Genomic DNA, 144179 nt, shown 5'->3' on the forward strand with positions numbered 1-144179 from the left:
TGGTTTCTCCATCCTTGTGTATAAGGATGCAGTGGAAATAGAAATATAGCATCCCTGGCTACAAGCAGTTGTCCACTTGTCGGTCTTTAGGTGGACATTCCCATTTCCATATTGGTCAGGACATGGGTTGTTATGAGACACATTATGGTGTAGGTGAAAAATAGTGGCAGCCGGGAAACAATTACAAAAAGATGACCACTATCAGGAGGTTGCAGCAAGCCTTGGTGTCCACAAGCATAAATGGCACATTTTCCAAGGCAAGCTGTGTTTAAATATGCCCGTTTAGTATTTGGGCCTGTGGATAGGTGGATGACTGTGTATTTTTGTTTGCGTTTCAAGACCTGGGCTAGGGATAGCTGAACCCTGGGCTGAGTAAAAAAAACCTGAGAATTTGCTGATGGTCCTTGGGAATGTGCAATGACAGGTGCAGGGCATCAGGCATCTGTCCCTGCATCCTGGACAGAGGATTGGCAAGCACGTAGCACCCTCTGTACTTTCTCCCTCTATCTCCACCTGGTCCACAAGCAAAGGTTCCTCTTTAATTTTGAGAAGGAAGCGATTGAGTAGACACAGAAGCAGCATTGTTATGAAACGTGGCGCAGGATGGTAGTCATGGGCGAGGAAATCGTCTGTCGCACCCCGGCACGCTACATGAAAATGGAGGTTCTGGCTGGGTGTGTGGTGTTTCACTCCAGAGGCTATATGCATTGGCAGGCCGCATGTTGCCGGTGGTTTTGGCTGGCCAGGACCAGATGGTACACAGTTCATTAAGGGAGACCACAAGTTGATAAAAAACATTGTTTTACTGAATGTTAACTTGGTAACAGCAACATACATAGGATGGTGGACGCAAATCTTCCTGCACATTTCAATATCACAGAGGATCATTAAGCACACATTCATTTTAGTTGTTCCAACCTCCATGAGGCATTTTCTTCCCTTCACTACCCAGCCTAGTACTACATCATAGTTACATAGTTACTAAGGTTGAAAAAAGACCTAGGTCCATCTAGTTCAACCTTCCTCCACCAGTTCTACATTTGGTCACAAAGTCATTTATAACCTACAATGTTGTGTGTACTGAGGAAATCATCCAGCCCTTTTTTGAAAGCTGTTATAGTGTCTGCCATTACTACCTCTTGTGGTAGGGCATTCCACAGTCTGACTGCTCTAACTGTAAAGAACCCTTTCCTATTTAGCTGTCGGAATCGCTTTTCTTCCACTCGCAGTGAGTGCCCCCTGGTCCTTAGTATTGTCTTTGGAAGAAATAAGTCATGTGCCAGTCCTTTATATTGACCACACATGTATTTATACATATAAATGAGATCTCCTCTGAGAAGTCTTTTTTCTAAGCTAAACATATCTAACTTTTTCAACCTGTCATCATATGGGAGGCCTTCCATTCCTTGTAGTAGTCTAGTTGCCTGCCTTTGAACTGACTCTAACTTCTGAATGTCCTTTTTAAAATGTGGAGCCCAAAACTGAATCCCATATTCCAGATGTGGCCTTACAAGTGATTTATAGAGGGGTAACAATATGTTGGGATCACGGGATCTAATCTCTCTTTTTATGCACCCTAGAATCTTGTTTGCTTTTGCAGCTGCTGCTTGACATTGAGTGCTGCTGCTCAGCTTATTTGTAATGAGAATACCCAAGTCCTTCTCCTGTTCTGTAGTCCCGAGTTTACTTCCATTTAATGTATACGCAGTTATAGGATTACTCCGTCCTAGGTGCATTACTTTACATTTATCAACATTAAATCTCATTTGCCAAGTATCTGCCCATTCTGACATCTTATCCAGATCTTTTTATAATATTATACTATCAAGTTCAGTTTTTAATATCCTACATAGTTTGGTGTCATCAGCAAAGACTGACACTTTACTATCAATCCCATCCACAAGGTCATTAATAAAGAGATTAAAAAGAATTGGTCCTAGCACAGATCCCTGCGGCACCCCACTGCTGACTATGGCCCATTTAGACAATGTTCCATTTATGACTACTCTTTGTTTCCTATCTTTTAGCCAATTGCTTACCCAGTTGCATATAGTTTCCCCTAGTCCTTGCTTCTGGAGCTTTAATATAAGGCTATTATGTGGTACAGTATCAAATGCCTTTGCAAAGTCCAAATAAATCACATCAGCTGCATTACCGATATCCAGGTTTGCACTTACCCCCTCATAGAACCCCAACAGGTTGGTTAGACACGATTTATCTTTCATGAATCCATGCTGTCTGTCAGTTATTATATTATTTTCTGCAACATATTTTTGCATGTCATCCCTTAAAATGCCCTCAAAAACTTTGCATACTACTGATGTCAGGCTTACTGGACGGTAGTTGCCTGGATCTACCCTCTTACCTTTCTTAAATATCGGTACCACATCAGCAATCCTCCAATCCTGAGGCACCAACCCTGTTACAAGCGAGTCTAAAAAGATAAGATACAGCGGTCTGTCAATTACGGAGCTCAATTCCCTCAATATTCGTGGATGAATGCCATCTGGCCCTGGGGATTTGTCAATGTTTAATTTACTCAGACGTAGGCGTACTTCTTCTTGTGTTAAATTAATTATATCGGGTGGTGAACTTTGATTTTTCACTTGTTGAGTGATGCCTGGTACAGTCAGTTCCTTGGTGAAAACAGAAGTGAAATACCTATTTAATATCTCAGTCTTTTGTTTGTCCTCTATAACTAACTTGTTATTATATTTTAAGGGGCCAATACTATCCTTTGTTTTCCTTTTGGCATTAATGTATTTATAAAAGATTTTGGGATTTATTTTAATGTCATTGGCGATTTTTGTTTCAGTAGCTAGTTTTGCTTGTTTGATTTCTTTTTTGCATTGCCTATTGATATCTTTACACTCCTGAAATGCTATTTCTGTATTCTCAGCCTTCAAGATTTTAAACGCCCTTTGTTTTTGTTTTATTATACTTTGTACAGTCTTATTTAGCCATAGTGGTTTCTTTTTATTCCGGGACGTTTTATTACCAGAGGGTATAAGTTTTTTACAGGACTCTAGCAGTATATCCTTAAACTTTCCCCATTTATGTTCAGTATCCCCAGTTACCATGACTTTGTCCCAATCTACACATTTAAGCTCTTCCCTTAATTTGTTGAAATCAGCTTTCCTAAAATTCCAGGTTTTAGCATTTCCCCTTTGAAATGTTTTATTGAATATTACGTTGAAGCTTACCATATTATGATCGCTGGTGCCCAAGTGCTCCCGGACCTGTAGATCTGAAATTGTATCTGGTCTATTTGACAGGACCAAATCTAGCAAATTATCTCCCCTCGTCGGTTCATCTACCATCTGAGAGAGGTAATTGTCTTGAATGGTAGATAAGAATTTACAGCTTTTAGCACAACCAGAAGATTCTATGTCCCACTGTATGTCTGGATAGTTGAAATCCCCCATAATAAGAACCCGATTATTATTATTAGCTGCCTTTTCAATTTGTTCCAGCATTTCACTCTCTATTCGTTCAGGTATGTTAGGAGGCTTATAGCAAACTCCAATTAGCATTTTTCCATTATTCCCCTCCCCATGTACATTTACCCATACTGACTCTACATTGTTGCAGTTCCCCCCAATGTCATCATTCAACACAGGTTTTAGGTTAGATTTGATAAATATACACACCCCACCACCTTTTTTGTCTTTCCTGTCCCTCCTAAATGTACTATAAAGGTACCGTCACACTAAGCAACTTACCAGCGATCCCAACAACGATAGGGATCGCTGGTAAGTTGCTAGGAGGTTGCTGGTGAGATGTCACACTGCAACGCTCCAGCGATCCCACCAGCAACCTGACCTGGCAGGGATCGCTGGAGCGTCGCTACACAAGTTGCTGGTGAGCTCACCAGCAACCAGTGACAAGCCCCCAGCGCTGCGTGGAAGATGCTGCGCTTGGTAACTAAGGTAAATATCGGGTAACCAACCCGATATTTACCTTGGTTACCACCGCACGTGCAGAGAGCAGGGAGCAGCGCACACTGAGCGCTGGCTCCTTGCTCTCCTAGTTACAGCACACATCGGGTTAATTACCCGATGTGTGCTGCAGCTAAATGTGCACAGAGCAGGGAGCAGCGCACACCGCTTAGCACTGGCTCCCTGCTCTCCTAGCTACAGCACACATCGGGTTAATTACCCGATGTGTGCTGCAGCTAAATGTGCACAGAGCAGGGAGCAGTGCACATCGCTTAGCGCTGGCTCCTTGCTCTCCTAGTTACAGCACACATCGGGTTAATTAACCCGATGTGTGCTGCAGCTACATGTGCACAGAGCAGGAGCCGGCAGCACAGGCAGTGAGAGCGGAGGAGGCTGGTATCAAAGGTAAATATCGGGTAACCAAGGACAGGGCTTCTTGGTTACCCGATGTTTACATTGGTTACCAGCCTCTGCAGAAGCCGGCTCCTGCTGCCTGCACATTTAGTTGTTGCTGTCTCGCTGTCACACACAGCGATCTGTGCTTCACAGCAGGACAGCAACAACTAAAAAATGGCCCAGGACATTCAGCAACAACCAACGACCTCACAGCAGGGGCCAGGTTGTTGCTGGATGTCACACACAGCAACATCGCTAGCAACGTCACAAAAGTTGTTCGTTAGCAGCGATGTTGCTAGCGATGTTGCTTAGTGTGACGGGGCCTTTACCCTGTATGTTTGTCACCCAGTCATGGCTTTCATCCAGCCAGGTTTCCGTAATGCCCACCACATCATAATCCATGGTTGACATAAGAGTTTCCAATTCATTCATTTTGTTTGCAAGACTTCTTGCATTTGCCAGTAGACATTTAATCCTATTAACACCTTTATTACTCCTAGCCTCCCTACATTCCTTGCATGTCCCATCCCCCCCTAATCCTTCATTGACTCCTACCATCTCACTGTCTCTATCTGCTCTATCTATCCCCTTTTTTGCTCCACTACCCTCCCTTCCCCCAGATCCTAGTTTAAAAGCTCCTCCATCCGTCTCACCATTTTCTCCCCCAGCACAGCTGCACCTTCCCCATTGAGGTGCAGCCCGTCCCTACCGTAGAGCCTGTAGCCGACTGAGAAGTCAGCCCAGTTCTCCATGAACCTGAACCCTTCCTTCCTGCACCAATTTCTAAGCCACGTATTTATCTCCCTAAGCTCCCGCTGTCTTTCTAGTGACGCTCGTGGCACCGGTAGTATTTCTGAAAACACCACCTTGGAGGTCCTGGACTTCAGCTTCTCTCCTAGTTCCCTGTAATCGTTTTTAAGGACCTTCCACCTGCCTCTAACTTTGTCATTAGTACCAATGTGCACCATGACAGCTGGGTTTTCCCCAGCCCCACCCAGCAATCTGTCTATCCGATCCGCAATATGCCGAACCCGAGCACCCGGCAGACAACACACTGTTCGGCATTCACGGTCTCGGCGACAGATGACCTTGTCTGTCTGCCTAATTATAGAGTCCCCTACCACTAACATCTGTCTGGGCTTTGCTGCACTCCTATTTCCCTCCTTCCTACAGCAGTTGTTTTCCTGGTTGCTAGGAGCAACGTCCTGCTGTAGTGACCCTAGTCCTGGCCCTTCATTCCTAATATCAGCCAAACAGGCATATCTACTAGGTTGTGCCAGGTCAGGACTAGGCTCCCTGACACTTTTTCCCCTACCTCTTCTTCTAACTGTTACCCAACTACCTACCTCTGGGTCCTGATCTTCTCCACCTCCACCCTCCTCCATATCACTGGCCCCAGCCAGAGAAAGCTCAGTGAGCTCTAAACTCCTCTCCAGGTTTGCAATGCCCCTGAGTGTTGCAAGCTGCTTATTTAGATCAGTTACCTTGGCTTCCAAACACGCAACATGCTTGCATCGAGTGCAGACATATTCACCCTCGAACGGCTGCTCAAGGCATGCATACATCTGACAAGATACACACCTGGTAGCATTGTCCATGGAGCACCTATTAAATGGGGATAAACGTTAAAGTAGGAAAACAAGAGAAAAAAAAAATGGGAAACGTATAAAGATGAATTCAAACTATGTTCTTGTGTCAAACTATGTAATTGTGTTGAAACTATGCCACACTTATCTTCAAATCCTGCACACTTTGCTTCAGTACCTCGCACGCTCAGCACCTTGCTTGCTCTGGCTGGTTTATATAGTTCTACAGGACTTCCAAAAGCTGCCAGAAGCTTCTAGAAACAGGTGTGACTAATGCTACTGATTAAATCCCAAGTCAAACTTTTTTTTTTCTTTTTTTTTTGCTTTTTTAACAGTATCACAGACAAACAGACAAACAATTCCCTAATGAAATTAAACAATTACAGTTATCACCACTATGTAATTGTGTTGAAACTATGCCACACTTATCTTCAAATCCTGCACACTTTGCTTCAGTACCTCGCACGCTCAGCACCTCGCTTGCTCTGGCTGGTTTATATAGTTCTACAGGACTTCCAAAAGCTGCCAGAAGCTTCTAGAAACAGGTGTGACTAATGCTACTGATTAAATCCCAAATCAAACTTTTTTTTTTGCTTTTTCTTTGCTTTTTTAACAGTATCACAGACAAACAGACAAACAATTCCCTAATGAAATTAAACAATTACAGTTATCACCACTATGTAATTGTGTTGAAACTATGCCACACTTATCTTCAAATCCTGCACACTTTGCTTCAGTACCTCACACGCTCAGCACCTCGCTTGCTCTGGCTGGTTTATATAGTTCTACAGGACTTCCAAAAGCTGCCAGAAGCTTCTAGAAACAGGTATGACTAATGCTACTGATTAAATCCCAAGTCAAACTTTTTTTTTTTTTTTTTTTTCCTTTTTTAACAGTATCACAGACAAACAGACAAGCAATTCCCTAATGAAATTAAACAATTACATCACTGTCCTTGGAAGTCATTCTCTTCCTCAAACAGTCCCACGTCTTTTCCCTCCTAGAGGGGTATCACCAATATGGCTGGACTGAGCTATAAGCTACTGAAGACGCCTCAGGGACACTCGCTTAAGACACTCACTTTGTTCCTTGTCCTGCTCTGTCTGGCACCAGGACTCATCTCTCTCTCTCTCTGTCACTTGTTCCTTCAGTTAGTGCGCTGACCCAGCTCCACTAGATCACTCTGTATCACGGTAATCCCCTTCTCTTTCTCAGTTGTTCCCCCTTTTCCTTTGTCACACTATTCAATGTCATGGTCTGCCTCTCTTCATGACACCCATATCATGCGGCTCTGCTTCTCCTCAGACCTGAGGTCTGTTCCTGACACAGGCTGGGCCCTAACTGATGTTTCAACAGCAACCATTTCTCTCCCTCAGCAGTAGCTCTTTCCCTATTAGCTAATCCTAGAATCCCAACTGTCACCTGTCTGTCACTGGGCAGTTTAGCTTTTCAGCTGCATACCTATACAGTTAGGTCCAGAAATATTTGGACAGTGACACAATTTTCGCGAGTTGGGCTCTGCATGCCACCACATTGGATTTGAAATGAAACCTCTACAACAGAATTCAAGTGCAGATTGTAACGTTTAATTTGAAGGTTTGAACAAAAATATCTGATAGAAATTGTAGGAATTGTACACATTTCTTTACAAACACTCCACATTTTAGGAGGTCAAAAGTAATTGGACAAATAAACCAAACCCAAACAAAATATTTTTATTTTCAATATTTTGTTGCGAATCCTTTGGAGGCAATCACTGCCTTAAGTCTGGAACCCATGGACATAACCGAACTCTGGGTTTCCTCCTTCTTAATGCTTTGGCAGGCCTTTACAGCCGCAGCCTTCAGGTCTTGCTTGTTTGTGGGTCTTTCCGTCTTAAGTCTGGATTTGAGCAAGTGAAATGCATGCTCAATTGGGTTAAGATCTGGTGATTGACTTGGCCATTGCAGAATGTTCCACTTTTTTGCACTCATGAACTCCTGGGTAGCTTTGGCTGTATGCTTGGGGTCATTGTCCATCTGTACTATGAAGCGCCGTCCGATCAACTTTGCGGCATTTGGCTGAATCTGGGCTGAAAGTATATCCCGGTACACTTCAGAATTCATCCGGCTACTCTTGTCTGCTGTTATGTCATCAATAAACACAAGTGACCCAGTGCCATTGAAAGCCATGCATGCCCATGCCATCACGTTGCCTCCACCATGTTTTACAGAGGATGTGGTGTGCCTTGGATCATGTGCTGTTCCCTTTCTTCTCCAAACTTTTTTCTTCCCATCATTCTGGTACAGGTTGATCTTTGTCTCATCTGTCCATAGAATACTTTTCCAGAACTGAGCTGGCTTCATGAGGTGTTTTTCAGCAAATTTAACTCTGGCCTGTCTATTTTTGGAATTGATGAATGGTTTGCATCTAGATGTGAACCCTTTGTATTTACTTTCATGGAGTCTTCTCTTTACTGTTGACTTAGAGACAGATACACCTACTTCACTGAGAGTGTTCTGGACTTCAGTTGATGTTGTGAACGGGTTCTTCTTCACCAAAGAAAGTATGCAGCGATCATCCACCACTGTTGTCATCCGTGGACGCCCAGGCCTTTTTGAGTTCCCAAGCTCACCAGTCAATTCCTTTTTTCTCAGAATGTACCCGACTGTTGATTTTGCTACTCCAAGCATGTCTGCTATCTCTCTGATGGATTTTTTCTTTTTTTTCAGCCTCAGGATGTTCTGCTTCACCTCAATTGAGAGTTCCTTAGACCGCATGTTGTCTGGTCACAGCAACAGCTTCCAAATGCAAAACCACACACCTGTAATCAACCCCAGACCTTTTAACTACTTCATTGATTACAGGTTAACGAGGGAGACACTTTCAGAGTTAATTGCAGCCCTTAGAGTCCCTTGTCCAATTACTTTTGGTCCCTTTAAAAAGAGGAGGCTATGCATTACAGAGCTATGATTCCTAAACCCTTTCTTCGATTTGGATGTGAAAACTCTCATATTGCAGCTGGGAGTGTGCACTTTCAGCCCATATTATATATATAATTGTATTTCTGAACATGTTTTTGTAAACAGCTAAAATAACAAAACTTGTGTCACTGTCCAAATATTTCTGGACCTAACTGTAACACTATTAAAACCTTATTAAGCATTATACATTATATACTACATAACATTACACCTTATACCAATACACATACTGTAGATTACATCTTCAATACTGCTACATCTCTACATAGTAACATTCTCTACTCTGCTTCATCTTATACATTACAATACCTTACACTATACACTTTATATCTTATCACTAGTGATGAGCGAGCATGCTTGTAACTACTCGGTACTCGCACGAGTATCGCTGTACTCGGGCTGCTCGGCGGGGACCGAGTAATCTCGCGATACTCGTGCTGTACTCGTGGTCTTCATTTCTGCATGTTGGCGCTCTTTTGAGAGCCAGCCCTCATGCAGGGATTGGCTGGCAGACCACTGCAATGCCACAGCCCTGTTAGTTGTGGAATTGCAGTGATTGGCCGGTCTGCACAGCGTGACCGAGCCTTTATACCGGCCGGCGCGCTGTGCTCTGCTCACAGTTATCCAGACAGTCAGTGCAGGGAGAGTGTCGCTGATTCAGGGAAAGCTTTGCGGCCCTTTATAGCTTTTTCAGTTGCAGGGCTGCAAACAGTGTGACCAAAAGTCCTTCTCAGGACTATTCTAGTTGTATACAGGCAGGCAGGGTATAGCCAGGTCGGAGTACAGTAGCAGAGTCCTTCTCAGGACTATTGTTGCTATATACAGGCAGGGTATAGCCAGGTCTGAATACAGGCTAGTGACCAGAAGAATCCTTGTCAGGACTATTGTACCAGTATACAGGCAGGAAGGCAGGCAGGGTAGTGGTGACCGTATACCAGCCTTCATCATATCTGGGGCTGGTGTACACAGTGTAAAACAGTCCAGATAGTGTCTGACTTGTCTGTAATTGTCGCTCCCCAAAAAAACCTGTTAGGTTCTTATTGCGTCCGTGCTTGGTTTTTAAAACCGCACGTGTGTGCCTGTTGGTGGCAGCGTACAGGTGCACTTGTGTGCAATTTCCACAAACTTTGATATAACGCACAAGTAGTGAATATACATGTCAGCAGTGAACAGCATTGCAAAATGCGCAAGGGCATTGGCAAGGAACAAGGAAGTGGACGTGATGGTGGTGCAGGCAGAGGCCGAGGTCGTGGGCAAGCTCTAATTTCGCCACAACAAAGGGCCACATCTAGTCGCTCGCACGTCCTGTCCCAAATTCTTGGGGACCGCAGCAGTACACCGCTCTTGAACCAAGACCAGTGTCAACAGGTTGTTAGTTGGATAGCAGATAATGCTTCCAGTCAGATTGGCACCACCACAAACACTCTGTCTTCCACACGGTCAAGTGTCAGTAGCCGTGATACTGCACCGCACATTTCTGAACCTGATCCTCCTTCCTACCACCAGGCTGAGTACACGCCCTCCTCGGACATTAATGATCCCACACTTGGACACTCGGAAGAGCTGTTCACGTTTCCATTCACACATTCTGGCCTCTCGCCAGCTCATATTGAAGTGGGTCATGAGGAGATCGTCTGTACAGATGGCCAAATATTTGAGCAGCCACGTTCTCACGAAGTTGGCAACGTGTCTCAACAAGTGGTGGACGATGATGAGACACAATTGTCAGGAAGTCAGGAGGAGGAGAAGGGTGCGGAAGAGGAAGACGACGTGGTGGATGATCCAGTAACTGACCCAACCTGGCAGGAGGATATGCAGAGCGAGGACAGCAGTGCACAGGGGGAGGGAGGCGTAGCATCACAACAGGCAGTAAGAAGCAGGGTGGTGGCCCCAGGCAGAAGTCAGGCAACCGTTCCCCGGAACAACACGACGACACAAGGTGCCTGTACAAATGTTAGGTCTTCCCGAGTCTGGCAGTTTTTTAAGTTGGATCCAGATGATTCAAAAAAGGCCATTTGCAACACCTGCCGTGCCAGCATCAGCAGGGGTACCAAAACTAGCAGCCTGACCACCACCAGCATGATCAGGCACATGTCAGCCAAGCACCCGACTTTGTGGGAAGTACAACAGAGTCGAGGAGCAGTGCTTGCTGATGTCACTGCTACGTCTTCGCTGGTTGTGCATGCGAGCCAATCCCCTGTCCATGCTGCCTGCGAACAAGCCTCCTCCACTCCTGCACCTGCAGTTGCCTACGCAGAAAGAACACCATCATCAAGCACGTCCTTGTCCCAGCGCAGCGTTCAGTTATCCATTCAGCAAACCTTTGAACGCAGGCGCAAATACACTGCCAACACCCCACATGCCACAGTTCTAAATGCTAACATTTCGCGACTGCTTGCGCTGGAAATGTTGCCTTTTAGGCTGGTGGAGACAGAAGCATTCCGTGACCTGATGGCGGCAGCTGTCCCACGTTACTCGGTCCCCAGCCGCCACTATTTCTCCCGGTGTGCCGTCCCCGCGTTGCATAACCACGTGTCACAAAACATCACACGTGCCCTGAACAACGCTGTTTCACCCAAGGTCCACCTAACCACAGACACGTGGACAAGTGCTTGTGGGCAAGGCCGCTACATCTCGTTGACGGCACACTGGGTTAATATTGTGGAAGCTGGGACCCAGTCTGAGCGAGGGACGGAACACGTCCTTCCCACACCAAGGTTTGCAGGCCCTACCTCAGTCAGTGTTTCACCCACACTCTACAGCTCCGGAATGTCATGCTCTTCAGCCTCCTCCTCCTCCTGCGCATCCTCATCCACTGTACCCTCCACACCAGTCACAAGCTGGAAGCACTGCAGCACTGCCTCGGCGAAGCGGCAACAGGCTGTGCTGAAGCTAATCTGCATAGGTGACAAACCCCACAATGCAGAAGAGCTGTGGACAGCTCTGAAACAGCAGGCAGATCACTGGCTCACACCTCTGAACCTAAAGCCAGGAAAGGTCGTGTGTGACAATGGCCGGAACCTGGTGGCGGCTTTGAGGCAAGGCCAGCTGACACATGTTCCATGCGTGGCCCATGTGCTCAACCTCGTGGTTCAGCGGTTTCTAAAGTCATACCCAGAGCTGTCTGATCTGCTGGTAAAAGTTCGCCGCCTGTCTGCACATTTTCGAAAGTCACCTACTGCTTCAGCCGGCCTTGCCGGCTTTTAGCGCAGTTTGCATCTTCCGGCTCACAGACTGGTGTGTGATGTCCCCACGCGTTGGAATTCAACTCTGCACATGTTGGTCAGGATATGTGAGCAGAAGAGGGCAGTTGTTGAGTACCTGCATCACCTAAGCCGTCGGGAAATGGGTCAAACTCCACACATAACACCTGAGGAGTGGAGATGGATGTCAGACCTATGTACCATCCTCCAAAACTTTGAGGACTCCACCAAGATGGTGAGTGGTGATGACGCCATTATTAGCGTCACCATACCGCTACTCTGCCTTCTAAAACGGTCTCTGCTGAAAAACAAACATGATGCATTGCAGGCGGAGCGCGATGAGTTGCAGCAAGAAACAGTAGTGGGTGTGGGTGATAACACACAGCCCAGCCTCGTCTCATCACAACGTGCAGTGGAGGACTATGACGAGGAGGAGGATGAAGACATGGAGCAACTCTCCGGCCAAATTGAGGATATGACATGCACACCAGTCATATCCTCGGTTCAGCGTGGCTGGCCAGAGGACAGGGTAGATGAGGAGGAGGAGGAGGAGGAGGAGGACAGCATGTTCAGTCATCTTGTTGGTCAGGCTACTGAAGTCCTGGCTGTTAAGAGTCTGGCGCACATGGCTGACTTTATGGTAAGCTGCCTGTCTCGTGACCCTCGCGTTAAGAACATCTTGGCCGACAATCATTACTGGTTGGTAACACTGTTAGACCCACGCTACAAGGAGAACTTTTTGTCTCTTATTCCCGTGGAGGAGAGGTCAACCAAAATGCAGCAGTTCCGGAAGGCCATAGTCACGGAAGTAGGCAAAGCATTCCCCTCACAAAACGCTAGCGGCATAGGTCAGGAATCAGTGGACAACCGAGGCGTACAGCCGAGAGAGGCACAAGTCCAATCCGCCAGAGGTAGGGGAACAGTCTTTAAGATGTGGGACAGTTTTCTCAGCCCCTCACGTACCACAGCCCCTGAGGTGCGGGGTAGTGCCACAAGAAATCCTAAGTTTGCCCAGATGCTGAAGGAGTACCTTGCAGATCGAACAACTGTACTCCGACATTCCTCTGTGCCTTACAATTATTGGGTATCCAAGCTGGACACGTGGCATGAATTGGCTCTCTACGCCTTGGAAGTCCTGGCCTGCCCTGCTGCTAGCGTTTTGTCAGAGCGTGTTTTTAGTGCCGCAGGTGGAATCATTACAGATAAACGCACCCGCCTGTCAACTGAAAATGCTGACAGGCTGACTCTGATCAAGATGAACAAGGGTTGGATTGGGCCAGACTTCACCACACCACCAGCAAATGAGAGCGGAATTTAAAGTTTGCCATGTACCTCCACTCACCCATGGGTACACACTTCTGGACTTTGGATAATCGCTGGACTGCTCCTCCTTCTCCTCATGCGCCACCATGATGATGACCGTTACAAATTGCAATACTTAGGCCTTTGTTTCAGGTATACCCCCAGTGGTAAATTTTTTCGCCCATTCTTTGCAGAATGGACATTACAACGACAGGAGACCCGCTCCTTTGCAATGGGAACAATGTTTTGAGGCCCTCATGCACATCTCTACCCAGGGACAACGTGGAGCCTCCCAATTTTTGGCTGCCCTGCCTAAGGGCTATACTATAATACACCCACTTCCTGACAATGGACACTTAATGTTTTGAGGCCCTCATGCACGTCTCTACCCAGGGACAACGTGGAGCCTCCCAATTTTTGGCTGCCTTGCCTAAGGGCTATACTACAATAGACCCACTTCCTTACAATGGGCACTTCAGGTTTACAGGCCATCATGCACGTCTCTATCCAGGGACAACGTGGAGCCTCCCAATTTTTGGCTGCCCTGGCAAAGGGCTATACTAAAATAGACCCACTTCCTTACAATGGGCACTTCAGGTTTACAGGCCATCATGCACGTCTCTATCCAGGGACAATGTGGAGCCTCCCAATTTTTGGCTGCCCTGCCTAAGGGCTATACTATAATACACCCACTTCCTGACAATGGGCACTTCAGGTTTACAGGCCATCATGCACGTCTCTATCCAGGAAAAATGTGGAGTCTCCCAATTTTTGGCTGCCCTGCCTAAGGGCTATACTACAATAGACCCACTTCCTTACAATGGGCACTTCAGGTTTACAGGCCATCATGCACGTCTCTATCCAGGGACAATGTGGAGCCTCCCAATTTTTGGCTGCCCTGCCTAAGGGCTATACTACAATAGACCCACTTCCTTACAATGGGCACTTCAGGTTTACAGGCCATCATGCACGTCTCTATCCAGGGACAATGTGGAGCCTCCCAATTTTTGGCTGCCCTGCCTAAGGGCTATACTACAATAGACCCACTTCCTTACAATGGGCACTTCAGGTTTACAGGCCATCATGCATGTCTCTATCCAGGGACAATGTGGAGCCTCCCAATTTTTGGCTGCCCTGCCTAAGGGCTATACTATAATACACCCACTTCCTGACAATGGGCACTTCAGGTTTACAGGCCATCATGCACGTCTCTATCCAGGGACAATGTGGAGCCTCCCAATTTTTGGCTGCCCTGCCTAAGGGCTATACTACAATAGACCCACTTCCTTACAATGGGCACTTCAGGTTTACAGGCCATCATGCACGTCTCTATCCAGGGACAACGTGGAGCCTCCCAATTTTTGGCTGCCCTGGCAAAGGGCTATACTAAAATAGACCCACTTCCTTACAATGGGCACTTCAGGTTTACAGGCCATCATGCACGTCTCTATCTATCCAGGGACAATGTGGAGCCTCCCAATTTTTGGCTGCCCTGCCTAAGGGCTATACTATAATACACCCACTTCCTGACAATGGGCACTTCAGGTTTACAGGCCATCATGCACGTCTCTATCCAGGGACAATGTGGAGTCTCCCAATTTTTGGCTGCCCTGCCTAAGGGCTATACTACAATAGACCCACTTCCTTACAATGGGCACTTCAGGTTTACAGGCCATCATGCACGTCTCTATCCAGGGACAATGTGGAGCCTCCCAATTTTTGGCTGCCCTGCCTAAGGGCTATACTACAATAGACCCACTTCCTTACAATGGGCACTTCAGGTTTACAGGCCATCATGCACGTCTCTATCCAGGGACAATGTGGAGCCTCCCAATTTTTGGCTGCCCTGCCTAAGGGCTATACTACAATAGACCCACTTCCTTACAATGGGCACTTCAGGTTTACAGGCCATCATGCACGTCTCTATCCAGGGACAATGTGGAGCCTCCCAATTTTTGGCTGCCCTGCCTAAGGGCTATACTATAATACACCCACTTCCTGACAATGGGCACTTCAGGTTTACAGGCCATCATGCACGTCTCTATCCAGGGACAATGTGGAGCCTCCCAATTTTTGGCTGCCCTGCCTAAGGGCTATACTACAATAGACCCACTTCCTTACAATGGGCACTTCAGGTTTACAGGCCATCATGCACGTCTCTATCCAGGGACAACGTGGAGCCTCCCAATTTTTGGCTGCCCTGGCAAAGGGCTATACTAAAATAGACCCACTTCCTTACAATGGGCACTTCAGGTTTACAGGCCATCATGCACGTCTCTATCTATCCAGGGACAATGTGGAGCCTCCCAATTTTTGGCTGCCCTGCCTAAGGGCTATACTACAATAGACCCACTTCCTTACAATGGGCACTTCAGGTTTACAGGCCATCATGCACGTCTCTATCCAGGGACAATGTGGAGCCTCCCAATTTTTGGCTGCCCTGCCTAAGGGCTATACTATAATACACCCACTTCCTGACAATGGACACTTAATGTTTTGAGGCCCTCATGCACGTCTCTACCCAGGGACAACGTGGAGCCTCCCAATTTTTGGCTGCCCTGCCTAAGGGCTATACTACAATAGACCCACTTCCTTACAATGGGCACTTCAGGTTTACAGGCCCTCATGCACGTCTGTATGCAGGGGCATTGGTGAACCTCACAATTTTGGACTGCCCTGGCAAAGGAAAATACTACAAAGACTCACTTCCTCAAAATGGGCACATTAGACTCAAGAGGCCTTCATGTACGTCTCTTCTCAGGGACATCGGAGTGCCACACAATGTTTTCACGTAAAATCTTTCATGTATTAATCTCAAAAAGTAACATACACCAGCTCTATCTCACTATTGGGTATGTGCCCTTAACATTTCCGCCATGAAAAATCATTTTGGGGTCATTTTGGAAGGTTTTCTGGTGAGTCCGTAAAAATGGCGTAAAACGCGGACAAAATTGTTCACAGCTGTGACTTTTCAGTGATAAATGCTTCATGGGGTCTTCCCCATGCTGTTGCCATGTCATTTGAGCACTCTTCTGAGACTTTTGTGACATTTTTAGGGTTTCTCCATGCTGCCGGGGGGTCATTTCACAAAAATACTCGGGTCTCCCATAGGATAACATTGGGCTCGTTGCTCGGCCCGAGTACACGAGTATCTTGGGAGGCTCAGCCCGAGCTTCGAGCACCCGAGCTTTTTAGTACTCGCTCATCACTACTTATCACATGTCTATATTTAAGAACATATTTGGTGTCTTCAGGGATAGGAACTCGACCACCATCTTACAGTTACACTGATTATGGCATCATCAGCCTTTTGGTTGATTCTTCAAACTTTTGTAGAACCTCACAGATGTCAGACATCCATGCTCACTCATCGGTTCTTATGTGCAGAGGCTGACCGGAATACCGACGGGCATGTTGTAGCTGGTATTGTAAAGTGCTGTGGAATATGTTTGGCTCTATATAAATAAAATTTAAATTATGTATGAGAGAGGGCCCTCCCAAATGTATGAGTGAGGGAGGGCCCTTGCAAAATCCTAAGTATCTGGTAGAGGGCCACCTGTGGGACTTCCCAAAAATATGACAAAGGGCCTGCCTAAATTTGTGGTAGAAGGTCACCTGTGGACCCTCCCAAGTATGAGTTAGGGCCCCTCCCAAATTTAACAGTGATGGCCCTCCAAAAATTATGCTTCATGACTCTGGATATGGTGGTGAAGGAGGATGCCCAAAAAAATTAATAAGATCCGCAGATGCCATCTTGTGCATAGTGTGTCCAGAGACTGCAGTGCTAACCACTGAGCTACCGCCTTGCCCTACCAAATGTATGAGAAAGGGTCCTCTCAAATTTCTGGTAGAAAATGTATGAGTGATCCAGAGGGCCCTTCCAAAAATCTTATAGAGGGCCACCTGTGGGTCCTCAAAAATATGAGAGGGCCCTCCCAAATTTCTGGTAGAGGGCCACCTGTGGGTCCTCCCAAATATATGAAAGAGAGCCCTCCCATATTTAAGAGTGAGGGCCCCCCAAATGTATAAGTGATCCAGCGGGCCCTCCCAAATATCTTAAGGAGGGTCACCTGTGGACCCTCCCAAATATGAAAGAGGGCCCTCACAAATTTCTGGTAGTGGGCCACCTGTAAGTCCTCCAAAATATATGAAAGAGAGCCCTCCCAAATTTAAGAGTGAGGACCCTCTCAAATGTATAAATGATGGCTGCCTGATCACTCTCCAAAAATTATGACTGAGGGATGCATGATGACTTTGTGGATATGGCAGAGGAGGAGCCCCTCCAAAAAATTAATAAGATCCACAGACACCATCTTGTGCGCAAAGTGTCCAGAGACAGCAGTGCGAGCCATGGACCTGCCCTACCAAATTTACGAGCGAGTGCCCTCCCAAATGTATGAGTAAGGGCTACCTGATGGCCCTCCAAAAATTATGGTTGACCCTGTGGATATGATAGAGAAAGAGGGGGAAGAGGAGGCCAAAAAAAAGATCATAGATGCAATCTTGTGTGTAATGTGTCCAGAAACTGCAGTGCTAATCACTGAGCCACCGTGCTGCCCTGCCAAATGTATGAGAGAGGGTCTTCCCAACTGTATGAGAGGGGATCCTAAAAAATTTCTTGTAGAGGGCAATCTGATGGCCCTTTAAAATTTATGGTTGAGGGCCGCATGATGTGTCTGTGTATATGCTGGAGGAAGCCCAGCTCCCCCCCCAAAAATAAGATCCATTAACACCATCTTGTGTGCAGTGTGTCTAGACACTGCAGTGCTAACCACTGAGCCACTGTGTAGCCCTACGAAATATGAGATGTGATGCCCTGGACTAGCCAGGTAGTCACAGGTAGGCCCTTACACAAACACCTGCCCCCCTTAGTAAGGTGACAGCAGCCAACCTACAAAAACCTTGTCACCTCCCTCCGGGTTTGATGTTCACACCAGGGGATGGAGCCAGGCGGTTGGCTCCGCCCACCGAGGAGTTCAGAGACCCTGAGGCAGGAAAACGGTGGAGATTAGTTTTGACAGTGAAGTGGAGTGGAGTTCAAGTGCAGACCTGTGCCCAAGTCTGCCATAGTCTGACACCAGGTGTCTGGGTTGGAGCCCAGTTACCTCTGGCAAGGAGGCAGTCAGTGGTGGCCACCTGCAGGAGCTTGGAATACAGCCGGTGGAACCGTAAGGGACCGGGATCGAGTGGTGGCCCGCCAGTACCGAACCGGGGAACCAATTGGAAACCGGAGCACCAGGAGGGGTACTCAGACCCAGTACGAGGCCCAGAAACAACTGGACCGAGTCAAATCAACTGATTGAGGACTGGACTTTAGGCCCTTTCCCACCTAAGACCCGACTGAAGACAACAGCCCAACCATAGGGGTAGAAAGCCACCGTCCAGGCATCAAGACCTGACGGGCCAGCGTTTGCGGGCAAAAGGGCTCTACCGGCACATACCAGGCTTGGGAGCGGACTACCGTTGCTCAGGCATAGGAGTCATCATTTCTACAAAAGTGAGGTGCAGGAGAAAGGCGGAAACCACCAACCTAAAAAGAGGAAAAGCGCAGCCGGCTACGGGCACAGTCCACCATCTTGTTTGGTTTACCAGAGACTCCAGAGTGTTTGTAATAGTGAGTACAACAGTGCCTTCGGGCCACGCTGCGCGCCGGACCGTGCCGACACGCCAGCACGCATCCAATCCCCCGCCTCAGCACCTCCCTCGGGCCCCCGGGACCATCATCCCCCCCTACCCACCAAAGGGTCAACACCAAGTTGCGCAACACCGTCCCCGGGAGCCTAGTCAATGGCAGCAGTGGTGTCCATTAATTCACCATAACCCGTGGGTGGTGTCACGAACTCAAATCCCCAAAACAACCGCAGCTCCGGCCGTTGACCTCCCCACGGAAGTCCCTACGCGTAGCGCCAACTCCCTTTCAGAGCGACGTGACCCCCGGGTCTGTGAGGAGCTCGAGCCACCCACCAACGAGCAGCCGGCCGAGCCCAGGAGCGGCACACATCGACTCTTCTGGCGTCACGAACAGGATAGAACCCATCCACTTACCTGTGAAAGTGTGCCTTGAAGTTATCGTCAGCGGGGTCCCGTTGAAAAATTTCAGAATCCGCCATCTTGTCACTGTCCTGTGGCGCGAAGTTTTCTGCCCAAGCAATCTTCTCACAAGAAAAGGGCGCGAAAGTGAAGCCCCGCCCCCTGAGAACAGAGCGGTGCAGAAAGAAAGCAGAGTGTCCCAAAAAGACCAAGGGGGGCGGGTGAAGACCCTGTCCCACGTGACCGGAGGGATAAAGGACAAGGACTCTAGGACTCTGCCACCCGTCTGGTTCCTGGACCCCGACAGTGCATCATGTCCGCCCTGTCATGCAAGCCAGAACTCCCAGAGCCCGCGCCTGGAACATCGGCGTGGTTAAAGGCTCGGATGGTACTGCTGTGCTGCCACAACCGAGCCCAGGTACGTCTCTTGATGGAACAATGGACGGCTGAAATAGAGGAGCTGGCCACGGTTCTGCGGGCACGTGGAGTGGAGACCATTTTAGCGGAGCTGGTAGGTGACTCACGCCCCTATGTGCCTGAGGGACCGGCCGCTGCGGCTGAGGGACCCGGCCTGCCCCCAGCCCCTATACGGCCTTCCCCATCACCCGTACCGGCCGCCGCTGCTTCCCCGCTCAGCCTGCTGCCACCGGTATCGATAGCGGAGTCCGCAGTGCTGCCCCGCGAGGGCCCAGATGCTAGGGAGACTGTCGGCCAGCAGGAAGTTGTAGTCCCCGCATGGGCTGAAGGAGCGGCGGACTTGGAAGTGCCGGTAGGGACCCCCCATGCGACAGCTAGCAGCGACCCACCTGCCGCTGAGAGGGTGTTGACCCCGGCCAAGATGGAGATGGGACCCGGTCCAGAAGACCCCACCACCAGCCGCTTGGAGTCCGATGGTAGTGGCTGAGAGGCCGACAAGGAGCTGGTCTCGGAAGATGAGACCCCTGGAGTTGTCGACATGGAGGCTACGGACATCCCGCGGTGTGGCGGGAATGGATACCGGATGGCCCTCTCCCGTCGCGCTTGCTGTGTGCTGGAGCTGTTCGAGGGCGAGGTAGGGCCTGCCTCAGAGGATGAAACTCCTCGCCCCAGACAAGAGGAAGATGATGAGTAAAGGCAGCGGATTCCATCTGCCAAGTTGAAAAGTCCCCGTTGGGACCATACTGCCCGTTTGTTTTTGCCCTGTTTTAAAATGAACATGGCTGAGAACTTAAAGGCCACCCAAAAACTTTTGGGCTTGTAAATAATTCCTGGACCGACCTATCCCGTTTCACGACCTCCGGAGAGGCAGACTGGAGGATGGGCCTGCGGGAAGGTGATGGCCGAGGCCCCGTCACCAATGCAACCGGTGGCGACCCTCCGGGTCAGGGGTCCCCTGGACGTGGGGCCTCTGAGAGACAACCAGGTGTGGAACACTGTACCCGTCCCGTAAAGCAAACCTGGGCCCGTTCCTAGACTGGGGAAAAGGGGTGCTGCCCGTTTTTTAGGGGCAGCATCAAGGCTAGGTTTGTTTGGGTGGGCAAACAGAAGGACCCGTTCCCGTTCCCGTTGTTAATAAAAATGTTTGATATTTGCAATGTTTAAGAGTATTTCACCCGTAAGGGAAGATTTCAAAATATGCTTGAATTGTACAAAGTTTATTATGCTTGTAAATATGTTTTACTCTTTTTCAGTTAAAAAGTAACAAAATAAACCGTTGGTGGACGGGCAGCCCACGGACGGTCTGCATTAAACCAAGGGGGAATGTGACACCCTGGACTAGCCAGGTAGTCACAGGTAGGCCCTTACACAAACACCTCCCCCCCTTAGTAAGTTGACAGCAGCCAACCTACAAAAACCTGTCACCTCCCTCCGGGTTTGATGTTCACACCAGGGGACGGAGCCAGACGGTTGGCTCCACCCACCGAGGAGTTCACAGGCCCTGAGGCAGGAAAACGGTGGAGATTTGTTTTGACAGTGAAGTGGAGTGGAGTTCAAGTGCAGACCTGTGCCCAGGTCTGCCATAGTCTGACACCAGGTGTCTGGGTTGGAGCCCAGTCACCTCTGGCAAGGAGGCAGACGGTGGTGGTCGCCTGCAGAAGCTGGGATTATAGTCGGTGGAACTGTAAGGGACCAGGATCGGGTGGTGGCCCGCCGGTACCGAACCGGGGAACCGATTGGAAACCGGAGCACCAGGGGTACTCAGACCCAGTACGAGGCCCAGAAACAACTGGATTGAGTCGAATCAACTGATTGAGGACTGGACTTTAGGCCCTTTCCCACCTAAGACCCGACTGAAGACAACAGCCCAACCATAGGGGTAGAAAGCCACCGTCCAGGCATCAAGACCCGACGGGCCAGCGTCTGCAGGCAAAAGGGCTCTACCGGCACACACCAGGCTAGGGAGCGGAGTCATCATTTCTACAAAAGTGAGGTGCAGGAGAAAGGCGGAAACCACCAACCTAAAAAGGGGAAAAGCGCAGCCGGCTGCGGGCACCGTCCATCATCTTGTTTGGTTTACCAGAGACTCCAGCGTGTTTGTAATAGTGAGTACAACAGTGCCTTCGGGCCGCGCACCGCGCCGCACCGTGCCGACACGCCAGCACGCATCCAATCCCCCGCCTCAGCACCTCCCTCGGGCCCCCGGGACCATCATCCCCCCTACCCACCAAAGGGTCAACACCAAGTTGCGCAACACCGTCCCCGGGAGCCTAGTCAATGGCAGCAGTGGTGTCCATCCATTCACCATAACCCGTGGGTGGTGTCACGAACTCAAATCCCCAAAACAACCGCAGCTCCGGCCGTGGACCTCCCCACGGAAGTCCCTACGCGTAGCGCCAACTCCCTTTCAGAGCGACGTGACCCCCGGGTCTGTGAGGAGCTCGAGCCACCCACCAACGAGCAGCCGGCCGAGCCCAGGAGCGGCACACATCGACTCTTCTGGCGTCACGAACAGGATAAAACCCATCCACTTACCTGTGAAAGTGTGCCTTGAAGTTATCGTCAGCGGGGTCCCGTTGAAAAATTTCAGAATCCGCCATCTTGTCACTGTCCTGTGGCGCGAAGTTTTCTGCCCAAGCAATCTTCTCAAAAGAAAAGGGCGCAAAAGTGAAGCCCCGCCCCCTGAGAACAGAGCGGTGCAGAAAGAAAGCAGAGTGACCCAAAAAGACCAAGGGGGGCGGGTGAAGACCCTGTCCCACGTGACCGGAGGGATAAAGGACAAGGACTCTAGGACTCTGCCACCCGTCTGGTTCCTGGACCCCGACAGTGCATCATGTCCGCCCTGTCATGCAAGCCAGAACTCCCAGAGCCCGCGCCTGGAACATCGGCGTGGTTAAAGGCTCGGATGGTACTGCTGTGCTGCCACAACCGAGCCCAGGTGCGTCTCTTGATGGAACAATGGACGGCTGAAATAGAGGAGCTGGCCACGGTTCTGCGGGCACGTGGAGTGGAGACCATTTTAGCGGAGCTGGTAGGTGACTCACGCCCCTATGTGCCTGAGGGACCGGCCGCTGCGGCTGAGGGACCCGGCCTGCCCCCAGCCCCTATACGGCCTTCCCCATCACCCGTACCGGCCGCCGCTGCTTCCCCGCTCAGCCTGCTGCCACCGGTATCGATAGCGGAGTCCGCAGTGCTGCCCCGCGAGGGCCCAGATGCTATGGAGACTGTCGGCCAGCAGGAAGTTGTAGTCCCCGCATGGGCTGAAGGAGCGGCGGACTTGGAAGTGCCGATAGGGACCCCCCGTGCGACAGCTAGCAGCGACCCACCTGCCGCTGAGAGGGTGTTGACCCCGGCCAAGATGGAGATGGGACCCGGTCCAGAAGACCCCACCACCAGCCGCTTGGAGTCCGATGGTAGTGGCTGAGAGGCCGACAAGGAGCTGGTCTCGGAAGATGAGACCCCTGGAGTTGTCGACATGGAGGCTACGGACATCCCGCGGTGTGGCGGGAATGGATACCGGATGGCCCTCTCCCGTCGTGCTTGCTGTGTGCTGGAGCTGTTCGAGGGCGAGGTAGGGCCTGCCTCAGAGGATGAAACTCCTCGCCCCAGACAAGAGGAAGATGATGAGTAAAGGCAGCGGATTCCATCTGCCAAGTTGAAAAGTCCCCGTTGGGACCATACTGCCCGTTTGTTTTTGCCCTGTTTTAAAATGAACATGGCTGAGAACTTAAAGGCCACCCAAAAACTTTTGGGCTTGTAAATAATTCCTGGACCGACCTATCCCGTTTCACGACCTCCGGAGAGGCAGACTGGAGGATGGGCCTGCGGGAAGGTGATGGCCGAGGCCCCGTCACCAATGCAACCGGTGGCGACCCTCCGGGTCAGGGGTCCCCTGGACGTGGGGCCTCAGAGACAACCAGGTGTGGAACACTGTACCCGTCCCGTAAAGCAAACCTGGGCCCGTTCCTAGACTGGGGAAAAGGGGTGCTGCCCGTTTTTTAGGGGCAGCATCAAGGCTAGGTTTGTTTGGGTGGGCAAACAGAAGGACCTGTTCCCGTTCCCGTTGTTAATAAAAATGTTTGATATTTGCAATGTTTAAGAGTATTCCTCCCGTAAGGGAAGATTTCAAAATATGCTTGAATTGTACAAAGTTTATTATGCTTGTAAATATGTTTTACTCTTTTTCAGTTAAAAAGCAACAAAATAAACCGTTGGTGGACGGGCAGCCCGCGGACGGTCTGCATTAAACCAAGGGGGAATGTGACACCCTGGACTAGCCAGGTAGTCACAGGTAGGCCCTTACACAAACACCTCCCCCCCCTTAGTAAGGTGACAGCAGCCAACCTACAAAAACCTGTCACCTCCCTCCGGGTTTGATGTTCACACCAGGGGACGGAGCCAGGCGGTTGGCTCCGCCCACCGAGGAGTTCACAGGCCCTGAGGCAGGAAAACGGTGGAGATTTGTTTTGACAGTGAAGTGGAGTGGAGTTCAAGTGCAGACCTGTGCCCAGGTCTGCCATAGTCTGACACCAGGTGTCTGGGTTGGAGCCCAGTCACCTCTGGCAAGGAGGCAGACGGTGGTGGTCGCCTGCAGAAGCTGGGATTATAGTCGGTGGAACTGTAAGGGACCAGGATCGGGTGGTGGCCCGCCGGTACCGAACCGGGGAACCGATTGGAAACCGGAGCACCAGGGGTACTCAGACCCAGTACGAGGCCCAGAAACAACTGGATTGAGTCGAATCAACTGATTGAGGACTGGACTTTAGGCCCTTTCCCACCTAAGACCCGACTGAAGACAACAGCCCAACCATAGGGGTAGAAAGCCACCGTCCAGGCATCAAGACCCGACGGGCCAGCGTCTGCAGGCAAAAGGGCTCTACCGGCACACACCAGGCTAGGGAGCGGAGTCATCATTTCTACAAAAGTGAGGTGCAGGAGAAAGGCGGAAACCACCAACCTAAAAAGGGGAAAAGCGCAGCCGGCTGCGGGCACCGTCCATCATCTTGTTTGGTTTACCAGAGACTCCAGCGTGTTTGTAATAGTGAGTACAACAGTGCCTTCGGGCCGCGCACCGCGCCGCACCGTGCCGACACGCCAGCACGTATCCAATTCCCCACCTCAGCACCTCCCTCGGGTCCCCGGGACCATCATCCCCCCTACCCACAGAGGGGTCAACACCAAGCTGCGCAACACCATCCCCGGGAGCCTAGTCAATGGCAGTGGTGGTGTCCATCCATTCACCACAACCCATGGGTGGCGTCACAAACTCAAATCCCCAAAACAACCGCGGCTCCGGCCGTGGACCTCCCCACCGAAGTCCCTACGCATAGCGCCAACTCCCTTTCAGAGCGACGTGACCCCCGGGTCCGTGAGGAGCTCGAGCCACCCACTGACGAGCACGGATCCGAGCGGCTCGGCAGCCGGCCGAGCCCCGGGGCGGTACAGAGAGAGAGCCCTCCAAGATATATAAGTGAGGGCTACCTAATGGTCTGCCAAAAATTATGGTTGAGGGCCATATGTTTAGTCTGTGGATATGGTGGAGAAGGAGGAGTAGACCAAATAAATAAATAAGATCCACAGATGCCATCTTGTGTGCAGTGTGTCCAGAATTAGTGTAAGGGGTACTTGTGAAGGGAGAGATTTCTGGGCTGCATTTTTAGATCTGCTGGTACAATAATCAACCAAACAGTCCTAATTACAATCCTGTCTAGCATGGATTAATACAGCTATTTATAAACTAAATTGAAGGTGTCTGACCATGACACACATACGACATGCCCAGATAAAGAAATAAAATGTTACTATTACATTTCCCAGAAAACCTTTTTTTTTAGGACTTTAAGCAATGAGAAAAATGAAAGTAAAAACGCCCAGTGTGAACATAGGCTGAAGGGTAGGATTTTTTTTGTCTTTCTTATTTTGCCTTATATACAAATCATCATACAGGAAAGAATATTTCTGAACATTCTTTGATGTAAAACAAAACTTAGATTTGGTTTGGTAGCTTTTATTGTCACTCCATAAAAGTGGTGTAATACTCTGACAATATTATTCCCTGAAACCAGCTGTGAGTCATATTGCATCCATACATCTTCCTCATGCTTTTCCCATTCAATTTCACATCTTTTCTACCGATTGCAGTATTTTTACATCCCTCCGAGACCTACTTCCAAGATCCGCTAAAAAAATATTTGAGTTTCCAATTGACTTGCGTCGTTATTAGAGTTGAGCGTGGTTCGCGGTTCGTGGTTCTCCAGTTCGCGGTTCGAGTGATTTTGGGGGCTGTTCTAGATCGAACTGGAACTCGAGCTTTTTGCTAAAGCTCGATAGTTCTAGCTACGTTCGAGAACGGTTCTAGCAGCAAAAAGCCAAGCTAATTACTAGCTGGCTTCCCGCTGTAATAGTGTAAGTCACTCTGTGACTCACACTATTATGAAATTTCAGCGTATAGTGTGCGGGAACAGCGCATTCAGATCACTGCTGCTGGGATAATGGCGATAGCCATTTTTTTTTCCTTGTCTTCCTTCCCTAAGCGCGCGCGTGTAGTGGGGCGGGCTAGCATGTCAGCCAATCCCAGACACACACACACAGCTAAGTGGACTTTTAGCCAGAGAAGCAACGGCATGTGTGATAGGATGTCTATGTCACATGTCCCTGCATTATAAAAACGGGTATCTGCCCGTCCGGACGCCATTATCTCTTCTGGGTGTGGGTGTCAGTCACCGCTGGCATAGCTCCTGTCTCCGATACTGCTGTGTACGCTCTACACACAGCGCTATACAGAATAGGGAAAGAAGTTTCTATTAGCCCTTGTAAGGGCTAATAACAGGAAGCTCAGAGCCATAGGTGACAGTCAGGTCCGTGGAAACAGATTTTAACAGCTACAGAAGATAACAGCGTCTGTGTAGATAAGTTCAGGGACTTCCTCGCTGCATTTCCCCATTAGGAGGGATAGAAAGTGAGGCTTCCTTTCTTGTACACTGACCCACAACCCTGCCACTGTACCCTCCTGCCCTTTGCACACTCAAGCTCATTGTTACTAAGCCATTATACTAGCAAACACTGAGTAAACTTAGTGGCATCCTAAAAGTGGCTGTTGGACTTCCATTAGTGTCCCACTGGTGCAAAGCTATTTGCAGCACCACTGCATTGCACACTCAAACTCATTGTTACTAAGCCATTATACTAGCAAACACTGAGTAAACTTAGTGGCATCCTAAAAGTGGCTGTTGGACTTCCATTAGTGTCCCACTAGTGCAAATCTATTTGCAGCACCTCTGCATTGCACACTCAAACTCATTGTTACTAAGCCATTATACTAGCAAACACTGAGTAAACTTACTGGCATCCTAAAAGTGGCTGTTGGACTTCCATTAGTGTCCCACTAGGGCAAATCTATTTGCAGCACCTCTGCATTGCACACTCAAACTCATTGTTACTAAGCCATTATACTAGCAAACACTGAGTAAACTTAGTGGCATCCTAAAAGTAGCTGTTGGACTTCCATTAGTGTCCCACTAGTGCAAATCCATTTGCAGCACCTCTGCATTGCACACTCAAACTCATTGTTACTAAGCCATTATACTAGCAAACACTGAGTAAACTTAGTGGCATCCTAAAAGTGGCTGTTGGACTTCCATTAGTGTCCCACTAGTGCAAATCTATTTGCAGCACCTCTGCATTGCACACTAAAACTCATTGTTACTAAGCCATTATACTAGCAAACACTGAGTAAACTTAGCGGTATCCTAAAAGTGGCTGTTGGACTTCCATTAGTGTCCCACTAGTGCAAATCTATTTGCAGCACCTCTTCATTGCACACTCAAACTCATTGATACTAAGCCATTATACTAGCAAACACTGAGGAAACTTAGTGGCATCCTAAAAGTGGCTGTTGGACTTCCATTATTGTCCCACTGGTGCAAAGCTATTTGCAGCACCACTGCATTGCACATTCAAACTCATTGTTACTAAGCCATTATACTAGCAAACACTGAGTAAACTTAGGGGCATCCTAAAAGTGGCTGTTGGACTTCCATTAGTGACCCACTAGTGCAAAGCTATTTGCAGCACCACTGCATTGCACACTCAAGCTCATTGTTACTAAGCCATTATACTATCAAACTATGCTGCCAGTTTAAGGGCCGTAGTTGCATTGTCAGGGATAGTTATTGTTGTTTATTCTGCTGTTAATAAAGATAGACCACCGCTGCAATCTACACCACCTCTCAATTTTTACTACCACATTTTAAGTGCACAATCTTGTCGCAATCAAAATGAGTGGCAAAATGACAGATGCTGGTGGAAAGGGGAAGTGGCGTGTTGGAAAAGGAAAAAAAGGATTTGTCAATGGGGAAAGTGGCAAAGCTCCATTAACATCTGCTGAAGATAGACCATCTTCCAGCAAAAGTAAGATGTCTACTACTTACCGTGGACAATCCGATGTGCTCCCTTTTTTACGGACACGAACAACTGGAACAATGGTAGATGATGGCCAAAAAAAGAAAATGCTTGAATGGATCTCAAGTGGTCCAACAAGTGCCCTCTCCGCCACCTCAACTACCGCATCCAAAAAACACCAGTCCTCTGAGTTGTCATCCTATATCACACTTGCTTTCTCCCAGCTCTGAAGTCTCCATCCGCCCTGCACAGTATGGTGGAACTGAGATGGCTGAGTCTGCAGAGCTGTTCAGTCACACTATAGCCTGGGAATCAGAGGTCTGCTCCCAAGCTACAGTGAGTACAGACCAGGAAATAGTCTGAAGTGATGCCCAGAACCTTTGTGACTCAGATTCAGGCCCTGATGAACAAGATTCTTAGCATAATGTTGACCCTTATTCACAAACTGTAACACCTGTTGTAATAGAAAATGAGGAACATACTGATGACAATGAGACGCAGATACTAGATTGGGATGACAACTTAAATATTCGGTCAGGGCAAGAAGAGGCTCGGTCTGAGGGTGAGGGGAGTGCAAACACAACAATTGATGAGGAAGTTCAAGATCCCACCTACTGTCAACCCACAGTCAGGCACTCGAGGAGGTCAACAGAGGCGGTGAAGGAGGATGCAACTGACGACGAAGTTACCTTGCGCCTTCCTGGACAGAGTCAGAGTACTGGTAGCACGTCTACAACTGCATCCTCAGCCACCACTGTGCCTCTGAGCACTAGTCGGGGTGGATCAGCAGGGTTGCATGCCCTGTAAGCCTAGCCTAGCCTGGTCCTTTTTTTAACATTGCAAAAGATCGCCCAAAATATGTGATCTGTAAAATTTGTCGTGATTCTGTTAGTAGAGGGCAAAATGTCAGCAGTTTGACAACTTCTTCCATGAATCGTCACATGAATAAATATCATATGTCCCAGTGGGAAGCTCACCATGCTGCAATGCAGCGTAGTGGAGCAAACCATCCACCGCCTGCCCCTTCCAGTGCATCCACGCGCTCTTCATCTTCTAGGACTGTGGGGACAGGTGTCACACCTGGTTTTCCACGCACAACTTCCACCACTGTAACCGCAACAGGCAGTTTGCTTGGTGGGTCGTCAGTTGGTTTGGAAGGGGAAACAAGTGCGTGTGTACAGCTCTCTCAGACATCGTTAGCACCGACGTTGGATGAAGGCAACATCATGTCTACTCCTGCACTTTCCTCACAAACCTGCATTTTTCCAGGGACACCCTAATCAACACCGTCTACACACAGCAGCCAGATCTCTGTCCCTCAGATATGGACAATTAAAAGGCCATTTCATGCGACCCATGACAAAGCTAAGAGGTTGACTTTATCCCTCTGTAAGCTCTTGGCTACCGAAATGCTGCCTTTCCGCCTGGTAGACACACAGGATTTTAGAGACCTTATGTCTGTCGCTGTGCCCCAGTACCAGTTGCCCAGTCGCCACTACTTCTCTAAGAAAGGTGTGCCTGCGCTACACCAGCATGTCGCACACAACATCACGCTTCCTTGAGAAACTCTGTCTGTGAACGAGTGCATTTCACCACCGATACTTGGACCAGTAAGCATGGACAGGGATGTTACATGTCGCTGACTGGGCACTGGGTAACTATGGTGATAGATGGTGAAGGGTTTGCTGCACAAGTCTTGCCATCCCCACGACTTGTGTGTCAATCCTCTGTCTGTCCAAGTTCCGCCACTGCTTCTGCCTCCTCCACCTCGTCTGGGTCCTCCACCTCCGCCCCAAGCCTGCCTGGTCAGGCCACCAGCGTTCTAACTGCGCAGAAGGAATCACTCACCCTTCATTACTATGCTAGCAGCAGAGTGCAACGGCTTCAAGCGGTCTTTAGCTTGAAATGTCTTGGAAATAAGAGTCACACAGCGGCTCAGTTGTGGGCAGCTCTGGAGACTGAGTTTAATAAATGGTTGCCTCCACTCAACCTGCAGCCTGGTAAGGCTGTGTGCGACAATGCTGCAAACCTGGGTGCAGCCCTTCGCCTGGGCAAGGTGACACACATACCTTGTATGGTTCACGTGTTGAACCTTGTTGTCCAGCAATTTTTAACACACTATCCTAGCCTAGATGGGCTTCTGAACAGGGCCCGAAAACTGTCTGCTCACTTTCGCCGTTCAACCACCGCTGCTGAGCGACTTGCATCGCTCCAGAAGTCTTTCGGCCTGCCGGTTCATCGCCTGAAATGAGATATGCCGACACGCTGGAATTCGACTCTCCACATGTTACAGCGACTGTGGCAGCACTGCCGAGCCCTTAGTGCCTAATGCTTAGTGCTAGTGCTTAATGCTTATGAGCCTTATTGTGAAGGGGTTGAATTTCGATGTTAAAAGGAGGCTGGTTCTCCAGGAGATGCGAAAATCACTGGCGGATGTGGTGTTTCTGCAAGAGACACACTTTACGGAAAAAAGCTCTTTTAACTTTGCCCGCCATTGGTTTCCTCAATCCTTTTCGGCTACAAACACAAAAAAGAAAGCTGGGGTGGCTATACTAATTTCTCGCACTTGCCCGCTTCAAGTGAGTAAGTGGGAAGCAGATCCCTCAGGTCGGTACCTGATCATTCAGGGCATGCTGAATGGGATGAAATTAATCCTATGTAACCTCTATGCCCCAAACTCTAATCAGATTAGATTTGTTTCTTCGGTCCTTTCACGCCTCCCGTCAGACCGGGGGGTCATTCACATTATAGGGGGGGACTTTAATATGGTGTTTTCACACAGAGCTGATAAAATGCTAGCACCTTCACACTCCACAAGCCCATGTAAGTCATCTAATTTGTCTACGGGATTTCGCAAATTGATCCATAAACATCAACTATTTGATCTGTGGAGAATTGATAATCCGACAGCAAGACAATACACCTTCTTCTCACACCCTCATAATTCCCATAGCCGAATCGATTATTTTTTTGGTAATGTTCTCACTCTTAGAACACTCCGACAAGCACAAATAGGCAGTATCACGTGGTCAGACCATGCCCCTTTACTACTACACCTTAATTTAACAAATGTTTCCTCAAAAAGAACCCATTGGAGACTAAATGAATCCCTACTCGCCAACCCTGCTTCTCGAGAATCTATCCGTAAGGCCATACAGAATTACTTTGAGGAGAATTCTCAGACCCCTTCATCTTTCCCAGTGATATGGGAAACCCACAAGGCAGTTATTAGAGGGGAGTGCATAGCCATTTCTTCCAAGCTCAAAAAGGACTCACAGCAACTTTATCGTCAATGTGAAATAGACCTCCGATTAGCGGAGGAACGCCTTCGCACACAACCCTCTAAGACGCGCCTGAAAGCGGTAATAGACCTTAGAACTAAATTAAAAGAGATATCACACGGGAAAATAGAAAAGCTCCTACGTTACTCACGCCAGAAGTATTATGAGTATGGCAATAAACCACATACGATGCTGGCCAGAAGGCTTCGGGACCAGACGATAACTTCCACCCCCTGCGCCATAAAGGATACTTTGGGCACCCCTCAGTATGATCCCACAAAAATCGCACAACTCTTCCACGCATACTATACATCCTTGTACTCTATCCCTCCGTCATTATCAATGTCCCACCCAGATAGAACGGCAATATTGAATGATTATTTGACTGACTGTCACCTTCCAAAACTGTCCCAGGAGGCTCTGGAGGATCTTAACCGAGAAATAGTCCCGGATGAGGTCCATCAGACCATTAAAGACCTCCCAAACCACAAAGCTCCGGGCCCGGATGGGTTTACTTACCTATATTATAAAACCTTCCTGGGAGAACTGTCACCTCATTTGACACATCTTTTCAACCTTTTTATGAAGGGTGTGGACATCCCAAATACTTTTTTACACTCTTACATAACTGTCATCCCTAAAGCGGGTAGGGACCCCATGGAATGTGCGAGCTATCGCCCTATCAGCCTCTTAAACTCCGATCTCAAAATATTCACCAAACTGTTGGCGGACCGCCTAAATAATTGGCTTCCACAGCTGGTCCATAAAGACCAAGTAGGTTTCGTTTGCTATAGACAGGCGGGGGACAACACCCGAAGGATCTTAGATCTGGTGGAGGTGGTAAATAGGGAGGGAGTGGAGGCACTTCTTCTGGGACTAGACACGGAGAAGGCTTTCGATAGGATGGATTGGTCCTTCATGTTTTCAGTGTTGGGCCACTTCGGCTTGTCGGGACCATTTCTCTCAGCACTGCGGGGCTTGTATTCTCTCCCTGCGGCGACAATTCGCCTCCCTCATGCGCAATCCAATCCCTTGCCCATCCGAAATGGAACTAGGCAGGGCTGTCCTCTGTCCCCTTTGCTATATGTCCTAAGCATTGAACCACTGGCAGCACATATTCGACTCAATCCGGACATTATGGGGGTCAAGGTGCGGGATAAATCCTTTAAAGTGGCCCTATTTGCAGACGACTTCCTGTTGTCCCTGACTAATCCCGTCATTTCCCTACCAAACTTACACGCAGTACTTACTCAATATGCTAGACTCTCGGGTTATAAACTTAACTCCGACAAAACAGAGGCCTTGCCGCTCAACATCCCAGAAACTAAACTACAGACCCTCAAACAAAATTTTAAGTACTCCTGGCGTTCAGATTCTCTACGATATTTAGGAGTCAAAATAACCCCCAGTTATAAAACATTATACCAAGCCAATTTCCCGCCCCTGATACGCGAAGTGGAAAATAGTCTGAAAAAATGGTCATCATTACAGATCTCTTTTTTGGGTAAAATTGCTACAATTAAAATGTCGGTTGTCCCTAAATTTCTGTATCTGTTTGAAACACTCCCGGTGCGGGTTCCCCTGGGGGTATTGAAAAAAGTCCAATCAAAACTCCTGCAATTTATATAGCACTCAGGAAGGCATCGCATCTCAGATTCAGTACTATATACACCACGTACAAAGGGGGGCTTGTCGTGTCCGAATCTTAAGCTTTATTACTATGCCGCACACCTGCACAGCCTGGCGTCATGGACGACTCTGCCGGCTTTTAACAGGTGGACGGAGATAGAGAAGCTTTGGTTGGCACCTTTCCACCCTAGCTCGCTAATATGGGGACGCCCTAGTGAAACCCCCTCCAGAGACCTCCTGGGCCCGATGGCATTTACAAGAGAGGTGTGGCGACAGTGTAGAATGAAGTTCCAGCTGGCCTCACAGTCTTCCTTGTTGACCCCTTTCTTGTTCACACCACACTTGACAAAGGGCATGAATCCAGGGGTGACGGGGCAGTGGGCGAAGGCGGGCCTCTACTGTTTTCGGGACGTGGTTAACCCGGTTACGCTGAAATTGAAGCCATTCTCGGATTTGCGATATCAATACAACCTACCCCTCCATCTATATTCCTCATATCAACACATTTTTTCACAGACATTATGGGACAAGTGGGGGTGCGTCGTCCCACAGCATTTGAAACCCTTTGTTCTGGCAGGACCACCACCAGGGGACTGATCTCGGCCATTTATAACATTCTGATAATCGGGGACTCACTGGAGCCACTGAGGCATTCATACATGAAGAGATGGGAGGGATGGGTTGGACGCCCCCTCTCAGGTGCACTCTGGTCGGTAATATGGGCTAGGACATTTAGGTCCTCAATTAGCACTCTTTATAAGGAAAATCAAGTAAAGATCCTCATGACATGGTACCACACACCAGAACTCCTTCACAAATTTAACCGTACCTATCCAGACGTGTGTTGGAGATGTGGCCTTGGGGGAGCATCCCAATACCATATATTCTGGACATGCCCGATCATTGAAGGCTTCTGGGAGGAGGTGGAGTCCCTGATTGGCAGATTGGTGGGTGGTAGTGTGACCAGAGATCCGGTAGTCTATTTGCTGAATGACCTTCCATCGTCTCTAAGCAAACCTGAACTAAAGCTTTTACTTCATGTCCTTACTGCGGCCAAGTGTCTAATTTCACTGTTCTGGAGAAGGGTAGCCCCGCCCTCAGTCTCAGATCTATATGCCAGAATAAAAGATGTCAGGAGTATGGAAAAGCTAACAGCCCAGCTCCATAATACAATGGATAAATTCACAGTGACATGGTCTCTTTGGGATGCCCTTGTGGATACCTGCCAGGGGTAGGGTTGGATGTAGGATTGGAATGTCTGATAGTCGGGACTTAGACTGGTTTCGGGGGGTACCTTCCACCTTCTATTTGACAATTAGAGTGTTAACGATATAGTCCATCTATAGGCATACTTGTGAAATGGTACAGCTATTCATGTAACTGCATGTCAGTGTGTTATTCTTTTCTTTTCTGTTGTACAACATGTTAAAAAAACCTTTTTCAAAAATAAAAAGTTGAATAAAAAAAAAATAAAAAAAAGGAGCCAAGATGAACAAGTCATGGTTCAGCAAAGACTTTGCTACCTACCCCGGGGTCATCCTGGGAACGGTTAAGTATGGGATATTTTTGAATGTGCTTGATGCAAATCTAGCTGTGAAGTGTACAACTGGGGCACAAGTGCTGCCACTGAAGGGGTTGGGTGTGTGTGGGGCCCAATTTTTGGAAAAAAAGGGAGACTCCGCTTGGAGTAACCCTTGCTTGCTGTGTTTTTAAAAACGATCCAAGATGAACAGAGCTGGGATCAGGAAAGACTTTACTACCTACCCCGGTGTCATCCTGGGGACGGTTAAGGATGTCGTATTTTTGAATGTGCTTGATGCAAATCTACCTGTGAAGTGTACAACTGGGGCACAAGTGCTGCCACTGAAGGGGTTGGGTGTGTGTGTGGCCCAATTTTTGGAAAAAAGGGAGATTCCGCTTGGAGTAACCCTTGCTTGCTGTGTTTTTTAAAAGGAGCCAAGATGAACAAGTCATGGTTCAGCAAAGACTTTGCTACCTACCCCGGTGTTACGGTTGCTGCGAGCACTGGAGACTATGTCCAGATTTCTTGCTACTGCACATGTGCGAGCGCTGGAGACTAAGTCCAGATTTCTTGCTACTGCACATGTGCGAGCGCTGGAGACTAAGTCCAGATTTCTTGCTACTGCACATGTGCGAGCGCTGGAGACTAAGTCCAGATTTCTTGCTACTGCACATGTGCGAGCGCCGGAGACTAAGTCCAATCTTGGAGCCATTGCACATGTGCGGGTGACATCATCGCTGACACAAGGTCACATGTCTCTGACACCTTCTATGCCGATTGGTCGCTGGTCATGTGCTTGTGACGTCTTGCTCGGTGATAGGCCAGCATGACGTCACTCCTGTCGTTCTGGCAGCGGATTGGCTCTGGTGTCCTCCATCTTGGATGAGGCACAGAGTCTATATAAGACCCTGATACACGCCGCATGGTGCTCAGTCCTCTTGGTTCATGCATATGAGTAGACGCTCTGTGCGCGTTCCTCTAGGCATTCCTCTGTCTATGCTAGGTGAGCGCTACCGGCAGGGTAGCGTTCTTATACCTTACAGCTTCGGCTGCTGTCCGTATCCTTACCTCTTAGGGGAGCGGACATAGGCAGGTGCCTGAGGCACATGGTCTGGCTGGGCCTTGTGATTCTACTCGTAGGTGGACGTTGCCGCTAGGGTAACGTTCCTTATACTGCGTCTGGCAGTTGTTCGTATCCTCGCACACTAGGGGAGCGAACAGAGGTAGGAGCTTTGTGCGGCTTACGCTGCTGTTCGTCTCTTTTGCACCACTAGAAGAGCGGACCTAGGCAGGTGCCATATCTAGTGGTTCGTGTCCTCGCACACTAGTGGAGCGAACGCAGGTAGGAGCTTTGTGCGGCTTACGCTGCTGTTCGTCTCTTTTGCACCACTAGAAGAGCGGACCTAGGTAGGTGCCATTTCGCACACATTGCCTTTGTCTCTGTGATTATTAACAGAGATCATTCCACACACCCTCCAAGTAAGGGAGGAATTGCTTTACTTATTAGATTCTTCTGTGAGTTAACAGAGGTATTGCACTCTGCCATAGTCTGCAGCAAAGTCTTTGCACGGTGGACCCTGACTGTCTGATACTCCTTTCAGTTATTATCAGACAGCCCCCCGTAACATTAGGACTGAGCCTAGGGTCTGGCAGTTATGGCAGAATATCAGCAGTTACACCGTTACATACAAGTACTTGAGTCACGGCTCAAGAGTATAGAGGATAAACCTCAGACCATGGTGACATCTGCACATGATCCTCGACTTGCTCTGCCAAACAGATATTCTGGCGATGCCAGATCATGTCGTGGTTTCATTAGTCAGTGTCAGATACACCTAGAGGTCAACTCTTCTCGCTTCTCTACGGAGAGGTCCAGAGTAGGCTTTATCATCTCCTTACTTCAGGACAAAGCCTTAGAATGGGCGACTCCCCTATGGGAGCGCTCTGATGTGGTTACTCTGAGACATCAAGACTTTCTTGATGCTCTTAAGGCGGTATTCATGGGTCCGCAGGTTACCCATGATGCGGCCCTGAGACTGTTAGATCTATCTCAGGGTTCGTTATCCACTAGTTCTTATGCCATTGCTTTTAGAACTCTGGTGGCAGAACTAGATTGGCCAGAGAAGGTGTTGATTCCTATCTTCTGGAGAGGGTTGGCAGGCTATGTCAAGGATGCCCTTGCTACTCGTGAGGTCCCTGCTTCTCTGGAGGACTTGATCACAGTAGCAACGAGGATCGATGTACGCCATAAGGAACGTAGACTCGAGGTCTCTTCCTCACGCCCTAAGCATCGGGCTATTCCAGTTGTTGAGGGTCCACTACCATCTTCCTCAGCATCTGAAACATCTCCCACTCCTATGCAGTTAGGTCATACGTCCTCCAGACTACGCAAGTCTTGTCCTCCTATATGTTACGTATGTCGTCAGGCTGGGCACTATGCCAACAAGTGTCCTAGTCGTCAGGGAAACTTCCTGGCCTAGTAACCATTAGAGGGGGGTTACTAGAGACGTCTTCTGCACCCTCTAAGTGTTGTATCCCAGGTCAGCTCTCGTTATCTGAGAATACATGGCCTATTATGGCTTTTGTGGATTCCGGAGCTGACGGGATTTTTGTGTCCTCAGGATTTGTAAAGGGACACAATATTCCCTCTATCATGTTAGAGGCGCCTATTCCTGTCCGTGTTGTTAATGGAACTATGTTGTCTGACTCCATTACATTGAGGACAGTTCCCTTGCGCCTTTCCCTGTCTCAGGGTCACATAGAGGAGATTTCTTTTCTTGTTTTGCCTGAGGGTATAGACGACGTCCTTCTGGGTCTTCCATGGCTTCGGACTCATGCTCCTCACATTGACTGGGAGTCTGACAGCATTATTAGTTGGGGTTCGAAATGTCAGTCCCGATGTCTTCCCTTACCACCTAAGGTCATTGCGGTTGCATCAACTGATCTCTCTCCCATACCTACACCCTATTTGGATTTCGCTGACGTGTTCTCCAAACAGGGTGCTGAGGTTCTTCCACCCCATAGGCCGTATGACTGTGCCATAGACCTTATCCCAGGTTCGGTTCCACCTAAAGGCAGGGTTTACCCCCTGTCGATACCTGAGTCGGAGGCCATGTCGACCTATATAAGAGAGAGTTTAGAGAAGGGGTTCATTCGTAAGTCTGTCTCTCCCGCGGGAGCTGGGTTTTTCTTTGTTCGGAAGAAAGAGGGTGATTTGCGTCCCTGCATAGATTACAGGGGTCTCAACGCAATCACAATAAAGAATAAATACCCATTACCTTTAATTTCGGAGCTCTTTGACAGACTGAGAGGAGCTCAAGTTTTTACGAAGTTGGATCTGCGGGGTGCGTATAACTTGGTACGAATTCGAAAGGGTGACGAATGGAAGACCGCTTTTAACACCCGAGACGGTCACTATGAATACCTCGTCATGCCTTTTGGGTTATGTAATGCACCCGCAGTATTTCAGGACTTCGTAAACGATGTGTTCAGGGATTTACTGTTATCCTCAGTAGTGGTGTATCTGGACGACATCCTGATTTTTTCTCCTGATCTGGAGACTCATCGTCAGGATGTCGTTCGTGTCCTTTCCCGTTTAAGGGAGCACTCATTGTTTGCTAAACTCGAGAAATGTGTATTCGAGCAGTCCTCATTGCCTTTTTTGGGTTACATTATCTCACAAGAGGGTCTGGCTATGGATCCTGCGAAGCTCTCTGCTGTCCTGCAATGGTCCGAACCTCATTCCTTGAAGGCGGTGCAACGCTTCTTAGGATTCATAAATTATTACAGGCAGTTCATACCCCATTTTTCTACTTTGGTGGCCCCTTTGGTGGCCTTGACTAAGAAAGGTGCTAATCCCAAAGCCTGGTCTACTGAGACATCTCAGGCTTTTGAGGCAGTAAAAAGACACTTTTCAACTGCTCCCGTTCTTCAAAGACCCGATGAGAATAAGCCCTTCCTCTTAGAGGTTGATGCCTCTTCAGTGGGTGCTGGTGCGGTCTTGTATCAAAAGAACGGTGCAGGTAGAAAAAGGCCGTGTTTCTTCTTTGCTAAAACCTTTTCACCGGCAGAGAGAAACTATACCATTGGGGATAGGGAACTGCTCGCCTTGAGATTAGCCTTGGAGGAGTGGCGTCACTTGCTGGAAGGAGCGAAACATCCTTTCCAGGTCTATACAGACCATAAGAATCTGACGTACTTACAAACCGCTCAGCGTCTGAATCCTCGCCAAGCCCGCTGGTCCTTGTTTTTCTCCCGCTTTCACTTCTCCATCAACTATCTGTCTGGGAGTAAGAATAACAAGGCAGACGCCCTGTCTCGCTCTATGCTTTCTACCCAGGAAGAGATTGACGAACCTCGTCTTATCCTTCCCTCCAGGGTTTTTCATACGCTCTCCCCTGTGACGTTAGACCAAATCCCACCGGGCAAGACCTTTGTTCCGCCTGATCGACAGAATGATATACTGTCATGGGCCCACACCTCAAAGGTGGGTGGGCATTTTGGTATTAGGCGGACACGAGAGTTACTGGAGAGGTGGTATTGGTGGCCACACTTAGCCAGCCACGTCAAGAGATATGTCGGTTCCTGCTACTCGTGTGCTCGCAACCGTCCATTACGGCAGAGACCGGCTGGGCTCTTGCATCCTTTACCAGTGCCAGATAGACCATGGGAGGTGGTAGGCATGGACTTTGTGGGTGATCTTCCATGTTCACAGGGACATAGATTTGTGTGGGTCATTACGGACCATTTCTCCCGGATGGTTCATCTCGTACCGTTATCGAGAATCCCATCTTCCAGGGTACTAGCCAAACTATTCCTCAAGCATGTCTTTAGGCTTCACGGGATGCCAGATCGTATCATTTGTGATAGAGGCCCGCAATTTACTTCCCGTTTCTGGCGAGATCTTTGTAGCCTTCTGCAAATTGAGTTGAATCTCTCTTCGGCATACCATCCGGAGACTAATGGTTTGGTTGAACGTACCAATCAATCTATGATTATATACCTTCGACACTTTGTTGCTGAGAACCACGATAACTGGTCCTCCCTCCTACCCTGGGCAGAATTTGCCCTTAACAATTCGCTGGCTGAGGCCACTGGGCAGACACCGTTCGTACTCAATAATGGGCAACACCCTAGGGTACCAGTACCGTTTCCCGCTGCTGCACCTCCTCCTCTTGTGGCCGACTGGGCAACTAATGCCAGAGAGGTTTGGGATCGGACTCAAGAGTCGATCCAAGCAGCTAAGGACCGTATGAAGACGGTGTCCGATCGGTTTCGTCGCCCGGCTCCTGTCTTTTCTCCAGGGGACTTTGTGTGGCTCTCTGCAAAACACGTGAAACTTAGAGTGAGCTCTGTCAAATTTGCTCCTCGCTTCCTGGGTCCTTATGAGGTTCTTCGACAGGTAAATCCTGTAGTCTATCAATTGAAGTTACCTGTCCATCTTAGGATTCATGACAAATTCCATGTCTCACTGCTAAAGCCGGCTATTTTACCTCACGCTCGTGAAGTGCACTCTCCTGCCTCTGATTCCTCTCGCTCTAGCTATGAGGTACGAGCCATAGTTGGTTCTAAGATGGTTAGAGGGCGCAGGTTCTTCTTGATAGATTGGGAGGGCTATGGCCCGGAACATCGCTCTTGGGAGCCTGAGGAGGCTGTCCATGCTCCCGACTTAGTTGCCGATTACCTGCGTCGCCGGGAGGGGGGCCCTTGAGGGGGAGGTACTGTTACGGTTGCTGCGAGCACTGGAGACTATGTCCAGATTTCTTGCTACTGCACATGTGCGAGCGCTGGAGACTAAGTCCAGATTTCTTGCTACTGCACATGTGCGAGCGCTGGAGACTAAGTCCAGATTTCTTGCTACTGCACATGTGCGAGCGCTGGAGACTAAGTCCAGATTTCTTGCTACTGCACATGTGCGAGCGCCGGAGACTAAGTCCAATCTTGGAGCCATTGCACATGTGCGGGTGACATCATCGCTGACACAAGGTCACATGTCTCTGACACCTTCTATGCCGATTGGTCGCTGGTCATGTGCTTGTGACGTCTTGCTCGGTGATAGGCCAGCATGACGTCACTCCTGTCGTTCTGGCAGCGGATTGGCTCTGGTGTCCTCCATCTTGGATGAGGCACAGAGTCTATATAAGACCCTGATACACGCCGCATGGTGCTCAGTCCTCTTGGTTCATGCATATGAGTAGACGCTCTGTGCGCGTTCCTCTAGGCATTCCTCTGTCTATGCTAGGTGAGCGCTACCGGCAGGGTAGCGTTCTTATACCTTACAGCTTCGGCTGCTGTCCGTATCCTTACCTCTTAGGGGAGCGGACATAGGCAGGTGCCTGAGGCACATGGTCTGGCTGGGCCTTGTGATTCTACTCGTAGGTGGACGTTGCCGCTAGGGTAACGTTCCTTATACTGCGTCTGGCAGTTGTTCGTATCCTCGCACACTAGGGGAGCGAACAGAGGTAGGAGCTTTGTGCGGCTTACGCTGCTGTTCGTCTCTTTTGCACCACTAGAAGAGCGGACCTAGGCAGGTGCCATATCTAGTGGTTCGTGTCCTCGCACACTAGTGGAGCGAACGCAGGTAGGAGCTTTGTGCGGCTTACGCTGCTGTTCGTCTCTTTTGCACCACTAGAAGAGCGGACCTAGGTAGGTGCCATTTCGCACACATTGCCTTTGTCTCTGTGATTATTAACAGAGATCATTCCACACACCCTCCAAGTAAGGGAGGAATTGCTTTACTTATTAGATTCTTCTGTGAGTTAACAGAGGTATTGCACTCTGCCATAGTCTGCAGCAAAGTCTTTGCACGGTGGACCCTGACTGTCTGATACTCCTTTCAGTTATTATCAGACAGCCCCCCGTAACACCCGGGGTCATCCTGGGGACGATTAAGTATGGCATATTTTTGAATGTGCTTGATGCAAATCTAGCTGTGAAGTGTACAACTGGGGCACAAGTGCTGCCACTGAAGGGGTGGGTGTGTGTGGGGCCCAAATTTTGGAAAAAAGGGAGACTCCACTTGGAGTAACCCTTGCTTGCTGTGTTTTTAAAAATGATCCAAGATGAACAGAGCTGGGATCAGGAAAGACTTTGCTACCTACCCCGGTGTCATGCTGGGGACGGTTAAGGATGGCGTATTTTTGAATGTGCTTGATGCAAATCTAGCTGTGAAGTGTACAACTGGGGCACAAGTGCTGCCACTGAAGGGGTGGGTGTGTGTGGGGCCCAATTTTTTGAAAAAAGGGAGACTCCGCTTGGAGTAACCCTTGCTTGCTTTGTTTTTAAAAATGATCCAAGATGAACAGAGCTGGGATCATGAAAGACTTTGCTACCTACCCCGGTGTCATCCTGGGGACGGTTAAGTATGGCGTATTTTTGAATGTGCTTCATGCAAATCTACCTGTGAAATGTACAACTGGGGCACAAGTGCTGCCACTGAAGGGGTGGGTGTGTGTGTGGCCCAATTTTTGGAGTCACCTTGCGGTGTTTTACATGATTTTAGAAGGGCATGCCATGCCTATATCTGTGTCTCATCCTCTTTTCCTTGTAACGCTGTTTTGCTTTCGCATGATAATTTGTTCTTGTCACTTTCCCATGTGTTTGTGTTGTGTTGTGAGTTGTTTGTCACCTTTTGGACACCTTTGAGGGTGTTTTCTAGGTGTTTTTATGTTTTTGTGATTGCCTCCCATTGTTTCCTATGCGGTTCGAGTGGTTCGCCGAACCGAACTCGAACGAGACCTCCGTCGGCGAACCGAACTCGAACCGCGACCGGTTCGCTCATCTCTAGTCGTTATTCGGTATGAATACACGAACAGTACAAATTATTCGGCACAAATAATCTGAAACAGAATATTTTACTATTCATCCATCACTAGTGTTAGTCCATATTAGTAAAAGGCTTACTTAAAAAAAATACAGTTGAAACCAGAAGTTTACGTACACTACCTAAAAAGATACATACAAATAAGTAATGGCATAAAAAAATTCTGCATAACGATAGTATGGTAATAGCACAACAATAATATAATACGCAGAGTAAGGACTACAATATAGGGACCAAATCGCTATTTATACTACCAAAACCACACAAAGAGGCGATCAATAGGTCCAAATATATTTTTATTAATATTGAGTGCAGACAAGTGGAGGGGGTCAGAAACCGGTATACATCACTGCAGTTAACAATAGCAATTGATATGCTGAACAATACAAGATGTCAAAGTATATATATACACAGTCAAGCATTGCAATATACACTCAAAAGGAGGATTTTTAAATAACTGGCATACTCACAGAGAAGACATATAAATCCCTTAATATAAGGTATAACCCTGATTGTTGCTAATAGGTAAATAGACAAAAAAAGCAAATAAAGCATCTGATATAGACAGCTTAGATACCCTCAGTGCACATATAGGGATTAAAATACTGAATATAGTGCAACAATATAGCTGCCGCATATAGTACACAGACACCGGTCAAGAAACGTATTGTGAATCATGGACCAAATCAAAATAAGCGTCTGTTAGTCAATCCCAAAGTGCACTGAAAGTAAGACTAAAGAGATATACAAAATGTCTACAAACCGGAGAGCCAGATGAATATAGAGCAATTAGTGCAAGGCATGACAGGACCTACATATTACCTAGAGATGTAGATAACTGCAGTGGATTGCGCCCAATGCGCATTTCGGTATTAACCTTCGTCAGGGGGCGTGAACGGAAACGGGGGAAGTGAAGTTAATATAGGCCACAACTCTCACCAATTGGGCAGCTTCATGACGCATACGGGACCGGCCGACCGGAAGTCCCGCCTCACAGACGCGTCATGGATCCAAGGGCGCCGGGTAAACCCGGCATCCAGGTAGCCATAGAGACGCGGCTGGGAGTAGCGAGAAATCCTGACAGGCCACGCATGCGTGCACTGCGAACAACACGGTGAGAGATGAAATTACAAGTGTTCAATGCACCTATGAAAACAATTAGAAATAAGCCCTACGAATATATAGAGCAGTACAAACAATTGAATAGTATATATATATATATCACCCTATTGACAATATTACAAGGCATAGCATATCGAAAAATATATAGATAGGCAATTTATCACAAATGAATATATATTCGTTTATTTATTTATACATACCCACTGTGGGAAAATTGCTATATAAGGCCACAAACAATCACTACATTAAGAGCATATAAGCAAACAGGTGCCTCGACCACTAATATCAAGAAAAATTCCGGACAGAGTGGTCGAAAAGCACACTCATATCAATAAATAAGTAGTGTGGTCCCACACAGCAACCAGCCACAGCGTAGTAATATAACATCACCACCAATATATGGAAAAAACAGTATATATATCATTCGCCAAATCAAAAGATATCCGATTGCGGTGAAAGTCACAGGAAGTAGTCTGCCATATCCATACTCCAATGTCAAAGTTGTATAGGTGCAACGGACCGAAAAGAGAACAGAGGCCTAAAGAAATATAAAAATTAAATTAAAAACAAGAAACCCAGACATTATAGAAAAGGGATAAAACTCATGTGCTCATTAAGGCCATGGGGCTGAACGGTATGCAGACGCCAAATCCACCGTGTCTCCAGTTTCTTAATCTGGCAGGGGACTTCTGATTTTCTTTTGTTGTTTATTCAAGAGATGAACTCCAACACTCGCAACATCCATCTTACTCACCAATATTCTTCTGTCATGCCTTTCACTAATTGCTCTATATTCATCTGGCTCTCCGGTTTGTAGACATTTTGTATATCTCTTTAGTCTTACTTTCAGTGCACTTTGGGATTGACTAACAGACGCTTATTTTGATTTGGTCCATGATTCACAATGTGTTTCTTGACCGGTGTCTGTGTACTATATGCGGCAGCTATATTGTTGCACTATATTCAGTATTTTAATCCCTATATGTGCACTGAGGGTATCTAAGCTGTCTATATCAGATGCTTTATTTGCTTTTTTTGTCTATTTACCTATTAGCAACAATCAGGGTTATACCTTATATTAAGGGATTTATATGTCTTCTCTGTGAGTATGCCAGTTATTTAAAAATCCTCCTTTTGAGTGTATATTGCAATGCTTGACTGTGTATATATATACTTTGACATCTTGTATTGTTCAGCATATCAATTGCTATTGTTAACTGCAGTGATGTATACCGGTTTCTGACCCCCTCCACTTGTCTGCACTCAATATTAATAAAAATATATTTGGACCTATTGATCGCCTCTTTGTCTAAAAAGATACATATGCATGTTTTTCTCACTATCCGACATGAAATCAGAATAAACCTTTCCCATTTTAGATCAAGTAGGAACCAAAATTATTTACCATATTTTTCGGACTATAAGACGCACTTTTTTCCCCCCAAATGTTGGGCATGGCTGCGGGGAATGAGGGTGCTGCGGTGGAGCAGGTCATCGGGGGCATGAGCAGGTTGCAGCAGCGCCTGCCGTGACCACGTGGGTCCGCTCATTTAATAGGCACGCCCATCCTCCCGTCCATCTCTCAGCGCTGAACCGGCGCTGACAGGTGGGCAGGATGATGAGCGGGGGATGTGCGCATAATTAACAGCCGGCCGTGATCACCCCTGGCAACTAAAGCCTGGAGTGATTATGTGCGGCTGTATTCACTGCCACCCGCACATCATCATCAGCGCGGGGGGCAGTGAATCAGTACACTCACCGACAACGATCCCTGCAGCACCGTGATTTCTTCCTGTCTGTGCCGGCCGCGGCTGTGTGGAGACTAGTAATGCTCACAGCGATGACATCATCGCTGTGCGTACATGTCCACACACAGCCGCGGCCGGCAGACAGGAGGAAATCGCAATGCTGCAGGGATCGTGGCCGGCTCCACACAGGTCAGCGGCGCTGCTGCCGGCACAGGAGGACGAGTGATGCTGCAGGGAGTGAGGAAAGGTGAGTATGAACGTTTATTTTTATTTTTTTTGTGTGCCACAGGATGCGGCCATATAGCAGGATGGGGCATATAGCAGGATGAGGGTATATAGCAGGATGGGGGGATATATAGCAGGATGGGGGTATATAGCAGGATGGGGGTATATAGCAGGATGGGGTTATATAGCAGGATGAGGGTATATAGCAGGATAGGGGTACATTGCAGGATGATGGCATATATCAGGATGGGGGTATATAGCAGGATGGGGGTATATAGCAGGATGGGAGCACATACCAGGATGAGGGTATATAGCAGGATGCAGCCTTATGCCAGGATGGGGTATATAGCAGGATGCGGCCATAGGCCAGGATGGGGTATATAGCATGATGCGGCCATATGCCATGATGGGGTGTATAGCAGGATGCGGCCATATGCCAGGATGGGGTATATAGCAGGATGGGACCACATACCAGGATGGCAGTATATAGCAGGATGGGGGCTATACCAGGATGAGGGACATATATATATATGTATATCTATATATATATATATATATATATATATGCAAGGCAGGAGGATCATTACCAGGATGGGGTACCTTAGTAAAGAATGTGTCAGCAGCAGATCCTCGCCCCCTAACAGTGTATCATGTCCACATTTTTTGCTTAACATTTTATTTTCCTATTTTCCTACTCTAAAACCAGGGTGCGTCTTATAGTCCGAAAAATATGGTAAATGTGCCAAATGCCAAAATAAAGAGAGAGAGAAACAGAATGTTTTAAGGCATTTTTATTACTCTCTGCAAAGTTAAAAGTTTACATACATTTCATTAGTATTTGGTACCATTGCCCTTAAACTGTATGACTTGGGTTAAACATTTTGGATATCCTTCCACAAGCGTCTCACAATAGCTGGTAGGAATTTGGTCCCATTCCTCCTAACAAAACTGGTGTAACTGAGCCATGTTTATAAATCACCTTGGTCGCTCCGGCCTTTTCAGCTTTTCCCATCAATTTTGAATAGGGTTGAGATCAGGGCCTTGTGATGGCCACTCCAAAACATTGACTTTGTTATCCTTAACCCTAGAATGCGCAACCATAGAAATCTACATTAGAAAACAAGTAACTTAGCAGACCTGCGAGGCCCCAGGTATGCGTTCTAGGGTTAAGCCACTTTGTGAAGAGGTGGAGTCTCTATGGGTGGAGATTCAAGGAGGGAAAACTAATAAAATCCTCATAGGGGTTTATTATAAGCCACCAAATATAACAGAAACCACTGAAAATGTATTATTGAAACAAATAGACAAAGCAGCAAATCAAAATGAGGTGATTATTATGGGAGACTTCAACTACCCCGATATAGACTGGGAAACTGAAACCTGCGTATCTCAGAAAGGAAACTGGCTTCTGTCAGTAACTAAGGATAATTATCTGTCCCAACTTGTGCCGGGCCCAACTAGAGGGACAGCCCTTCTCGACTTAATTTTAAGCAACAGGCCAGATAGAATAACAGACATACGAGTGGATGGGCACCTCGGGAATAGTGACCACAATATAATACAATTCCACTTGTCCTTCAGTAAGGTGCCTTGGAGGGGGGTTACAAAAATGCTGAATTTCAGGAAAGCAAAGTTTGATCAGCTTAGAGAAGATCTTTGCCAAATTGATTGGGACAATGTCCTCAAAAATGGGAGCACAGAAAATAAGATGGAAATGTTTAAATCGGTATTAAACACCCATTGCGAGCTAGCCATACCATACGGAAATAAAAGGGCTAGGAACAGGAGAAAACCAATGTGGCTAAATAAGGATGTAAAAGGGGCAAAGAATAATAAGAAAAAGGCATTTAAAAAGCTAAAACAAGAAGGCAGCGAAGAAGCATTAAAAAGATATAGAGAAAAAAATAAAATGTGTAAAAAACAAATACATTTAGCAAAAGTGGAAACTGAGAGACACATTGCTAAGGAAAGCAAAAAAAATCCCAAACTATTCTTTACTTATATAAACAGCAAAATGATTAAAATTGATGGTGTCGGCCCTTTAAAGAACAATGAGGGTAAAATCATAGAAAGCGATGTGGGAAAAGCAAATGTTTTAAATACTTTTTTCTCAACTGTGTTCACACAGGAAAAGCATATGCCACGGGAAATGCAGAGTGATAATGTAAACGCTTCATTAAGTATGACCTGCCTAACCCAGGAAGAAGTACAGAACGACTTAGTAACATTAAAATTGACAAATCACCAGGCCCTGATGGCATTCACCCTCGGGTATTAAGGGAGTTAAGTAATGTGAAAGACAGGCCTCTATTCCTTATATTTAAAGACTCTATAGAAACTGGGTCTGTTCCACTGGATTGGCGGCTAGCAAATGTGGTACCAATATTCAAAAAAGGGTGTAAAAGGGAACCTGGACACTATAGGCCTGTAAGCTTAACATCTGTTGTGAGTAAAATGTTTGAAGGGTTTTTAAGGGATATTATTATGCAATGTCTCAATGTTAATAATTGTTTAACTCCATATCAACATGGATTTATGAAGGATCGCTCCTGTCAAACTAACCTGATCAGCTTCTATGAGGATGTAAGCTCTCACATGGACCGAGGAGAATCATTGGATGTCATTTATCTCGACTTCGGTAAAGCTTTTGACACTGTCCCACATAAAAGACTGATAAGTAAAATGAGAAAGCGTGGGCTCGGGGAAAATGTGTGTAGATGGGTAGGTAGCTGGCTTAGTGATAGAAAACAAAGAGTGGTTATTAATGGCGCATACTCAGATTGGGCCAGGGATACTAGTGGGGTGCCACAGGGGTCTGTATTGGGCCCCCTACTATTTAATATATTTATTAATGATCTGGTGGATGGTTTACAGAGTAAAATATCAGTATTTGCAGATGATACAAAACTATGTAAGATAGTTAACACAAAGGAGGACAGTTTGCAACTACAGATGGATTTGAGTAAATTGGAGAATTGGGCTGAAAAATGGCAAATGAGGTTTATCACAGATAAGTGTAAGGTTATGCACATGGGAAGGAGAAACAGATGCTACGATTACTTACTAAATGGAAAAATGCTGGGGAAATCAGACATGGAAAAAGACTTAGGCATATTAGTCAATAAGAAGTTAAATTGGAGTGCCCAGTGTCAGGCAGCTGCCACCAAAGCAAATAGGGTGATGGGATGCATTAGAAGAGGTCTGGGGGCACGAGATGAAAACATCATTCTCCCTCTGTACAAATCACTCGTCAGACCACACTTGGAGTATAGTGTGCAATTTTGGGCGCCGGTGCTCAAGAAAGACATTACTGAACTTAATTTCCTCCTGTCTGTGCCGGCCGCGGCTGTGTGGAGACTAGTAGTGCTCACAGCGATGACATCATCGCTGTGCGTACATGTCCACACACAGCCGCGGCCGGCAGACAGGAGGAAATCGCAATGCTGCAGGGATCGTGGCCGGCTCCACACAGGTCAGCGGCGCTGCTGCCGGCACAGGAGGACGAGTGATGCTGCAGGGAGTGAGGAAAGGTGAGTATGAACGTTTATTTTTATTTTTTTTGTGTGCCACAGGATGCGGCCATATAGCAGGATGGGGCATATAGCAGGATGGGGGGATATATAGCAGGATGGGGGTATATAGCAGGATGGGGGTATATAGCAGGATGGGGGTATATAGCAGGATGAGGGTATATAGCAGGATAGGGGTACATTGCAGGATGATGGCATATATCAGGATGGGGGTATATAGCAGGATGGGGGTATATAGCAGGATGGGAGCACATACCAGGATGAGGGTATATAGCAGGATGCAGCCTTATGCCAGGATGGGGTACATAGCAGGATGCGGCCATAGGCCAGGATGGGGTATATAGCATGATGCGGCCATATGCCAGGATGGGGTGTATAGCAGGATGCGGCCATATGCCAGGATGGGGTATATAGCAGGATGGGACCACATACCAGGATGGCAGTATATAGCAGGATGGGGGCTATACCAGGATGAGGAACATATATATATATATGTATATCTATATATATATATATGCAAGGCAGGAGGATCATTACCAGGATGGGGTACCTTAGTAAAGAATTTGGGGACATTACCCCCATAACAGTGTCAGCAGCAGATCCTCGCCCCCTAACAGTGTATCATGTCCACATTTTTTGCTTAACATTTTATTTTCCTATTTTCCTGCTCTAAAACCAGGGTGCGTCTTATAGTCCGAAAAATATCGTAAATGTGCCAAATGCCAAAATAAAGAGAGAGAGAAACAGAATGTTTTAAGGCATTTTTATTACTCTCTGCAAAGTTAAAAGTTTACATACATTTCATTAGTATTTGGTACCATTGCCCTTAAACTGTATGACTTGGGTTAAACATTTTGGATATCCTTCCACAAGCGTCTCACAATAGCTGGTAGGAATTTGGTCCCATTCCTCCTAACAAAACTGGTGTAACTGAGCCATGTTTATAAATCACCTTGGTCGCTCCGGCCTTTTCAGCTTTTCCCATCAATTTTGAATAGGGTTGAGATCAGGGCCTTGTGATGGCCACTCCAAAACATTGACTTTGTTATCCTTAACCCTAGAATGCGCAACCATAGAAATCTACATTAGAAAACAAGTAACTTAGCAGACCTGCGAGGCCCCAGGTATGCGTTCTAGGGTTAAGCCACTTTGTGAAGAGGTGGAGTCTCTATGGGTGGAGATTCAAGGAGGGAAAACTAATAAAATCCTCATAGGGGTTTATTATAAGCCACCAAATATAACAGAAACCACTGAAAATGTATTATTGAAACAAATAGACAAAGCAGCAAATCAAAATGAGGTGATTATTATGGGAGACTTCAACTACCCCGATATAGACTGGGAAACTGAAACCTGCGTATCTCAGAAAGGAAACTGGCTTCTGTCAGTAACTAAGGATAATTATCTGTCCCAACTTGTGCCGGGCCCAACTAGAGGGACAGCCCTTCTCGACTTAATTTTAAGCAACAGGCCAGATAGAATAACAGACATACGAGTGGATGGGCACCTCGGGAATAGTGACCACAATATAATACAATTCCACTTGTCCTTCAGTAAGGTGCCTTGGAGGGGGGTTACAAAAATGCTGAATTTCAGGAAAGCAAAGTTTGATCGGCTTAGAGAAGATCTTCGCCAAATTGATTGGGACAGGGTCCTCAAAAATGGGAGCACAGAAAATAAGATGGAAATGTTTAAATCGGTATTAAACACCCATTGCGAGCTAGCCATACCATACGGAAATAAAAGGGCTAGGAACAGGAGAAAACCAATGTGGCTAAATAAGGATGTAAAAGGGGCAAAGAATAATAAGAAAAAGGCATTTAAAAAGCTAAAACAAGAAGGCAGCGAAGAAGCATTAAAAAGATATAGAGAAAAAAATAAAATGTGTAAAAAACAAATACATTTAGCAAAAGTGGAAACTGAGAGACACATTGCTAAGGAAAGCAAAAAAAATCCCAAACTATTCTTTACTTATATAAACAGCAAAATGATTAAAATTGATGGTGTCGGCCCTTTAAAGAACAATGAGGGTAAAATCATAGAAAGCGATGTGGGAAAAGCAAATGTTTTAAATACTTTTTTCTCAACTGTGTTCACACAGGAAAAGCATATGCCACGGGAAATGCAGAGTGATAATGTAAACGCTTCATTAAGTATGACCTGCCTAACCCAGGAAGAAGTACAGAACGACTTAGTAACATTAAAATTGACAAATCACCAGGCCCTGATGGCATTCACCCTCGGGTATTAAGGGAGTTAAGTAATGTGAAAGACAGGCCTCTATTCCTTATATTTAAAGACTCTATAGAAACTGGGTCTGTTCCACTGGATTGGCGGCTAGCAAATGTGGTACCAATATTCAAAAAAGGGTGTAAAAGGGAAACTGGACACTATAGGCCTGTAAGCTTAACATCTGTTGTGAGTAAAATGTTTGAAGGGTTTTTAAGGGATATTATTATGCAATGTCTCAATGTTAATAATTGTTTAACTCCATATCAACATGGATTTATGAAGGATCGCTCCTGTCAAACTAACCTGATCAGCTTCTATGAGGATGTAAGCTCTCACATGGACCGAGGAGAATCATTGGATGTCATTTATCTCGACTTCGGTAAAGCTTTTGACACTGTCCCACATAAAAGACTGATAAGTAAAATGAGAAAGCGTGGGCTCGGGGAAAATGTGTGTAGATGGGTAGGTAGCTGGCTTAGTGATAGAAAACAAAGAGTGGTTATTAATGGCGCATACTCAGATTGGGCCAGGGATACTAGTGGGGTGCCACAGGGGTCTGTATTGGGCCCCCTACTATTTAATATATTTATTAATGATCTGGTGGATGGTTTACAGAGTAAAATATCAGTATTTGCAGATGATACAAAACTATGTAAGATAGTTAACACAAAGGAGGACAGTTTGCAACTACAGATGGATTTGAGTAAATTGGAGAATTGGGCTGAAAAATGGCAAATGAGGTTTATCACAGATAAGTGTAAGGTTATGCACATGGGAAGGAGAAACAGATGCTACGATTACTTACTAAATGGAAAAATGCTGGGGAAATCAGACATGGAAAAAGACTTAGGCATATTAGTCAATAAGAAGTTAAATTGGAGTGCCCAGTGTCAGGCAGCTGCCACCAAAGCAAATAGGGTGATGGGATGCATTAGAAGAGGTCTGGGGGCACGAGATGAAAACATCATTCTCCCTCTGTACAAATCACTCGTCAGACCACACTTGGAGTATAGTGTGCAATTTTGGGCGCCGGTGCTCAAGAAAGACATTACTGAACTTAATTTCCTCCTGTCTGTGCCGGCCGCGGCTGTGTGGAGACTAGTAGTGCTCACAGCGATGACATCATCGCTGTGCGTACATGTCCACACACAGCCGCGGCCGGCAGACAGGAGGAAATCGCAATGCTGCAGGGATCGTGGCCGGCTCCACACAGGTCAGCGGCGCTGCTGCCGGCACAGGAGGACGAGTGATGCTGCAGGGAGTGAGGAAAGGTGAGTATGAACGTTTATTTTTATTTTTTTTGTGTGCCACAGGATGCGGCCATATAGCAGGATGGGGCATATAGCAGGATGGGGGGATATATAGCAGGATGGGGGTATATAGCAGGATGGGGGTATATAGCAGGATGGGGGTATATAGCAGGATGAGGGTATATAGCAGGATAGGGGTACATTGCAGGATGATGGCATATATCAGGATGGGGGTATATAGCAGGATGGGGGTATATAGCAGGATGGGAGCACATACCAGGATGAGGGTAGGGTATATAGCAGGATGCAGCCTTATGCCAGGATGGGGTATATAGCAGGATGCGGCCATAGGCCAGGATGGGGTATATAGCATGATGCGGCCATATGCCAGGATGGGGTGTATAGCAGGATGCGGCCATATGCCAGGATGGGGTATATAGCAGGATGGGACCACATACCAGGATGGCAGTATATAGCAGGATGGGGGCTATACCAGGATGAGGAACATATATATATATGTATATCTATATATATATATATATATGCAAGGCAGGAGGATCATTACCAGGATGGGGTACCTTAGTAAAGAATTTGGGGACATTACCCCCATAACAGTGTCAGCAGCAGATCCTCGCCCCCTAACAGTGTATCATGTCCACATTTTTTGCTTAACATTTTATTTTCCTATTTTCCTGCTCTAAAACCAGGGTGCGTCTTATAGTCCGAAAAATATCGTAAATGTGCCAAATGCCAAAATAAAGAGAGAGAGAAACAGAATGTTTTAAGGCATTTTTATTACTCTCTGCAAAGTTAAAAGTTTACATACATTTCATTAGTATTTGGTACCATTGCCCTTAAACTGTATGACTTGGGTTAAACATTTTGGATATCCTTCCACAAGCGTCTCACAATAGCTGGTAGGAATTTGGTCCCATTCCTCCTAACAAAACTGGTGTAACTGAGCCATGTTTATAAATCACCTTGGTCGCTCCGGCCTTTTCAGCTTTTCCCATCAATTTTGAATAGGGTTGAGATCAGGGCCTTGTGATGGCCACTCCAAAACATTGACTTTGTTATCCTTAACCCTAGAATGCGCAACCATAGAAATCTACATTAGAAAACAAGTAACTTAGCAGACCTGCGAGGCCCCAGGTATGCGTTCTAGGGTTAAGCCACTTTGTGAAGAGGTGGAGTCTCTATGGGTGGAGATTCAAGGAGGGAAAACTAATAAAATCCTCATAGGGGTTTATTATAAGCCACCAAATATAACAGAAACCACTGAAAATGTATTATTGAAACAAATAGACAAAGCAGCAAATCAAAATGAGGTGATTATTATGGGAGACTTCAACTACCCCGATATAGACTGGGAAACTGAAACCTGCGTATCTCAGAAAGGAAACTGGCTTCTGTCAGTAACTAAGGATAATTATCTGTCCCAACTTGTGCCGGGCCCAACTAGAGGGACAGCCCTTCTCGACTTAATTTTAAGCAACAGGCCAGATAGAATAACAGACATACGAGTGGATGGGCACCTCGGGAATAGTGACCACAATATAATACAATTCCACTTGTCCTTCAGTAAGGTGCCTTGGAGGGGGGTTACAAAAATGCTGAATTTCAGGAAAGCAAAGTTTGATCGGCTTAGAGAAGATCTTCGCCAAATTGATTGGGACAGGGTCCTCAAAAATGGGAGCACAGAAAATAAGATGGAAATGTTTAAATCGGTATTAAACACCCATTGCGAGCTAGCCATACCATACGGAAATAAAAGGGCTAGGAACAGGAGAAAACCAATGTGGCTAAATAAGGATGTAAAAGGGGCAAAGAATAATAAGAAAAAGGCATTTAAAAAGCTAAAACAAGAAGGCAGGGAAGAAGCATTAAAAAGATATAGAGAAAAAAATAAAATGTGTAAAAAACAAATACATTTAGCAAAAGTGGAAACTGAGAGACACATTGCTAAGGAAAGCAAAAAAAATCCCAAACTATTCTTTACTTATATAAACAGCAAAATGATTAAAATTGATGGTGTCGGCCCTTTAAAGAACAATGAGGGTAAAATCATAGAAAGCGATGTGGGAAAAGCAAATGTTTTAAATACTTTTTTCTCAACTGTGTTCACACAGGAAAAGCATATGCCACGGGAAATGCAGAGTGATAATGTAAACGCTTCATTAAGTATGACCTGCCTAACCCAGGAAGAAGTACAGAACGACTTAGTAACATTAAAATTGACAAATCACCAGACCCTGATGGCATTCACCCTCGGGTATTAAGGGAGTTTAGTAATGTGAAAGACAGGCCTCTATTCCTTATATTTAAAGACTCTATAGAAACTGGGTCTGTTCCACTGGATTGGCGGCTAGCAAATGTGGTACCAATATTCAAAAAAGGGTGTAAAAGGGAACCTGGACACTATAGGCCTGTAAGCTTAACATCTGTTGTGAGTAAAATGTTTGAAGGGTTTTTAAGGGATATTATTATGCAATGTCTCAATGTTAATAATTGTTTAACTCCATATCAACATGGATTTATGAAGGATCGCTCCTGTCAAACTAACCTGATCAGCTTCTATGAGGATGTAAGCTCTCACATGGACCGAGGAGAATCATTGGATGTCATTTATCTCGACTTCGGTAAAGCTTTTGACACTGTCCCACATAAAAGACTGATAAGTAAAATGAGAAAGCGTGGGCTCGGGGAAAATGTGTGTAGATGGGTAGGTAGCTGGCTTAGTGATAGAAAACAAAGAGTGGTTATTAATGGCGCATACTCAGATTGGGCCAGGGATACTAGTGGGGTGCCACAGGGGTCTGTATTGGGCCCCCTACTATTTAATATATTTATTAATGATCTGGTGGATGGTTTACAGAGTAAAATATCAGTATTTGCAGATGATACAAAACTATGTAAGATAGTTAACACAAAGGAGGACAGTTTGCAACTACAGATAGATTTGAGTAAATTGGAGAATTGGGCTGAAAAATGGCAAATGAGGTTTAACACAGATAAGTGTAAGGTTATGCACATGGGAAGGAGAAACAGATGCTACGATTACTTACTAAATGGAAAAATGCTGATGAAATCAGACATGGAAAAAGACTTAGGCATATTAGTCAATAAGAAGTTAAATTGGAGTGCCCAGTGTCAGGCAGCTGCCACCAAAGCAAATAGGGTGATGGGATGCATTAGAAGAGGTCTGGGGGCACGAGATGAAAACATCATTCTCCCTCTGTACAAATCACTCGTCAGACCACACTTGGAGTATAGTGTGCAATTTTGGGCGCCGGTGCTCAAGAAAGACATTACTGAACTTAATTTCCTCCTGTCTGTGCCGGCCGCGGCTGTGTGGAGACTAGTAGTGCTCACAGCGATGACATCATCGCTGTGCGTACATGTCCACACACAGCCGCGGCCGGCAGACAGGAGGAAATCGCAATGCTGCAGGGATCGTGGCCGGCTCCACACAGGTCAGCGGCGCTGCTGCCGGCACAGGAGGACGAGTGATGCTGCAGGGAGTGAGGAAAGGTGAGTATGAACGTTTATTTTTATTTTTTTTGTGTGCCACAGGATGCGGCCATATAGCAGGATGGGGCATATAGCAGGATGAGGGTATATAGCAGGATGGGGGGATATATAGCAGGATGGGGGTATATAGCAGGATGGGGGTATATAGCAGGATGGGGGTATATAGCAGGATGAGGGTATATAGCAGGATAGGGGTACATTGCAGGATGATGGCATATATCAGGATGGGGGTATATAGCAGGATGGGGGTATATAGCAGGATGGGAGCACATACCAGGATGAGGGTATATAGCAGGATGCAGCCTTATGCCAGGATGGGGTATATAGCAGGATGCGGCCATAGGCCAGGATGGGGTATATAGCATGATGCGGCCATATGCCAGGATGGGGTGTATAGCAGGATGCGGCCATATGCCAGGATGGGGTATATAGCAGGATGGGACCACATACCAGGATGGCAGTATATAGCAGGATGGGGGCTATACCAGGATGAGGGACATATATATATATGTATATCTATATATATATATATGCAAGGCAGGAGGATCATTACCAGGATGGGGTACCTTAGTAAAGAATTTGGGGACATTACCCCCATAACAGTGTCAGCAGCAGATCCTCGCCCCCTAACAGTGTATCATGTCCACATTTTTTGCTTAACATTTTATTTTCCTATTTTCCTGCTCTAAAACCAGGGTGCGTCTTATAGTCCGAAAAATATCGTAAATGTGCCAAATGCCAAAATAAAGAGAGAGAGAAACAGAATGTTTTAAGGCATTTTTATTACTCTCTGCAAAGTTAAAAGTTTACATACATTTCATTAGTATTTGGTACCATTGCCCTTAAACTGTATGACTTGGGTTAAACATTTTGGATATCCTTCCACAAGCGTCTCACAATAGCTGGTAGGAATTTGGTCCCATTCCTCCTAACAAAACTGGTGTAACTGAGCCATGTTTATAAATCACCTTGGTCGCTCCGGCCTTTTCAGCTTTTCCCATCAATTTTGAATAGGGTTGAGATCAGGGCTTTGTGATGGCCACTCCAAAACATTGACTTTGTTATCCTTAACCCTAGAATGCGCAACCATAGAAATCTACATTAGAAAACAAGTAACTTAGCAGACCTGCGAGGCCCCAGGTATGCGTTCTAGGGTTAAGCCACTTTGTGAAGAGGTGGAGTCTCTATGGGTGGAGATTCAAGGAGGGAAAACTAATAAAATCCTCATAGGGGTTTATTATAAGCCACCAAATATAACAGAAACCACTGAAAATGTATTATTGAAACAAATAGACAAAGCAGCAAATCAAAATGAGGTGATTATTATGGGAGACTTCAACTACCCCGATATAGACTGGGAAACTGAAACCTGCGTATCTCAGAAAGGAAACTGGCTTCTGTCAGTAACTAAGGATAATTATCTGTCCCAACTTGTGCCGGGCCCAACTAGAGGGACAGCCCTTCTCGACTTAATTTTAAGCAACAGGCCAGATAGAATAACAGACATACGAGTGGATGGGCACCTCGGGAATAGTGACCACAATATAATACAATTCCACTTGTCCTTCAGTAAGGTGCCTTGGAGGGGGGTTACAAAAATGCTGAATTTCAGGAAAGCAAAGTTTGATCTGCTTAGAGAAGATCTTCGCCAAATTGATTGGGACAATGTCCTCAAAAATGGGAGCACAGAAAATAAGATGGAAATGTTTAAATCGGTATTAAACACCCATTGCGAGCTAGCCATACCATACGGAAATAAAAGGGCTAGGAACAGGAGAAAACCAATGTGGCTAAATAAGGATGTAAAAGGGGCAAAGAATAATAAGAAAAAGGCATTTAAAAAGCTAAAACAAGAAGGCAGGGAAGAAGCATTAAAAAGATATAGAGAAAAAAATAAAATGTGTAAAAAACAAATACATTTAGCAAAAGTGGAAACTGAGAGACACATTGCTAAGGAAAGCAAAAAAAATCCCAAACTATTCTTTACTTATATAAACAGCAAAATGATTAAAATTGATGGTGTCGGCCCTTTAAAGAACAATGAGGGTAAAATCATAGAAAGCGATGTGGGAAAAGCAAATGTTTTAAATACTTTTTTCTCAACTGTGTTCACACAGGAAAAGCATATGCCACGGAAAATGCAGAGTGATAATGTAAACGCTTCATTAAGTATGACCTGCCTAACCCAGGAAGAAGTGCAGAACCGACTTAGTAACATTAAAATTGACAAATCACCAGGCCCTGATGGCATTCACACTTGGGTATTAAGGGAGTTAAGTAATGTGAAAGACAGGCCTCTATTCCTTATATTTAAAGACTCTATAGAAACTGGAAAAAGGTTTTTTTCCCAGCTCACCTGTGCAATGGAAGCCAGTAATCCTGGGCTGTGCACGGAGAAGAGGTTTGGAGAGCCAGTCCATGTGCATTGAAAGTGGTTGAAGGATTTCACCAGCACAAAACTCCAGGCATTTTGTTCTTTAAAATAAAAATTTCTTTATTTTCTTATCATTAAAAAGTCCATGCTATAGTGGTCAAGCCCATGTCAGAGAGGACGCGTTTCGAACATCCAGTTCTTATTCAGTCTCTAAACCATCTAGTCACAGAACTGTTTAAAAAGGGCTGAACCCAAACATGTGATCAAATGCAAGGAGAGAGCAAGACAATTACAAAAACATTAACCCCTTAAGTTTTATCACTCCATATAATGCTATAACACTTACATACATACATAGTATTCAAGCAAGATTAATAGGCAAACATCAATTCATTTCTTTTATTTAGACCTTTAGGAAATCTTGTGCCCATTAAAAACATCCATTTTATTTCTCTCTGAAAGAGGATATCTTTCAAATTTCCACCTCTTCTAGGTAGTTTAATTTTTTCAATGGCATTGACTTTCATGCCTTTCAAATCACCTGCATGTGCGTCGCGAAAATGTTGAGACACTCCTGATAATTTTCTTGTGGTGGCATTATTCACGTCATAAATGTGTTCAGATATCCTCTTTCTGAGAGAACGACAAGTGCTGCCTATATATTGTAACTGACAAATAGTACACGATATTAAATAAACCACATGGTCTGAACCGCAGTTTATGAGTGACATTATTTTATACGTTTTTTTATCAGTAAATGAAGAACAAAATGCCTGGAGTTTTGTGCTGGTGAAATCCTTCAACCACTTTCAATGCACATGGACTGGCTCTCCAAACCTCTTCTCCGTGCACAGCCCAGGATTACTGGCTTCCATTGCACAGGTGAGCTGGGCAAAAAACCTTTTTCCATTATTCATCTTGAGCTGCTATACCCGTGCTCCCTGTGATCCACGATCAGGAACCTTTAGTAAGTCAATCATTATTGCCTTGGATCTTTTCAAAAAGAGACATTGTATACTATATATGATGAAATTGCATGACTTATAGTTCCTTATAAGAATTGTGTCATAAAATGGAAGACCAGATGAATGATGCTAATAGCAATCAGAATTTTTTTACTTCAGATAGATTACGTATGGAGAGAGCTGCAAAAATGTTTTCATTGAATAAGCAAGATACCCCTTTGGAAACGCACACAGAAATGAATCAAATTATGTGGGAATTAGAAAAAGTAATGTCAGCGAGAATTCGTACCTGGTGGGACAGCGAAACCTTGCAAGCATATCTTGACAAAAGTATGGTTCCCAGGGGACTTCGGCTGAATAAAAGACCCACAGTTGAATTTAATCAAGAATTTGTTGCAAAATGGGATACAATCTTATCTGAATGCTCCAAAAAACTTATTCAATTAATTATAGAACAGGAACGAAATAAAATAGGTGTGTTGGAGAATAAGATTAAAGAAATTGAAGTTTCCCTTGCACAATATTCAGGTCTGGACGCTTATAAGACCATGAAAGACCAGATAAATGTTAAAATCATTGCCCTTGAGGACACAATCACTACAACTTAAGGGGTTAATGTTTTTGTAATTGTCTTGCTCTCTCCTTGCATTTGATCACATGTTTGGGTTCAGCCCTTTTTAAACAGTTCTGTGACTAGATGGTTTAGAGACTGAATAAGAACTGGATGTTCGACACGCGTCCTCTCTGACATGGGCTTGACCACCATAGCATGGACTTTTTAATGATAAGAAAATAAAGAAATTTTTATTTTAAAGAACAAAATGCCTGGAGTTTTGTGCTGGTGAAATCCTTCAACCACTTTCTATAGAAACTGGGTCTGTTCCACTGGATTGGCGGCTAGCAAATGTGGTACCAATATTCAAAAAAGGGTGTAAAAGGGAACCTGGACACTATAGGCCTGTAAGCTTAACATCTGTTGTGAGTAAAATGTTTGAAGGGTTTTTAAGGGATATTATTATGCAATGTCTCAATGTTAATAATTGTTTAACTCCATATCAACATGGATTTATGAAGGATCGCTCCTGTCAAACTAACCTGATCAGCTTCTATGAGGATGTAAGCTCTCACATGGACCGAGGAGAATCATTGGATGTCATTTATCTCGACTTCGGTAAAGCTTTTGACACTGTCCCACATAAAAGACTGATAAGTAAAATGAGAAAGCGTGGGCTCGGGGAAAATGTGTGTAGATGGGTAGGTAGCTGGCTTAGTGATAGAAAACAAAGAGTGGTTATTAATGGCGCATACTCAGATTGGGCCAGGGATACTAGTGGGGTGCCACAGGGGTCTGTATTGGGCCCCCTACTATTTAATATATTTATTAATGATCTGGTGGATGGTTTACAGAGTAAAATATCAGTATTTGCAGATGATACAAAACTATGTAAGATAGTTAACACAAAGGAGGACAGTTTGCAACTACAGATGGATTTGAGTAAATTGGAGAATTGGGCTGAAAAATGGCAAATGAGGTTTAACACAGATAAGTGTAAGGTTATGCACATGGGAAGGAGAAACAGATGCTACGATTACTTACTAAATGGAAAAATGCTGGGGAAATCAGACATGGAAAAAGACTTAGGCATATTAATCAATAAGAAGTTAAATTGGAGTGCCCAGTGTCAGGCAGCTGCCACCAAAGCAAATAGGGTGATGGGATGCATTAGAAGAGGTCTGGGGGCACGAGATGAAAACATCATTCTCCCTCTGTACAAATCACTCGTCAGACCACACTTGGAGTATAGTGTGCAATTTTGGGCGCCGGTGCTCAAGAAAGACATTACTGAACTTGAAAAGGTTCAGAGGCGGGCTACTAAAATAATAAATGGAGTGGGTGCATTACAATACACGGAAAGGTTATCAAAATTAGGTCTATTTACTCTAGAAAAGAGAAGACTTAGGGGAGACCTAATAAATATGTACAAATATATCAGAGGGCCATATAGAGATCTCTCCCATGATCTGTTTGTACTAAGGACTATGACAAGTACGAGGGGGCATTCTCTTCGATTGGAGGAAAGAAAATTCCTACATCAGCATAGAAGAGGGTTCTTCATGGTAAGAGCAGTGAGGCTCTGGAACTCTCTTCCTGAGGAAGTGGTGATGGCCAACTCACTGAATAAATTTAAGAGAGGAATGGATGCTTTTCTTGATAGCAAAAGTATAGAAGGTTATAAATAGCATAATCTTACAGGTAGATAGAAGAGCGACCAAGATTATTAGAGGAATAGGTGGGTTGCAATACCATGACAGGTTATTAAACTTGGGAGTTATTTAGTTTGGAAAAATGAAGGCTTAGGGGGGATCTAATCACAATGTATAAATATATGAAGGGACAGTACAGAGACCTTTCCAAAGATCTCTTTACACCTAGGCCTGCAACTGGAACATGGGGGCATCCGCTATATCTTGAGGAAAGAAGGTTTAATCATTTATAGAGATGAGCGAACCGGCCGTGGTTCGGCTCGAGTTCGGTTCATCGAACGGAGGTCCCGTTCGAGTTCGGTTCGGCAAACGTTCGGCGAACCACTCGAACCGCATAGGAAACAATGGCAGGCAATCACAAACACATAAAAACACCTAGAAAACACCCTCAAAGGTGTCCAAAAGGTGACAAACAACTCACAACACAACACAAACACATGGGAAAGTGACAAGGACATATACTCATTCAAAAACAAAAGAGCAGGACAAGGAAAAAGAGGAGGAGACACAGATATAGGCATGGCACGCCCTTCTAAAATCATGTAAAACACCGCAAGGGGACTCCAAGGAGTTCTCCCTTTTTTCCAAATATTGGGCCACACACACACCCACCCCTTCAGTGGCAGCACTTGTGCCCCAGTTGTGCACTCCCCAGCTAGATTTGCATCAAGCACATTCAAAAAGATGCCATACTTAACCATTCCCAGGATAACCCTGGGGTAAGTAGCAAAGTCTTTGCTGAACCATGACTTGTTCATCTTGGCTCCTTTTAAAAAACACAGCAAGCAACGGTTACTCCAAGCGGAGTCTCCCTTTTTTAAAAAAATTGGGACCCACACACCCACCCCTTCAGTGGCAGCACTTGTGCCCCAGTTGTACACTTCACAGGTAGATTTGCATCAAGCACATTCAAAAATACGCCATACTTAACCATTCCCAGGATGGCACCGGGGTAGGTAGCAAAGTCTTTGCTGAACCATGACTTGTTAATCTTGGCTCCTTTTTAAAAACACTTCAAGCAAGGGTTAGTATCATAGTTTTTAAGGTTGAAGGGAGACTCTAAGTCTATCTGGTTCAACCCGTAGCCTAACATGTTGATCCAGAGGAAGGCAAAAAAACCCCAATGTGGCAAACAAGTTCCAATGGGGAAAAAATTTCCTTCCTGACTCCATATCCGGCAATCAGACTAGTTCCCTGGATCAATACCCTGTCATAAAATCTAATATACATAACTGGTAATATTAAATTTTTCAAGAAAGGCGTCCAGGCTCTGCTTAAATGTTAGTAGTGAATCACTCATTACAACATCATGCGGCAGAGAGTTCCATAGTCTCACTGCTCGTACAGTAAAGAATCCTCGTCTGTGATTATGATTAAACCTTCTTTCCTCAAGACGTAGCGGATGTCCCCGTGTTCCAGTCGCAGGCCTAGGTGTAAAAAGATCTTTGGAAAGGTCTCTGTACTGTCCCCTCATATATTTATACATTGTGATTAGATCCCCCCTAAGCCTTCGTTTTTCCAAACTAAATAACCCCAAGTTTAATAACCTGTCTTGGTATTGCAGCCCACCCATTCCTCTAATAATCTTGGTCGCTCTTCTCTGCACCCTCTCCAGTTCAGCTATGTCCTTCTTATATATCGGTGACCAGAATTGTACACAGTATTCTAAGTGCGGTCGCACTAGTGACTTGTACAGAGGTAGAACTATATTTTTTTCATGAACACTTATACCTCTTTTAATACATCCCATTATTTTATTAGCCCTGGCAGTAGCTGCCTGACACTGTCCACTAAAGTGAAGTTTACCATCCACCCATACACCCAAGTCTTTTTCTGTGTCTGTTTTACCCAGTGTTCTACAATTAAGTACATAATCATAAATGTTATTTCCTCTACCCAAGTGCATGACCTTACATTTATCTACATTAAACTTCAATTGCCACTCCTCAGCCCAATCCTCCAATTTACATAAATCTCCCTGTAATATAAAATTATCCTCCTCTGTATTGATTACCCTGCAGAGTTTAGTATCATCTGCAAATATTGAAATTCTACTCCGCATGCCCCCAACAAGGTCATTTATAAATATGTTGAAAAGAAGCGGGCCCAATACTGACCCCTGTGGTACCCCACTATGAACTGAGACCCAGTCCGAGTACGTACCATTAATAACCACCCTTTGTTTCCTATCACTGAGCCAGTTTTTAACCCAGTTACACATATTTTCCCCTATCCCCATTATTCTCATTTTATGTACCAACCTTTTGTGTGGCACCGTATCAAAAGCTTTTGAAAAGTCCATATACACAACATCCACTGCATTTCCCTGGTCCAAACTTGAACTTACCTCTTCATAGAAGCTGATCAAATTAGTTTGACAGGATCGATCCCTCATAAACCCATGTTGATACTCTGTCATAAGGTTATTTTTCTTGAGATACTCCAGTATAGCATCTCTCAAGAAACCCTCAAGGATTTTACCAACCGTAGAGGTTAAACTTACCGGCCTATAATTTCCCGGCTCAGTTTTTGTCCCCTTTTTGAATATTGGCACCACATTTGCTATGCGCCAGTCCTGCGGTACCGACCCTGTTATTAAGGAATCTGAGAAGATTAAAAATAATGGTCTATCTATCACAGAACTCAATTCCTGTAGTACTCTGGGGTGTATGCCATCCGGGCCCGGAGATTTGTCAACCTTAGTGATTTCGAGGCGGCGGCGTACTTCCTGCTGGGTTAAGCAGGTAATATTCAAGGGTGAATTTATGGTATCACTGGTCATGTCATCTGCCATGGCATTTTCTTGTATAAAAACCGTAGAAAAAAAGTCATTCAGCAGGTTGGCTTTGCCCTCATCCCCTTCCACCATTTCACCAAGACTATTTTTAAGGGGGCCAACACTATCGCTTTTCAGTTTTTTACTGTTTATGTAGTTAAAGAATATTTTAGGATTATTTTTACTTTCTATCGCAATGAGTCTATCTGTCTCAAACTTAGCTAACTTAATTTGCTTTTTACATATTTTATTTAATTTTCTATAATTATATAATGCCTCATCACTACCTACCCTCTTTAATTCTTTTAAGGCTTTCTGTTTTTCTTTTATTGCTTCCCTTACAGCTCTATTTAGCCATAGGGGTTTCCTCCTATTTCTAGCATGTTTGTTCCCATAGGGTATATTTTCTGCACAAGCCCTATTCAGGATGCTCATAAAACTACTCCAAGCAGAGTCTCCCTTTTTTTACAAAAATTGGGCCACACACACACCCACCCATTCAGTGGCAGCACTTGTGCCCCAGTTGTACACTTCACAGATAGATTTGCATCAAGCACATTCAAAAATACGCCATACTTAACCATCCCCAGGATGACCCCGGGGTAGGTAGCTAAGTCTTTCCTGATCCCAGCTCTGTTCATCTTGGCTCCTTTTAAAAAACACAGCAAGCAAGGGTTACTCCAAGCGGAGTCTCCCTTTTTTCCAAAAAGTGGGCCACACAGACACTCACCCCTTCAGTGGCAGCACTTGTGCCCTAGTTGCAAACAGGATGTTTTGATTTGCATCAAGCACATTCCAAATCCACAAGCATTTACTCTCCCCAGGATGATACAGGGGTAGTAAATTCCTTGTGGATCCATGACTTGTTCATTTTGGTGAACGTTAGTCTGTCCACATTGTCACTGGACAGACGCGTGCGCTTATCTGTCAGCACACACCCAGCAGCACTGAAGACACGTTCAGAGACAACGCTGGCAGCTGGACACGACAAAATCTCCAAGGCATAAGTGGAGAGCTCTGGCCATTTTTCAAGATTTGAAGTCCAAAATGAGCAAGGCTCCATTTGCAAAGTAATGGTATCGATGTTCATTTGGAGATACTCCTGTATCATCCTCTCCAGCCGTTGACTATGTGTCAGACTTGTTGTCTCTGGTGGCCTTGCAAAGGAGGGTCTAAAAAAATTATGAAAAGATTCAATAAAATTGCTGTTACCAGCACCAGTTACTGTGCTACTGGTACGGGTAGACTGTTGAAGATGACGAGACCGTCCCTGCATACGTGCGTCCCTTTCTATGGAAGGAATTATGTTACAAAATTTGGACTTGTACCGGGTATCTAATAGTGTGGCAAGCCAGTAGTCATCATCACTTCTAATTTTGACAATACGAGGGTCATGTTGGAGGTAGTGCAGCAAGAAGGCACTCGTGTCTTGCGCAGCCATGCGGACCAAGTCCACGCTGTGTTTGTGGCATAGAGGTGCTAACCATTCTTTCATCCTCTTCTTCTTCGTGTTTAGCGTGTGCTCCAGCATGTAAATGACTGGAATTGTCATGCTGATAATGGCATTGTCAGCGCTAAACATATTCGTCGCCATGTCGAAACTGTGCAGAAGGGTGCATAGGTCCTGGATCTGAGACCACTCCATCAGGGTGATCTGCCCCATCTCTGCATCTCGTTGGCCCAGGCTATACGTCATGACGTATTGCACCAGGGCTCGGCGGTGCTGCCACAGTCGCTGTAACATGTGGAGAGTCGAATTCCAGCGTGTCGGCACATCGCATTTCAGGCGATGAACCGGCAGGCCGAAAGACTTCTGGAACGATGCAAGTCACTCAACAGTGGTGGTTGAACGGCGGAAGTGAGCAGACAGTTTTCGTGCCCTGTTCAGAAGGCCATTTAGGCCGGGATAGTGTGTTAAAAATTGCTGGACAACAAGGTTCAACACGTGAGCCATACAAGGCACGTGTGTCACCTTGCCCAGGCGAAGGGCCGCACCCAGGTTTGCAGCATTGTCGCACACGGCCTTACCAGGCTGCAGGTTAAGTGGAGACAACCATTTATTAAACTCAGTCTCCATAGCTGCCCACAACTCAGCCGCTGTGTGACTCTTATTTCCAAGACATTTCAAGCTAAAGACCGCCTGATGCCGTTGTGCTCTGCTGCCAGCATAGTAATGAGGGGTGCGTGATTCCTTCTGCGCAGTGAGAACGCTGGTGGCCTGACCAGGCAGGCTTGGCGCAGAGGTGGAGGACCCAGATGAGGTGGAGGAGGCAGAAGCAGTGGCGGAACTTGGACAGACAGAGGATTGACACACAAGTCGTGGGGATGGCAAAACTTGTGGAGCAGACCCTTTGCCATCTATCACCATAGTTACCCAGTGCCCAGTCAGCGACATGTAACGTCCCTGTCCATGCTTACTGGTCCAAGTATCGGTGGTGAAATGCACCCATTCACACACAGAGTTTCTCAAGGAAGCGGTGATGTTGTGTGCGACATGCTGGTGTAGCGCGGGCACACCTTTCTTAGAGAAGTAGTGGCGACTGGGCATCTGGTACTGGGGCACAGCAACAGACATAAGGTCTCTAAAATCCTGTGTGCCCACCAGGCGGAAAGGCAGCATTTCCGTAGCCAAGAGCTTACAGAGGAATAAAGTCAACCTCTTAGCTTTGTCATGGGTCGCAGGAAAAGGCCTTTTGTTTGTCCACATCTGAGGGACAGAGATCTGGCTGCTGTGTGTAGACGGTGTTGAGTAGGGTGTCCCTGGAAAAATGCAGGTTTGTGAGGAAAGTGCAGGCGTAGACATGATGTTGCCTTTATCCAACGTTGGTGCTATCGATGTCTGAGAGAGCTGTACACACGTACTTGTTTCCCCTTCCAAACCAACTGACGACCTACCAAGCAAACTGCCTGTTGCGGTTACAGTGGTGGAAGTTGTGCGTGGAAAACCAGGTGTGACAGCTGTCCCCACAGTCCTAGAAGATGAAGAGCACGCGGATGAACTGGAAGGGGCAGGCGGTGGATGGTTCTCTCCGCTAGGCCGCATTGCAGCACGGTGAGCTTCCCACTGGGACATATGATATTTATTCATGTGACGATTCATGGAAGTAGTTGTCAAACTGCTGAGGTTTTGCCCTCTACTAACAGAATCACGACAAATTTTACAGATCACATAATTTGGGCGATGTTTTGCTATGTCAAAAAAGGACCAGGCTAGGCAAGGCTTAGAGGGCATGCGACCTGCTGATCCACCCCGACTAGTGCTCAGAGGCAGAGTGGTGGCTGAGGATGCAGTTGTAGACATGCTACCAGTGCTCCGACTCTGTCCAGGAAGGCGCAAGGTAACTTCGTCATCGGTTGCATCCTCCACCGCCTCTGTTGACCTCCTCGAGTGCCTGACTGTGGGTTGACAGTAGGTGGGATCTAGAACTTCCTCATCAATTGTTGTGCTTACACTCCCCTCACCCTCAGACCGAGCCTCTTCTTGCCCTGACCGAATATTTAAGTTGTCATCCCAATCTGGTATCTGCGTCTCATCGTCATCAGTATGTTCCTAATTGTCTATAACAACAGGTGTTACAGTTTGTGAAAAATGGTCAACATTATGCTCAGAAACTTGGTCCTCACGGCCTGAATCAGAGTCACAAAGGTTCTGGGCATCACTGCAGACCATTTCCTGGTCTGTACTCACTGTAGCTTGGGAGCAGACTTCTGATTCCCAGGCTATAGCGTGACTGAACAGCTCTGCAGACTCAGCCATCTCAGTTCCACCATACTGTGCAGGGCGGATGGAGACTTCAGAGCTGGGAGAAAGCAAGTGTGATTGGGCTGACAACTCAGAGGACTGGTGTTTTTTTGGATGCGGTAGTTGAGGTGGCGGAGAGGGCACTTGTTGGACCACTTGAGATCCATTCAAGCATTTTCCTTTTTTGGCCATCATCTACCTGTGTTCCAGTTGTTCGTGTCCGTAAAAAAGGGAGCACATCGGATTATCCACGGTAAGTAGTAGACATCTTACTTTTGCTGGAAGATGGTCTATCTTCAGCAGATGTTAATGGAGCTTTACCACCTTCCCCACGGACAAACCCTTTTTTTCCTTTTCCAACATGCCTCTTCCCCTTTCCACCAGCATCTGTCATTTTGCCACTCATTTTGATTGCGACAAGATTGTGCACTTAAAATCTGGTAGTAAAAATTGAGAGGTGGTGTAGAATTCAGCGGTGGTCTAGCTTTATTATGGTAACAGCAGAATAAACAACAATAATTATCCCTGACAATGCAACTACGGCCCTTAAACTGGCAGCATAGTTTGCTCTTTTAATGGCTTAGTAACAATGAGTTTGAGTGTGCAATGCAGAGGTGCTGCACATAGATTTGCACCAGTGGGACACTAATGGAAGTCCAACAGCCACTTTTAGGATGCCACTAAGTTTACTCAGTGTTTGCTAGTATAATGGCTTAGTAACAAGGAGTTTGAGTGTGCAATGCAGTGGTGCTGCAAATAGCTTTGCACCAGAGGGACAATAATGAAGTCCAACAGCCACTTTTAGGATGCCACTAAGTTTCCTCAGTGTTTGCTAGTATAATGGCTTAGTAACAATGAGTTTGAGTGTGCAATGCAGTAGTGCTGCAAATAGCTTTTCACCAGTGGGACAATAATGAAATCCAACAGCCACTTTTAGGATGCCACTAAGTTTCCTCAGTGTTTGCTAGTATAATGGCTTAGTAACAATGAGTTTAAGTGTGCAATGCAGTGGTGCTGCAAATAGCTTTGCACCAGTGGGACAATAATGAAGTCCAACAGCCACTTTTAGGATGCCACTAAGTTTCCTCAGTGTTTGCTAGTATAATGGCTTAGTAACAATGAGTTTGAGTGTGCAATGCAGAGGTGCTGCACATAGATTTGCACCAGTGGGACACTAATGGAAGTCCAACAGCCACTTTTAGTATGCCACTAAGTTTCCTCAGTGTTTGCTAGTATAATGGCTTAGTAACAATGAGTTTGAGTGTACAATGCAGTGGTGCTGCAAATAGCTTTGCACCAGTGGGACAATAATGAAGTCGAACAGCCACTTTTAGGATGCCACTAAGTTTCCTCAGTGTTTGCTAGTATAATGGCTTAGTAACAATGAGTTTGAGTGTACAATGCAGTGGTGCTGCAAATAGCTTTGCACCAGTGGGACAATAATGAAGTCCAACAGCCACTTGTAGGATGCCACTAAGTTTCCTCAGTGTTTGCTAGTATAATGGCTTAGTAACAATGAGTTTGAGTGTGCAATGCAGTGGTGCTGCAAATAGCTTTGCACCAGTGGGACAATAATGAAGTCCAACAGCCACTTTTAGGATGCCACTAAGTTTCCTCAGTGTTTGCTAGTATAATGGCTTAGTAACAATGAGTTTAAGTGTGCAAAGGGCAGGAGGGTACAGTGGCAGGGTTGTGGGTCTGGGTAGAGGAAAGGAAGCCTCACTTTCTATCCCTCCTAATGGGGAAATGCAGCGAGGAAATCCCTGACCTTAGCTACACAGACGCTGTCATCATGTGTAGCTGTTAAAATCTGTTTTCACGGACCTGACTGTCACTTATGGCTCTGACCCTGCCGGTATTAGCCCTTACAAGGGCTGAAAGAAACTTCTATCCCTATTCTGTATAGCGCTGTGTATAGAGCGTACACAGCAGTATCGGAGACAGGAGCTACGCCAGCGGTGACTGACACCAAGACGCAGAAGGCAGATAATGGCGTGCTGGAGGTAAATGTCCGTTTTTATAATGCAGGGACATGTGACATGGACATCCTATCACACATGCCGTTGCTTCTCTGGCTAAAAGTCCACTTAGCTGTGTGTTTGTCTGGGTTTGGCTGACATGCTGGCTTGCCCCACTACACGCGCGCGCTTAGGGAAGGAAGACAAGGAAAAAAAAAAATGGCGATCGGCATTATCCAAACAGCAGTGATCTGAATGCGCTGTTCCCGCACACTATTCGCTGAAATTTCATAATAGTGTGAGTCACAGAGTGACTTACCCTATTACAGCGGAAAGCCAGCTAGTAATTAGCTTGGCTTTTTGCTGCTAGAACCGTTCTCGAACGTTTCTAGAACTATCGAGCTTTAGCAAAAAGCTCGAGTTCTAGTTCGATCTAGAACAGCCCCGAAAATCACTCGAGCCGCGAACTGGAGAACCTCGAACCGCGAACCGCGCTCAACTCTAATCATAATCACAGATGAGGATTCTTTACTGTACGAGCAGTGAGACTATGGAACTCTCTGCCGCATGATGTTGTAATGAGTGATTCACTACTAACATTTAAGCAGAGCCTGGATGCCTTTCTTGAAAAATTTAATATTACCAGTTATGTATATTAGATTTTATGACAGGGTGTTGATCCAGGGAACTAGTCTGATTGCCGTATGTGGAGTCAGGAAGGATTTTTTTTCCCCATTGGAGCTTGTTTGACACATTGGGTTTTTTTGCCTTCCTCTGGATCAACATGTTAGGCTATGGGTTGAACTAGATGGACTTAGGGCGGCTTTGCACGTTGCTACATTGCACGTGCGATGTCGATGGGGTCAAATCGAAAGTGACGCACATCTGGCGTCGCAGTTGATATTGCAACGTGTAAAACCTTTTTGATACGATGAACGAGCGCAAAAGCGTCGTTATCGTATCATCGCTGCAGCCTCCGACATTTCCATAATGCCGATGGTGCGACAGGTACGATGTTGTTCCTCGTTCCTGCGGCAGCACACATCGCTGTGTGTAAAGCCGCAGGAGCGAGGAACTTCACCTTACCTGCCCCCGGTTGCAATGAGAAGGACGGAGGTGGGCAGGATGTTTACATCCTGCTCATCTCCGCCCATCCGCTTCAATTGGCCGCCTGCCGTGTGACATCACTGTGACGCCGCATGACCCGCCCCCTAAGGAAGGAGGCGGGTCGTCGGCCAGAGGGACGTCGCACGGCAGGTATGTGCGTGTAAAGCTGCTGTAGCGATAATAATCGCTACGGCAGCTTTCACTAGATATCGCACGTGCGACGGGGGCGGGACTATCGCTGCAGCATCGGTAACACATTGTTACCGATGTCGCAACGTGCAAAGCCCGCCTTAGAGTCTCCCTTCAACCTTAAAAACTATGAAACTATGAAACTATGTTACCAGTTTGGCAGTATGCTTCGGATCATTGTCCATTTGAAAGACCCATTTCTGCCCCCAAGCTTTAAGTTCCTGGCTGATATCTTAAGATGTTGCTTCAGTATGGCCACATAATCTTCTTTCCTGACAACATCATATAAGCTGTTCCATATTGTTTAAAGCTATAGTAATCTAAGGGGCACTTTGCACACTGTGACATCGCAGGTGCGATGTCGGTGGGGTCAAATTGAAAGTGACGCACATCCGGCATCGCATGCGACATCGCAGTGTGTAAAGCCTGGATGATACGATTAACGAGCGCAAAAGCGTTGTAATCTGTCACGGCCGGGCGGTCGGGCAGACCCAGGAGGTGGATCCACTGGACCGAACTCTCTGAGATGGTGGTAGGGAGTCCGGCAGCTGAAGCACTGATGGGCAGTAGAACAGTCCGTGCAAGTGAAGGCAGCGGAGGAGTCCCAGGGACCACGGAGTCACAGAAGGTGGTCTTGGTGACGTAGCTCAGGTTCGGAGGCCGAGGTGATATCAGGCGGGGTCCGGAACCTCTGGAGCAAGATGACGGGTCACCGCAGGGATCCGGGATGGTACGGACTGTCAGATGGCAGACGGACAGCGTGCGGGGATCAGGACACGGCAGACTGGATGGCGAAGCAGGCACGGCTCTACAAAGAGAGATAGGTGAGTACGAGCACAGTAACACCAGGAGACCTGACTCCTAGCTCAGGGAACACGAAGATCAGGCCCCGCCCCCTTGGACAATGACCCCTTATATACCCTGTACCTGTGCAACCTCATTTCCTGTTAATGGACGCTGGCCCTTTAAGAAAGGGTCAGTGACCGCGCGCGCGCCCTAATGCGCATGCGCGCCGCCCGGGTGCCAGAAGCCAGGGAAGGAGGCTGCGAGGAGGACGCAGGGGAGCCGGCCAGGTCCAGGGAAGCTGTCGGGCGCCGGGATCGGGGGCCCGGAGCCCTGGGACGGACGGAATCCGATGACTGGGGAGCGGAGAGCGTGGCAGGTGAGCCGGGGAACGGGGGTGAGGACCCGGGGAGCGTGACAGTACCCCCCCCCCCACGCCCCCCTCCCCGCAACCGGGACATGAAGGCACGGATAAGAGGAGTGCCCACGTTCTCCCTGGGCTCCCAAGACCTATCCTCAGGACCATACCCTTCCCAGTCCACCAGGAAGAACTGTCGACCTCGTACGGTCTTCATGGCCACGATATCCCTTACCGCATAGATGTCATCATCGGCAATAGGAGGAGGGGCCGGACTGGCAGCAGTGGAGAAGGGACCAAGGACAACCGGCTTGAGCAGAGAGACGTGGAAGGAGTTGGGTATCCACATCGTGGCCGGGAGCTGTAGCTTGTAGGATACCTCATTGATCTTGCTGAGGACCTTAAACGGCCCGATGTAGCGAGGACCCAGCTTGTAGGAAGGTATCTTCAATCGGATGTACTGGGAAGCAAGCCAGACCAGGTCACCAGGAGAGAAACACGGAGGATCCAGACGTCTCTTGTCAGCGTGTTTCTTCATCCGCTGGGAAGCGCGCCCAAGGGACGCTTTGACAGAGTCCCAAATGGTAGCAAAGTCACGAACTGCAGTATCAGCAGCCGGAACATCCGATGAAGGGGATATAGGCAACGGGACGGAGGGTTGAAGTCCGTAAACTACATGGAAGGGAGATTTGGAGGACGACTCACTGATGTGGTGGTTATGTGAGAATTCAGCCCAAGGTAGAAGCGTGGACCAGTCGTCGTGATGGGCGTTGACGTAGTGACGTAAGAAGGAGGTCAAGATTTGATTGACCCTCTCCACTTGGCCATTAGACTGAGGATGGTAAGCAGAAGAAAAGTCCAGAGTCACACCCAGATGTTTGCAGAGCGCCCTCCAGAAGCGGGAGGTAAACTGAGTTCCTCGGTCGGACACGATGTGGGATGGGAAACCATGCAAGCGGAAGATGTGATGTATATAGGCTTCCGCGAGTTCCTGAGCAGAGGGCAGTCCAGCCATAGGGACGAAGTGAGCCATTTTGGAGAACCGGTCCACCACGACCCATATGACTGTGTGTCCAGAGGATAATGGCAAGTCCGTAATAAAATCCATCGCTATGTGTTGCCACGGAATTGTGGGTATCGGCAGAGGCAGAAGACGGCCATAGGGCAGGTGTTTGGGCGTCTTGTTCCTGGCACAAGAGGAGCAGGCAGAGACAAAAGCAGCGACGTCCGTGCGAAGGGATGGCCACCAATAATGGCGTACAATCGCACCCCATGTTCTCTTCTGGCCTGCATGACCGGCTGTTTTCGAGGCATGACCCCAGTGTAACACCTTTTGCCTGTCAGTCTCAGAGACATAGGTCTTTCCGGGCGGTATCTGGGCCAGGGTGACAGGGGCCACCGGAATAATCTTGCTAGGAGGGATGATAGGCTGGGTAGTCTCTTCCTCCTGCTCCATGGGCATGAAAGACCTAGACAAGGCATCCGCACGTACATTCTTGTCTGCGGGTCGGAAATGGAGCTGGAAGTCGAACCTGGCAAAGAATAAGGACCACCTGGCTTGCCGTGGGTTCAGTCGCTGAGCGGACCGTAGGTATTCCAGGTTCTTGTGGTCCGTGTAGATAATCACGGGGTACACTGCTCCTTCCAGGAGGTAGCGCCATTCCTCCAGAGCCAGTTTGACCGCCAATAGTTCTCGGTCACCGATGGTGTAATTACGTTCAGGTGCAGAGAAGCTCTTGGAGAAGAAACCGCATGTAACCATCTTCCCGGAGGAGGACTTTTGCATGAGCACTGCTCCGGCTCCCGAGGAGGAGGCATCCACCTCCAAGGTGAACTGGCGGTTTAACTCCGGACGGTGGAGTACAGGAGCGGAGGCAAATGCTCGCTTCAGTGAGCAAAACGCGGCGTCGGCCACAGGTGACCAGTCCTTTGGATTAGCCTCCTTTTTGGTCAAAGCGGAGAGAGGAGCAGTCAGGGCAGAGAAGTGAGGGATGAACTGGCGGTAGTAGTTGGCAAATCCCAGGAACCGTTGGATTGCCTTTAGTCCAGAAGGGGGAGGCCAGTTGAGTATGGAGGACACCTTCTTAGGATCCATTTGCAGTCCAGTACCCGAGATGATGTATCCCAGGAAAGGGAGAGAAGACTGCTCAAAGACACACTTCTCATATTTGGCGTATAGACGATTCTCTCTCAGTCGTTGTAGGACCAGCTGGACGTTCTCTCTGTGGGTCTGGAGGTCCGGAGAGTAGATAAGGATGTCATCCAGATACACTACTACACAGACGTAGAGGAGGTCCCGGAAGATGTCGTTCACCAATTCTTGGAAGACTGCTGGTGCATTACATAGGCCGAAGGGCATCACGCAGTATTCATAGTGCCCATCGCGAGTATTAAACGCGGTCTTCCATTCGTCCCCAGAGCGGATACGAACTAGGTTGTAAGCACCCCGAAGATCCAGTTTGGTGAACACACGGGCTCCTCTGAGCCGGTCGAACAATTCGGGGATGAGCGGCAGAGGGTACTTGTTCTTTACGGTGATCTGATTCAGACCCCGGTAGTCGATGCAGGGGCGTAGGTCACCCTCTTTCTTCTTAACGAAGAAGAAGCCCGCTCCCGCAGGAGAGGAGGATCTCCGGATGAATCCCTTAGCCAGGCTCTCTGTGATGTAGGTAGACATGGCCCTGGTTTCGGCTGGGGACAACGGATATATCCGTCCTCGAGGTGGTGTTGTTCCTGGGAGCAGGTCGATGGCACAATCGTAGGGACGGTGTGGCGGAAGTACCTCAGACTCCTTCTTGTCGAAAACGTCTGCGAAGGACCAATAGGCCGAGGGCAGTTCCGGTAGGTTCTCTGGAACCGGAGGTCGTCGGATGTGTGGTATGGACTTCAGACACTTCTCATGACAAGAAGGGCCCCATCGGGTGATTTCGCCAGTACCCCAGCTGACTGAGGGTTCGTGTGTCCGCAACCAGGGAAGTCCCAGCACCTAGGGTGGCCTCTCCTACCAACCCTAGGCTTTGGAGTTTCCCGGCCTCTCTGGACAGGCGCGTAGCAGGTGTGTGCCCTCTCCGCAGTAAAAGCAGAGGCCCTTGGCGAGCCGCTCTGCTCGACGCTGTTCAGACTGTCGTACTCGGTCAATCTGCATGGGCTCGTGGACGGGAATCCCAGCTGTTGATGACTGAGGTGCGGAGGGCTTCTGGGGAGGTGAGGAATGCCGTACCGGTCGTCTCTCACGAGACAGCTCTTTAGAGCGCTCCTGAAAACGAATGTCCACTCGAGTAGCCAGGGCAATCAGGGCATCTAGGGTGGAGGGCAAGTCACGACCCGCCAACTCATCTTTGATGCGACTCGAGAGTCCCTCCCAGAAGGCGGCTGTCAGGGCCTCATTATTCCACCCGAGTTCAGAAGCCAAAGTGCGGAAACGGATGGCGTATTGGCCCACCGTCAGTGTTCCTTGACGTAGGCGGAGAAGTGATGAAGCAGACGCAGAGGCGCGTCCCGGCTCGTCAAAGGTACTGCGGAAGGCCTGCAGGAACTCTCGAAGGTTCTTGGTCACAGGGTCCTCCTTCTCCCACAAGGGGTTCATCCACGCCAGTGCCTCGCCCTCTAGGTGGGACATTATAAAGGCGACCTTGGCTTGGTCGGAGGCGAATAGATGTGGCAGCTGCGTGAAATGAAGGGAACATTGGTTGATGAAGCCCCTGCAGGACTTGGGATCTCCAGAATAACGAGGTGGTGAAGCCAACCGGAGTTGGGAAGCACCCGACGAGGCTGCCACTGGTGCGGGAGCCGTGGATTGTCCATTGGAGGACCTGGGTGCCGCAGGCGTCATGGATGCTTGTAACGTGTACAGGCGGGTGTCCACGGAGGTCATAAATTGCAGCATGCGGGTCTGGACTTCACGCTGGCGTTGGAGTTCCTCTTGCAGGGCCAATAGTGCTGCAGCGGGATCCATGGCCTGATCTTACTGTCACGGCCGGGCGGTCGGGCAGACCCAGGAGGTGGATCCACTGGACCGAACTCTCTGAGATGGTGGTAGGGAGTCCGGCAGCTGAAGCACTGATGGGCAGTAGAACAGTCCGTGCAAGTGAAGGCAGCGGAGGAGTCCCAGGGACCACGGAGTCACAGAAGGTGGTCTTGGTGACGTAGCTCAGGTTCGGAGGCCGAGGTGATATCAGGCGGGGTCCGGAACCTCTGGAGCAAGATGACGGGTCACCGCAGGGATCCGGGATGGTACGGACTGTCAGATGGCAGACGGACAGCGTGCGGGGATCAGGACACGGCAGACTGGATGGCGAAGCAGGCACGGCTCTACAAAGAGAGATAGGTGAGTACGAGCACAGTAACACCAGGAGACCTGACTCCTAGCTCAGGGAACACGAAGATCAGGCCCCGCCCCCTTGGACAATGACCCCTTATATACCCTGTACCTGTGCAACCTCATTTCCTGTTAATGGACGCTGGCCCTTTAAGAAAGGGTCAGTGACCGCCGCGCGCGCCCTAATGCGCATGCGCGCCGCCCGGGTGCCAGAAGCCAGGGAAGGAGGCTGCGAGGAGGACGCAGGGGAGCCGGCCAGGTCCAGGGAAGCTGTCGGGCGCCGGGATCGGGGGCCCGGAGCCCTGGGACGGACGGAATCCGGTGACTGGGGAGCGGAGAGCGTGGCAGGTGAGCCGGGGAACGGGGGTGAGGACCCGGGGAGCGTGACATAATCGTATCATCGCTGCAGCGTCGGCGTAATTCATAATTACGCTGACGCAATGGTCCGATGTTGTTCCTCGCTCCTGCGGCAGCACACATCGCTGTGTGTGAAGCCGCAGGAGCGAGGAACATCTCCTACCGGCGTCACTGCGGCTTCCGTAGGATATGCGGAAGGAAGGAGGAGGGCAGGATGTTTACATCCTGCTCATCTCCGCCCCTCCGCTCCGATTGGCCGCCTGCCGTGTGACGTCGCAGTGACGCCGCACGACCCGCCCCCTTAACAAGGAGGCGGGTTGCCGGCCACAGGGACGTCGCACGGCAGGTGAGTGTGTGTGTGAAGCTGGCGTAGCGATAACTTTCGCTACGCCAGCTATCACCACATATCGCTGCTGCGATGGGGGCGGGGACTATCGCACTCGGCATCGCAGCATCGGCCTGCGATGTCGTAGTGTGCAAAGCCCGCCTTAGTGTATGTAAACTTGTGACTTTGCAGAAAGTAATAAAAATGCCTTACAACATTTTCTCATTATTGTGACATTTGGCCAATATAAATACGGTAATTTTGGTTCCTAATTGACCTAAAACGGGAAAGGTTTATTCTGATTTAATGTCAGATAGTGAGAAAAACATGTTGTGTGTCTTTTTAGAAAGTGTATGTAAACTTCTGGTTTCAACTGTAAATAGTGGTTCAAGGTGCAAAGTCACCGTTAGCTCGCTAGCACTCATGAGTAACATTTAGTAATAAACATTTTCTGTAACATGGCATATGAAGAAAAAAATGTATATAATAAAATTGTTAATAAAATGATATTGATATTGTTACAACTAAGGGGCACTTTGAACACTACGACATCGCAAGCCGATGCTTGTGATGCCGAGCGCGATAGTCCCCGCCCCCGTCGCAGCTGCAATATCATGGTGATAGCTGATGTAGCGAACATTATCGCTCCGCCAGCTTCACATGCACTCACCTGCCCTGCGACGTCGCTCTGGCCGGCGACCCGCCTCCTTATTAAAGGGGCGGGTCGTCTGGCGTCATAGTGATGTCACATGGCAGGCGGCCAATAGAAGCAGAGGGGCGGAGATGAGTGGAACATAAACATCCCACCCACCTCCTTCCTTCCGCATAGCTGGCGTGAGCCGCAGGACGCAGGTAGGAGATGTTCCTTGCTCCTGCGGCTTCACACACAGCGATGTGTGATGCCGCTGGAAAGAGGAACAACATCGTAACATCGGTCATTTCAAATTATGGAAATGACAGACGCTACACAGATGATATGATTACGACGATTTTGCTCTCGTTAATCATATCAAAAAGGCTTTACACGCTACAATATCACCTGCGACGCCGGATGTGTGTCACTTTCAATTTGACCCCACCGAAATCGCACCTGCGATGTCGTAGTCTGCAAAGTGCCCCTTAGGCCTTTGACCGGTGGATATGGGTCAATGATCCTCTCTATCATACTGTGCCATTTTTACATGAAGATGGAAAAAAGTAAGCCTTATATTTTTTCATATGCCACTTTGTCAAAAATCATCTGGGTTCTCTGGTTTCCTCCCACACTCTAAAAACATACTGATAGGGAATTTAGATAGTGAGCCCCAGGGGGACAGTATTGCTGATGAATTTAATATATACATACATATATATACATTATATTACTATATTAAAGTAACTACTACTACATCTGTGTATATGTGTATGTAGTGTAGTGTGAGTGTATAAATATATATAAATATACTCTCCTACCTCTGTATCCTCCAGTACCCAGCGCCACTCTGTGTAACGCCCATACCTGTATAACCGCTCTGTCCTGCCGTTCCATCTTTGGACCCTGCTGCTGTTTCCTGGGGCTGGCGCACGCTGCATAGGACTCCTGGAAGGGTCCTTAGGCTGCGTGAGTGGCACCTTTTCTTAAAGGGCCAGTATGCCCTAACCCAAAAGTACCTCTCAGCCTATTGCTGAGAGGCTTTAGGTGTTTAAGGCACCCTCCCCTTTAGGGATATGCCCAAGCAATGTGTTCCTAACATTGCTATTTTTCAGGTCCCTTTGTGCTGCCGCTGCATTTTAGTGACGTGTGCTGTATAACTGATACGCTTATTTGTTCCAGTGCATGACGACTCCGCTGCTGCTGGAACTATCCATACCTACGGCTGCTGCTATAATTGTCCACACTGGCCACTCCTACGTTACCGGCCGCCGCCGCTGTAACTACCCATCTCGTCCGTTGCTGCTGCAACTACCCATCTCGTCCACCGCTGCTGCAACTACCCATTTTGGCAGCTGCTGATGCAACTAACCACCGTACCTACAATATCAGAGTCTACTGGTGTATATTGTATGCTGGTCCAGGTCAGAGATTGGCGCCTTTGGTCCAGTGGATCCACTTACCTCTTGCTCATCCTGCGAGCATTACATTTTGCTCCTCTTTTTAGTGACATCACCCCTCTTCAGACTATCCGGATCATTGTATGTGTGAGGCAGAAGGATCTTTTACTATTAATGCTACAGAGTCTTGTTCTGCTGCTTCATAAACTTACATTGTAAATGCCACATCTGGGTCATGCAGATCACAGTGTAACCCAGAGAGTCTGAAGAGCAATGATGTCACTGAGAAGAGGAGCAGAATGGATCTGGATCCTGGAAAAGGCAGTGGTAGGTGAGTATATTAATACACTCACACTACACACTATACACAGGTTTAGTAAATAATAAACTTAATAGGAGTGTTTCCTTAACTATGTAATTATGGCATGTAGCACATGCACAATGTATATATCCCAGAACTGATAAAATGTAATGTAATGTCTATGAAACACTACCCACCCTGTGTCTATTTACTGAATATGACCTTAATCATGTGACACATGCATAATTTAACCTGTATGGGAATAACAAACTAGGGCCTTAATAAAGATGGAATGCGGTGCATGCATAAATAATGTAAAGCGGCATAGCATGTACTGACCACATGCTACCCTAATGAAAGATGGTCAATGCTACACACATGTACGGAATAACAGAATATTTCTTTACTAAACATGGTATGTAAAACACATGTAGTAAGTAAATTTAGTACATAACAGTATGACCCTAGTCAATACAGCACATCCACAATAGATATTTGCTAAAGTATGACACATGCAAAGTGAATATATGATAAAAAAAACAACAAGCCCAATACGGTGTTCCATATTAATGAGGTGTGACCCTAGCAAAGACAATATTTAGTGCTTACCTATCTTACCTTTATTTTACAGGTAGGTTATATAGGTCACCCCTTTAACCACATTAATTAATTAATTGTTTTAATCTGTGTCTTGTTTTGTATTTTTTTATTAAATACATTTGCTTTAGATTTTGTCATTATATTTGTGGTTGTGAGTTGCGTTTTTGTATGTAAATCTTTATTTTGTATAGTTTTTATACATCAAACACTATATGAATTTTTGGCACTAAAAGGCTTTGGAGCTGACCAAACAAAGAATTGTACAGAACTTAAAGACAGTAGGATTAACCCTAAGCCGTCCATATGTGCATGTAGGTCATAGGAAGCTGGATAAAATATTACTTTGATATCTGCGTTCCGATGTTTTATTCTAGAAAAAAGCCACATATTTTTTATATGTAAGTGAGCTGTTAAGATCTATAGGCCGGACATAGATCTCCCTGAGAATCTGCTTCCAGAGCTTATTATACATGAAAGGGGGTATTACCAGGTTGACACATGTAAACCAGGGGAACATACTGTCCAGAGGACTGTTTGTTTCAGTACCATTTAGAAAATCATGTACACTGACAAGTATTGACAAGTTTATATTCTGTATACATTTATTTTTAAGATCTCATTTTTATTTTGCTCAAGACTAAAATTGAATAGGTCTTAGGAAATATGTACACTGTAAACTAAAGCCTGCTTTACACACTTCAATAGATCTTTCAATCCGTCGTCGGGGTCAAGTTGTAAGTGACGCACATCCGGCATCGTTCGTGACGTATTTGCGTGTGACACCTACATGCGATCGATATTGAACGAAAATACGGTGATCGCATACACGTCGTTTATTCCTCATACATTGGACGTTTTGTTGTATGAACCTAGTGAATTGTAACGTGTGACATCCCTCATACGATTGTGATGTCTGATGCTATGTGCGCAGGTGTGCGCTCTGCACCGCAGCTTAAAAAAGGTCTGCTTCAGAGCGCAGCTGAAAAGCTGCGTTCTGAAGCGCCTCACAATGTCTGTCATGCACTAATCTCTGTCAGTCCGTCACTATCTCTGTCCCTCTCTCTCTGTCCATGTCAGTCTATCCCTTTTACCCCCCTCTCATACTCACCGATCCCCGATCCCCGGCGCTGCTCTGCACGGCGTTCACACTGCTCTGGCGGCTTTTACTGTTTTGAAAAAGCCGGCCGCCCATTAAACAATCTCGTATTCCCTGCTTACCCCGCCCACCGGCGCCTATGATTGGTTACAGTGAGACACGCCCCCCACGCTGAGTGACAGGTGTCACACTGCACCCAATCACAGCAGCCGGTGGGCGTGTCTATACTGTGTAGTGAAATAAATAATTAAATAATTAAAAAAAACGGCGTGCGGTCCCCCCCAATTTTAAAACCAGCCAGATAAAGCCATACGGCTGAAGGCTGGTATTCTCAGGATGGGGAGCTCCACGTTATGGGGAGCCCCCCCACCCTAACAATATCAGCCAACAGCCGCCCAGAATTGCCGCATACATTATATGCGACAGTTCTGGGACAGTACCCGGCTCTTCCCGATTTGCCCTGGTGCGTTGGCAAATCGGGGTAATAAGGAGTTATTGGCAGCCCATAGCTGCCAATAAGTCCTAGATTAATCATGTCAGGCGTCTATGAGACACCTTCCATGATTAATCTGTAAATTACAGTAAATAAACACACACGCCTGAAAAATCCTTTATTGGAAATAAAAAACACACACATATACCCTGGTTCACCACTTTAATTAGCCCCAAAAAGCCCTCCATGTCCGGCGTACTCCAGGATGCTCCAGCGTCGCATCTAGCGCTGCTGCATGGAGGTGACCGGAGCTGCAGCAGACACAGCCGCTCCGGTCACCTCCATACAGCAACTGAAGACAGCCGCGCTATCAGCTGAGCTGTCAGTGAGGTTACCCGCTGTCACTGGATCCAGCGCTGGATCCAGTGACAGCGGGTAACCTCAGTGACAGATCAGCTGATCGCACGGCTGTCTTCATTAGCTGCGTGGAGGTGACAGGAGCGGATGTGTCTGCTGCAGCTCCGGTCACCTCCATGCAGCAGCGCTGGATGCGACGCTGCATCATCCTGGATTACGCCGGACAAGGAGGGCTTTTTGGGGCTGATTAAAGTGGTGAACCAGGGAATGTGTGTGTGTTTTTTATTTCTAATAAAGGATTTTTTCGTGTGTGTGTGTTTATTTACTGTAACTTACAGATTAATCATGGAAGGTGTCTCATAGACGCCTGACATGATTAATCTAGGACTTATTGGCGGCTATGGGCTGCCAATAACTCCTTATTACCCCGATTTACCAACGCAACAGGGCAAATCGGGAAGAGCCGGGTACTGTCCCAGAACTGTCGCATATAATGTATGCGGCAATTCTGGGCGGCTGTTGGCTGATATTGTTAGGGTGGGGGGCTCCCCATAACGTGGAGCTCCCCATCCTGAGAAAACCAGCCTTCAGCCGTATGGCTTTATCTGGCCGGTTTTAAAATTGGGGGGGGACCGCACGCCGTTTTTTTTAATTATTTAATTATTTATTTCACTACACAGTATAGACACGCCCACCGGCTGCTGTGATTGGGTGCAGTGTGACACCTGTCACTCAGCGTGGGGGGCGTGTCTCACTGTAACCAATCATAGGTGCCGGTGGGCGGGGTAAGCAGGGAATACAAGATTGATTAATGGGCGGCCGGCTTTTTCAAAACAGTAAAAGCCGCCGGAGCAGTGTGAATGCCGTGCAGCGCCGGGGATCGGGGATCAGTGAGTATGAGAGAGGGCTGCTCAATTCAGTTACTCAGGAGATTAGTGGTCACCGGTGAGTCTTCACAGGTGACCGCTAATCAGGACGAGACACAGACAGAGCCGCAGCATCACAATGAAGTCGGGTGAGGTTCACCCGAGTTCATTCTGACAGTGCGGCTCTGTCTGTGTCTGCTGTCATCTGCCATTCACCGCTGCTACATGGCTGTCTGTGTCTGCTGTCAGCGGCCATGTAGCAGAGCTGAATGGCAGATGACATAGTAAAAACGCATCCCAACACATTACACACGCTTGTCAAGACAATAAATAAAAAAAAAAAGGTGCCTAATGCATACGTCACGGAACACATGATCTAAAGGATCGCACACAAAATTGACCAATTTAACATAGGCTACTAACGCTCGTGTGACAGCAAATGAACGACCTACGTGCAATCTCATTAGATCGCATATGCGACCTGGGCGTGTCACATCGCATACGAGATCGCATACCTAATTGTAAGGTGTAAAGCTGGCTTTAGAGCCAAGTAGCAGTTGCCAAGTCAAATAAGACCTTTGGATGCGTAAAAAGCCTAGATGCACATATAAAACATCATAGTTCGTTTCATTTAACAGTTTTGAAATGAAGTAGGGTAACGTTAACAGCTGTGTTCTCCTTTATTTAATAATACGTATAATTCCAATAAGCATATGAGACTTGTATAAATGATTCCGTGCATCAATGTGTATCAGTTTTCATTAGCCTATATATTTTTTTTTACATTAACCATCATTTTTAAACAATAAGGCCATATGCCCACCGGAGATTAAACCTGCGGATTTATCTGCAGAAAATCCGCGGATTTTCTGGATTTTCCAGATAAATCCGCAGGTTTCAGCAAGTACAACCACTCCCCATGTTACCCTATGGGACATGGGGAGTACTGTGTCCATGCTGTGGATATGTGCGGCTGTGGAACATGCTGCAGATTTCCCGCAGCCGCACATAATTGCATGTCAATTATTTCTGCGGAATTACCTGCGGAAATCCCGGCCCTCCACTACGGAGATAGAGAGCAGAACTTCCGCAGGTAAGTCGCACGACTACCGGCAGGTTTACCGCAGCTATTTTGCTGTACTACCCAAAAACAAAATCGACAGCACTCTGCGATGTAAGAAGTTTTAATTTTGTTTCATACGAACAGGTGAGAAAGCATAGGGAAGGTGAGGGGAGGGAGCACAGAGGACGACGGTACCATTTCGCACATCTAGGGGTGCTTTCACGGGTCCACAGAGTAAAATTGTAAATCCTATGTGTCAGTGGCAGTTTGTGGTGGGTGGAATTGATTCCCTGCCTTCATTCCTGGTGCAGGTGTAGGTGTTGCAATAAGATTATAAAATGACCAGGGGGCACTCACTGCGAGTGGAAGAAAAGCGATTCCGACACCTAAATAGGAAAGGGTTCTTTACAGTTAGAGCGGTCAGACTGTGGAATACACTACCACAAGAGGTAGTAATGGCAGATACTATAACAGCTTTTAAAAAAGGGCTGGATGATTTCCTCAGTACACAAAACATTGTTGGTTATAAATGACTTAGTGACTAAATGTAGAACTGGTGGAGGAAGGTTGAACTAGATGGACCTAGGTCTTTTTTCAACCTAAGTAACTATGTAAGGCTAGCGCCACACATCCGTGCCTCCGGCACGTGTTTGTCATTTTTTACACGTACCGGCGGCACGGAGACATGTACAGCAATGCTACCCTATGGTAGCAGGCACACACACGTAAAACCACACGGAACGTGTGTCCGTGTGCGTTTGTACGTGTGTGCGATTTTCAAAGCGCTGACATGTCAGTGTTTTCTCCGGCAGCACGGGTGTTACACGGCCCGCACCCGTACCACACGGGTGTAGTGTGGATGCGGTCCCGTGTGACACGCGCCGGAGTAAACACACATGTCAGGGAAAAAAAAAAAAAAACATTAACTCACCTTCTCCAGCCCTCCTGTCTCTGCCGCTGCTGCCTCTTGCTGCCGACCGCCGCTCATTATTCTCATTGAATATTCACTTCACTGCCTGGCAGCAGCAGCAGCGGGGAGACAGGAGGGCTGGAGACCGAGGATCAGCACCACGGACAGCAGCGCGGACATCAGGAAGGACCAGGTGAGTATAATAATTACCGGTTCTACGTGTGCTATCGCGGATAGCACACGTAGAACACACGTGTCACGCACGTACCAGAGACACGTACTTACCTGCACGCAACACGCAGGGGAAATACGTGTCTCTCGGCACGTGCGTGAAATTCACGTGAGTGTGGCAGAAGCCTAACTATGTAACATCGAGGAAGGACGCATGTCCAAAACATGTCTGTATGTACACAGACTTCAGGCATCCCGGGGATGATTGTGTCATGAATTTGTTTTTATCCTTCATGCACCAGTGATTCTACATCTTTTTAAAAGAATTTTGGAATAAAATTTATTTTAGAAGAGCGGACGCTGGAGAATTTTTCCTTATATTACTTGTGCTGGATTCTCACTGAATCCATGACGGTTACTCTTCTAATAGGACTGGTGAGCTGACTTAAACCCTTTTTTTCTTTGATAAATTATATGTCTTAGGCTATGCCCGCACTTTGCTTTTTACCTGCTTTTTTGCTGCTTTTTCAACTGCAGCGTTTAATGCCAAAATGGATGTGTTCTGCTTTTCAAGCAAAGTCTATGGGAATTTGGGTTTCTTGTGTGCACTATGCAGTTCAAAATGCTGCCTTTTTGTGGCAGAAATTTGGGCAAAAACTCTGCTTTTCAAAGAAGCAATTGACAGCAAAAAGTGAATGGGACTCAGCACCAATACGAGTGAATAAAAATCTTCATGCTTTATTTGAAATATTTTAAAAATAGAAAAAAGGTCACAGATCATCCAAAACCGCCATGCGGCTTGCCGTGCGGCTTGCCGCGTTTCGGACACAAAGGGGGAATTAAAAACAGTCCTTATTCATAAGCCTTATGAATAAGGACTGTTTTTAATTCCCCCTTTGTGTCCAAAACGCGTCAAGCCGCACGGCAAGCCGCATGGCAGTTTTGGATGATCTGTGACCTTTTTTCTATTTTTAAAATATTTCAAATAAAGCATGAAGATTTTTATTCACTCGTATTGGTGCTGAGTCCCATTCACTTTTTGCTGTCAATTACCTTGGAACCGGACCTGCCTGTCCGAGGGACTACGTGCATCTGCCGCAGACTGGAGGACTTTACATGGGTGAGCTGAATACTTTTTTTCTCTACTCGTTTCAAAGAAGCAACATGTCAATTGTTTTTGCCATTTGCGTTTTGAACTGCAAAGCAGAGTTTTTGTCCAAATTTCTGCCACAAAAAGGCAGCATTTTGAACAACATAGTGCGGACAAGAAACCCAAATTCCCATAGACTATGCTTGAAAAGCAGAACACATCCATTTTGGCATTAAACGCTGCAGTTAAAAAAGCAGCAAAAAAGCAGGAAAAAGTAGGTAAAAAGCAAAGTGCGGACATAGCCTAAGGCTATGTGCACACGTGTGCGCTCTGCACCGCACACAAAAGGTCCGCTTCAGAGCGCAGCTGAAAAGCTCCGTTCTGAAGCGCCTGGTGCCTGCAGAATTTGTGCGCTCTGCATGCTGCCTCTCCCTATAGACAGCATGCAAAGCGCACAAAAGAAGTGACATGTCACTTCTTAGAACGCACGCTTCGGGCAGCAGCCGAATCGCTGCGGTCTAATACGCCATGTGCGCACGTCTCATGCACAATCTTCATAGATTGTGCTGGGGACGCAGGACGCATGCAGTTACGCGGTGCAGAACGCAGCGTAACTGCATGCAATACGCACACGTGCGCACATAGCCTTAGGCTAAGACCGCACTTTGCGTTTCCACCTGCTTTTCAGCTGCTTTTCAGGTCCGTTTTGAACTGCAGCGTTTTCATGCCAAAAGGCATGCGTTTTGATTTTCCAGCAAAGTCTATGGAAAATGGGGATTTCTAGTCCGGACTTTGCGTTTCCAAACGCAGCGTTTAATTTGCATATTTTGTGGCAAAAACCATGCGTTCAATGAAGCAGCATGTCAATTGTTTTTGCCATTTTGGCTGCGTTCTACACCCATTGAAATCAATGACTTGTAGAAAATCGCTGCAAAAATGTGAAGCAGTGCCCTTGCATTGCATTATTATTGCGATCCACATGTTTTTTTTAACATAACAAAGGCAGGTCTTTCGTCTTTCTCTCTCTGTCGGTCGGCCTGTCGGTCGGTCTCTCTCTCTCTATGTCTCTATCTCTCTCTCTGTCCCTATCTCTCTCTCTGTCCATGTCTGTCTCTGCCTCCCACCCCCTCTCTCATACTCACCGATCCACGATCACCAACGCGACGCTGCATGGCGTTCTCACTGTGGCGGCTTCTCTTTTGAAAATGACGGCCGCTCATTAATCCATCACGTATTCCCTGCTTTCCCCGCCCACCGGCGCCTATGATTGGTTGCAGTCAGACATGCCCCCAAGCTGAGTGACAGCTGTCTCACTGCCACCAATCACAGCCGCCGTTGGGCGTGTCTATATCGAGCAGTAAAATAAATAAATAAATGAAAAAAAAACAACGTGCAGTCCCCCCCCATTTGGATACCAGCCAGGGTAAAGCCATACGGCTGAAGGCTGGTATTCTCAGGATGAGAAGCTTCACGTTATGGGAAGCTTCCCAGCCTAACAATATCAGCCAGTAGCTGCCCGGAATTGCCGCATGCATTAGATGCGACAGTCCCGGGACTTTACCGGCTCATCCTGAATTGCCCTGGTGTGGTGGAAAACTGGGTAATAAGGAGTTAATGGCAGCAGCCCATAGCTGCCACTAAGTCCTCGGTTAATCATGGCAGGCGTCTCCCCGAGATATCTTCCATGATGAACCTGTAAGTTAAAGTAAATAAACACACACATCCAAAAAATCATTTATTTGTAATGAAAGACAAAAAAAAAAACCCTCTTTCACCACTTTATTAACCCCTCAAAAACACCTCCAGGTCCAATGTAATCCACGCAAGGTCCCCCGATGCTTCCAGCTCTGCTTCATCGGAAGCTGACAGAAGCGGCATTAGAACACCTCCGCTCCTGTGAGCTCCATGCAGCAACTGAAGTGAGTCGCGCGATCAGCTGTGCTGTCACTGAGGTTACCCGCAACCACCACTCTCCGGTGGAGGACTGCAGCTGTGGCCGTGAGTAACCTGAGTGAAAGCACAGCTGATCGCGCGGCTCACTGCAGTCACTCAGGGGATTTGCGATCACAGGTGAGTCCTTCACGTGTGACCGCAAATTAAGCCACGGCACACGCACAGAGCCGAGCGATTCACAATGAAGTCGGGTGAAGTTCATCCGAGTTCATTCTGATTGCGCGGCACTGTCCCGCAGGCAGCCATGACAGTGACAGTGCGGTCCCACTCGGCTCTGATGTAAGTCTATGGGGATGCTGCAGAGCCGAGTGGGTGCGTTATGTGAAAAATGTGCATTCTGGATGCTTTTCCCACTCTGTCTATGGCAGAGAAAGCATCCAGAATGCATGAATTCTCACCAGGAATGTCCGCACTTTGCGTTCTGTCGAATGCGTCTCAGAACGCAGCTTTTTCGGCTGCGTTCTGAGACGCACACGCAGTGACTTACATGCTGCAGAATTCAACTGCAAAGTGCGGTCTTAACCTTAAGGCCGCTTTACACACTGCGATATTGGTACTGATATCGCCATTGTGCGTACCTGCCCCCCATCTGTTGTGCGACACGGGCAAATCGCTGCCCATGTCGCACAACATCGCCCGGACCCGTCACACTACTTACCTTCCCTGCGACGTCGCTGTGACCGTCGAACCGCCTCCTTTCTAAGGGGGGCGGTTCGTTCAGCATCACAGCAATGTCACAGCAGCGTCACTGAAACCGCCGCCCAATAGAATCGGAGGGGCGGAGATGAACGGGACGTACATCCCGCCCACCTCCTTCCTTCCGCATTGTGGCCAGGAGGCAGGTAAGGAGAGCTTCCTCGTTCCTGCGGTGTTTCTGCTTTGATACTATGCTTGATACCTATTTTGTGTGTGTAGAGTTCTTGGTGGAATTGAATCGTTCCCTGCTGGAAGTGTCTGTATACTTAGCTCCTTGATTCTGCAATTTGTTTTGTCATGCTTGGTATTAATTCTGTCCCTCATCTATATTAGTGTTTTTGGATCCCAGTAACAGTGGGGGAGAGACCACGTGGCTTCAGGGGTTTTTCATATCAGGCGTGCTGTTATTTTTTAGGGTTTTTATGGCTGCAGACAGTGCTCCTTCCTATTCTTTCCTATAAAGATAGTTTGGGCCTCACCTTTGCTGAATCTGTCTTTTCTAGCTTTGCATTGTGTTTTCCTATATCACCGTAGTCTTTACATGTGGGGGGCTAGCTATATCTTTGAGGATTGCTCCGAGGCAGATTAGCTATCTTATATCACTATCTGTAAGAATATTTAGTCCTCCGGCTGTGTCGAGACGACTAGGTCATCGTAGGCTCGTCCCACGTCTACTTCTAGTTTTGCATCAGGATTAGGTCTGCAGTCCGTTAAGGTTCCAGCCACTCCTTTTGGGTTTCCACATTTTTTGATCCTCCTCGGTCCCTGAATCATAACACCCAGGACCAGGATCACTACAGCAGGATGTTGCTCCTAGCAACCATGAAAACGACTGCTGTAGGAAGGAGGGAAATAGGAGTGCAGTAAAAGCCAGACAGATGTTGGTGGTAGGGGACTCTATAATTAGGCGGACAGACAGGTTCATCTGTCGCCTATGCCGTGAATGCCAAACAGTGTGTTGTCTGCCGGGTGCTCGGGTTCGGCATATTGTAGATTGGATGGACAGATTGCTGGGTGGGGCTGGGGAAAACCCAGCGGTCATGGTGCACATTGGTACTAATGACAAAGATAGAGGCAGGTGGAAGGTCCTTAAAAATTATTACAGGGAACTAGGAGAAAAGCTGAAGTCCAGGACCTCCAAGGTGGTGTTTTCAGATATACTACTGGTGCCACGAGCGTCACCAAAAAGACAGCTTAGGGAGATAAATACATGGCTTAGAAATGGGTGCAGGAAGGAAGTGTTCGGGTTCATGGAGAACTGGGCTGACTTCTCAGTCGGCTACAGGCTCTACGGTAGGGACGGGCTGCACCTCAATGGGGAGGGTGCAGCTGTGCTTGGGGAGAAAATGGTCAGACGGATGGAGAAGCTTTTAAACTAGGATCTGGTGGGAGGGAGGGTAGTGGAGCAAATAAGGGGATAGATAGAGCAGATAGAGACAGTGAAACGGTAGAGGTCAATGAAGGATTAGTGGGGGCTGGGACATGCAAGGAACATATGGAGGCTAGGAGTAATAAATGTGTTAATAGTATTAAATGTCTACTGGCAAATGCAAGAAGTCTTGCAAACAAAATGAATTAATTGGAGACTCTTATGTCAACAATGGATTATGATGTGGTGGGCATTACGGAAACCTGGCTGGATCAAAGCCATGACTGAGTGACAAATGTAGAGGGTTATACTACATTCAGGAAGGACAGGAAAGACAAAAAAGGTGGTGGGGTGTGTATATTTATCATATCTTAGCTAAAGCCTGTGTTGAATGATGACATTGGGGGGAACTGCAACAATGTAGAATCAATATGGGTAAATGTACATGGGGTGGGGAATAATGGAAAAATGCTAATTGGAGTTTGCTATAAGCCTCCTAACATACCTGAACAAGTAGAGGGTGAAATGCTGGAACAAATTGAAAAGGCAGCAAATAATAATAATAATAATAATAATAATAATAATAATAATAATTGAGTTCTTATTATGGGGGATTTCAACTATCCAGACATTCAGTGGAACATAGAATCTTCTGGTTGTGCTAAAAGCTGTAAGTTCTTATCCACAATTCAAGACAATTTCCTCTCTCAGTTGGTAGATGAACCAACAAGGGGAGATAATTTACTAGATCTGGTCCTGTCAAATAGACGAGATACAATTTCAGATCTACCGGTCCGGGAGCACTTGGGCACCAGCGATCATAATATGGTAAGCTTTAGTGTTGAGCGAGTATGCTTGTCACTACTCGGTACTCGCACGAGTATCACTGTACTCGAGCTACTCGGCGGGGACCGAGTAATCTCGCGATACTTGTGCTGTACTCGTGGTCTTCATCCCTGCATGTTGGCGCTCTTTTGAGAGCCAGCCCTCATGCAGGGATTGGCTGGCAGACCACTGCAATGCCACAGCCCTGTTAGTTGTGGAATTGCAGTGATTGGCCGGCCTGCACAGCGTGACCGAGCCTTTATACCGGCGGGCGCGCTGTGCTCTGCACACAGCCATCTAGACAGTCAGTGCAGGGAGAGTGTTGCTGCTTCAGGGAAAGGTTTGCGGCCCTTTATAGTTATTTCCGTAGGAGGGCTGCAAACAGTGTGACCAGAAGTCCTTCTCAGGACTATTATAGTTGTATACAGGCAGGCAGGGTATAGCCAGGTCGGAGTACAGTAGCAGAGTCCTTCTCAGGACTATTGTTGCTGTATATGTGTCGCCCTGGGCAAGCCAGGGGACACAGGTCACACACCACCACACCCTACATCCCAGGTAGGAACATCTCAGCTAACCAAAAATCCTTGTTGCCTTCCTCCAGAGGCTGATGATTCACACCAGGGGGTGGGCCAGGCGGTTGGCTCCACCCACCGAGGAGGTCACAGCTCTGGAGGCGGGAGAAACCAGGCAGTCTAGTCAGGGAGGAGGAAGTGGAAGGAGTGGAGGAGTAGCCCAGGCAGGGCTTGAGTAAACAGCTAAGTGAAAGTAGTGAAAGTAGAAAAGTGGAAAAGGAGGAAAGCAAGTGAGGCGACAGAACAGAAAGAGCGTGCAAAAGCCTGAAGTAGTCCAGCTGTGTGCAGGACAGGTCAGCAAGGTCAGCAACGGCGGTGACTGTCTGGAGGGGGACCGTTTGGAAGTTCCTGGAAGGACCCCGTAGGCTGTGTGCCCGGCGGTCTGGAGCAGTGTTCCGAAGGACAGTCAGCACCAGGGCAGGGGCCTCTCGGACCCCGGCAAGGCTTGGAGTCGCCATAATTTGCCGAATCCGTCAGTGAAGGGGACGTAGATCCCCCAACAACCAAGTCCCGATTGAAGGCAACAGCCCAGCCAGTGTAAGAGAGACACCGCCACCGCCAAGGCACCAGTTTCTTTGGGCCAGCGCCTGCGGGCAAAGAGTAGAGCTCCCCCGGTCCAGCTTGAAGCCGGGGAGCGGGTTACCAGTGGGGACCCATCGCAACCAAAAAGTATACAAAGGTGCAAGGAAGAGGGACATCACCGTCACCTACCGGGAGAGCAAATGCAGCCGTCCGTGGGACCGTCTATCCAGCCGTTTGGTTTACCGTAAAACTGTGTCCACGTCTCAGGCTGAGTGAGTACCACAGTGCCGCAAGGCACAGCGCTGCCCCCGCGTCCCTGCGCCCACCAGGCCCTGCACCTCCCAAACCATCACTGGGCCCCGGGATCACCAACCCCTACCCACGGAGGGGCAACGCAACACCTGGCTGCTCCGCATCACCATCCCCGGGATCCCCATACTGAGCAGCGGTGGTGAAATCACCACAACCGTGGGTGGCGTCACGGACAATAAATACTTCCCACACCCAACAAACCCCTTTCACTCACGGGCGAGGAGTGCCGCTCGAGAAGCCCCCGGGATCCGGCCCACCGCTCGAGCCACCACTGAGCAGCAGCCGCCGGACCCGAGCAGAAGGGGTGAGCGTAGTGTGCTCACACCCTCCTCCCCGCCCGCGACATATACAGGCAGGGCAGGCAGGGTATAGCCAGGTCGGAATACAGGCTAGTGACCAGAAGAGTCCTTCTCAGGACTATTGTAGCTGTATACAGGCAGGCAGGCAGGGTATATAGCCATTCCTAGTGGTGACCGTATACCAGCCTTCATCATATCTGGGGCTGGTGTACACAGTCTAAAACAGTCCTGATAGTGTCAAACTTCTCAGTAATTGTCGCTCCTAAAAACCTGTTAGGTTCTTAGTGCGTCCGTGCTTGCATTTAAAAACCGCACATGTGTGCCTGTCGGTGGCAGAGTACAGGTGCACTTGTGTGCGTTTTGCACAAACTTGGATATAACGCACAAGTCTAGGGAATATAATACACGTCAGTCAGCAGTGTCTGATAGTGTCAAACTTCTCAGTAATTGTCGCTCCTAAAAACCTGTTAGGTTCTTAGTGCATCCGTGCTTGCATTTAAAAACCGCACGTGTGTGCCTGTCGGTGGCAGCGAACAGGTGCACTTGTGTGCGTTTTGCACAAACTAGTATATAACGCACAAGTCTAGTGAATAATACACGTCAGTCAGCAGTGTCTGATAGTGTCAAACTTCTCAGTAATTGTCGCTCCTAAAAACCTGTTAGGTTCTTAGTGCGCCCGTGCTTGCATTTAAAAACTGCACGTGTGTGCCTGTCGGTGGCAGCGTACAGGTGCACTTGTGTGAGTTTTGCACAAACTTGGATATAACGCACAAGTCTAGTGAATATAATACACGTCAGTCAGCAGTGTCTGATATTGTCAAACCTCTCAGTAATTGTCGCTCCTAAAAACCTGTTAGGTTATTAGTGCGTCCGTGCTTGCATTTAAAAACCGCACGTGTGTGCCTGTTGGTGGCAGCATACAGGTACACGTTTTGCACAAACTAGTATATAACGCACAAGTCTAGTGAATAATACACGTCAGTCAGCAGTGTCTGATAGTGTCAAACTTCTCAGTAATTGTCGCTCCTAAAAACCTGTTAGGTTCTTAGTGCGTCCGTGCTTGCATTTAAAAACCGCACGTGTGTGCCTGTTGGTGGCAGCGTACAGGTGCACGTTTTGCACAAACTAGTATATAACGCATAAGTCTAGTGAATAATACACGTCAGTCAGCAGTGTCTGATAGTGTCAAACTTCTCAGTAATTGTCGCTCCTAAAAACCTGTTAGGTTCTTAGTGCGTCCGTGCTTGCATTTAAAAACCGCACGTGTGTGCCTGTCGGTGGCAGCGTACAGGTGCACGTTTTGCACAAACTAATATATAACGCACAAGTCTAGTGAATAATACACGTCAGTCAGCAGTGTCTGATAGTGTCAGACTTCTCAGTAATTGTCGCTCCTAAAAACCTGTTAGGTTCTTATTGCGTCCGTGCTTGCATTTAAAAACCGCACGTGTGTGCCTGTCGGTGGCAGCGTACAGGTGCACTTGTGTGCGGTTTGCATAAACTTGGATATAACGCACAAGTCTAGTGAATACACGTCAGCACAGCATTGCAAAATGCGCAAGGGCGTTGGCAACGAACAAGGAAGTGGACGTGATGGTGGTGCAGGCAGAGGCCGAGGTCGTGGGCAAGCTCTAATTTCGCCACAACAAAGGCCCACATCTACTCGCTCGCACGTCCTGTCCCAAATTCTTGGGGACCGCAGCAGTACACCGCTCTTGAACCAAGACCAGTGTCAAGAGGTTGTTAGTTGGATAGCGGATAACGCTTCCAGTCAGATTGGCACCACCACAAACACTCTGTCTTCCACACGGTCAAGTGTCAGTAGCCGTGATACTGCACCGCACATTTCAGAACCTGATCCTCCTTCCTACCACTAGGCTGAGTACACGTCCACGGACATTACTGATCCCACACTTGGACACTCGGAAGAGCTGTTCACGTTTCCATTCGCACATTCTGGCCTCTCGCCAGCTCCTGTTGAAGTGGGTCATGAGGAGATCGTATGTACAGATGCCCAAATATTTGAGCAGCCACGTTCTCACGAAGTTGGCAATGTGTCTCAACAAGGGGTGGACGATGATGAGACACAATTGTCAGGAAGTCAGGAGGAGGAGCAGGGTGCGGAAGAGGAAGACGACGTGGTGGATGATCCAGTAACTGACCCAACCTGGCAGGAGGATATGCAGAGCGAGGACAGCAGTGCACAGGGGGAGGGAGGTGTAGCATCCCAACAGGCAGTAAGAAGCAGGGTGGTGGCCCCAGGCAGAAGTCAGGCAACCGTTCCCCGGAACAACAACACGACACAAGGTGCCTGTACAAATGTTAGGTCTTCCCGAGTCTGGCAGTTTTTTAAGTTGGCTCCAGATGATTCTAAAAAGGCAATTTGCAACACCTGCCGTGCCAGCATCAGCAGGGGTACCAAAACTAGCAGCCTGACCACCACCAGCATGATCAGGCACATGTCAGCCAAGCACCCGACTTTGTGGGAGGTACAACAGAGTCGAGGAGCAGTGCTTGCTGATGTCACTGCTACGTCTTCGCTTGTTGTGCATGCGAGCCAATCCCCTGTCCATGCTGCCTGCGAACAAGCCTCCTCCGGCCCTGCACCTGCAGTTGCCTACGCAGAAATAACACCATTATCAAGCACGTCCTTGTCCCAGCGCAGCGTTCAGTTATCCATTCAGCAAACCTTTGAACGCAGGCGCAAATACACTGCCAAGTTCTAAATGCTAACATTTCGCGACTGCTTGCGCTGGAAATGTTGCCTTTTAGGCTGGTGGAGACAGAAGCATTCCGCGACCTGATGGCGGCAGCTGTCCCACGTTACTCGGTCCCCAGCCGCCACTATTTCTTTCGGTGTGCCATCCCCACATTGCATAACCACGTGTCACAAAACATCACACGTGCTCTGAACAACGCTGTTTCAGCCAAAGTCCACCTAACCACAGACACGTGGACAAGTGCTTGTGGGCAAGGCCACTACATCTCGTTGACGGCACACTGGGTTAATATTGTGGAAGCTGGGACCCAGTCTGAGCGAGGGACGGAACACGTCCTTCCCACACCAAGGTTTGCAGGCCCTACCTCAGTCAGGGTTTCACCCACACTCTACAGCTCCGGAATGTCATGCTCCTCAGCCTCATCCTCCTCCTGCGCATCCTCATCCACTTTACCCTCCACACCAGTCCCAAGCTGGAAGCACTGCAGCACTGATTCAGAGAAGCGGCAACAGGCTGTGCTGAAGCTAATCTGCATAGGTGACAAACCCCACAATGCAGAAGAGGTGTGGACAGCTCTGAAACAGCAGGCAGATCACTGGCTCACACCTCTGAACCTAAAGCCAGGAAAGGTCGTGTGTGACAATGGCCGGAACCTGGTGGCGGCTTCGAGGCGAGGCCAGCTGACACATGTTCCATGCGTAGCCCATGTGCTCAACCTCGTGGTTCAGCGGTTTCTAAAGTCATACCCAGAGCTGTCTGATCTGCTGGTAAAAGTTCGCTGCCTGTCTGCACATTTTCGAAAGTCACCTACTGCTTCAGCCGGCCTTGCCGGCTTTCAGCGCCATTTGCATCTTCCGGCTCACAGACTGGTGTGTGATGTCCCCACGCGTTGGAATTCAACTCTGCACATGTTGGTCAGGATATGTGAGCAGAAGAGGGCAGTTGTTGAGTACCTGCATCACCTAAGCCGTCGGGAAATGGGTCAAACTCCACACATAACACCTGAGGAGTGGAGATGGAAGTCCAACCTACGTACCATCCTCCAAAACTTTGAGGACTCCACCAAGATGGTGAGTGGTGATGACGCCATTATTAGCGTCACCATACCGCTTCTCTGCCTTCTAAAACGGTCTCTGCTCAAAAACAAACATGATGCATTGCAGGCGGAGCGCGATGAGTTGGAGCAAGAAACAGTAGTGGGTGTGGGTGATAACACACAGCCCAGCCTCGTCTCATCACAACGTGCAGTGGAGGACTATGACGAGGAGGAGGATGAAGACATGGAGCAACTCTTCGGCCAAATTGAGGATATGACATGCACACCAGTCATATCCTTGGTTCAGCGTGGCTGGCCAGAGGACAGGGTAGATGAGGAGGAGGAGGAGGAGGACAGCATGTTCAGTCATCGTGTTGGTCAGGATACTGAAGTACTGGCTGTTAAGAGTCTGGTGCACATGGCTGACTTTATGGTAAGCTGCCTGTCTCGTGACCCTCGCGTTAAGAACATCTTGGCCGACAATCATTACTGGTTGGTAACACTGTTAGACCCACGCTACAAGGAGAACTTTATGTCTCTTATTCCCGAGGCGGAGAGGTCAGCCAAAATGCAGCAGTTCCGGAAGGCCATAGTCACGGAAGTAGGCAAAGCATTCCCCTCACAAAACGCTAGCGGCATAGGTCAGGAATCAGTGGACAACCAAGGCGTACAGCCGAGAGGGGCACAAGTCCAATCCGCCAGAGGTAGGGGAACAGTCTTTAACATGTGGGACAGTTTTCTCAGCCTCTCACGTGCCACAGCCCCTGAGGTGCGTGGTAGTGCCACAAGAAATCTTAAGTTTGCCCAGATGCTCAAGGAGTACCTTGCAGATCGAACAACTGTACTCCGACATTCCTCTGTGCCTTACAATTATTGGGTATCCAAGGTGGACACGTGGCATGAATTGGCTCTCTACGCCTTGGAAGTCCTGGCCTGCCCTGCCGCTAGCATTTTGTCAGAGCGTGTTTTTAGTGCCGTAGGTGGAATCATTACAGATAAATGCACCCGCCTGTCAACTGAAAATGCTTACAGGCTGACTCTGATCAAGATGAACAAGGGTCGGATTGGGCAAGACTTCACCACACCACCAGCAAATGAGAGCAGAATTTAAAGTTTGTAACGGGAATTTGCCATGTACCTCCACTCACCCATGGGTACACACTTCTGGACTTTGGATAATCGCTGGACTGCTCCTCCTTCTCCTCATGCGCCACCATGATGACCGTTACAATAGTTAGGCCGTTGTTTCAGGTATACCCCCAGTGGTAAATTTTTTCGCCCATTCTTTCAGAATGGACATTACAACGACAGGAGACCCGCTCCTTTGTAATGGGAACAATGTTTTGAGGCCCTCATGCACATCTCTATCCAGGGACAATGTGGAGCCTCCCAATTTTTTGGCTGCCCTGCCAAAGGGCTATACTACAATAGACCCACTTCCTTACAATGGGCACTTCTGGTTTACAGGCCCTCATGCACGTCTCTATCCAGGGACAATGTGGAGCCTCCCAATTTTTGGCTGTCCTGCCAAAGGGCTATACTTCAATAGACCCACTTCCTTACAATGGGCACTTCAGGTTTACAGGCCCTCCTGCACGTCTCTATCCAGGGACAATGTGGAGCCTCCCACTTTTTGGCTGTCCTGCCAAAGGGCTATACTACAATAGACCCACTTCCTTACAATGGGCACTTCAGGTTTACAGGCCCTCCTGCACGTCTCTATCCAGGGACAATGTGGAGCCTCCCAATTTTTGGCTGTCCTGACAAAGGGCTATACTACAATAGACCCACTTCCTTACAATGGGCACTTCAGGTTTACAGGCCCTCCTGCACGTCTCTATCCAGGGACAATGTGGAGCCTCCCAATTTTTGGCTGTCCTGACAAAGGGCTATACTACAATAGACCCACTTCCTTACAATGGGCACTTCAGGTTTACAGGCCCTCCTGCACGTCTTTATCCAGGGACAATGTGGAGCCTCCCATTTTTTGGCTGTCCTTCCAAAGGGCTATACTACAATAGACCCACTTCCTTACAATGGGCACTTCAGGTTTACAGGCCCTCCTGCACGTCTCTATCCAGGGACAATGTGGAGCCTCCCAATTTTTGGCTGTCCTGCCAAAGGGCTATACTACAATAGACCCACTTCCTTACAATGGGCACTTCAGGTTTACAGGCCCTCATGCACGTCTCTATCCAGGGACAATGTGGAGCCTCCCAATTTTTGGCTGTCCTGCCAAAGAGCTATACTACAATAGACCCACTTCCTTACAATAGGCACTTCAGGTTTACAGGCCATCATGCACGTCTCTATCCAGGGACAACGTGGAGCCTCCCAATTTTTGGCTGCCCTGCCTAAGGGCTATACTACAATAGACCCACTTCCTTACAATGGGCACTTCAGGTTTACAGGCCCTCATGCACGTCTGTATGCAGGGGCATTGGTGAACCTCACAATTTTGGACTGCCCTGCCAAAGGAAAATACTACAAACACTCACTTCCTCAAAATGGGCACATTAGACTCAAGAGGCCTTCATGTACGTCTCTTCTCAGGGACATCGGAGTGCCACACAATGTTTTCACGTAAAATCTTTCATGTAATCTAAAAAAGTAACATACACCAGCTCTATCTCACTATTGGGTATGTGCCCTTAACATTTCCGCCATGAAAATTCATTTTGGTGTCATTTTGGAAGGTTTTCTGGCGAGTCCGTAAAAATGGCGTAAAACTCGGATAAAATTGTTCAAAGCTGTGACTTTTGAGTGATAAATGCTTCAAGCGGTCTTCCCCATGCTGTTGCCTTGTCATTTGAGCACTCTTCTGAGAATTTTGTGACATTTTTAGGGTTTCTACATGCTGCCGGGGGGTCATTTCTAGAGATGAGCGAACCGGTCCCGGTTCGGCTCGAGGCCGGTTCGCCGAACGGGGGTCCCGTTCGAGTTCGGTTCGTCGAACGTTCGACGAACCGAACTCGAACGTATAGGCTAGAATGGGAGGCAATCACAAACACATAAAAATGCATTATAAATGTACACAAACAGTTAATAAACATTGCCATAACACTTACCGGTCCTCGCGATCCCTTCTGCACTCTGTCTCCTGCCGCTATTCCATCCGATGATCGCTGAATCCTCCCGGTGACCTGCACTGCCAGCAGAGATGCAGGACCTATCGTGACGTCAAAATAGCCATGTGACCAGTCACGTGGCTATTATCTCATTGGCTACAGACTGGTCACATGACTATGACACGTCATGTAGGACCTGCGAGTGCATCTCTCCGGTACACGGTGCACATATGTGTATCGCCGTGTACCGGCGACATGCTCTAGCACACGGTCGACTCCCCGTTCCGTTAGGGACCGGCTGACACAGCCGGTCATTAACGGAGATCACCGTTGCTATAGCAACGCAGTTAGCGGTGACGTCACCGCTAACCGCGGCTCCGAGAGCACCGTTGCTATGGTAACGCGTCTGTCAGCGTTACCGCTAGCAGCCAGCACTGATCACTCACGGAGTGAAGGCTGCACGCTGCTTCCCGACCGATTGTAGTGATGATTGTAGTGAGGATGGAGGTTCCCCAGCCCCAAGTGATGAGCTGGTGAATCTCATCCTTCCTCACTACAATCGTCACTACTACTACACTAGTGATGATTGTAGTGAGGATGGAGGTTCCCCAGCCCCAAGTGATGAGCTGGTGAATCTCATCCTCACTACAATCGTCACTACTACTACACTAGAAAGAAAGAAGACAGAAGAGCAGGATCGTGGAGGGCTGACAGGGGGTAATAAAGATGGAGTCTCTAATGTGTCTGTGTATTTATTTCTATTAAAGTATTTTTTCTCTGTGTGGTGTCTTTTTTTTAACCCTTTATCGGAGATTCTTAATGGCCGGGTCAAACGTGCCTGACATTAAGAATCTCTGGCTTAATACTGGCTGGTAAAACAAAGCCAGTATTAACTCATGATTACCCAACAAGCCACCCGGCTCCAGGGCTGTTGGAAGCGTTGGATACAGCGCCAGATGATGGCGCTTCTATGAGAGCGCCATTTTCTGGGACGGCTGCGGACTGAAATCCGCAGCAGAGGCGCCCACAAACCTCGGGCTAACCTGTGCTGCGGATTCTAATCCCCAGCTGCCTAGTTGTACCCGGCTGGACACAAAAATAGGGCGAAGCCCACGTCATTTGTTTTTTAATTATTTCATGAAATAAGTGAAATAATTAAAAAAAAACGGGCTTCTCTATATTTTTGGTTCCCAGCCGGGTACAAATAGGCAACTGGGGGTTGGAGGCAGCCCGTGGCTGCCAGCTGTACCTGGCTAGCATACAAAAATATGGCGAAGCCCACGTCATTTTTTTGGTGGGCAAAAAACTTCTGCATACAGTCCTGGATGGAGTATGCTGAGCCTTGTAGTTCTGCAGCTGCTGTCTGCTCTTCTCCATACAGACAGACAGCAGCTGCAGAACTACAAGGCTCAGCATACTCCATCCAGGACTGTATGCAGAAGTTTTTTGCCCCCTGAAAAAATTATGTGGGCTTCGCCATATTTTTGTATGCTAGCCAGGTACAGCAGGCAGGTACGGCTGCCCCCAACCCCCAGTTGCCTATTTGTACCCGGCTGGGAACCAAAAATAAAGGGAAGCCCTTTTTTTATTATTTCATGAATTTCATGAAATAATTAGAAAACAAATGACGTAGGCTTTGCCCCATTTTTGTGTCCAGCCAGGTACAACTAGGCAGCTGGGGATTGGAATCCGCACCACAGGTTGGCCTGAGCTTTCTGGGCCCCACTGCTGCGAATTGCAGTCTGCAGCCGCCTCAGAAAATGGCATTTTCATAGAAGCGCCATCTTCTGGTGCTGTATCCACCTCTTCCAGCACCTGCCTGCTATACCTGGCTAGCATACAAAAATATGGCGAAGCTCACGTCCTTTTTTTGTAGTTTTTTGGCAAAAAAAATAAAAAATGCTTCCCTGGATTTTCCATTGCCAGTGAAGGTAACACCGAGCAGTGGGGGTTAGCAGCCAGTAGCTGCTTGGATTACCCTTAGCTAGCAATACAAAAAATGCAGCGGGAGCCCATATATATTTTTTTTAATTATTTATTTAAATAACTAAAAATAAAATGGGCTTCCCTGTATTTTGATTGCTGGACATCACAGTGCTGTAAAAATAAATCTTTCAAAAAATGACGTAGCGCTCCGCGGTATTTTTGATTCTCAGCGCAGATAAAGCAGACAGCTATGGGTTGCCACCCCCATCTGCCTGCCGTTACCTTGGTTGGCAATCAAAATACAGGGAAGCCCATTAATTTTTTCTATTTAAAAAATAGTTAAAAAAAAAAAATTACGTTGGGTCCCCCCATTTTTGATAGCCAGCTAGGGTAAAGCAGACGGCTGTAGCCTGAAAACTACAGCTGGCAGCTTTACCGTGGTTGGGGATCAAATGTGGAGGTCCCCTCAGGCTCTTTTTTATAATTATTCTATAAATATTAATAATTACACAATAAAAGTAGGGTCCCCCCAAATTGGATCACCAGCCAAGGTAAAGCGGACAGCTGTGGTCTGGTATTCTCAGGGTGGGAAGGTCCATAGTTATTGGGCCTTCACAGCCTAAAAATAGCAGGCCGCAGGCACCCCAGACGTGGCGCATCCACTAGATGCGCCAATCCTGGCGCTTCACCCCAGCTCATCCCGTGCCCTGGTGCAGTGGCAAACGGGGTAATAAATCGGGTTGATACTAGCTGTAAAGTCACCTGAGATCAAGCCCAGCAGTTTGTGATGTCATGGCGTCTATTAGATACCCAACATCATAAACTGTCAGTACTAACAAAAACAAAAAATCGACAAAAGAAATTTATTTGAAAAAACAGTCCCCAAAACATTTCCTCTTTCACCAATTTATTGTAAGAAAAAAAATAAAGGGGTCCCACGACGACTCTGGACCATCTAGAATATGGGGGGGAGACACTCAGGGAACGTATCCCCCATTTTCTAGGAGTGCGGACCCTTCATGTGAGGAGTGTGGGTGCAATGAATCTGCACTCACTCTCCCCGGGTCCACAGCAGCAGAGTCCATGTCGTAATGGTTGCTACCAAAGCTGCAATGCCCTGCTCATGAGGTAAGGGCATGCCTAATCAGGAGAACTACTGTAGAGGAAGCTCTGCTCACTGGTATATAGGTGCTCAGAGGTAATAATAGATAAAATTAGTGAGTAACCTCGGCACTCTATATCTCCCAGACTAAGTCAGTAAGTCACAATGGATAGTAATGCAAAATCACTCTTTATTGGTCCGTATTAAGAAAATTTTTTTTTCATAAGCATATATGTTTTTGTCCAAAACAAGTTACAAATGACGTTTCGGCCTGAGCCTTCGTCAGATTGGACTTATCTGCATGTAATCATGAAAAATGACAATAATCAGTATCACATAAGAGTGAGAGAACAATAACATAAACTCGAACAATGTAGAGGTACAATTGGGATGCAGCAAAAAAATTGCAACACAGCAAGAAATGAAACACATGATACAAATGTCATAATACAGTACAAGGACAATATAGTAATGACAAATATGGGGTCAGAGTAGGCTTAGACAGCTCTGGTACGAAAGAGATGTTAATCATAAAGTAACATGTGCAGTAGGTGTAGAGCTACAGTATGCATGGCAGAACTAATGGGTAGACCGACCATAGAAAAAGAACGGAGAAAAAGTGGAGAAAAAAATGGAGAAAAAGTGGAGAAAAAGTGGAGAAAAAGTGGAGAATAAATGGAGAAAAAGTGGAGAAAAAGTGGAGAAAAAAATGGAGAAAAAGCGGAGAAAAATTGGAGAATAAGTGGAGAAAAAGTGGAGAAAAAGTGGAGAATAAATGGAGAAAAAGTGGAGAAAAAGTGGAGAAAAAGTGGAGAATAAGTGGAGAAAAAGTGGAGAAAAAGTGGAGAAAAAGTGGAGAAAAAATGGAGAAAAAGTGGAGAAAAAGTGGAGAAAAAGTGGAGAAAATGTGGAGAAAAAGTGGAGAAAAAAATGGAGAAAAAGTGGAGAAAAAGTGGAGAATAAATGGAGAAAAAGTGGAGAAAAAGTGGAGAATAAATGGAGAAAAAGTGGAGAAAAAGTGGAGAAAAAGTGGAGAATAAGTGGAGAAAAAGTGGAGAAAAAGTGGAGAAAAAAATGGAGAAAAAGTGGAGAAAAAGTGGAGAATAAATGGAGAAAAAGTGGAGAAAAAATGGAGAAAAAGTGGAGAATAAATGGAGAATAAATGGAGAAAAAGTGGAGAAAAAAATGGAGAAAAAGTGGAGAAAAAGTGGAGAAAAAGTGGAGAATAAATGGAGAATAAATGGAGAAAAAGTGGAGAAAAAGTGGAGAAAAAAATGGAGAAAAAGTGGAGAAAAAGTGGAGAATAAATGGAGAAAAAGTGGAGAAAAAGTGGAGAAAAAGTGGAGAATAAATGGAGAAGAAGTGGTGAAAAAGTGGAGAAAAAAATGGAGAAAAAGTGGAGAAAAAATGGAGAATAAATGGAGAAAAAGCGGAGAAAAAGTGGAGAAAAAGTAGAGAAAAAGTGGAGAAAAAGTGGAGAAAAAGTGGAGAAAAAGTGGAGAATAAATGGAGAAAAAGTGGAGAATAAATGGAGAAAAAGTGGAGAAAAAGTGGAGAAAAAGTGGAGAAAAGTGGAGAATAAATGGAGAAAAAGTGGAGAAAAAGTGGAGAAAAAAATGGAGAAAAAGTGGAGAAAAAGTGGAGAATAAATGGAGAAAAAGTGGAGAAAAAGTGGAGAAAAAGTGGAGAATAAATGGAGAAAAAGTGGAGAAAAAGTGGAGAAAAAGTGGAGAAAAAGTGGAGAAAAAAATGGAGAAAAAGTGGAGAAAAAGTAGAGAATAAATGGAGAAAAAGTGGAGAATAAATGGAGAAAAAGTGGAGAAAAAGTGGAGAAAAAGCGGAGAAAAAGTGGAGAAAAAGTAGAGAAAAAGTGGAGAAAAAGTGGAGAAAAAGTGGAGAAAAAGTGGAGAATAAATGGAGAAAAAGTGGAGAATAAATGGAGAAAAAGTGGAGAAAAAGTGGAGAATAAATGGAGAAAAAGTGGAGAAAAAGTGGAGAAAAAAATGGAGAAAAAGTGTAGAAAAAGTATAGAATAAATGGAGAAAAAGTGGAGAAAAAGTGGAGAATAAATGGAGAAAAAGTGGAGAAAAAGTGGAGAAAAAGTGGAGAAAAAGTGGAGAAAAAAATGGAGAAAAAATGGAGAAAAAGTGAAGAATAAATGGAGAAAAAGTGGAGAAAAAGTGGAGAAAAAATGGAGAAAAAGTGGAGAAAAAGTGGAGAAAAACTGGAGAAAAAATGGAGAAAAAAATGGAGAAAAAGTAGAGAAAAAGTGGAGAATAAATGGAGAAAAAGTGGAGAAAAAGTGGAGAAAAAGTGGAGAAAAAAATGGAGAAAAAGTGGAGAAAAAGTGGAGAATAAATGGAGAAAAAGTGGAGAAAAAGTGGAGAAAAAGTGGAGAAAAAGTGGAGAATAAATGGGGAAAAAGTGGAGAAAAAGTGGAGAAAAAAATGGAGAAAAAGTGGAGAAAAAGTGGAGAATAAATGGAGAAAAAGTGGAGAAAAAGTGGAGAAAAAGTGGAGAAAAAGCGGAGAAAAAGTGGAGAAAAAGTAGAGAAAAAGTGGAGAAAAAGTGGAGAAAAAGTGGAGAAAAAGTGGAGAATAAATGGAGAAAAAGTGGAGAATAAATGGAGAAAAAGTGGAGAAAAAGTGGAGAAAAAGTGGAGAATAAATGGAGAAAAAGTGGAGAAAAAGTGGAGAAAAAGTGGAGAAAAAAATGGAGAAAAAGTGGACAATAAATGGAGAATAAATGGAGAAAAAGTGGAGAAAAAGTGGAGAAAAAGTGGAGAAAAAGTGGAGAAAAAAATGGAGAAAAAGTGGAGAAAAAGTGGAGAAAAAGTGGAGAATAAATGGAGAAAAAGTGGAGAAAAAGTGGAGAAAAAGTGGAGAAAAAGTGGAGAATAAATGGAGAAAAAGTGGAGAAAAAGTGGAGAAAAAGTGGAGAATAAATGGAGAAAAAGTGGAGAAAAAGTGGAGAAAAAGTGGAGAAAAAGTGGAGAAAAAGTGGAGAATAAATGGAGAAAAAGTGGAGAAAAAGTGGAGAAAAAAGTGGAGAAAAAGTGGAGAAAAAGTGGAGAAAGAAATGGAGAAAAAGTGGAGAAAAAGTGGAGAAAAAGTGGAGAAAAAGTGGAGAAAAAAATGGAGAAAAAGTGGAGAAAAAGTGGAGAATAAATGGAGAAAAAGTGGAGAAAAAGTGGAGAAAAAAATGGAGAAAAAGTGGAGAAAAAGTGGAGAATAAATGGAGAAAAAGTGGAGAAAAAGTGGAGAAAAACTGGAGAAAAAATGGAGAAAAAAATGGAGAAAAAGTAGAGAAAAAGTGGAGAATAAATGGAGAAAAAGTGGAGAAAAAGTGGAGAAAAAGTGGAGAAAAAAATGGAGAAAAAGTGGAGAAAAAGTGGAGAATAAATGGAGAAAAAGTGGAGAAAAAGTGGAGAAAAAGTGGAGAAAAAGTGGAGAAAAAGTGGAGAATAAATGGAGAAAAAGTGGAGAAAAAGTGGAGAAAAAGTGGAGAATAAATGGAGAAAAAGTGGAGAAAAAGTGGAGAAAAAGTGGAGAAAAAGTGGAGAAAAAAATGGAGAAAAAGTGGAGAAAAAGTGGAGAATAAATGGAGAAAAAGTGGAGAAAAAGTGGAGAAAAAAATGGAGAAAAAGTGGAGAAAAAGTGGAGAAAAATTGGAGAAAAAAATGGAGAAAAAGTGGAGAAAAAGTGGAAAATAAATGGAGAAAAAGTGGAGAAAAAGTGGAGAAAAAGTGGAGAATAAATGGAGAAAAAGTGGAGAAAAAGTGGAGAAAAAGTGGAGAAAAAAATGGAGAAAAAGTGGAGAAAAAGTGGAGAATACATGGAGAAAAAGTGGAGAAAAAGTGGAGAAAAAGTGGAGAATAAATGGAGAAAAAGTGGAGAAAAAGTGGAGAAAAAGTGGAGAAAGAAATGGAGAAAAAGTGGAGAAAAAGTGGAGAAAAAGTGGAGAAAAAGTGGAGAAAAAAATTGAGAAAAAGTGGAGAAAAAGTGGAGAATAAATGGAGAAAAAGTGGAGAAAAAGTGGAGAATAAATGGAGAAAAAGTGGAGAAAAAGTGGAGAAAAAGTGGAGAATAAATGGAGAAAAAGTGGAGAAAAAGTGGAGAAAAAGTGGAGAAAAAGTGGAGAAAAAGTGGAGAATAAATGGAGAAAAAGTGGAGAAAAAGTGGAGAAAAAGTGGAGAATAAATGGAGAAAAAGTGGAGAAAAAGTGGAGAAAAAGTGGAGAAAAAGTGGAGAAAAAGTGGAGAAAAAAATAGAGAAAAAGTGGAGAAAAAGTGGAGAAAAAGTGGAGAAAAAGTGGAGAAAAAAATGGAGAAAAAGTGGAGAATAAATGGAGAATAAATGGAGAAAAAGTGGAGAAAAAGTGGAGAAAAAGTGGAGAAAAAGTGGAGAAAAAAATGGAGAAAAAGTGGAGAAAAAGTGGAGAATAAATGGAGAATAAATGGAGAAAAAGTGGAGAAAAAGTGGAGAAAAAAATGGAGAAAAAGTGGAGAAAAAGTGGAGAAAAAGTGGAGAAAAAGTGGAGAAAAAAATGGAGAAAAAGTGGAGAAAAAGTGGAGAAAAAGTGGAGAAAAAGTGGAGAAAAAAATGGAGAAAAAGTGGAGAAAAAGTGGAGAATAAATGGAGAAAAAGTGGAGAAAAAATGGAGAAAAAAATGGAGAAAAAGTGGAGAAAAAGTGGAGAATAAATGGAGAATAAATGGAGAAAAAGTGGAGAAAAAGTGGAGAAAAAGTGGAGAAAAAGTGGAGCACCCTTTGGTGCCTTTCATGTGGCACTAAGGGGTGCTTATCTATGTATTTTGCCAAAAAAATGAAAAAAAAAATGACGTAGGGTTCCCCCTAGTTTTGTAGCCAGCTAGGGTAAAGCAGACGGCTGCAGCCTGCAGACCACAGCTGGCAACCTCACCTTGGCTGGTAATCCAAAACTGAGGGCACCCCACGCTGTTATTTTAAATTAAATAAATAATTTAAAAAAAAAAACACATAGGGGTCCCCCAAAATTGGATCACCAGCCAAGGTAAAGCAGACAGCTGGGGCCTGATATTCTCAGACTAGGGAGGTCCATGGTTATTGGACTCTCCCCAGCCTAAAAATAGCAGGCCGCAGCCGCCCCAGAAGTGGCTCATCCATTAGATGCGCCAATCCTGGTGCTTCGCCCCAGCTCATCCCGCGCCCTGGTGCAGTGGCAAACGGGGTAATATATGGGGTTAATACCAGATGTGTAATGTCACCTGGCATCAAGCCCTGGGGTTGGTGAGGTCAGGCGTCTATCAGATACCCGACATCACCAACCCAGTCAGTAATAAAAAAAAATAGACGACAAACACATTTTTATTTGAAAAAACACTCCCCAAAACATTCCCTCTTTAACCAATTTATTAGAATGAAAAACAAATCCAGGTCTGCTGTAATCCAAGGGGTTGCCATGACGATCCACACTGTCCCAGTCAATGAAGAGCAGGATGTTCCCCATTGGCTGGGAGAGCGGTGCAGTGACCTGAGCTAACATCAATGGGTCAGCCCAGGTCACTGCAGGGCATGACAAGTGCTGCTGTCAGCGAGGTACATTACCTGCGCTGATCTCCAGCACACTGACAGCCCCTGTCACTGAGTTCAGTGACCGGCGCCTTCACAGCCAAATATCGCGAGAGGTCCGTGACGTCACCGCTAGTCTCGGGTCGGAAGCGAGAGGTGATGTGACAAGCGGCGGCCATGGAGGACAGTGACAGCGCTGAGGTCGGGATGGCGGGACTTCATCACCGCAGGTAAGCCGAGCGGGGGGGGGGGGATGTGTGTGTGTGTGTGTGTGTGTGTATGTATGTGTACGTGTGTGTGTGTATATGTGTACATGCCGCGGGCAGGAGGGGGCGGAGTGAGCTGAGCGGGGAAGTGTGGGCTTCCTGCACGTAACTAAGATAAACATCGGGTTACTAACCAAAGCGCTTTGCTTGGATACCCGATGTTTATCTTGGTTACCAGCTTGTGGCAGGCTGCCAGCGATGGCTCCTGCACACTGAAGCTGTAAAAAGCCCTGCTTTTTGCTGCTAGAACCGTTCTCGAACGTATCTAGAACTATCGAGCTTTTGCAAAAAGCTCGAGTTCTAGTTCGATCTAGAACACCCCCAAAAATCACTCGAGCCCCGAACTGGAGAACCTCGAACCGCGAACCGCGCTCAACTCTAGTCATTTCATAAAAATACTCTGGTCTTCCATAGGATAACATTGGGCTCGGTGCTCGGGCCGAGTACACGAGTATCTTGGGATGCTCGGTCCGAGCCTCGAGCACCCGAGCTTTTTAGCACTCGCTCATCACTAGTAAGCTTCATAGTAATATTCAATAGAACATTTAAAAGGGGAAATGCTGAGACCTGGAATTTTAGGAAAGCTGATTTCAACAAATTAAGGGAAGAGCTTAAATGTGTAGATTGGGACAATGTCATAGTAACTGGGAATACCAAACATAAATGGGGTAAGTTTAAGGATATATTCCTTGAGTTCTGTAAAAAACTTATACCCTCTAGTAATAAAATGTCCAGGAATAAAAAGAAACCACTATGGATAAATAAGACTGTACAAAGTATAATAAAACAAAAACAAAGAACGTTTAAAATCTTAAAGGCTGAGAATACAGAAATAGCATTTTAAAAGTATAAAGATATCAATAGGAAATGCAAAAAAAAAATCAAGCAAGCAAAATTAGCTACTGAAACAAAAATTGTCAAGAACATTAAAATAAACCCCAAAATCTTTTATAAATAGAATGCAAAAAGGAAAACAAAGGATAGTATCGGCCCCTTAAAATATAATAACAAGTTAGTTATAGAGGACAAACAGAAGACTGAGATATTAAACAGGCACTTCTCATCCGTGTTTACCAAGGAACAGACTGTTCCAGGGATCATTCAACAAGTGAAAAATCAAAGTTCACCACCCGATATAATTAATTTAACACAAGAAGAAGTATGCCTGCGTCTGAGTAAATTAAACATTGAAAAATCCTCCGGGCCAGATGGCATTCATCCATGAATATTGAGGAAATTGAGCTCTGTAATCAACAGACAGCTGTATCTCATCTTCTTAGACTCGCTTGTAACAGGGTTGGTGCCTAAGGATTGGAGGATTGCTGATGTGGTACCGATATTTAAGAAAGGTAAAGGGTGGATCCAGGCAACTACCATCCAGTAAGCCTGACATCAGTAGTATGCAAACTTTTTGAGGGCATTTTAAAGGATAACATGCAAAAATGCATTGCAGAAAATAATATAATAACTGACAGACAGCAAGGATTCATGAAAGATAAGTTGTGTCTAACCAACATGTTGGAGTTCTATGAGAAGGTAAGTGCAAATCTGGATATTGGTAATGTAGCTGATGTGATTTATTTGGACTTTGCAAAGGCATTTGATACTGTACCACATAATAGCCTTATATTAAAGCTCCAGAAGCAAGGAGTAGGGGAAATTATATGCAACTGGGTAAGGAATTGGCTAAAAGATAGGAAACAAAGAGTAGTTATAAATGGTACATTCTCTAAATGGGCTATAGTCTGCAGTGGGGTGCCACAGGGATCTGTGCTAGGACCAATTATTTTTAATCTCTTTATTAATGACCTTGTGTATGGGACTGATAGTAAAGTGTCAGTCTTTGCTGATGACACCAAACTATGTAGGATATTAAAAACTGACCTTGATAGTACAATATTACAAAAAGATCTGGATAAGATGTCAGAATGGGCAGATACTTGGCAAATGAGATTTAATGTTGATAAATGTAAAGTAATGCACCTAGGACGGAGTAATCCTAAATCTGCGTATACATTAAATGGAAGTAAACTTGGGACTACAGAACAGGAGAAGGACTTGGGTATTCTCATTACAAATAAGCTGAGCAGCAGCACTCAATGTCTGGCAGCAGCTGCTAAAGCAAACAAGATTTTAGGGTGTATAAAAGAGAGATTAGATCCCGGGATCCCAATGTATTATTACCCCTCTATAAATCACTTGTAAGGCCACATCTGGAATATGGGATCCAGTTTTGGGCTCCGCATTTTAAAAAGGACATGTAGAAGTTAGAATCAGTTCAAAGGTGGCTAACTAGACTACTACAAGGAATGGAAGTCCTCCCATATGATGAGAGGTTGAAAAAGTTGGATATGTTTAGCTTAGAAAAAAGACCTCTCAGAGGAGATCTCATTTATATGTATAAATACATGTGTGGTCAATATAAAGGACTGGCACATGACTTATTTCTTCCAAAGACAGTACTATGCCAGGGGCATACACTGCAAATGGAATAAAAGCGATTCCGGCAGCTAAATAGGAAAGGGTTCTTTACAGTTAGAGCAGTCAGACTGTGGAATGCCCTACCACAAGAGGTAGTAATGGCAGACACTATAACAGCTTTTAAAAAAGGGCTGGATGATTTCCTCAGTACACACAACATTGTCAGTTGTAAGTGACTTAGGGACAAAATGTAGAATTGGTGGAGGAAGGTTGAACTAGATGGACCTAGGTCTTTTTTCGACCTATGTAACTATGTAACTATGTATAATATACCCCACACACACTGTTCCCCTGTATAATATCCCCACACACACACTGCTCCTCTGTATAATATCCCCCACACACACTGCTCCTCTGTATAATATCCCCCAAACTCTGCTCCTCTGTATAATACCCCCCACACACTGCTCTTCTGTATAATATCCCCCCACACACTGTTCCTCTGTATAATATCCCCATACACACTCTGCTCCTCTGTATGATATCCCCCCCCCACACACACACACATATACACACACACACACACACTGTTCCTCTGTATAATATTCCCACACACACTGCTCCTCTGTATAATATTCCCACACGCACACTGATCCTCGGAATAATAACCCCCTACACACTGCCCCTCTGTATAATATCCCCCACACACACTGCTCCTCTTTATAATATTCCTCAAGTATGCTGCCTCTTTGTATATAATATCCCGCCCACACAAGCTGCCCCTCTTTTTATATATATACTGCTCAAAAAAATAAAGGGAGTACTTAAACAGCAGAATGTTGCTCCAAATCAGTATCATTCCAAATCCAGACTTCCATGGGATATTTTGATTTAAATTGATAATTTTTATGTTTTATTGTTCTCAATGCATTCCGCTATTTAGTAAAGACTTGCAACTGGCATATTTCAATCATTGAGATCTAGGATGTGGCATTCTAGTGTTCTCTTTATTTTTTTGAGCAGACTGCTCCTCTGTATACTAACACACACACACACACACACACACACACACACACACACACACACTGCCCCTCTGTATAATCCTCATGGTATATATGCCCTACTCCTGGTATATATGTCCCCTTCATGGAAGATGTATCCCAATCCTGGTATGTTTATCCCCATCATGGGCCCTTATTAGTATGTGTGTCTCCATCCTGGTTTATTGTTCTCTTCCTAACATATATGTTGTCCTCCTAGTACGTATATGTGTCCCCATCTTGGAACCCTCCTGGTATATATATATATCCTCATCCTGGTATGTATATCCCCCTCCTGTGCACATTCTGGTATATATGTCCCCATCCTGGTTTTTGGCCCCTTTCTGGTACATATGTCCTCCTTCTTGTATATATGTCCCCTTCAAGGTTCCCTACTGGTGTATATATATATATATATATATATATATCCCCTGCCTGGGCACATTCTGGTGAAATATCCCCATCCTGGTTTTTGTCCCCTTTCTGGTATATATCCTCCTTCTTGTATATGTCCCCTTCCAGAGCCTCTCCTTGTATGTTTGTCTGCCACAAAAATAAAAATAAAAAACATTTTAATCACCCTCCCTGGCTCCCACGTCACGCGGCATCCTCTCTAAGCTGCGATGCATTTCAGCTGGATGGCCCCCCACCCCCGGGGATCTTCAGCTCAAGGAGTGCCTACCTTTCCCCACCAGATGCTGTGTCCTCACCACTTTCATGTTGCCCGCAGCACTGTAATGAGATCGCAGAGTGATGACCACATCACTCTGGTCTGCGGGATGACGTGCTGCCACCCTGCTCTGCTCCACTTGCCTTGCTTCCAGCCACATGGCTAGTTTGCATGCGATGCCCTAGAAAGGCTTCGCAAGCAATTTAGCTGTGTGTGAAGTGGTTGAAGCAACACCGCCAGGCCCCTCTGCTGTGGCTGTGACTGAGGCCTGGGGAAGAGTGGGGCTCAGCCGGGGCTTAATAAAGCTAAGTAATTATGCCGGGCCCCTCCTCTTCACAGGGCCCGTTACACCAGTCATGGTTGTAAGGCCCTGATGGCGACCCTGGTTGAAGTAGCAATGGACTTATAATGTAGGGCTGCTGCAGATCCAAAGGCGAGAAGGATGAGAGTGAGGAATATTATGTGGACCTTTTTTGCGCTGCCCTTCAGCTATAAGGAAGAGGAGTCCAAGATCATGAGACGGATTACCAGCTGAGGTTTATTTATACGCGTTTCAAACCCTACAGATGCCTTTTCATCAGGAAAAGGCTTCATCATGAAAATGTTGCCTACATTTACACTTGGGTTTGTGAAAACTTTCCATCTGAATTTTGGAAAATACAAGAGCATCAAAGTGGATAGGATTTGAATAATTCCCAAGTACACATGGCTAATTTTTCCCTTGCGGAAAATGATCTGTTGTGTTTTTAATTACGCGTTATATAAAAAAATAGAGTGCACTTCAAATTGCATCTTATCCACAAGTGTTAATAAACAACCAGTGTGGTGTATGGCTGTGCTTCTCAGCATTGCATGATGTTTTTGCGATCCTTTCATCCAGCTCACCATATCATAGTTGCTACCCGCATGTTATGTGTATATTACATAATTGGATTATTTTCATGCATTGTAAGGTTATTTTCAGGGCCATATTTGTTACTGGCTATTCAATTGTGTGGGCTTCGTGTGGTAGTGTTTAGGGGGCTGTGTAGTGCCCAGAGAAGGGGCGCTACACAGCTCGGTCCCGGGCAGTATTAAATGGGAATGTCACGCTGTTGGCCGTTGCCCGGGTAAGAGGAGGTTAACTACTGGTTTTCACTTACACAATACACTTACATAAACACCTAGTTAGCCAGCCAGCACTTACATTACTCAGGAAGCCAGGCTGGGGAATTCCTGGGCAGGATGAGTCATCCCAAGAGTGGTGGCTGCCTGGGAAATGAGCGAACACACTTAGTTTCTCTTTAGAAGGGTTTAGACCTCAGATCAGTTCAGGATGCAGAAGAGAGCAGACAGCCTTAGGAGAGCAGCGTTTAACAGACTGGTCCTGGGGACGGGAAAATGGTGGAAAGAGTCCCAGGACCAGGGGCCATGACACCGCACCGACAGACTGAGGGAGAAGCAGGAGACGACCAAGTGGAGCTGTGAGACAGAGGAGCAACTCGGTAGCTGGAGGGTGAACCCCACAAAACTACTGGCCCGATGACGAGTTATGCCCTGCAGGTCCCGTGGGGTGATACATACCTATAAAGAGAAAATTCAGAAAAATTGAAAATTTTGCAGTGGTCTCTTAATTTTTGCCAGAGCTGTATATACATATATATATATATATATATATATATATATAATGCATATAGTACATAATACATACACACACCCAATATATATAGTTGTATAGTTGCATAGAAAATAAAGTACATAATTAAAAAAATGGCTTAGCGCTCCGCGGTATTTTTGATTCTCAGCGAAGATAAAGTGGGCAGCTACGGGCTGCCACCCCCGCCCCTATCTGCCTGGCTTTACCTGACTGGCAATCAAAATACAGGGAAACATGTTAAATTTGTTTTAATTATTTAAAAAATAATTAAAATAAAAATGTGTGGGCTCCCGCCATATTTTGATTGCGAGTCAATTAAAGCTAGGCAGCTGGGGGCTGTGATTCTCGACAGCCCGCAGCTGCCCCTCGAAATGGCGTGTTGTTTCTTAGCACCATTTCCAGGCGCTTTATGTGATGCCCTGTTTCCGCCAGGTGGTCACAGAGGTACATAACACCCTACATAACACCTTCCCACACAAGGGTTCCATCGGCCACAAAATCCTAGCCACCCCCCCAGGGTAAGAAGGACACACCAGTGGGCAGGACCAGTCAGATTGGGAGTGCCCACTTAAGGGTCTTGAGGATCCGGGGGCGGGAACACAGTAGTTAAAGTTGTAGTCAGAGTCTAGATCAGTTTAGAAGTTTGAAGTTGGAGGTCAAGTGGAGAGGAGTGACAGTGACAGACTGTCAGGAGGAAAGCTGAGCCTAGTGAGGGTAGTGGCCCTAGTCTACTGGCTAGGTGGCAAGCAGTGGACCGTGTCCAAAGGCGACGGGAATACGGTCGTGGGAGATCCAGAGTGGACCGGGACAGGGTTGGAGACTGCCGGTACCGACAGCGGAGATCCAGTCTGGAAACCGTGCACAGGCGGGGTACCTGGACTCTAGTTAGAAGACGGTTGCAAGCCCCTTCTCTAATTCACCAGGCCGGGAGCAGGTTTCAAGTCTAGGTCTAGAAGTTTAGCCCAGGTAGAGCGAACCGGCAGCCCACCGTGGGAGATAGGGTATAAGAAATCACCCACTGAAATCCCAAGGGTCAGTGTTCACGGGCAACGGCTCCTCAGGTAGACAAGACATCGGGAGCGGATTTCTCCCATTCCACACGGGTTAAATCAACACAAGAAAATTGCAGAGTGCTGGAGGAAGGGACATCGGTACACCAGTCCGGGTGTGGGACCCGAGTACACCTGGACGTGGCAGTCGTCCACTGACACCTTGGTTTACCAATGGACTTGTGTGCAATTATTCCACAGTGAGTACACCAACACTCCCCGGTCCGGCCCGGCGCGCCACCTCCGGCCTACATCACTTCCCGTGTTTTGGACACTAAGCCCCGGGGCAACTATCCCTACCCACGGAGGGGTTAACATCCAGCTGCCATCCCATCGCCCCTGGGTGCTCCCCAACCGCAGCGGTGGTGCTACATCTCACCACACACCGTGGGTGGCGTCACGAAATACTCGCAGCAATCCCGTACATATACGTCCCCTTTTTATTTGAGTGTCCACGCGACCCCCGGGTCCAGAAATCCCTCGAGCCACTGCGGATCCGGATCTGAGCAGCCTGACTGCTGACGTGGGGGCGGCACATTTACCCGGCTCCTCCAGCGGCCCTGATGGCGGTGGCACGCTGGGTAATAAAGGGGTTAATACCAGCTTGTATTCTCAGATGGCACTAAGCCCGAAATTCATGGTGTCACACCAAATAAGACATGGCCACTATGAATTTCTAGGAAACAGGAAAAAAAACCCACAACACATAGACATTTTTTTATTAGAAATAAAACAAAAAAAACAATTAGAGATGCCATCTTTATTATAAAACAATCCTTAGTTTGATGTAATCCACAAGGGTAGCAATGTCAGCTTCATCACTCTGTACAGACACAGTCTATACATAGTGAGAAGCAGAAAGTCATGTCAGTTCTGATACATTGCGATGAAGCAGGCTGACAGTGCGGGGAAGATTGCACTTATGTGTCACATTGCATCACCCCGCAGCTGACGCTCTCAGGACAGGAGCGCATCAGCTGCATGGAAATAGACGCAGCTGACTTGCTCCTCTGGGGAGATAGTGTGCCGTGATGCGATGCGACACTTGCACAGGGACAATCAAAGGTCAGTTACAGTCCAGGACCTTTGATGACGTCATAGCCATATGACCAGTCTGTAGCCAATGAGGTAATACAACATTCACAAGTGACTGGTCACATGAGTATGATGTCACGGAAGATCCTTTAGTCATTCTGGTTACCAGAGGGCACAGCAATGATCAACTCGGAAGCAGAAGCGCCGGGAGACACAGTCTGCAGGATGCGTCGTGGGACCTGTAAGTATGATAATAATGTGTTTTAATAATGTGCTTTTTTTTTTTTTATAGCCCCTGGACTTGATCTGTAACACGAGCTTCCCAGGAAGGCTCGTGGTCGGGCTCGTGTACACAATCACTATGTGATCCCCGATCTTTACAGTTCGGGATCGCACATCCATAATCCTATAGGCTAGGTTTAGATTCCCCTGAGAGCTGCAGCAGTCTGTAGATGGAATAGCGTTAACAACCAGCTAGGGGAGTGGGTGACATTACAGTATACAAAATGGAGGCAGTTCCTGTTAGGAACTCAGTGGAGTGTAGAGTGGAGTGTGCGAAGAACACCTGATAAGAGCAGACAAGTGTAGTAAGTTGTAGAGTTCAAGAGAGCAAAAACAAAAACAAACTTTAGTGGCTACATAAATTGATCACAGAATCAAGTGGGTGCAACCTGTATGAGTGCTGGAGTGACTCCAAAGTTAGCTGGTAGGGATGATCGAATACCCTATTATTCGCTGCACCGAATATCCGGCGAATACCTCACCGCTATTCAAGTATTCGTGAATATTCGACCCCCAGTGCAAGTCTATGGGAAACAAGAATAATTTCATGTTGGACCTGTCGGTGACCTGTGGTGACTGAGGAAAAGGCTGAAGTGGATGGGAAAAGTCAGAAACAGTATGGGCAAAGCCAATAAAAGGTGGTTCACTGCATTTCTGCCCCCTCCCGATTCATCCAAGATGACAGGGCGCACACCAACGCGCCGCCCGCATTAACCCTCTTCCTCTGATTTCTGTCACATGTGCCATGACACATGCGACAGAAAACTCCTCCCCAGGTCCAGCTAAGTCACTACCCATATCACCCCCTGGTGTTTCCTAGTGTTGCCCCAGTGTTTATACCTTTTTGCAGCGTTGATCCCCCGCGTTCCCTCCTCCTTCACAATAAACACTGGGCGCGACTGTCAGCTCAGATTCCGGTATTCAGTGTGAGCTGCGCTGGCTGCAGGGACACTGCTGCTGTGACCCGAGGAGGGTAGGTGCAGATTCTTTTCATCCACACTCCTCACATGGAGGGTCTGTACTCCTAGAAAATGGGGGACACGTTCCCTTCATTCTATCTATATGCAAGATAAATCACTAAAGTGTAGTGGGAGGTGCTACAGACAGAAGCACCTCCCACTATACTTTAGTAATTTATCTTGCATATATGGTGGTAATAGCCTACAGCAATTACAAGGTATTGATTTACATGTTACAACAGGATGAAATATTGGCACATAGACCTTGTCTTTTTAATTACTATCCTTATATCCATAAACGTACCACAAACCACAAGATTCCAACTAGCCTATTATCCCCATACCAAAAGACGTGGTCATACCAAAGAACAATCTGAAAAACACCAAATCAGGTATCTTACCATCCTCTCATTCCTTTGATTCACATGTGTAAATACTACCCATTGACATGCATACCGTCTGTTGACAGATCTCGCTTCCAGTGACTCCTTATAAGATACTCTTTTGGTGGATCTCCCCCTCATCTTCTTTCCTTCTACATTTGACTATATCTTTCTGAAAAAATCTTTCATAGAGGTACGTTACTATGATTATTTCTTGTACCCATTCCTTGACCTATATTTTATTCATTGTTGTGCTGCCTAAACCAATCTACTGCCATTAAGATTGTTTCATTTTTTCGCCTCCAAACTGTACTGCTGTAGCCATTCATCATTATTGCTCTTATGGAAATCCTCTCAACCATGCTTATGAATTAAGACTCTATGTAAATATATATTTATGTAAATTATTGTAAATTATTGATTGCTACTCTTTTTCACCTTTTTCAGTGATTTGGCGTGAAAAAGGCCGCAAAATTAGGCCGAAACGTCCCATGTCCTCTTTATCACTGTATTACTAATAAATATACACAAAAATTTGTGCAAAGAGAATTCAACTCCGCCTTCTTTTTTTCATCTATTATTTATAAGGATGAGAGTGCAGTGTATGATATTTTGACTTGTAATTCCGGGGTGCAGGACTGAGGATGCCGGCAATAACTGGACAACACAGGGCTGTAATTTCCTTTACTTTTTACTTGCAGGTGTTATACAGGCCCGGGAGTCTCATCTAGAAGTTGACGGTTGAGCTACAGGACATCCAGAAGTTTATTTTGTTTACTAGAAAAAGAGAAAGATAACAAGTTTAATCAACAATTTCACTTCCCTCACAGGGGAGGCACATTACTTAAACGTTACATTTTAAATCTCTTTGAGTTCATTTTTATTAATAGAACCCTGGGAATGCTACCGGATGTAGCGGTAGTCGGTAGCTCAGCCTACTCCACTGCAGCCCGTTCCTGCGACAGTGGATTCCCTTTGTCCCTCTCCCTTTAACCCACCACACAAACAACCTGAAGCCCGCCACTTCCTACTTGGTTCTGTGACAGGGTTGAAGTCCTGGAGGCATAAAATACGACTCTGGTGGGCGCACTGAGCGCAACTATATACAAGAGCACAAGTTTGTGCTGGCCGCTGCCAGTCCCACAGCCATGGTCCATGTTTAACTTTAGATAATGTGTAGAAAATCAGGTGACTTTCCCGGATGATCAACATTTTCATTCAATATTAGCAGAATTTTCTTAAACTTTGAATCCCCATGCTTGGTCTTGGTCAAACCGCTCTACAAGACCACGGCACAGCGGCCCTCTGACTCAGAAGGTGGCATTCCTCAGATGCTCTTTCTCATTTGGTGCGTGCAGCAATCTTCCGTCGTCGCTGTTCTTGGGTAGTCATCTCCAGGTGCAGCTTTTGCAGTTGTTGCTCTCTTTCCCATTAAGGAGCATCAGTGTCCGGCCTCGCCTGCCTCACTGGTACCTCTCGTAGGTGGACTCCTGCGGCCCCAGCAGCCGCCGGGATGCCGCACAGTAGCGGAGCTGGCATCTCCACAGGCTCCGCCTCCACTATGGTGGGTAGAAAGACCGGCTGTTCCGCAGCCGGGGAGGCAGAGTCCGAGTGCTTCGTATCGGGGTACGGGCCCAGTGATGCGGCTTAGTCTGGTCGGGCCGGTGTTGGGATCACCGCTGTCATGGCCTGGTCAAGTGGTAGGTTCAGGGGCACTGCAACCTGCTTCTTACAAATGGGGACTAGAGGTTCTGCTGCCGGTGTTGGGCTTAGCAGCTCAGCATCCGGCGAGGGTGAGGGTGACGGTGGCTGAATGCTTGCAGCGGGCGCGGGCAGACCGGATCCTGCAACCAAATAGGTCGGTTCAACCGGGACTGGGTAGCTGCTTACCCACTCTTCGCGTGGGACTTCTATCCCACGGGCTCGCACCGCCATTGCCAGGCTCCTCATCTCTTCCCTCCAATGATCCAAAATGAAGAGGAACTGCGTCTGCATCCTCCTGCAGAGTTGCTCCGTTTCCTGTTCTATCCAGGCCGCGGTCCCAGTAGCAGCGCGCTCTGGTGACCAGTCTCGTGCTGGCACCATCTTGCCTCTGCGGTGCCCAGGAACTTTATGGCAGAGTCCTGGCATCCCTTCTTCACTTCCGCTGCTACATCCCGTCACGCCCCCTTGGTTTTCGCCAGCCACTCACTTTCGCGCTCGGGCACTCTGGGAACTTAACCCAGGTTAGTAGGTCCTGTCTGAATCCTGTTCGTGATGGTAAAATAGTTGTCTCGGGCAAGTCCTGCCCCAACAGCGGTCGAACCGCTCAGATTCGGGTGTCGCTATTCGTGGCTCGAGGGTCTCTGGACCCGGGGGGCTCGGGGTCACACCAAAACGTATTGGGGGGTTATTTACAGGGGAGATAGATAGTTTGTGATGCCACCCGTGGTGTGCGGTAATAGGGAGTACCGCCGCTGCCGTTGGGAGTACCCGGGGTGATGGAGTGGGGCAGCTAGATGACGATACCCTCCACGGGTAGGGAAAGGCCCCGGGACCCTGGATGGTAGAATGGAGTGCAGGGGGAGCGCAGGCTTGCTGGTTGCAGGGGTTAATCAGGTACTCACTCAGAAGGAAAGCAGACGCTGACAACGTGGTAAACCAAGTCTCTGGGTGCGCTGCCCTTTTAAGGGAGCTCGTCCGGGTTCCGTCCCCTGCAGCACTGCCTGGTGGTCTGTGGCCTACCTCCGGGCACAGTATTTTAGAGTGTCCAGTGGCCCGTCAGCTTGGAGCTTTCCAGGCTCCGCTCCCTGCACTGATTAGCAAAGGAGCTTGCTCTCAGGAGCTCACGCTTGGGATTTAAGTGGGCTGCTTTGCTTGGAAAGCCCTATCCCCCTCATTGTGCTATTGCCCCCGATCTCTGAGCTTCGTGTAAACAGTCCATATAGGCCCTGTCCTCTGCAGGTTAATTTCCGGGTTGCTTGAAGTTTCTCTCTGACCTAGGGTCCATGTACCCCGACGTGCCTTCGGTCCCAGCCTGGCTATTGAACTGTGGCTGCTGGCTATCCTCCAAGACTAGCGAGGCACCCAGTCCCCGGGTCTCTGACTCCTCCGGGTCTAGACCACCGTCTGCGACCTAATCTGCTTCTCCCCTGGGTGCTCCAACTCCCAGCTTCCTCCGAGCTCCTCACAGCTCGAGGGCTACCACTCAAGTGACTTGTCACCTCCCACCTCCCTGCCTGACCCCTAGGTGGGTGGCCCTATTGTAGCTTAGCAGCCCACTGGTGTGCCTGACAGGGTGTGGTGCGAGGTTTGACTAGGATTTGTAGATGCTGGTCGAGGCAGTACTGCAAGATGGGAACCCAGAACAGGAGTTGAGTCCTGCACTGGGAGGTAAAGAGCATGCAGTACCCTGTGACGACCTGATTAGTCCAGGGGCTTCACATATCCATTATCTATCTATCTATCTATCTATCTATCTATCATCTATCTATCTATCCATCTATCCATCTCTCCGATAGATGGATAGATAGATGGAGAGATAGATGGATAGATGGGTAGATGGATTGATAGATAGATAGAATGATAGATAGATGATATTCCAGCTTTTATTTGTGATGTATGTGTCCCCCCCAACAGTATATGTGATAGAGCAGTGACCCTGTGAGAGCTTGGATCTGAGTTCTCGCAGGGTCACTGCCGGTCAGTGACGTCACTCTGAGTTGTGCTTACAGCAGCACTGAAGTTCTCGCGAGCGAAAATGTGTTGACATCATCGACCTTAAGAAATGACCTGGAGTTACCCCTGCAGCATCGTTCACGGAATGAGGCTGCATTGAGCACTCACTCACAGACGTCGCTGAATCAGTGTGGATTACGCTGGACCTGGATATTTGGGGGTTAACAAAGTCGTGACAGAGGGGCTTCTTGGTGTTTTATTTCAGATGTTTCGGTGTTGTGTTTATTTACTTTACTTACAGATTAGTAATCGCGTGTCATAGATGCTGCCATTACTAATCTTTGACTTAGTTGCAGCTATGAGTTGCTATTAAGTCCTTATTACCTCGATTGCCACCGCATCACGGCAATCGGGAAGAGCCGGTGACACGCCGGGGCTGTCGCATCTAATGGATGCATCATTCTTGGTGCAGCAGTGGGCTGATATTCTCGGCTGTGAGAGGGCGGCCGTAACCATGGCCCTCGCCTTCCCCAGCCTGAGAATACCGGCCCACTGATGTGTGCTTACCTCGGCTGTGTATCATTTGGGGAGGACCGCACGTCGTTGTTTTAAATTATTTATTTATTTTACTACACAATCTAGACCCGCCTGTGGAGACATGGGGCTCAGTGGGTGCTCTCGTCCGCTGGCCCAGCCGCCTTTAGAAAGACAGCATTGCCCAGGGCTCATCCCAACTGAACGTCGACCTCCTTAACCGTGGGCGGAACACTACTCAGACAACACAGGGTGAGGGAATCACAATATTAAGAGTATTGGATCCCCAAAATATTAACGGCACATTGCACATAACCAGCAAAACACACACATGAAACAGGCAACAAAGTCTCACCCTTCCGCTGGCTCACCAGGGATTTGAATGTTCATGCCTCAGAGCTTCCAGGGCTACTTACTCCAATCCATCAGCACCCCGCTTTTGGCGGGCACCCACCGAGAATGGAATAACGCCAGATTTAGGAAGCTGGCTGAGGTCTGCAAAATCTGTAGCCAGGTGACCAAATTGTCCCAACCTGGGTTTCTTTCTTAAGTAGTCTCTGGTATGATGATATAATCCTGGCAGCCGGAGTCGAAATCCCTAGACTGCGGTTATGGTCTCCAATCGGAATCGATGTCCCTAGATTGAAGCCATGTAGCCAAGTGATCCTGTAGTTGGAGCCAAAGTCCCTAGACCGAGTCCACAAGGCATCCTGGTTCTGATCCCCTAGCCAGCTCCTAAGAGCTTAGACTGGATCATGCAACATCCATCAACCACCTGGTGACTCCAAGAAGTCCCCTTTTATAGCCATAACCTTCCCTTAGGATATACTGTGTCCTTATCGGATTGGTTGTATAAGGTTGCTTTTCTTATTGGATGAATTTCAAGCTGCATGGATAATGTTCATTTAAATGATGTGGATAGAAAGACTGAGGATATTTACATGCAGTCTGAAATCCACAGACTAGGCAATGGCCACTGAGGTAATTTACATTACATTAGCAATACAATGGGTGTCTGACCTTCAGTGGCCAAAACAATTACATGAGTCAACAAAAACTTCAATACTAAACTCCCAAGAGTCTTGTAGAACAATATGGGATTATCCCCCATCTATAAGCAAACTGTCTTCAGGTCTGGCTGAATTTTAAGAACGTTAACCCATGCTAGGCATTGAGAGTCCATGTCCTCACACCACCCACCGGCGGCTGTGATTGTTTGCAGAAAGACAGCTGTCACTCAGCGTGGGGGCGTGTCTGACTGCAACCAATCATATGCGCCGGTAGGCAGGGAAAGCAGGAAATACGAGATGGTATAATGAGCGGCAGGCATTTTCAAAAGCTGGAGAACCCGCCACAGTGTGAAAGCTGTGCAGCGACGCGCCAGTGATCGGTGAGTAAGAAAGAGAGAGCAAAAGACCGACTGACCATAATGGCCGCTGGCTTATATAGCCCCTATGATGCTGTGCGGCCAAGCCAATCACAGTAACACCACAACAAAGATGGCTGCGGTGTTACTGTGAGGGCAAGCAACATCAGATGTGTTCATTGGCTGGAAAAAGGCGTGAGGAAGTCCAGAAATGAAAATGAAAGTATCGGAGCGAATACCATATTAGCCGTTGGATAGCGAATACCTCGAATACCCCAATATTCGTCGGATACCGAATAGTGGCGAATACATTTGCTTATCCTTATTGGCTGCCTGTGAAAATGGGACCTGTTTAAAGAAAGGATCTGCCTAGCCGGAAACATGGGAAGAGGGAACTGGCTTTATGAGCAGCCCTTGTAAGGCATTATGGTCAGTTGTTTGGATACAGGAACCATAGCTTTACACATTAACCTGTGTGGTCCTGCACAAAGAAGAAGGAGGTGCCCGACACTTATTCTGTCTGTTCAGTGTCCACAAGTAGAATACTGTTGCAAGAAATGTTTAAGAGCGTGCCTGTATTTGCTACAGAAGATAATATGAAGTGTGCCGCCTGCTGCCCTATCTACCCAAGTGAAGCACCTCACGGGGCCGGGGTTTCTTTACTCATCACCGGGCCGGTGATGGAGGGGTCTTTGGGGATGTCACAGTGGCCTGAGGTGTACACGGAGGGATGAAGGGGAGATGGGGATATTGGGAGTAGTTGTTTTGTGAAGCCATCTGTGGTCTGTGGCTATGAGGGGAGCCCCCTTCTGGGGCGGATGGTAACGCAGCTCACGTGTTTCAGATCTCCACATGTAGAGCTAGGCCCCAGGGCTATTTGGGGTAGTAGTCTATGGTTTTGTAATTCCGGGGTGCAGGACTGAGGATGCCGGCAATAACTGGACAACACAGGGCTGTAGTTTCCTTTACTTTTTACTTGCAGGTGTTATACAGGCTCGGGAGTCTGGTCTAGAAGTTGACGATGGTCCGGTCAGCCTGTTAGCAGTGAGGAATTCGACTTACTGAGTGGATTGGAGTCCTCCCTTATTGCGCTTCAGTGTACGGGTCTCTGTGGCTTGAAGCCCTACCGTGACCCTCTTCCTACGTGTCTTTGTCTGTCCTTCCTTATGGCGGGCAGTGAAAACCTGTGATGGGCACTGACTGTTTAGCTGCGGTCCCGGGCTCTATTGTGCTGCTGCACCTTCAGGCTTTCTTTGGGCCAGGGGACATGAAATTGCCTGCCCTCCAGGCTTCACTGGTGGGCGTAAGCTTCCAACCAGTCTAGGGCCCCGGTGCCCTGCTCCTGCGCCAGGCCCTGAAAGTGCTCAATGACTAAGCTCTCATCAGCGGCCGTGTGCACTGCTCTCCTGTACTGTTCTGTTGGTTTCACCTTTGGTCTATCCTTATGTGTGTGTGGTAGCCCCCCCCAGGCCAGAATGCATCAGAAGAGCTCTCCTTAAACAAGGTCTTGAGCTTCCCCTTCTGGCCTGAGTTAGGAAGTGTTGTGTGCAAACTTACCCAACATGAAGTTCTCCCCACTGCTTCCATGCATAGTATTGCACCCGGTGAAGAGAGCAATACCACTGTGGGTCCTATGACCACTGGGGTGCCACACAAGTTGTCTGCAAAGGGAAGTGTGCCTTGTTTAAAACAACTTGTCTAGTGTCCTATTCCTGAAGGTAGAGGAGCTTAAAGAGGATTGGAATCACCCAGGTCCAAAGATGAACATGTTCAAGATAACCATGTCATCACACCCACACACACAGGAACCCCACATTTTGATGTTTTTTGCCTGTTGTCCTGATGAAGGGAGCTGAGACTCCTGAAACGTGTTGACCTGTGCATGAAAATAAAGAAACATTAATCCTATCTTCAATCCGATTTGGTCATCCAAACCCGTTTTCTACTACTCTCTGTTAGGAACTAGTGATGAGCGAGTACTAAAAAGCTCGGGTGCTCGAGGCTCGGGCCAAGCATCCCAAGATACTCGTGTACTCGGGCCGAGCACCGAGCCCAATGTTATCCTATGGGAGACCCGAGTATTTTTATGAAATGACCCCCGGCAGCATGTAGAAACCCTAAAAATGTCACAAAAGTCTCAGAAGAGTGCTCAAATGACATGGCAACAGCATGGGGAAGACCCCTTGAAGCATTTATCACTCAAAAGTCACAGCTGTGAACAATTTTGTCCGCGTTTTACGCCATTTTTACGGACTCACCAGAAAACCTTCCAAAATGACACCAAAATGAATTTTCATGGCGGAAATGTTAAGGGCACATACCCAATAGTGAGATAGAGCTGGTGTATGTTACTTTTGGAGATTACATGAAAGATTTTACGTGAAAGCATTGTGTGGCACTTCGATGTCCCTGAGAAGAGACGTACATGAAGGCCTCGTGAGTCTAATGTGCCCATTTTGAGGAAGTGGGTCTATTGTAGTATAGCCCTTTGGCAGGGCAGCCACAAATTGGCAGGCTCCACATTGTCCCTGGATAGAGACGTGCATGAGGGCCTGTAACCCTGAAGTGCCCATTGTAAGGAAGTGGGTCTATTGTAGTATAGCCCTTTGGCAGGGCACCCAAAAATTGGGAGGCTCCACGTTGTCCCTGGATAGAGACGTGCATGAGGGCCTGTAAACCTGAAGTGTCCATTGTCAGGAAGTGGGTCTATTGTAGTATAGCCCTTTGGCAGGGCAGCCAAAAATTGGGAGGCTCCACATTGTCCCTGGATAGAGACGTGCATGAGGGCCTGTAAACCTGAAGTGTCCATTGTCAGGAAGTGGGTCTATTGTAGTATAGCCCTTAGGCAGGGCAGCCAAAAATTGGGAGGTTCCACATTGTCCCTGGATAGAGACGTGCATGAGGGCCTGTAAACCTGAAGTGTCCATTGTCAGGAAGTGGGTCTATTGTAGTATAGCCCTTAGGCAGGGCAGCCAAAAATTGGGAGGCTCCACATTGTCCCTGGATAGAGACGTGCATGAGGGCCTGTAACCCTGAAGTGCCCATTGTAAGGAAGTGGGTCTATTGTAGTATAGCCCTTTGGCAGGGCACCCAAAAATTGGGAGGCTCCACGTTGTCCCTGGATAGAGACGTGCATGAGGGCCTGTAAACCTGAAGTGTCCATTGTCAGGAAGTGGGTCTATTGTAGTATAGCCCTTTGGCAGGGCAGCCAAAAATTGGGAGGCTCCACATTGTCCCTGGATAGAGACGTGCATGAGGGCCTGTAAACCTGAAGTGTCCATTGTCAGGAAGTGGGTCTATTGTAGTATAGCCCTTAGGCAGGGCAGCCAAAAATTGGGAGGTTCCACATTGTCCCTGGATAGAGACGTGCATGAGGGCCTGTAAACCTGAAGTGTCCATTGTCAGGAAGTGGGTCTATTGTAGTATAGCCCTTAGGCAGGGCAGCCAAAAATTGGGAGGCTCCACATTGTCCCTGGATAGAGACGTGCATGAGGGCCTGTAAACCTGAAGTGTCCATTGTCAGGAAGTGGGTCTATTGTAGTATAGCCCTTAGGCAGGGCAGCCAAAAATTGGGAGGCTCCACATTGTCCCTGGATAGAGACGTGCATGAGGGCCTGTAAACCTAAAGTGTCCATTGTCAGGAAGTGGGTCTATTGTAATATAGCCCTTAGGCAGGGCAGCCAAAAATTGGGAGGCTCCACATTGTCCCTGGATAGAGACGTGCATGAGGGCCTCAAAACATTGTTCCCATTGCAAAGGAGCGGGTCTCCTGTCGTTGTAATGTCCATTCTGAAAGAATGGGCGAAAAAATTTACCACTGGGGGTATACCTGAAACAAAGGCATAACTATTGTAACGGTCATCATGGTGGCGCATGAGGAGAAGGAGGAGCAGTCCAGCGATTATCCAAAGTCCAGAAGTGTGTACCCATGGGTGACTGGAGGTACATGGCAAATTCCCGTTACAAACTTTAAATTCCGCTCTCATTTGCTGGTGGTGTGGTGAAGTCTGGCCCAATCAAACCCTTGTTCATCTTGATCAGAGTCAGCCTGTCAGCATTTTCAGTTGACAGGCGGGTGCGTTTATCTGTAATGATTCCACCTGTGGCACTAAAAACATGCTCTGACAAAATGCTAGCGGCAGGGCAGGCCAGGACTTCCAAGGCGTAGAGAGCCAATTCATGCCACGTGTCCACCTTGGATACCCAATAATTGTAAGGCACAGAGGAATGTTGGAGTACAGTTGTTCAATCTGCAAGGTACTCCTTGAACATCTGGGCAAACTTAGGATTTCTTGTGGCACTACCCCGCACCTCAGGGGCTGTGGTACGTGAGGGGCTGAGAAAACTATCCCACATCTTAAAGACTGTTCCCCTACCTCTGGCGGATTGGACTTGTGCCCCTCTCGGCTGTATGCCTTGGTTGTCCACTGATTCCTGACCTATGCCGCTAGCGTTTTGTGAGGGGAATGCTTTGCCTACTTCCATGACTATGGCCTTCCGGAACTGCTGCATTTTGGCTGACCTCTCCACCTCGGGAATAAGAGATATAAAGTTCTCCTTGTAGCGTGGGTCTAACAGTGTTACCAACCAGTAATGATTGTCGGCCAAGATGTTCTTAACGCGAGGGTCACGAGACAGGCAGCTTACCATAAAGTCAGCCATGTGCGCCAGACTCTTAACAGCCAGTACTTCAGTATCCTGACCAACACGATGACTGAACATGCTGTCCTCCTCCTCCTCCTCCTCCTCCTCATCTACCCTGTCCTCTGGCCAGCCACGCTGAACTGAGGATATGACTGGTGTGCAAGTCATATCCTCAATTTGGCCGGAGAGTTGCTCCATGTCTTCATCCTCCTCCTCGTCATAGTCCTCCACTGCACGTTGTGATGAGACGAGGCTGGGCTGTGTGTTATCACCCACACCCACTACTGTTTCTTGCTCCAACTCATCGCGCTCCGCCTGCAATGCATCATGTTTGTTTTTGAGCAGAGACCGTTTTAGAAGGCAGAGAAGCGGTATGGTGACGCTAATAATGGCGTCATCACCACTCACCATCTTGGTGGAGTCCTCAAAGTTTTGGAGGATGGTACATAGGTCGGACATCCATCTCCACTCCTCTGGTGTTATGTGTGGAGTTTGACCCATTTCCCGACGGCTTAGGTGATGCAGGTACTCAACAACTGCCCTCTTCTGCTCACATATCCTGACCAACATGTGCAGAGTTGAATTCCAACGCGTGGGGACATCACACACCAGTCTGTGAGCCGGAAGATGCAAACGGCGCTGAAAGCCGGCAAGGCCGGCTGAAGCAGTAGGTGACTTTCGAAAATGTGCAGACAGGCGGCGAACTTTTACCAGCAGATCAGACAGCTCTGGGTATGACTTTAGAAACCGCTGAACCACGAGGTTGAGCACATGGGCCACGCATGGAACATGTGTCAGCTGGCCTCGCCTCAAAGCCGCCACCAGGTTCCGGCCATTGTCACACACGACCTTTCATGGCTTTAGGTTCAGAGGTGTGAGCCAGTGATCTGCCTGCTGTTTTAGAGCTGTCCACACTTCTTCTGCATTGTGGGGTTTGTCACCTATGCAGATTAGCTTCAGCACAGCCTGTTGCCGCTTCGCCAAGGCAGTGCTGCAGTGCTTCCAGCTTGGAACTGGTGTGGAGGGTAAAGTGGATGAGGATGCGCAGGAGGAGGAGGAGGCTGAAGAGCATGACATTCCGGAGCTGTAGAGTGTGGGTGAAACCCTGACTGAGGTAGGGCCTGCAAACCTTGGTGTGGGAAGGACGTGTTCCGTCCCTCGCTCAGACTGGGTCCCAGCTTCCACAATATTAACCCAGTGTGCCGTCAACGAGATGTAGCGGCCTTGCCCACAAGCACTTGTCCACGTGTCTGTGGTTAGGTGGACTTTGGGTGAAACAGCGTTGTTCAGGGCACGTGTGATGTTTTGTGACACGTGGTTATGCAATGCGGGGACGGCACACCGGGAGAAATAGTGGCGGCTGGGGACCGAGTAACGTGGGACAGCTGCCGCCATCAGGTCGCGGAATGCTTCTGTCTCCACCAGCCAAAAAGGCAACATTTCCAGCGCAAGCAGTCGCGAAATGTTAGCATTTAGAACTGTGGCATGTGGGGCGTTGGCAGTGTATTTGCGCCTGCGTTCAAAGGTTTGCTGAATGGATAACTGAACGCTGGGCTGGGAGAAGGACGTGCTTGATGATGGTGTTATTTCTGCGTAGGCAACTGCAGGTGCAGGACCGGAGGAGGCTTGTTCGCAGGCAGCATGGACAGGGGATTGGCTCGCATGCACAACAAGCGAAGATGTAGCAGTGACATCAGCTAGCACTGCTCCTCGACTCTGTTGTACTTCCCACAAAGTCGGGTGCTTGGCTGACATGTGCCTGATCATGTTGGTGGTGGTCAGTCTGCTAGTTTTGGTACCCCTGCTGATGCTGGCACGGCAGGTGTTGCAAATTGCCTTTTTAGAATCATCTGGAGCCAACTTAAAAAACTGCCAGACTCGGGAAGACCTAACATTTGTACAGGCACCTTGTGTCGTGTTGTTGTTCCGGAGAACGGTTGCCTGACTTCTGCCTGGAGCTACCACCCTGCTTCTTACTGCCTGTTGGGATGCTACGCCTCCCTCCCCCTGTGCACTGCTGTCCTCGCTCTGCATATCCTCCTGCCAGGTTGGGTCAGTTACTGGATCATCCACCACGTCGTCTTCCTCTTCCGCACCTTGCTCCTCCTCCTGACTTCCTGACAATTGTGTCTCATCATCGTCCACCCCTTGTTGAGACACGTTGCCAACCTCGTGAGAACGTGGCTGCTCAAATATTTGGGCATCTGTACATACGATCTCCTCATGACCCACTTCAACATGAGCTGGCGAGAGGCCAGAATGTGCGAATGGAAACGTGAACAGCTCTTCCGAGTGTCCAAGTGTGGGATCAGTAATGTCCGAGGACGTGTACTCAGCCTTGTGGTAGGAAGGAGGATCAGGTTCTGAAATGTGCGGTGCAGTATCACGGCTACTGACACTTGACCGTGTGGAAGACAGAGTGTTTGTGGTGGTGCCAATCTGACTGGAAGCATTATCCGCTATCCAACTAACAACTTGTTGACACTTTTCTTGGTTCAAGAGCGGTGTACTGCTGCGGTCCCCAAGAATTTGGGACATGACGTGCGAGCGACTAGTTGTGGCCCTTTGTTGTGGCGAAATTAGAGCTTGCCCACGACCTCGGCCTCTGCCTGCACCACCATCACGTCCACTTCCTTGTTCGTTGCCAACGCCCTTGCGCATTTTGCAATGCTGTGCTGATGTGTATTCACTAGACTTGTGCGTTATATCCAAGTTTGTGCAAAACGCACACAAGTGCACCTGTACGCTGCCACTGACAGGCACACACGTGCGGTTTTTAAATGCAAGCACGGACGCACTAAGAACCTAACAGGTTTTTAGGAGCGACAATTACTGAGAAGTCTGACACTATCAGACACTGCTGACTGACGTGTATTATACACTAGACTTGTGCGTTATATAATAGTTTGTGCAAAACGTGCACCTGTACGCTGCCACCGACAGGCACACATGTGCGGTTTTTAAATTCAAGCACGGACGCACTAAGAACCTAACAGGTTTTTAGGAGCGACAATTGCTGAGAAGTCTGACACTATCAGGACTGTTTTAGACTGTGTACACCAGCCCCAGATATGATGAAGGCTGGTATACGGTCACCACTAGGAATGGCTATATACCCTGCCTGCCTGCCTACCTGCCTGTATACTGCTACAATAGTCCTGACAAGGACTCTTCTGGTCACTAGCCTGTATTCCGACCTGGCTATACCCTGCCTGTATACAGCAACAATAGTCCTGAAAAGGACTCTGCTACTGTACTCCGACCTGGCTATACCCTGCCTGCCTGTATACAACTATAATAGTCCTGAGAAGGACTTCTGGTCACACTGTTTGCAGCCCTCCTACGGAAATAACTATAAAGGGCCGCAAACCTTTCCCTGAAGCAGCAACACTCTCCCTGCACTGACTGTCTAGATGGCTGTGTGCAGAGCACAGCGCGCCCGCCGGTATAAAGGCTCGGTCACGCTGTGCAGGCCAGCCAATCACTGCAATTCCACAACTAACAGGGCTGTGGCATTGCAGTGGTCTGCCAGCCAATCCCTGCATGAGGGCTGGCTCTCAAAAGAGCGCCAACATGCAGGGATGAAGACCACGAGTACAGCACGAGTATTGCGAGATTACTTGGTCCCCGCCGAGTAGCCCGAGTACAGTGATACTCGTGCGAGTACCGAGTAGTAACAAGCATACTCGCTCATCACTATTAGGAACCATAGCACCGACAGGGTACAGAGCCCTATGTCAGGCAAACGCTCCAGGCAGACCTGATAAAATCTGCACAGTGAGGGGACCATCCAGGACCTCACTGATCTTAGAAGTCCAGGGGCACCAGCAGTAACAGGAGAACCAGGTAATGGAAAGGAACACCGACCATACAGGGTTCACACTGCCCGCCGTGCGGACCAGAGACTGAGATACTACCAGGAAGGGACCTCCAGATACTCCAAGCCATGGGGACCCACCAACTTGAGAATGGTGCAGGGGAAAGAAGCCAACAGGTTAACAAACTGGCACTGGGACTAAGGGGACCAGTGGTGAGGACCAGCCTTCCTCCCAGTACCAGCCATCCAACTGCTGTGAGTAAAGAGAACCAGTTACACTGCAATTCCTTGTGTGGCCTACCTTCTTCACGTGCCTAACTCCATCACCTACCCCCTGGGGCCCTGGTCCTACTTGCGGAGGGCCCAACATCCAGGCTGCCGTCAACATCAGCCCCAGTGGAGAGACTGTGCAGTGGCGGTTCCATCTCCATAACCGCAATCCGCAAGTGGCATCACAACATAAACTTTATTAAATATTCCCCTGTACATAACCCCCTTCAAGTGACCCCTAGGGTCACAGAACCGGACACTGGCCACCCAGTGACACATCCCAGTAGTACACCGCTCATGACCGAGTACCCCATAGCCCTGGAGCGAGTCATATACAGCACTAGCCTACGGCTTCCGCTCCAGGCATGTTTACACATTATATATATACAAAATAAGCCCATAGACCATATACTGAAAAGTACACCCAAAACACAGAACAGAAGAAGCGGTACTATACAATGTACATATCCAGAATAAGACCATATACTGGGAATTACTGTATATCCAGTATACAGTACAGAAGAAATGGTACTATGCAGAGTATATTACAAGCATTAATTCTCTCAAGCAAGAGATTTGGATCCATTTTGGAATTGACACTCCAATCAAACTCTTATCTGAGTTTGATCAGTGTGTCAGCTTAGTGTCATCCGATTCTCTTTCATGTCATCAGCTCCACTTTCAAGGGGATAAAAGTTGCACGATCGGTGCAGGTCCCAGCAATCGGTCCCCACATATGAATAAGTTATCACTAATCCTTAGGCCACGTTCACACGTTCAGCATTTGGTAAGAATGTTACATTAGTATTTCTAAGCCAAAACTAGGAGTGAGTTAAAAATGCAGAGGTGTTTCTATTATACTTTTCCTCTGATTTTACCACTCCTGGTTTTGGCTACAAATACTGAGGTAAAATACTGACCAAATACTCAACATGGGCACATGGCCTTAAGCGGGCTTTACACGCTGCGACATCGCTAATGCGGAGTCGTTGGGGTCACGGATTTTGTGACGCACATCCGGCCGCATTAGCGATGCCGTCGCGTGTGACACCGATAAGCATACCTCCCAACTTTTAAAGAAGGAAAAGAGGGACAAAGTTTGCGGCGCGCGCAGCAATTTTTTAGGCCACGCCCCCTAACCACACCCATTTCACAGTCACGCCCATATCCACTCCCCATCCACACCCATTCAGCACAAACACGCAGGCAGCCGGCGGGCCTCCAGCACGGACACGCAGGCAGCCAGCGGGCCTCCAGCACGGACACGCAGGCAGTCGGCGGGCCTCCAGCACGGACACGCAGGCAGCCGGCGGGCCTCCAGCACGGACACGCAGGCAGCCGGCGGGCCTCCAGCACGGACACGCAGGCAGCCAGCGGGCCTCCAGCACGGACATGCAGGCAGCCGGCGGGCCTCCAGCACGGACACGCAGGCAGCCGGCGGGCCTCCAGCACGGACACGCAGGCAGCCGGCGGGCCTCCAGCACGGACACGCAGGCAGCCACAGTGAGGCGGCCGGTCGCCTTCACAGACAGGCGGCCGGCCGCCTTCACAGACAGGCGGCGGGCCGCCCGCACAGAGAGGCGGCCAGCCGCCCGCAGAGAGAGGCGGCCGGCCGCCCGCACAATGAGGCGGCGGGCCGCCCGCACAGACATGCGGCGGGGGGCGCCCGCACAGACAGGCGGCAGGGGGGCGCCCGCACAGACAGGCGGCAGGGGGGCGCCCGCACAGACAGGCGGCAGGGGGGCGCCCGCACAGACAGGCGGCAGGGGGGCGCCCGCACAGACAGGCGGCAGGGGGGCGCCCGCACAGACAGGCGGCGGGGGCGCCCGCACAGACAGGTGGCGGGCCGACCGCACAGACAGGCTCCGGCCGGGGGTGAGGGGGGAGGGAGGGAAATCAGCGCTGGGGAGATTAGTTTACTGTACCAGCAGCAGCACAGGCAGCGCTCCTCTCTATGCCACGTCTACTAGGATGGTAGGAGGGAAAAGCAGGGAGGCGGAGAGTGGGTGGGCGGAGCCCGGGAGCCGGCCGTCCCGCCCGTGGCAACGGGACAAACAACGTAAAGCGTGAAAGTCCCGCTGTATCCGGGACGGTTGGGAGGTATGCAGCATGTTAGAATGTGTATATAAGATCCCGCTGGTGGTGGCCGCAGCTTATAGGCCCCAAATCTGGTGACAGGTTCCCTTTAAAGTGAACCTGTCAGGTGCAATCTGCACTCAGAGCCAGGAGCAGTTCTGGGTGTATATTGCTAATCCCTGCCTAACCGTCCCTGTATACACTAGCATAGATAAAGAGATCAGGAACAAATATTTTTAAAGATCTTATATCTTATGCTAATGAGCGCGGGGACTAGTCACAAGGGCGTTACTTCACTTGGCTAGTCGGCTCGCATAGCATGTTAGCATGTTATTACGCCCCTGTGTGAGTACTAACACGCTATATGAGCCGACTAGCCAAGTGAAGTAACGCCCTTGGGACTAGTCCCCGCGCTAATTAGCATAAGATATGAGCTCTTTAAAAATACTTTTTCTATAGATGCCTTTATCTATGCTAGTGTATACAGGGACAGTTAGGGAGGGATTAGCAATATACACCCAGAACTGCTCCTGGCTCTGAGTGCAGATTGCACCTGACAGGTTCCCTTTAAAGGGAACCTGTCACCAGAAATTTAGCAAAAAAAATAAAAGATTCCCCTCTGCAGCTCCTGGGATGAATTCTGGAAAGGTTCCTGTTGCTATTGTGCCCCCTTTGAGACCTAAAATAATACTTTATGAAGTCTTACCTTTTTGTATGCAAATCTGTTTTTATGGTCACGGGGGCGGGCTGCCTGGCGTCCGTTATTCCCCCTCCTGCCGTTGTACGCCGTCCCCCATTGCTCATTTCCATACATGAGGACGCCTTCCTCATGTAACTGTCCTCCTGAAGTTTTGTGCATGCCCAGTGCCACTCTCGCGGGAGTAAGCACTGTGCAAAGTGTGAACGCTTTTGAGGTGATTGCGCAGGCGCGAGATTATGGGCGGCGCTGTGATTGTCATCAGCAGAGTCATCCAAGTACCTGCCCATAATCTCGTGCCCGCGCTTCTCACTCTGCCTCCACCGTTATGCGCAAGCACTGGCCATATGAACCACGTTACCTATTACCATGGGCGCGAGATTATGGGCGGCGCTGTGATTGTCATCAGCAAAGTCATCCAAGTACCCGCCCATAATCTCGTGCAAGCGGTAATAGGTAACATGGTTCATATGGCCAGCACTTGCGCATAACGGTGGAGTCAGAGGGAAAAGTGCGGGCACGAGATTATGGGCGGGTACTTGGTTAACGCTGCTGATGACAATCACAGCGCCGCCCATAATCTCGTGCCTGCGCAATCACCTGAAAAAGCGTTCACATGCGCAAAACTTCGGGAGGACAGTTACATGAGGAAGGCGTCCTTGTGTATGTAAATGAGCAATGGGGGACTGCGTAAAGCGGCAGGAGGGGGAATAACGGACGCCAGACAGCCCGCCCCCGTGACCATAAAAACACATTTGCATACAAAAAGGTAAGACTTCATAAAGTATTTTTGTAGGTCTCAAAGGGGGCACAATAACAACAGGAACCTTTCTAGAAGCAGCCCAGGAGCTGCAGAGGGGAATCTTTTATTTTTATTGTGAAATTTCTGCTGACATGTTCCCTTTAACTGGTAGAGGAGCCAGGATAAAGCAGAGCTGAAGCTGTTGGGAAGCTAGGACCCAGCAGCTCTGCTCCACAGGCAGGAGACCACTGATCGGTAATAGAAGCCTGCAGATGCCACTCTGCATAGGTTATTGCCACTGCTATCTGCAGGAGATAAGTGCTGATTGCGCGGTCTCCTCAGCTTCCTGACTCCACGTGTGTCTGCAGCAGTGAGAAGCCGCACACAGGGGAATCAGAGAACAGCTGCAGACAAACGCAGGCTCCGGGACTGGGGGGGTCGGCTCTGGTGCAGGGGGGGGGGGGCTCTGCTGCAGGGGGGGGGTCGCTCTGCTGCAGGGGGGTCGCTCTGCTGCAGGGGGTGATTCATACCTCAGCAGCAGTCACAGGAGTAGGTGCGCGCTCGGCTCTGTAATGAATAGTAGAAGGGAGAAACAGCGAGGCGGGGCTACAGTGGGTGGGTGGAGCCGGGACAACCAGCCTCACGGGCGGGACCCGGGATCAAAGGCTCAGAAGAGGGACTGTCCCGCTGTATCCGGGACGGTTGGGAGGTATGCGATAAGCGATTTTGCATCGTTGCAAAAACGTGCAAAATCGCTAATCGGCGACACGGGGGTCCAGTCTCAATTATCGTTAATGCAGCAGTAACGAAGTTATTCCTCGTTCCTGCGGCAGCACACATCGCTGCGTGTGACGCCGCAGGAACAAGGAAGCTCTCCTTACCTGCCTCCCGGCCGCTATGAGGAAGGAAGGAGGTGGGCGGGATGTTACGTCCCGCTCATCTCCGCCCCTCCGCTGCTATTGGGCGGCGGTACAGTGACGTTTCAGTGACGTCGCTGTGACGCCGCACGGACCGCCCCCTTAGAAAGGAGGCGGTTCGCCCGTCACAGCGACGTCGCCGGACAGGTAAGTATGTGTGACGGCTCTGGGCGATGTTGTGCGGCACGGGCAGCGATATGCCCGTGTCGCGCAACAGATGGGGGCGGGTACCGACACTAGCGATATCGGGACCGATATCGCAGTGTGTAAAGTAGCCTTTACAATAGGCGATTACTTAGCATATTTGCTGCAGTGTAATAGTCACAGGACAAGGAGGGTTTAAACATTCAAGTATTCAATCTCTACTGGAAATAATCTTCCCTTTATTGATAGAGACCAAAAATGTCCTCCAGACACAACACAATCCACTCTACCAAGACCAATAATACCACATACAAGAGAAAAATACTGCCTAACTGTGACCAATAACATATTACCACCACATAGTAACCAAATACAACCACATACAAGAGAGAAATACCATTACACCATAATCAGAGCACATAGTAACCAAATATTACCACATACAGTTAGGTCCAGAAATATTTGGACAGTGACACAAGTTTTGTTATTTTAGCTGTTTACAAAAACATGTTCAGAAATACAATTATATATATAATATGGGCTGAAAGTGCACACTCCCAGCTGCAGTATGAGAGTTTTCACATCCAAATCGGAGAAAGGGTTTAGGAATCATAGCTCTGTAATGCATAGCCTCCTCTTTTTCAAGGGACCAAAAGTAATTGGACAAGGGACTCTAAGGGCTGCAATTAACTCTGAAGGCGTCTCCCTCGTTAACCTGTAATCAATGAAGTAGTTAAAAGGTCTGGGGTTGATTACAGGTGTGTGGTTTTGCATTTGGAAGCTGTTGCTGTGACCAGACAACATGCGGTCTAAGGAACTCTCAATTGAGGTGAAGCAGAACATCCTGAGGCTGAAAAAAAAGAAAAAATCCATCAGAGAGATAGCAGACATGCTTGGAGAAGCAAAATCAACAGTCAGGTACATTCTGAGAAAAAAGGAATTGACTGGTGAGCTTGGGAACTGAAAAAGGCCTGGGCGTCCACGGATGACAACAGTGGTGGATGATCGCCGCATACTTTCTTTGGTGAAGAAGAACCCGTTCACAACATCAACTGAAGTCCAGAACACTCTCAGTGAAGTAGGTGTATCTGTCTCTAAGTCAACAGTAAAGAGAAGACTCCATGAAAGTAAATACAAAGGGTTCACATCTAGATGCAAACCATTCATCAATTCCAAAAATAGACAGGCCAGAGTTAAATTTGCTGAAAAACACCTCATGAAGCCAGCTCAGTTCTGGAAAAGTATTCTATGGACAGATGAGACAAAGATCAGCCTGTACTAGAATGATGGGAAGAAAAAAGTTTGGAGAAGAAAGGGAATGGCACATGATCCAAGGCACACCACATCCTCTGTAAAACATGGTGGAGGCAACGTGATGGCATGGGCATGCATGGCTTTCAATGGCACTGGGTCACTTGTGTTTATTAATGACATAACAGCAAACAAGAGTAGCCGGATGAATTCTGAAGTGTACCGGGATATACTTTCAGCCCAGATTCAGCCAAATGCCGCAAAGTTGATCGGACGGCGCTTCATAGTACAGATGGACAATGACCCCAAGCATACAGCCAAAGCTACCCAGGAGTTCATGAGTGCAAAAAAGTGGAGCATTCTGCAATGGCCAAGTCAATCACCAAATCTTAACCCAATTGAGCATGCATTTCACTTGCTCAAATCCAGACTTAAGACGGAAAGACCCACAAACAAGCAATACCTGAATGCTGTGGCTGTAAAGGCCTGGCAAAGCATTAAGAAGGATTAAACCCAGCATTTGGTGATGTCCATGGGTTCCAGACTTAAGGCAGTGATTGCCTCCAAAGGATTCGCAACAAAATATTGAAAATAAAAATATTTTGTTTGGGTTTGGTTTATTTGTCCAATTACTTTTGACCTCCTAAAATGTGGAGTGTTTGTAAAGAAATGTGTACAATTCCTACAATTTCTATCAGATATTTTTGTTCAAACCTTCAAATTAAACGTTACAATCTGCACTTGAATTCTGTTGTAGAGGTTTCATTTCAAATCCAATGTGGTGGCATGCAGAGCCCAACTCGCGAAAATTGTGTCACTGTCCAAATATTTCTGGACCTAACTGTACAAAGGAGAAATACCTCAACACTATGACCAGACCACATAAATGACCAAATAATACTACATACAACAGAGAAATACCACCACACTGTGGCCAGACCACATATTACCACCACACAGTGCCCGAATAATACTACAATAATGATCATGAATAAAAACCACAATACTAATAATACTAATATTACCATGTGTGCCATTATACACAAGAGCTCTGTATACAGTGTCAGTGTACAGGTAATACAGTGATCACCAGTGACATTAATTAGTGACATTATTCACAGGAGCTGTGTATACAGTGTATAGTATGTGTGTGTACATGTAATATACTGACTTACCAGTGACATCTCTAGCTGAGGTTATTAATCTTCGCTTTTCCTCTTCACCTGGCACTGACTGCCATCACTTCTTCCTGCCATGGCACGACTCGGCAGAAAATAACACACCTATAGCTATATACCGATCACTCCCAAAGCACATTCCTCAGTTTTCCCCCCAATTTCTACACCATGGGTGGCACAGCACTGGGTTGGTGGCAGACAGTACTAGGGGCGTACACAGCGGCAGGAGGCTCACAGCAGCGGGAGGCAGGAGGCTCACTGCAGGATGAGACTCACTGCAGTGGGAGGCAGGAGGCTCACTGCAGGGGGAGGCTCACTGTAGGGGGAGGCTCACAGCAGGGAGAAGCTCACTGCAAGGGGAGGCTCAGAGCAAGGGGAGGCTCACTGCAGGGGAAGGCAGGAGGCTCACTGCAGGGGGAGGGATGAAGCTCACTGCAGGTGGAGGCTCACAGCATGGGGAGGCTCACAGCAGGGGCAAACTCACAGCAAGGGATGGCTCACTGCAGGTGAAGGCAGGAGGTTCACTGAAGGGGGGAGGCTCACAGAAGGGTAGGCTCACAGCAGGGTGAGGCAGGAGGCTCACAGCAAGGGGAGGCTCACAGCAAGGGGAGGCTCACTGCAGGGGGAGGCTCATAGCAGGGGGAGACTCACAGTAGGGGAAGGCAGGAGGCTCACAGCAGGGGAAGGTTCATAGCAGGGGGAGGTTTACAGCAGGGGGAGGCTCACAGCAGGGGGGAGGCTCATTGCAGGGGGAGACTCACAGCAGGGGGAGGCAGGAGGCTCACTGCAGGAGGAGGCTCACAGCAGGGGGAGGCTCACAGCAGGGAGATGCTCACAGCAGGGAGAGGATCACAACAGGGGGAGGCTCACAGCAAGGGGGAGACTCCCAGCAGGGGGGAGGCTCACAGCAAGGGGGGTTTACAGCAGGGGGAGGCAGAAGTGCTTACCTGGTGCCTGTGCGTCCTGTTCTTTCGTGCGGCCCCGGGGATGATGGATGTCGGTGCAGTGCTCAGAAACTCCTCTGCCTTAGTCCTGGCACCCCACCATTCAAATGTACACCCGCCTAAAAGACACGCATACATTTGAATATGAGAGATGCAGTCTGCATTTCGTGTGCGCACCTCATTTTGTGCAGCCCTGAGGACTCCCGCACTGCAAGGACCTGTGCTGAGTCACATGACTGTGATGTCACCACAGGTCCTGCTACAACCACATAAACTGCAGAGATTGCACAGATTATTCTGTGCGATCACTGCAGTTTATGATGGAAAAGCTGGCGAACCATCAGAGCATGGGGGCCCAGTCTGCCCGATAGACACCCCTGCCCAGCCCGCAGTAACAAGCAGTGGTACCATGCACAATATAAAGCATGGGGGCCCACTGGGGACTGGGGACTGGGAGCCACCAGTGCCATGGGGGGCCCCGGGGCCCACCGAAGGTTCTCCGGTGGTCCGCTGGGCCAGTTCGATGCTGAATACAGTACATTATTTTATATTACTGTAATATGTTTGTATAAATACAATAACTATTGTTGGGCTGTGGAACGAACTGACTGTGTTTCAATTATTTCCTATGGAAAAATTTGCTTTGATATAAGAGTAACTTGGTTTAAGAGCACACTGCTGGAATGAATTATACTTGTAATCCAAGGTTCCACTGTATTATATAATATAAATAATACAAGTCCCGTAAATGTAATCCCCTCTTGTGCGCTATCTCTCCACCCCATTCGCTACCTCTTCCCCTGTATGCTCTCTCCCCTGTGCTTTCTTCTCACCCTGTGCGATGTCTCCTTTGTGCGCTCTCTCTCTCCACTGTGCTCTCTCTTTTCCCCCTATGTGATGTCTCCTCTATGCTCTATCTCCCCTGTGTGGTCTCTTCCCCTGTGCAGTCTCTCCCCTGTGTTCTCTGTCTTTCTGCTGTGCAGTCTTTCCCCTGTGCTCTCTCTTCTCCCCATGCGCAGTCTCTCCTCTGTGCTCTCTCTCTGTACTGCACTCTCACTTTTCCCCCTGTGCAGTCTGTCCCCCTGTGCTCTCTCTTCTCCCCCTGTGTTCTCTCCCTCCCATGTGCAGTCTCTCCCCTCTGCAGTCTCTACCTCATGCTCTCTCTTCTCCCCCTGTGCAGTCTCTTCCCTGTGCTCTCTCTTCTCCCCCTGTGCGGTCTCTTTCACATGCATTCTTTTCTTCCTCTGTGCGGTTTCTCCCCCGTTATGTCTATTCCCTGTGCTCTCTCTGTCTCCTCTGTTCTCTCTCTTCTCCTACTTTGTGGTCTCTCCCATGGCACCTCTCTTCTCCCCCTGTGCAGTCTCTCTCCCGTGCTCTATCTTTTCCTAGTGTGTCGTCTCCCCCCTGTGCTCTCTCTCCCCTGTGCTCTCTTGTCTTCCGCTTTGCAGTTTTTCCTCTGTGCCCTCTCTCCCCTGTGTTGTCTTTTCTCCCCCTGTGCAGTCTTTCCCTCATGCTCTCTCTTCTCCCCCTGTTGTCTCTCCCCCATGCTCTATCTTCTCACCCTGATTCTCTCTCTCTCTCCTCTGTGCTCTCTCTTCTTCCCCTGTCCTCTGTCTCTCCACCGTGCTCTCTTCTCCCCCTGTGCAGTCTCTCCTGTGTGCTCTCTCTTCTCTCTGTGTTGTCTCTCCCCCTGTGCGGTCACTATCTCCCCTGTGTTCTCTCTTCTCCCACTTTGCGGTCTCTCCCATGGCCTCTCTCTTTTGTCCCTGTGCAGTCTCTTTCCCATGCTCTCTCCTCTCCCAGTGTGGTCTCTCCCCTGTGCTCTTTCTCTTCTCCCCCTGTGCGCTCTCTTCTTCCACTTTGCGGTCTTTCCTCTGTGCTCTCTCTCTCCCCTGTGTTGTCTCTTCTACCCCCAGTGCGCTCTTTCTCCCCCATACTCTCTCTTCACACCCCGGTGATCTCTCTCTCCCACATGTTCTCTCTTCTTCAACTATGCTCTCTCTCTCCTCCATGCTCTCTTCTCCCTCTATGCAGTCTCTCTCCCGTGCTCTCTCTTCTCTCCCTGTGCGGTCTCTCCCACTGTGTTGTCCCAGATTAAGCGGGGCACTAGACTTGAGCGAACCTGAGGTTTGATGTTCATAGTTCGGGTTCAGAAACCGAGTTCTAAAAAAAAAAGCTCAGGTTTGAGTGAGTTAAAAGTGCAAACCACTTAAGTGAGTAGCACTGTGCTTAGGTATGAGTGATGCTCAGCCCTGTACGAGCCACTTTCATTGTCTGAACATCTCTCTTGGGTAAAAGCAGTGTGATCAGATGCAGTGTGAACAAGGAACCAAAAACGATTGAAAAATCCTGCCCACCCTCCCCGGAAGTGTTCTGCTTATGACTGTCAGCATGTGGGTGGAGCTACAAAATGCCCAATTAATGACCTCCATTGAGGTTCTGATGAAGTTGAGGTCAAAAACCAAACTTTTTTAAGGTTCAAATGTACTTGGCAAACCGAATTTCCAAAGGTTTGCTCATCTCTACCCAAAACGCTCTTCGCTGGCCCCGTAGCTCCTCCTCCTTATAGTGTGATGCTTGGATCTCTCAGAATACACATAAAATAAATAAACAATTCTCATTTCTGATCTCCCTGAGAATCAATCTCACAACCTGCATGTTCACAGACAGCAGCTCTAGCTATGAGCCACAGCCCAGATTGAGGACAATAGAGTATGGTATACTCATTTGAGGCAGTGAACCCAGAAGCAGAATATACAGGTACTTAGTGATACATCTGTACATTGCAGTGTATTTCTATGTTCCTGTATGAAGAAAAAAAATCTGATTTTTTTTGCTGCTATAAAATTACAAAAAAAAAAAAAATTCTAAAATAGTTTTTTTTCTTATTTTTGGACTTGGAACTTGAGCCCACAAGCTTTATAATTGTAAGTAATAGCTAAGGCCATAAGCCACAGGCTACTGTGTCATCAGTAGGAGAATTTTGTATACTTGATCTGAAATGCAGCTTTTGACTAGAAAAGCAGATTATATTGCTACATGGAGATACATCTGTACTAAGCAGTGCACTTCTGTCCCTTTATTCTAGAGAGAGAATATTTTTTTTTCCTTCCTATAAAATTACTAAAAAATAATAAAAAATACAATTAAAATAATGACATTTTGGTGTTTGTGTAATCGTAAGGACCCGCAAAATATAGCTTTCAGATTATCTACAGTGAACAGTAAGTGGTGTAACAAAATGGCGTGATTGATTATACAGTCAGGGCCAAAAATATTTGGACAGTGACACAAGTTTTGTTATTTTAGCTGTTTACAAAAACATGTTCAGAAATACAATTATATATATAATATGGGCTGAAAGTGCACACTCCCAGCTGCAATATGAGAGTTTTCACATCCAAATCGGAGAAAGGGTTTAGGAATCATAGCTCTGTAATGCATAGCCTCCTCTTTTTCAAGGGACCAAAAGTAATTGGACAAGGGACTCTAAGGGCTGCAATTAACCCTGAAGGCGTCTCCCTCGTTAACCTGTAATCAATGAAGTAGTTAAAAGGTCTGGGGTTGATTACAGGTGTGTGGTTTTGCATTTGGAAGCTGTTGCTGTGACCAGACAACATGCGGTCTAAGGAACTCTTAATTGAGGTGAAGCAGAACATCCTGAGGCTGAAAAAAAAGAAAAAATCCATCA

The sequence above is a fragment of the Anomaloglossus baeobatrachus genome, chromosome 6, assembly GCF_048569485.1.
Source record: "Anomaloglossus baeobatrachus isolate aAnoBae1 chromosome 6, aAnoBae1.hap1, whole genome shotgun sequence".
NCBI classification, from domain to species: domain Eukaryota; kingdom Metazoa; phylum Chordata; class Amphibia; order Anura; family Aromobatidae; genus Anomaloglossus; species Anomaloglossus baeobatrachus.